Source organism: Phyllobates terribilis, unplaced genomic scaffold (assembly GCF_046119375.1).
Source record: "Phyllobates terribilis strain yellow unplaced genomic scaffold, ASM4611937v1 Scaffold_3__8_contigs__length_932513732, whole genome shotgun sequence".
NCBI lineage: Eukaryota > Metazoa > Chordata > Amphibia > Anura > Dendrobatidae > Phyllobates > Phyllobates terribilis.
This window is the reverse complement of record NW_027362763.1, coordinates 22042291-22159326: the sequence shown is the minus strand read 5'-3', so window position 1 is coordinate 22159326 and position 117036 is coordinate 22042291. Positions and strand designations below refer to the sequence as shown.

Genomic DNA, 117036 nt, shown 5'->3' with positions numbered 1-117036 from the left:
GGTAGAGGTGAGGGCTCAAGAGGTTCCAAATACTTCTTGATTAAGAACCTGTGGAACACGTTGTGGACCTTAAGGGCCTGAGGACGTTCAAGATGACGCTCTGCTGGTTTAATGATGGCGGTTATTTTATAGGGACCAATAAACCTAGGTCCCGGCTTCCAAGAAGGAACTTTCACTCTTATATTCCTGGTAGACAACCACACAAAGTCATTCACATTCAGGTCCGGACCTGGTAAGCGTTTTCTGTCAGCCATATATTTATACCTGTCTCCCATGACCTTTAAATTACTCAAATCACCTGGCCATACCTAGGAGAGAGACAAAGCAAACCATTCCTCCTCAGGAACTCCTGAAGCTCCTCCCCCACTAAAGCTACCAAACTGTGGGTGATAACCGTATGCACCGAAGAACGGTGACCTGCCAGTGGATTCTTGACGATGATTATTAATGGCAAATTCTGCCAGCGGTAAGTAGGATGCCCAATCCTGATTTTTGGAGATGAAATACCTGAGGTAGGTCTCCAAATTCTGATAAACCAAGCTCAAATTGTGTATTTTTAAGTTGGTATACATGCAGCACATAAATGCATGATTCACAATTGCCATGAATCAGAAAAACAGACAAGAAGCAAAATGAACAAAAACACTGCTGTAAATAAATAAGCAAGTGCATTTAAATAAAGTAGTGTTCTTAGTAACACTGTTTTTGATCAAAAATAGTATATAAGCCATCCCACCATCGACAAGGTGAACCCGTTTGGGATAGACCTACAGTGTCTAATATTAAAAACCTTACCATGTGTCAAAGTTGACCTCAGTGTGAATAAGGGCAGACAAAGGCCCAGGCCCCAAACTATGAACACCAGCCAAAGGAAGCTTTTTAAAGGTATTATCCAGCTCAAGGAAGGGAGGCCACACCCAGGTTTGCACAGAATGCAAAATATACAAAGAAAAAAAAACACAATTTGAGCTTGGTTTAAGATGGTATACATGCAGCAGATAAATGCATGTATACCATCTTAAACCAAGCAAAAGGACAGCTGCACCCCGAGACGAGAACAGAATGCCTTCCAGAACATGTAAACAAACTAGGTCCCCGATCTGACACCACATCAGAGGGAACCCCATGAAGCTTCACGATCTCATTTATGAACAGAGTGGCTGCTGAGCGACAAGCTGACCGACAACATCAGCTGGAGCTAGCCCGGATTCAGAAGGAGTCACCCTCCACGCAGACCCGTGAGTCCAACATTGCCAACTATTTTAAACCCCGTCCTGAGCATTTCCCATTGATGGGGACTTGGACACATTCCTGTGAGGCTTTGACAAGGCCTGCAGGCAGTATCAGCTGCCCACAGACAAGTGGGCAAGGTACTTAACTCCAGGGCTCCGAGGAAAAGCTCTGGAGGTGTTTGCTTCCCTCCCTTGAGAGCAAGATGGAGACTAAGAGGCCGTCAAGCAGGCCCTAATAAGAATGTACCAGTTGACTCCGGAGGTTTACTGGAAAAAGTTCAGTGAAGGACCAGTTTCTTCATCTTTGCCCAGTGGAAGTGCGACAGTTTGTGCTTGATCGGGAGCCAAAGGAAGCCGCCAAAGCAGCCCTCATTGCAGATGCCTATGAGGCCAACCGCACACCATAGGTGCGGAAGTCAGCCGCCGCCAGCTGGAAAGGGGGTAAGTCTACAACCACCCCCAGTGTCCCAGCCAGCTGGCCCTCAGTGGGTTCTGCCCCATCTTCCAGCACCTGGACTGCATTTGACTCCAGTAAGTGCTATACTTGTGACCGAATGGGTCACATCAGCCTTGTCTGCCCAGAGAGGCAGAAGATGGACACCGCACCTGAGGCACCAGGGCCTACTGCAGCCATTCTTGTGGGTGGATACATTCCTGACAACCCTCCCAGGTCTGATATGTCATATAATGCCGCTGTCAAAATGTAAAGGTGATGTCTAATAAAAGTGTGTGTTGGGTTAAAGGGGAACTCAGCCACCTCACCCTGCGGGGTGATGCTGCTGAGGATCCCCTAAAGTGAGCCAGTATAAGTGCTAGGGGCAAGGGGAGCAGGCATGGACACCAGGAAGCAGGTCATCCCGTGCTGGTGACCAGTGTCACGCCAGATAGTGACATGGTCAATGGTAGCTGCTTCATGACTAGCACGGCTCCAGAGGTGATGTGGAAGGATGGGGAGAAACATGGGGATCATAGGGAAAGTGGTCCCGTGATAATGACCAGTGTCACGACGGACTGTGACATGGCCGGGCATAGCTCCCAAGGTAAAAACTGATAACAGGTAGGCCCCATAACCAAGGTTACAGGAAAGTGTGTCCCCCTGTCTGTCAGGAGTATAGGAGGAAGGTACCCATAGCCTGTCAGAGGTGTGGGGAAAATGTACCCCGAACCGGTCAGGGGGATTGGAAAGCTGAACCCTCAGGTTGGTGGGCAATTGAATCTGTGGCTTGTCGGATCAGCAGGAACAGTGGGCCTGGAGGTGGGCTTAAAGGGGCGATCTGTAAATCACCCCTTACGCCACCTCAAGGAGGGGGAGATGTCAGGGAAATATTAATGTCAGGAAAATGTTTGTCCATATTTGCCTGACATAGATGTTCACCCCCCTCTCTTATTCCCCTTCTGCTCAGCACAAAAGCCTCAACACAGTCATGAGGGAGACCTTACACAAACAAATGCCAGCCATGAAGTGTTACAAGCTAAAATGCAAATGTATTTCCCTTAACACAGACCTGAGATAGACTGACACCTTCTCCTAGGCCAGAGTTTGGAGGAAAGAGGAAATGGTTCGTTAAGTTCAAAGGCACTCACAAACAATTCCCGGCTACCAGCCATAGTCAGGTCGACTCCAATATGAAATATTGTGAGTTCCATACGTCTGACAATAACGGGACCCATATTTTTAGTGCCCGAACCAGCCCAGGAATGCATCCATAGTTTTCCAGTGCTGTAAGCAAAATCAGGGATCTGTAGCGCAAAAGCACCAGGACAGCAGACTGCAGTTATGCGATGTTTGGTCTCTACATGAAGGTAAAGTCATAATAGAAAATATGATATCACTTTTGGGCTTCTGGGATCAACATGCGATGAGTTATCCCAAAAAACAGGTTTTTAATACAAATCTGAAGAGTGGAGCCCAGCCCCTGTGATGTCATCACAGGGGGGTCTCTCCCTGCAGCATAAAATAGTTTGTTGAGGCTGAAGCAGTGTTCTTTGCCCGGGAGTATATGTCTATCATAGCGGAGGACCCTGTTCGATAGCAGTAAATGGAGCGTCTCCCCTCTACCTATATTGAATCGTTGCAGCTGTCTTTATAGTGTAAGTTATTCTTTTATCCTGTTCATTTAATGTAACTGCTTATGCAATTTTAATGTCTCCTTTGTAACATCCTTGTATATATTTTTCTTAAACACTGCCTCCCTTTTGGATTAAATATAAAATGTAATAGTTCTGTTTCTTTTGTTCTGTACTTGTTCACTTCCCCTAAGCCATATATGCTACCAAAATGTAGGCGTCCGGCCTGGCCTGTATTATATTTCAAAGTCGGCCGGTGGTGGCAGAGAATAATATTAGTAATTGGGCTATCGTGAAGCTGACAGTGATGGTATGGAGGGCGTAAACACGGATTCCATGCTTTGGAACCCAGAGGTGTGACGCCATACACTCACTGGTCGCTTACCGATACCTACGCAGCGAGTAGTCTGGATCACGTGCTCGCGACTCTGGACGAAATACGGACAGTGTGACGGCACGGTGAGATATCACATGATCTCCCTGGTGTCGTCCCTCTGTGTGTGTTGGAATCCCTGACAGTCCCCATATAGTGCCTCACAATATAATGGACCCATATAGTGCCCCACAGTATAATGGCCCCATATAGTGCCCCACAGTATAATGGCCCTGTCAGGGAAATATTAAGAAAATATTACCAATTTCTCCCAAACCCCTCTTCCCTCTCACCCCATCCTTAATCACCATTTGCCACAAGAGAAGAGCTGACAATCTAAAGGGCGATCTCTCTGCAAATTATCACCCACAGCAGAAGTAGCTTAAACAAATGCTGGCATAAGAGAGGTGCTACCAACCCAATTAAAATGCGAGTGTAGCTTTCATCTTACACAGACCTGTAACAATTTACATCTTGCTGAGGAAGCTTGACTCCTTGAAAGCCATAGTCGGGCTGGCACCAATACGTTATATGGAACTTCTGAAGATCCATACGTCCGATGATAACGGGACCTATATTTTTAGTGGCAGAGTCAGCCAAGCAACAATATGCTTATTCCGAAGCTGTGAACCCCCACCCACCCGGGAGCTGTGGCGCAAAAGTACCAGAATAACGAATTGCAGCTATACCATGTGTAGTCTCTACGGAAAGGTAAATTCATAATGGAAAATATGGCGTCGCTTGCAAGCTTCTACGGGCAAACAGGGTTAAGTTATCGCAGAAATTAGCGTTTTTAATAAAAATATGATGTTTGGATCTGAGCTCACATGATGTTATCCCAGGGCGTGTGCGGACCGGTCTCCTAGTTCGGCATAAAAGATCCAACTGAAGGTTAATCCATATTCATTGCCGGGAGGTATAGATGCTATAAGCAACGTATCACGTTCGATAACGTTCAAATCAATTCGGGGAGCCCCTGCTCCACCTATACTGAATCGTCTCAGCGATCTTATAGTAAGTTTCTTCTTTAATCCTGTTTTATTTGTGTAACTGTATACTCTGTACTGTAAATGTCCCATTTGTAAAATCCTTGAATATTTTTCATAACACTGCCTCCCTTTTGGATTAAATATAAAATTTAATAGTTCTTTTGTCCTGTAATCATTCCCTCCCCCCAAGCCATATACGCTACCAGAAAGATGGCGTCCAGCCAGGCCTGAATTATAGCTGAAACTTAGCCGGTGGTGGCAGCGAATAATATTAATTGGACTATCGTGAAGCTTGCAGTAACCGTACGGGGCATATACACATTTTCCATGCGTTGGAATCCGGAGGTGTGACACCATACGCTTTCTGCTCGCTTGCCCGATAGCTACATAGTGAGTAGTCGGGATCATGTGCTTGCGAACCCCTGCTCAATCCTGTGAATTCTTGACAGCGTTACAGCAGCGGTGAGATATTGTGTGATCTCCCCAGTGACGTTCCTGACAAATTGGTGGCAGCGGTGGGATATTGTGTGATCTGCCCGGTGACGTTCCTGACAAATTAGTGACAAGTGGTGGGATATTACAGAACATCAGTGGCAGGATTGAGCAATCATTCCTGTCACTGAAAACTTGCACGGTTCTTGCGAGAATTCTGCGCAGAGTTTTAAAAAATCAGACTCAGTGTTTTAATATTTTTTTTATTAGGGACATTACTGTACGTGTAGCAGTTGCATCCTCTCCCCCTTTTTTGTTTTTCTGTCCTATCTTTTATTTGACAATGATGGCTACACGTGGAGAGCCCTGGTATACTCAGCAGTCGAAGGTCACTCTCACTGCCATCTGTGAGCTGAGACAGATTGACGCCATGGGCAAAAACAAGACCCAAATGATTGCTGAACTGTTGCAATGCACCGCAGAGCCCTGATGATAGGGCGTTTCAGCTAGGGCCCGTATGGTGCTGTTGCAGGGGTCCCACCTGTGATTGCCAGCCAGACTCGCAGCCAGGGTAGTGTGGTCCCCACCTGCAGATGGCCTTGGGGCAGCTCGCCACAGACGATCGTGATGGATGAATGAAGCTGATACTGAACTTCCAAGAGTGAACTGAGCGAGAGGCCCAGGCTGAGAGAGCTGAATGACAGGCCCAAGCTGACCGAGAGGCTGCTGAGCGACAGGCCCAAAAGGAGCATCTGCACCAGCTGGAGTTAGCCCAGATTCAGAAAGAGCCATCCACCCTGCAGGGCCGTGAGTCTAACAGAACCAACAGTTGTAAACCCCGTCCTGAGCATTTCCCTGTAATGGAAAAGGACGGAGACTTGGACATATTTCTGCAGGGATTTGAAAAAGCCTTCAGGCAATATCAGCTGCCTGAAAACCAGAGGGCCAGATATCTAACTCCAGGGCTCAGAGGAAAAGTTCTGGAGGTGTTTGCTTCTTTCCCTTGAAACCAAGATGGAGACTATGAGGCCATTTGTAGCAAATATATTTGTGAGCAGTACATCTGCATGACGTGTCGTCTGCTAGTGTACCATACAAGTGTAACATAGAAGTGTACAGCTCTGAATTAGTCCTGAATTGGAACTGAAGGTAACTGGATACATAGTCACAGTAAACAATGTTCCTGTTTGTTTTCACTCTCTCCTTTATAATCCTTCACTTTCTACTAACCCCCTAATCCCTACACCTAGCAAGGAACTGGTCATCTTTTCTTCCATCCTCCCCATCCACCTCACCTCCTCCTCTGAACTATTCCTCAACTTTCAATCCTGTGTCTCTAAGCACAGACAGCTAACTCATGCCCTCTACTGCTCCCATATGCTAACACTTTCTCTGCTCCTCCTCACTGCCGGTGATATCTCTCCAAATCCCGGCCCCCCCTCCACATCCCCACAGTCACTTCTCCCTTTCATCCTAGATCTAGCACACATTTCCACTACCTCTCTAACCTTATACTCATCTGCCCAGCCCCCACTTCCCCAGTCCCACTAACAGGAGCTCTCTGGAACTCTCGCTCTGTCTGCAACAAACTTTTCTACATCCATGATCTTTTCAGCACTAACAAACTTCCCTTCCTCACCATCACCGAAACCTGGCTCACCCCCTCTGACACAACCTCACCAGCAGCACTTTCGTATGGCTGACTCCATCTTTCCCACACCCCCCACCCCAGCGGCAAGCATGGTGGAGGAGTTGGCTTTCTCCTGCCAGACAACTGCTCCTTCTCACATATCCCACTGCCACAATCCATTACTCTCCCCTCTTTTGAAGCGCACTGCATGCTCATTTACTCCCCCTCCAACCTCCAACTGGCTGTCATCTACCACCCCCCAGGGCCAGCCACCACCTTCACCACCTGGCTACTTCACTTCCTTTCCGCCGACATCCCACTATCACCATCGGTGATTTCAACATCCCCATTGACACTTCTCACCCATCTGTCTCTAAGCTTCTATCCCCCACTTCATCCTTTGGCCTTGCTCAATGGTCTTCAGCCCCCACTAACAAAGATGGCCACACTCTAGACATCATCTTCATCCGCCTCTGTTCCCTAGCAAACCTCTCTAACTCTCCTTTCCTGCTTTCTGACCACAACTTACTCACATTCTCTCCCCTCTCCAGGTCCACAATCCCCCATCCTGAAACTTGCACACCCTCGCTGAAATCTCAAACACCTCAACCTACACTCACTCTCCGGATCCCTCCTAACTCTTACAGACATAAAGTCCTTACACAATGCAGATGCTGCTGCCGCCTTATATAACACCACAACAGCCGCAGTTCTTGAATCGGTCTCCCCCCTCATACATACAAAAGCTTGCACAATCAACAGGCAACCCTGACTAAAGAACTGAGACGGGCTTCCAGGGTTGCTGAGCGGAGATGGAAAAGGTCCCACTCCATCGAGCACTTCATCGCATTCAAACAAGCCCTCACTTCTTTCAGGTCCACACTCACTGCAGCAAAACAAACCTACTACTTATCTCTCATATCCTCCCTGTCTCACAACCCTAAACAGCTATTCAGTACTTTCATTTCTCTCTTCCATCCCCAGCACCTCCTCCCTCTCCACTCATCTCAGCTGAAGACTTTGCCTCATTCTTCAAGCAGAAGATTGACACATTCAGACAAAGCTTTTGCCATAAGTCCCCACAGTCCCCCCTCATATCTACTCAATTCTCCTCCTCCAAAACCAGCTTTTCCTCCATCACTGAAAATCAACTTTCCTCTTTACTCTCCAAGTCATATCTCACCACCTGCGAGCTTGACCCAATCCCGTCCTACCTCATCCCAAACCTTACTGCAGTCTTCATCCCAACCTTAACCCACCTCTTCAAGCTGTCACTAGCAACTGGTGTCTTCCCCTCGTACTTCAAACATGCCTCAATCACACCCATCGTCAAAAAGCCATCCCTTGACCCATCCTCTCTGTCTAGCTATTTCCCCATATCACTTCTCCCCTATACCTCAAAACTACTGGAACAAAATGCCAATCTTGAGCTGTCCTCCCACCTCTCCTCCTGCTCCCTCTTTGACCGCCTCCAATCTGACTTCCGACCACACCATTCTACTGAAACTGCCTTAACTAAAGTCACCAACGACCTACTGATTGCCAAATCCAAGCGACACTACTCTGTCCTTTTCCTGGACCTGTCATCTGCCTTTGACACAGTAGACCATTCCCGCCTACTACAGACTCTCTCATCTCTTGGCATCACAGACTTGGCCCTATCTTGGATCTCCTCATACCTAACAGACCGAGCATTCAGCGTCTCCCACTCACACACCACCTCCTCACCACGCTCCCTATCTGTCAGTGTCCCTCAAGGCTCAGTTCTAGGACCCCTGCTCTTCTCCATCTACACCTTCAGCTTGGGACAGCTCAGAGGCTCATGGCTTTCATTATCACCTCTATGCTGATAACACACAGCTCTACCTCTCTGGACCCGATATCACCTTACCAACCAGGATCCCACACTGCCTGTCCTCTAATTTTTCTTTCTTCTCTGATTGATTCCTAAAACTTAATATGGATAAAACTGAATTCATCATCTTTCCACTATCTCGCTCAACCTCCCTGCCTGACCTATCTATCAAAGTCAATGGCTGTCCACTCTCCCCAGTCCCGCAAGCTCGCTGCCTCTGGGTAACCCTTGACTCTGATCTCTCCTTCAAACCTCATATCCAAGCCCTTTCCACTTCCTGCCGACTCCAGCTCAAAAATGTTTCCCGGATCCGCACGTTCCTCAACCACGAATCTGCAAAAACACTAGTGCATGCCCTCATCATCTCCCCCTTCTACCACTCTCGCACCCCTCCAATCTATCCTAAACTCTGCTGCCCAACTAATCCACCTGTCCCCCTGCTATTCCCCAGCCTCTCCTCTCTGTCAATCCCTTCACTGGCTCCCCATTGCCCAGAGACTCCAGTTCAAAACCTTAACCATGGCATATAAAGCCATCCACAACCTCAGTCTCCTGCATACATCTGTGATCTAGTCTCTCTGTACTTACCTGCACGCAACCTCCAATCCTCACAAGATCTCCTTCTCTACTCCCCTCTTATCTCCTCTTCCCACAATCGCAAACAAGATTTCTCCCATGCATCCCCCCTACTCTGGAACTCTCTACCCCAACACATCAGACTCTCACCTGCCGTGGAAACCTTCAAAAGAAACCTTAAGACAAGCCTACAACCTGCAGCAAACCTCGATCCACCATACCACTGCACGACCAGCTCTACCCTCACCTGCTGTATCCTCACCCATCCCTTGTAGATTGTGATCCCTCGTAGGCAGGGTCTTCTCTTCTCCTGTACCAGTCGCTGACTCCTTTTTGTTCAAATTATTGTACTTGTTGTTTGCTATGTATACCCCTTTTAAACATGTAAAGCGCCATGGAATTAATGGTGCTATAGTAATAAATAATAATAATATTCTGATGGTGAAGGACCAGTTTCTTCATCTTTGCCCAGTGGAAGTGCGACAGTTTGCACTGGAGCGGGAGCCAAAGGAGGCCACCAAAGCAGCCCAGATCGCAGATGCCTATTTGGCCAACCACACACCAGAGGTGCAGAAGTCAGCTGCCGCCAGCTGGAAAGGGGGTAAACCTACAACCACCCCCAGTGCTCCAGCCAGCTGGCCCTCAGCGGGTCCTGCCTCATCTTACAACACCCGACCTGCATTTGACTCCTGTGTTATATTTGTGACCAAATGGGCCTTGTCTGCCTGGAGAGGCAGAAGATGAACACTACATCTGAGGCCCCAGGGCCTACTTATGCCATTCTTTTTGTGGGTGGGGCGGTTGGCCGGGCCCGTGAGAACTTACATCCGGTTGCTGTGGGCAATACCGTTACTGTTGGCCTTAAGGACACTGGCGCAGAACGCATCCTCATCCGCCCTGTCTGGGAAATATTGAAAATATTCTTTCTCCCTCTTAAGCCACTCTCACCCCTCCCTTATCCATCTTTTGTCACAAGCCAAGAGCTAACAATCGACAATCTGTATGCAAATTAACACACACCTGAGAAGGGCCTTGGAAGCAAATGCTGGCACATTAGGTGCTACAGACCCATTTAGCAGGCGAGTGTGTTTTCCTCTGACACAGAGAGGAAGACGGAGCTCGTTAAGATCAAATGCACTCAAATAATCAGAACAATTCCCAGCCACGAGTTCCCAGGATTTTCGGCTCCGATACGAAATATGGAATAACTGAAGTTCCATAACTCTACTAATAATGGGACCCATATTTTTAGTGGTAGGGTCAGCCAAGGAGCAAGATGCTTATTTTTTCATAGCCGTAAGTCCTTCCAGGGGGCTGTGGCGCAAAAGTAACAAAATAGGTTGCAACTACGTCATGACTGGTCTCTAAATGAAGGTAAAATCATAATAGAAAATATGGTATCACTTTTGAGCTTCTGGGATCAACCAGCGATAAGTTATCCCAAAAAACAGGTATCTTAAATAAAATGTGCAGGCTGGAGACCAGCCCCTGTGAGGTCATCACAGAGGGTGTGTGGGCAGATCTCCCCGTAGGCATAAAAGAGCCAACTGAAGATTGATCCATATTCTTTGCCAGGGAATATAGATACTATCAGCAACGTATCGCTTTCGATAACACTCAAATCAAATTGAGGAGCCCCTCCTCCACCTATGTTGATTCGTCCCTGCGAACTGTATAGAGTAAGTTTCTTCTTTAATCCTTATTATTTTGTGTGACTGCCTATGTATTGTAATGTCTCCTTTGTAAAATCCTTGTATATATTTTTCCTAAACACTGCCTCCCTTTTGGATTAAATATAAAATGTAATAGTTCTGTTTCTTTTGTCCTGTAATCAATCCCTCCCCCGAAGCCATATACGTTACCAGAACGCAGGCGTCCGACCAGGCCTGTTTAATATATTAAAACTGGCTGGTGGTGGCAGAGAATAATAATAGTTGGGCTATCGTGAAGCTGACAGTGACCGTATGGGGGCGTGTACACATATTCCATGCATTGGAATCCGGAGGTGTGACACCATACGCTCACTGGTTGCTTGCCGATACCTATGTAGTGAGTAGTCGTGATTGTGTGCCTGCGTATCCCTGATGAAATTTTGACAACGTGACGGCAACGGTGAGATATTACATGGTCTCCACGGTGTCGTCACTGTGGAATACCTGACAACTTGGTGGCAAGCAGTGGGATATTACAGAACATCAGTGGCTGGATTGAGCAATCATTCCTGTCACTGAAAACTTGCACGGTTCTTGCAAGAACTCTGTGCAGTTTTAAGAAATCAGGCTTAGTGTTTTAAATTTTTATCTGGCACATTACTGTACGTGAAGCAGTTGCATCCCCTCCCTTCTCTTGTTTTTCTGTCCTATCTTTTATTTGGCAATAATGGCTACACGTGGAGAGCCCTGGTATCACCAGCAGTCAGAGGACACTATCACTGCCCTCTGTGAGCTGAGACAGATTGACCCCACGGGCAAAACCAAGGCCCAAATGATTGCTGAACTGTTGCAAGGTGCTGCAGAGCCCGTCCGGCAGCAGAGCCCTGATGATGGGGCGGCCAGCCAAGGCCCGGATGACACTGCTGCAGGGGTCCCACCTGTGATTGCCAGATATACCCGCAGCCAGGGTAGTGTGGACCCCCACCTGCAGATGGCCTTGGAGCACCTCACCTCAGACGATCGTGACTGACGACTGCATCGGGCTCTCAGAGCAGCGGGTGAACGAGGAGGAGAGGTTAGTATTGTTTATTTATTTATTTTCCTATGGGGGAGAGTATGCTACAGACTTTACCTACGAGGGCGGGGGGGGGGGGAGGGGATATGCTATGGACTCTGCGTATGTGGGGGGATTATACTACAGACTCTGCCTATGGAGGGATTATGCTACAGACTTTGCCTATCAGGGCGGGGGGTTATGCTACAGGCTCTGCCTATGGAGGGATTATGCTACAGACTTTGCATTTGGGGGGGATTATGCTACAGACTTTGCCTACGGGGGGGTTATGCTACAGACTCTGCCTATGGGGGGGAATTATGCTACAGACTCTGCCCATGGGGGGGATTATGCTACAGACTTTGCCTATGGGGGATTATGCTACAGACTCTGCCTATGGGGAGATTATGCTATGGACTCTGCGTATGGGGGGATTATGCTACAGACTCTGCCTATGGGGGGGAATTATGCTACAGACTCTGCCCATGGGAGGGATTATGCTACAGACTTTGCCTATGGGGGGGGATATGCTACAGACTTTGCCTATGGGGGATTATGCTACAGACTTTGCCTATGGGGGGATTATGCTACAGACTCTGCCTATGTTGGGATTATGCTACAGACTTTGCCTATGGGGGGATTATGCTATAGACTTTGCCTATGGGGGGATTATGCTACAGACTTTTCCTATGGGGGGAGTATACTACAGACTCGGCCTGTGGGGGGATTATACTATATGAAGGACTATGGGGAGTGCATTATACTATATGTAGGCTATTTATACAGTGTGGGGATTACAGTTGGGGTCATACAGTGAGATAATGTGGGGTCTTTGCACAGTGTGGGGGCCATCATACAGTGTTGGAGACATCAGTTTGGGGGCTACTAAGGGGTCAGTATACTGTGTGTGGGGTACTATATGTTAGAACCTTGCTGTTAGGTTTTTTTTCCTTTGCTGGTCACATGACCTTGTTGGCCTATTTAATCCTGCTCCGCCCTTCTGGCTTTGCTGGACTTCATTGTATATCTACTTTCTAGCTAGCCTGTGCTCTGTATCTAACTCTGTTAGTTTGCTTGGTCTACGGACCTCTATGTTCTATCTATTTTGTTTGTTCGTCTGTCTGCTACTATTTCTGTTAGGAGGTGTCCCATATTCCTCCCAGTCCTTAGTACTTGTAGGGATTCCCTCCCCACATCTATAGGTCTCCGTACAGACTAGATTAGGACTTTAGCAGGTCTGATCGCAGGATCAGGTTCCCTGTTACATCGTAGGGATTCAGCTGAGTCCTATAGTAGGGACAGATCTCCTCTCTTTCCTTAGCTTTGGTAGCAGAACATAACAGTAAGTCCAGCCTGCAAATTCTCTAAGGAAAGATTTTTTTTTTGTTCCATCATGGTGTCGGTTCAGGATTTGGCTAAACACCTGCAGGGACTCTCTCTGGAAGTGGCCGAGCTCCGTCAGCACGTGAGTAACTGTCCTGGAGCATATTTCTTGGAGCCTAAGGTATGTTTGCCGGATTTATTTTTTGGTGAACATCGAGAATTTTTTTCATTTAAAAATGCTTGCTTATTGTATTTTCGTTTGAGACCCAAGTCCTCTGGGGATGAATCCCAGCGCGTAGGGTTCATAATGTCACTTTTGCGCAAAGAGCCTCAGGAGTGGGCCTTTTCTTTGCAACCTAGTGATACATGCTTCAGATCAGTGGATAGTTTTTTTTCTGCTTTAGGACTATTATATGATGATCCTGACCGTGTGGCATCAGCTGAGACTGAGTTGAGACGTTTAAAACAAGGATCAGGTAATGTCGAAAAATATTGTACTCATTTTCGTCGTTGGTCCACTCAAACAGGGTGGAACGATTCTGCTCTGAAAAGTCTATTTCTTGCTGGGCTCAGTGAAAGGGTTAAAGACCTGCTAATTGCTTATCCTACACCTGAGGATTTTCAACAGGCTATGCAATTAGCTATACGGGTGGATAGAAGACTGCGTGCTAGGGTTAATGAGAGCAAATCCTCTGCTATGTCAGTTTCTGGTTATGATAATGTGTGTACTAACAGTGGTGAACCGATGGAGATTGGATCGGTGGCACCTCGCTCTCAAGAAAAAGACCGTCGTTTTTCGGAAGGCTTGTGTTTCTATTGCGGAAAATCTGGTCATTTGATTAAAGGCTGTGAGCTTCGTATGAAGAAAGAAAAAAAAATGGTCAGTCACGCCCGTATTGCCTGTTTAAATTCCAAGGGTGTATTTTTAGCTGCTTCCACGATTGCTCAGGAAAAATTAATGGAATTTCGGGTGTTTGTTGATTGCGGGTCTACACTGAATGTAATTGATGGGGGATTCGTGGAAAAACTCAATTTAAAACCTGAACCTTTATCATCTCCCATTGCTGTGGTTTCTGTGGATGGCTCCCCTTTGAAGAATATTACTCTCAAGGTCTGTGAATTTCCTCTCACTATTAATGGTGTTCACCATGAGAAATTGGATTTGGTAGTGTTGAATAACTTGCCTTCTCCAGCAATATTGGGATTGCCCTGGTTAAAATTTCACAATCCTGTACTGGATTGGTCTACCAGTGAAATTAAATCCTGGAGCCATAAATGTTATGACAAGTGTTGTAACGGGCGTATTGCAGCTTTGGATAGGGGAGAATTGCCTGTTCCTATTCAGGATTTTTGGAGAGTTTTTTCTGAGAAGGAATCGCAGGTTTTGCCTCCCCATAGAGACTATGATTGTTCTATTGAATTTGTCCCTGGAGCGACTCTTCCTAAAAGTCGTTTATTTAACCTTACTATTCCTGAGAGGAAGGCTTTGGAGGAATACATACAGACAAGTTTGGCCGCCGGTCACATTAGGCCCTCTAAGTCTCCTGTGGCGGTTGGATTTTTTTTTGTAAAAAAAAAGGACGGCGGTTTACGTCCTTGTCTGGATTTTCGTGAGATTAACAAAATTACGGTACGCAATCCTTACCCACTGCCATTGATTCCTGATCTGTTTAACCAGTTATTGGGGGCCAAGTGGTTCTCTAAAATTGACCTTAAGGGGGCATACAATCTGTTGCGCATGAAGGAGGGTGATGAATGGAAGACTGCTTTTAACACTCCTGTGGGTCATTTTGAGAATCTGGTTATGCCTTTTGGTCTTACTAATGCTCCTGCATTTTTTCAGAATCTGATTAATGACATCCTTAGACCTTTGATCGGTAAAAATGTGGTTGTGTATTTGGATGACATTTTGATTTATTCGCCAGATCTGGAGTCTCATTGGCGGAGCGTGCGTGAGGTATTACAGTTATTAATGGACAATTCGCTTTTTGCTAAGCTGGAGAAATGTGAGTTCGCTGTACAGAGAATTAGTTTTTTGGGTTACATTATCTCCAGCGAAGGTTTTGAGATGGATCCGGTTAAGGTTCAGGCTGTGCAGGAATGGCCTAGGCCTATTGGTTTGAAATCGATACAGAGGTTTTTGGGTTTCGCCAATTACTACAGAAAATTCATAAAAATTTTTTCTAGTATTGTCAAACCTCTGACTGATCTCACCAGGAAAGGTGCTGATGCGGTTCAGTGGTCTTCTGAGGCCATTGAAGCTTTTGTGTATCTCAAGGAGAGGTTCACCTCTGCTCCCATCCTTATGCAGCCTGATGTTACTAGGCCGTTTTTGGTTGAGGTTGATGCTTCCTCTGTGGGGGTTGGCGCAGTATTGTCTCAGGATAACGGGGATGGATTACATCCCTGTGCCTTTTTTTCAAAAAAATTTTCGGAGACTGAACTGAATTACGATATTGGTAATCGGGAATTATTGGCTATTAAACTCGCATTTGAACACTGGCGCCACTTCTTGGAAGGTGCGGAATTTCCCGTTCAGGTTCTTACGGATCATAAAAATCTGATATATCTTGATGCTGCCAAGCGCCTGAATGCCCGTCAGGCTAGGTGGGCACTGTTTTTCTCGCGGTTTAATTTCTCCGTTACTTACATCCCTGGTACTAAGAATGTTAAGGCGGATGCCTTGTCTCGCAGTTTTTCTCCCATAGTCGGTGCTGAGAAAGAGGAAAACATTTTACAAGAAGGTGTTGTGATAGCTGCTTTAGACTCCGTTTTGGAAGATGAGATTCTTAAAGCTCAGGAGAATGCCCCATCTAACACTCCTCATGGGAGGTTGTTTGTGCCTGGGACCTTTAGGAGAGATTTGTTTGTTGAGTGTCACGAATCTCGGTTGGCAGGTCATCCCGGAATCTCTGAGACCAAGAGACTGGTGGGTCGCAGTTTTTGGTGGCCTGGATGGCAGAAGGAAGTCATTAAGTGGGTGCGCCAATGTACTATATGTGCTAGATCTAAGTCCTCACATACTCCTGCTGCGGGGTTGCTTTGTCCTTTGGAGGTCCCCAGTGCTCCTTGGACACATTTGGCTATGGACTTTATAACTGACCTTCCCCCCTCTGAGGGTTTTACTGTCATCTGGGTGGTCGTGGACCGTTTTAGCAAGATGTGTCACTTGGTTCCCTTCGTCAAACTGCCCTGCGCTAAAACTCTCGCTAAGGCCTTTGTCAAGGAAATTGTCAGACTTCATGGCGTTCCTACTGACATTGTTTCTGATAGGGGTCCTCAGTTCGTGGCTCGTTTTTGGCGTGCCTTTTGTGACAGGTTGGGAATTCATTTGTCGTTTTCGTCCGGATATCATCCTGAATCTAATGGCCAGACAGAAAGGAAAAACCAGGATGTTGAGCAGTTCTTGCGTTGTTTTGTGGCAGACAATCAAGAGGGGTGGTCTGAGTTTCTGCCACTTGCCGAATTTGCTCTGAACAATCATACATCTTCTTCTGCTGGTTGTTCGCCTTTTTTTTGTTGTTCTGGGAGACATCCGTCGTTTGGGTCGTTCTCCAAGTTGGGATCTGCCGTGCCTGAGGAGGAGAATTTTTCCGGTGATTTGGAAAGAGTTTGGACGGATGTGCGTGGTAATCTTCAGGAGGCCAACAGAAAATCTAAAGACTACTTTGATAGGAAACGACAGGAGGTTTTGTTCGCTGTTGGTGACATGGTTTGGTTGTCCTCTAGGAATCTGCGGTTGAGGATTCCTTCTAAGAAATTGGGTCCCAAGTTTGTAGGGCCCTTTAAGGTGCTTCAGGTTGTCAACCAATCTGCTGTTAGGTTGGAGGTTCCTACCTCCTGGAGAATTAATCCGGTCTTTCATGTCTCTCTGTTAAAAAAAAGCTGTTGTGTCGGATGGTGACGCCTCTGCCTCTGTTCCTCCGGTGGTGGAGGACGGGGAATATGAAATTTCTCGCATCCTTGACTCTAGACGGTATAGAGGTAGTTTGCAGTATCTTGTGGCCTGGAAAGGTTTCGGACCCGAGGATAACTCTTGGGTGAGGTCAGATGATGTTTCCGCGTCCAGACTTATCAGAGCGTTTCACAGGAGATTTCCTGATAAGCCTGGTCCTAGGGGATCCGGAGGATCCTCTTAGAAGGGGGGGTACTGTTAGAACCTTGCTGTTAGGTTTTTTTTCCTTTGCTGGTCACATGACCTTGTTGGCCTATTTAATCCTGCTCCGCCCTTCTGGCTTTGCTGGACTTCATTGTATATCTACTTTCTAGCTAGCCTGTGCTCTGTATCTAACTCTGTTAGTTTGCTTGGTCTACGGACCTCTATGTTCTATCTATTTTGTTTGTTCGTCTGTCTGCTACTATTTCTGTTAGGAGGTGTCCCATATTCCTCCCAGTCCTTAGTACTTGTAGGGATTCCCTCCCCACATCTATAGGTCTCCGTACAGACTAGATTAGGACTTTAGCAGGTCTGATCGCAGGATCAGGTTCCCTGTTACATCGTAGGGATTCAGCTGAGTCCTATAGTAGGGACAGATCTCCTCTCTTTCCTTAGCTCTGGTAGCAGAACATAACACTATAACTATAAAGTGAGGGGGCATTATACTATGTATAGGAGAGCATCACACTGTGTAGAGGGGAGCTGTACATGGGGGGGACTCAGGACATTATTAAATCTTAAGTGGGCACTTATCGTTATAGGGGAACTCAGGTTATTGTGACTGTCAGAGGGGCACACAGAGGGCACTATTACTTAATAGGGGGTACAATGTGGGCACTGTTTTCTAGGACACTTGCACACAGCATTACTATATTATAGAGGGTTGTTTTACCATCTAGAGGGTGCACAGAAGGTGCAGTAATAGGGACACGGCAGCAGGGGCTCAGTATTGGGGTATCAGCAGGATGAGGGGTTTGTGCAGGTTGGGGATAGATGGGGACGGGGACTGAAATGTAAGGAGTCAAATGTGTCTGTGTTGTGATCTCTGCAGACCTGAGACTCTGAGTCCTGGATGGAGAAGTCGTCGTGTCGGTCTGGGCCAGATGGAAAAGACGGAAAGGGTGAACAATTTAATCAGAAAGAATGTCAGCTGTAAGTTACTATATATAACTGTGCGGTGATCTCTTATATGTTCTGCAGGACTGGTATCTACCACTATATGGTCACCATATGGCGGTAGTATCAGTGCTGGTCTTTGTATAAAGATTATTTTCAGTAACAGCTCCGTCATCTGTGGCGCCCCTGAGGGTTCAGTCGCCACAGAGGTACTACATCATAGAGTGCTGCCCGGGACCCTAACACCTGCATCCAACACTACACTACTCCAGACCGGCTGGAAGGGCAAGATGCATTGCTGTCTGCCGAGCCCCGTCCCAAGCTGCAGTGGGGGGAACCAAAGTGAGGGGGAACCAAGTAGTGGGTGTGGGTGGAGGAAGGAGTTTAAGGGAGCATTTGTTAGGAGTATATAAGGTGAGGCCATCTTGGTAGAGGGGTCTTGTAGTGAGTGAGAGTGGTGAGGAGCAGTCTGGGGAGCAGAGTCTCTTCAGGAGCTCTGCTCCAGTTTGGGGCCTAGTAAGAGAGTCCCAGGAGAGGAGATGAGAGCGGAGGAGAAAAGCTCCAGGAACCAGAAGGGATCCCCGGGGTACGGGCAGTGCTGGAGGCCCCCCCGTACGCCCAAATCTGCCAGGCGGTGGAGGGATCAGGCCGCAAGAAGGGAACCGGTCCCTGGGCTAGTCGAGTTACTTCAGGTCTCGGCTAGAAACCGGAGGCTTCTGACTTTTAAGGTGCAGTTGCCACATCCGTACTCAAGTAGCCAAGAAAGGTAGCCATATAGGATCAGGGAACTCCAGGTTGCCCTGAAGGATCCGAGGACACCATCTTGGGACTTTGTTTGGCGAGGCGCAGGGCAGGAGGGAGAGACCCAGCGAGGGAAGACGGCTGAGGAAAGGAACATAAGAAAGGGGTCCCGTTAAGTACTCTTGAATTGCTTGAGGGATTGCTGAACCCCTGCTTGGTGAACGCAGCGCAACGTGGAATGCTGTAACATGTACAGTGCAACCTGAGGAACTTAAGAACTGTGAGTAAACTCGGAAGACTGCACCCCACTGTCTCTGTCCGTTATTGCTGCTGCGCCATCACTCCTGCGCTAAAACACCCAGCTTCACTTCATACAACATCTACACTGCCCTGGAGTTAGGCTCTACCTGTGGAGAGCCACACCAACACTGCTGCGCTAACATCAGCTCCAGAGGACCTGCTCCGCAGCGGCTGCTTTAGCCGCATACCACAGGTGGCGTCACAAACTCTATACAAAACCTATTAATTCCCCTTAAATAGCTACCCCCTTTTAAAGAGTGACCCCAGAGTACGGGCCCGGGAGCCGACTGCCGTGACATCCCAGCTAAAGAAGGTAGAGGCCTGGGTACTGAGTTTCCCCATATCCCCCCTGTGCGAGTCAGCTCTTCCTGGCATCACGAACAGGATTTGAACAAACCCGTTATCGCCGGGTATTGTGCGCCTAGAGACTGTGTTTAATACTGAATGTGGCGCCCGCCCCAGAAGAATGGACGCCATTATGTGCGTGATCAAAGACAAGGAATCACCTGCCATCGTGGGCCGCGTCCCAGAATGGCGCCAAAAGCGAGGTCCGCCCCAAGCAGCAATAGCCATGTATGTAGATGTGTCTATCAAAGTGGGGGGCCGCCCCTAGGAGTGACCGACAGCAGGCTGCCGTGGAACCGCCCCCGAAAGGGGAGAGGAGGAGGAGAGAAACAGTGGAGACAGGGTGTGGTCTCAACGAGTCTAGACAGACCGCACCCGGCAGCCAGCATGGACGGAGGTCAGGACCGAGCTTCCGCCCCTGGCCTGCAGCGAGAAGAGACCCCCCTGACCCTGGAGGGAGAAATATCTAAATTGTCCCTGGAGGATATTGAGTTCCTCCAAGCTGAGGTGCAGGAGCTGAGCCAGCAAGTGGAGAAGGCCCAGCAGGCAGCAGTTGCGAGGTGGAAGGAGGAGCTGCTAGTGAAGATTGCAGCCCGGCGGCAGCAAGCGCTGCGTGTCACCAGCGGCACCCCGGCCTCGGCGTAGTCTGATGAGCACCAGGAGCCAGCAAGCAGCACAGGGGTGGCCGCGGGAGCAGGTAAGAGAAGTCTCCCTGTCCCGGGGCGCTGAAAGCGCTGACCTGCTCTTGGGCCTTCTGCAGAACCCTCCGTCCCCGGGCGCGCACGCGCTAGAGCAGCTCCTAGGCCCGGAACCTCCAACCCCGGGCACCTACTCCGCGGACCTGTTGCTCAGCCCCCTCCCGGAACGGCCAGCCCTTGCACCCAAGTGGGTGTACGGACATTCCGCCTGCGACTGGTCCGCCAAAGTTGAGGATCAGCAGGGACCCCCGCCAATACCTACACCAGCGCCCCCGGTTGTCTGTCAGGGAGGAGAGGAGTATCGGTGGGACAACCGGGAGGAGGACCTCATGGGGTTCCCGCGGGAGACCCAAGCCCAAGCTCTCCAGAGGGAGGAATTCTGCAGACAGGAACTCCTGCAGCTGGAGAAGGAGCGACACACCCGGGGGGTGTGCTGGGAACAGATGGAGTCCCGGAACAAGGCAGTCAAAGCACAAGTCTGCCAAGCGGAATCCGTCATAACCAGTCCCCGTGTGGAGGGGCTAATCGTAAAATTCGACCTGGAAGCCGGATGGGGCTTCATACGGGATCCGCAATTGGCTCGGGATATTTTCGTCAATCGGCGGGATGTCGAGTCCCACCTTGAACAGGGCCATCCCGACAGAAACCTTTATCCCGGTGACTGTATCACTTACACCAGACACCACGGAGAGCGCGGGTGGTATGCCCTCCAGGTATACCACATAGTCGAGGAGGAAGAGGACATGCCCCTGCAGTGCATGGCTGATGACCCGGCTGGGTCAGCCTGCAAGAACCAGGAGTACCCCCGGCGGGGACACCACTACTACGTAAACATAAGTGGGACTGAACATTGTAAATAGTTACCCGTAAGGGTACAAAAAGAAAAAGTTGGTGTGCAAAAGTTATGTGTGCATTTAGTTACCGGAAAGGGTACAAGAACTGACAGGCTGAGGACTATGAGCAGCCAAAGACTTACACCTGTAAATCGTTTGCACTTCTTAAAGTGCCCCTTATTGGTTTTATACAAGAAAGACCTCAGAACAAAAATCCGTTTGGCGTGGCCGAAGACGTGGTCAAACACCTGGATCACTTATGCCCTGCAGCCACGCCCAGGGCCTACGTTGAGGGTTTTCAGACGGGTCCCTCATGCTGCTCAAGTTGCACCTTCACCAGCGAGATGGACACCTGTTTATGGATCTCACTGTAGCCTTAAGAAGAATGTTTTATATGAAAAATGTTTTATATACTTGAAGAAAGTTTTATAATGTTTTGATAAAAGTAACCAGTAACGTTCAAGAAAATGTGCCTCCCATAAAGGGAAGAAAGAGTTTGTTTATAATCTTCTATGTGAATGCATTCTAAAATTTTTGTATGTCTAAAATACCCTGTTTTTACTCTGTTCCAGCCCGCGGATGTGCTGTGTTTTACCAAGGGGGTATGTGGCGCCCCTGAGGGTTCAGTCGCCACAGAGGTACTACATCTAGTGGTGCCTCACTCTAAGGTAAGGATAGAGTGCTGCCCGGGACCCTAACACCTGCATCCAACACTACACTACTCCAGACCAGCTGGAAGGGCAAAATGCATTGCTGACTGCCGAGCCCCGTCCCAGGCTGCAGTGGGGGGAACCAAAGTGAGGGGGAACCAAGTAGTGGGTGTGGGTGGAGGAAGGAGTTTAAGGGAGCATTTGTTAGGAGTATATAAGGTGAGGCCATCTTGGTAGAGGGGTCTTGTAGTGAGTGAGAGTGGTGAGGAGCAGTCTGGGGAGCAGAGTCTCTTCAGGGGCGCTGCTCCAGTTTGGGGCCTAGTAAGAGAGGCCCAGGAGAGAAGGAGAGGAGAGCGGAGGAGAAAAGCTCCAAGAGCCAGAAGGGATCCCCGGGGTACGGGCAGTGCTGGAGGCCCCCCCGTACGTCCAAATCTGCCAGGCGGTGGAGGGATCAGGCCGCAAGAAGGGAACCGGTCCCTGGGCTAGTCGAGTTACTTCAGGTCTCGGCTAGAAACCAGAGGCTTCTGACTTTTAAGGTGCAGTTGCCACATCTGCACTCAAGTAGCCAAGAAAGGTAGCCATATAGGATCAGGGAACTCCAGGTTGCCCTGAAGGATCCGAGGACGCCATTTTGGGACTTTGTTTGGCGAGGCGCAGGGCAGGAGGGAGAGACCCAGCGCGAGAAGACGGCTGAGGAAGGAACATATAGAAAGGGGTCCCGTTAAGTACTCTTGAATTGCTTGAGGGATTGTTGAACCCCTGCTTGGTGAATGCAGCGCGACGTGGGAGGCTGTAACCTGTACAGTGCAACCTTAGGAACTTAAGAACTGTGAGTAAACTCGGAAGACTGCACCCCACTGTCTGTCAGTTATTGCTGCTGCGCCATCACTCCTGCACTACAACGCCCAGCATCACTTCATACAACATCTACACTGCCCTGGAGTTAGGCTCTACCTGTGGAGAGCCACACCAACACTGGTGCGCTAACATCAGCTCCAGGGGACCTGCTCCGCAGCAGCGGCTCCCTTTAGCCGCATACCACAGGTGGCATCACGAACTCTATACAAAAACTATTAATTCCCCTATAAATAACTACCCCCTTTTAAAGAGCGACCCCAGAGTACGGGCCCGGGAGCCGACTGCCGTGACATCCCAGCTAAAGAAGGTAGAGGCCCGGGTACCGAGTTTCCCCATATCCCCCCTGTGCGAGTCACATCTGCTGAGGTTCTCCTACATCCACTATCTGGGTGCGCCACCATAGCTGTAATCAGGGTTACCTGGTTAGGGGCCCACTCAGAAGTTTCACCCCCCCCTGAATCAAAACCCCTAGCTAAACCTCTGGCTTAGAGGAAAAGCTCTTGAGGTGTTTGCTTCTCTCCCTCGAGAACAAGATGGAGACTATGAGGCCGTCAAGCAGGCCCTGATAAGAAAGTACCAGCTGACTCCGGAGGTTTACCGGAAAAAGTTCAGAGCCCTCCAACGTGGGCCACATGACAGCTACAGTGACATGGTAGATTGGCTCAGAACCAACTTTGAGCAGTGGATCCGAGGACTGTCAGTCACCACCTTCGAGGACCTGAAGGGTCTGATGGTGAAGGACCAGTTTCTTCATCTTTGCCCAGTGAAAGTGTACGGGTGTGACCGAATGGTCATGTTCCTCTCCTCTTCTGTCTGCAAAATATAAAATGCTCTATTGAATATATATTGATGAACATCCATGTGACAATTGACGGACATGTTAGTTACAGGGTAAGTAGCGATTAGGAATTGGGTACAGTGCAGTGGGGGGCTCAATAGTTTAGGATAGAAACAGTTAATGCGTTTAGTAATAGCTCCAGTGTAGAAGGAGCCGGGGTAGTAAAGGAGTAGTTTGCCCAGCAACCGACGGAGACAGTCGATGATTGGTCCAGTTGAAAAAGAGGGAGGAGCCTGGGCCACATCAGAGTAACATTTTTTCTTGTCGGGCAGTGAGAGTCTGAGGGAGAGATGAGACAGTAACAGCACGGCCGCCTCAGCAGCAGAGATTCTTCAGTCCCGGGACGTCAGCTCCACAGAAGGTTAGCAGTGAAGCTTTCCGCAATAATTTCTCCAGGCTGGGGAGAATGTTCGGACGGGGTTTAGTCCAGAGAAGACTGAGCGGGACTCATAGAGCTGCAAGTGTCCTAAGCATCTCAAGGGCCGAGGCTGCCACCCAAGGAAGGGACAGCTCAGGACAAACGGACAGTGAACATCAATACGTGCTGTACAATGAACTGTGAACCTGGAAAAGTATGTACCCAATGCTGCATGCTGTATGAAGTTGATGACAAGCGTTTAAGTAAAGTTCTGTTACATAAAATGGAGTGGAAGTCCCTTAATGTGCCTGAGGCGGTTCCTGTGATGGAAGGACCAGAGCCAGCAGCAAACAGAACGTGAGTGACATGCATGGTACACCATTCCAGGGAAGATTGGGACACTTGAATTTGCTCGGGAGCCAGGGTGAGGGAGTACTGCATTCCCTCGCCATCACAGCCACCCTAGGTCCCTTACAAAAGTGCGACAGTTTGTGCTTGACCGGGAGCCAAAGGAAGCCGCCAAAGCAGCCCAGATCGCAGATGTCTATGAGGCCAACCGCACACCAGAGGTGCAGAAGTGAGCAGCCGCCATCTGGAAAGGGGGTATGCCGGCAAAACCCCCAGTGTTCCAGCCAGCCGGCCCTCAGTGGGTCCCTCCCCATCTTCCAGCACCCGGCCTGCAATTGACTCCCGTAAGTGCTTTGCTTCTGACCAAACAGGTCACATCAGCCTTGTCTGCTTTGAGAGGCAGAAGATGGACCCCACAACTGAAGCCTCAGGGCCTACTGCAGCCATTCTTTTTGTGGGTGGGGTGGTTGGCAGGGCCCGAGAGAACTTACTGTTACGGATCCGGGTGGTGGAACCTCTGTGCTGCGGTGCAAGGAGGGACCAGAGGGGCGTAACTAAGTATCTACTCGGCCCGACCAAGGTCGCATGGCGGCTCAGTCAACTCCGTGAACCAGGGAGGAACCGAGCAGAGGGACCAGGTGCTACTCTGGGACCGACCTTGTATGAGAGCAGATGACTCCCATGGGTCAGGGGGCAGAAACGGTCTGGTACAGGGGATGAGCACAGTAGGCAGGCAGACGGGTGATCCGGGTAGACAAGCAGGCTTATTCGGCTGATAGCCAGACGGGTGCTCCGGATAAGCAGGCAGCCGGGTACAACAGGTAACTGGCAGGTGTTTCCAGGTAAGCAGGCTGGCGGGCATGGCAGGTAACAGACAGGTGCTTCCAGGTAATCAGGCTGGCGGGCACGACAGGTAACAGACAGGTGCTTCCAGGTAATCAGGCTGGCGGGCACAACAGATAACCGGCAAGTGCTTCCAGGTAAGCAGGCGGGCAGACACGGCAGGTAACAAGCAGGTGCTTCCAGGTAAGCGGACTGTCGGGCACGGCAGGTAACAGGCAGGTGCTTCCAGATAAGCAGGCGGGCAGCGTCCATAGACAGACTGGTGGACTGGAGTGTAGACAGACTGTCGGGCTGGAGAATAGTCAGACTGGTGGACTGGACTGAAGATCAGACTGGCGGACAGGACTGAAGATCAGACTGGCGGACAGGACTGAAGATCAGACTGGCAGACAGGACTGAAGATCAGACTGGCGGACATAACTGACTTCTAGAGGACCTGAGGGCTGAAGCAAAGTAAGTATCACAGAGCAACAGCCTTGCACAGGCACCTCCATATTGGAGGAGGTGCCTTTTATAGGGAAAGTCCTCTGGCCATTGGCCGGGGACTTTTAAGGATGGCGCGCACGGCCCCTTTAAGAGGGAGGGAGCTTCCCTAAGTACGGTACTGGGGAAGCTGCATGCACCAGCAGCAGCTGCAGGGAGGGCGGAAGACACCGGAGCAGGACCGCGGCGGTAAGGGGGACGACGTCTCTGCCTGGCAGAGGAAACGCCGATGCTACACTTACAACCGGTTACTGTGGGCAACACCGTTACTATGGGCCTTAAGGACACTGGCGCAGAACATATCCTCATCCGCCCTGAGTTATTGTTACCAGGGGAACTCATTACTTGGAAGACCCTAACTGTCACTGGGTTTGGGGGTGTTCGCCGTCCCATAAGGATGGCCCGAGTTTTCCTGGACTTTAGTGAGGGGAGGGTGTTAAGGGAAATGGGGGTGTCTGAGAATCTCCCCACTAATGTGCTATTGGGGACTGATCTGGGACGGTTGCTTGCCCGATACATTCCTGACAACCCTCCCAGATCTGATATGTCATACAATGCCACTGTCAAAAATGTCAATGTGATGCATAATAAAAGTGTGTGTTGTGGTAAAGCGGAACTCAGTCACCTCAACCCGCTGGGTGATGCTGCTGAGGATCCCTTAAAGAGAGCCAGTATAAGTGCTATGGGCAAGGGGAGCAGGCACTGACACCAGGAAGCAGGTCATCCTGAGCGGTTGACTAGTGTCACGCCAGATAGTGACATGGTCAATGGTAGCTGCCCCATGACTAGCACGGCTCCAGAGGTGATGAGCAGGGATGGAGAGAAACATGGTGATCATAGGGAAAGTGGTCCCGTGCCACCGTCCAGGGTCACGACGGACTGTGACATGGCCGGTCGTAGCTCCCCCCTAGTGAGCATGGCTCCCAAGGTAAAAATTATGGCAGGAAGGGTAGGTCCCACAACCGGCAAGGTAAAAGAAAGGTGTGCCCCCCTGTCTGTCAGGAGAATGAGAGGAAAGTACCCATAGCCTGTCAAAGGTGTGAGTGGAAAATGTACACTGAACCGGTCAGGATGATCGTAAAGCTGGATCCCTGGTCTGTCAGAGTGGTTGGCGAGTTGGGGCTATGGCTTGTCAGCAGGAAGGGTGGGCCAGGAGGTGGGCTTAAGGGGTGATCTGTAAATCAACCACTTCAAAGAGGGGGAGATGTCAGGGCAATATTGAGAAATATTGAAAATATTCTTTCTCCCCCTGTCATAGATATTAAGAAGTCTTTCTCCAAAGCCCCTTGTCACCCCTCCCTTATCCCCCATTTGTCATAGGAGAGCTGACAGTCCGGCATCTGTCTCTCTTCAAATTATCACCCACAGCCGGAGTAGCTTAAACAAACACTGGCACACAAGAGGTGCCACCAACCTACTTAAAATGCGAGTGTGTTTTCCCCTGATAGAGGCAGGGGATGATTAGATGCAGGCTTGTGATAATTTACGTGTAGCTGTTGAAGCTTGCTTCACAGGGCAAAAAACGGAATCTAATAGAGGGTCACAGGATCTTCAGAGCCAAAGCAAAATATAGAATATTGGAAGTTCCATAACTCTGCTAATAATGGCACCCATATTTTTAGTGACAGGGTCAGCCAAGGAACAAGATGCTTATTTTTTTCGTAGCCGTAATCCCCTCCAGGTGGCTGTGGTGCAAAAGCAACAAAATAGCAGATCACAGCTACACCATGCGTGGTTTCTATGGAAAGGTAAATTCATAACGAAAAAATGGCATCACTTGCAAGCTTCTGCGAGCAACCAGGGATAAGTTATCGTGGAAGTTAGCTATTTTAACAAAGACATAAAGGGTGGAGCCCGAGCTCACATGATGTCACCACAGGAGTGTGTAGACAGGTCTCCCTAAGGATATAAGAGAATAGAGGCGCATTCATTACGGGCGTTATATTTATTATAGCAACGGATCCTGTTCGATAACAGTCAAATCATATAGGAGATCTCCCCTCCAGCTATATCGAATCGTCTAGGCAATCGTATAGTAAGTTTCTGCTTTAATCATTATTTTGTGCAACTGCTTATGTATTGTATGTCTCCTTTGTAAAATCTTGTATATTTTTTCTTAAACACTGCTTCCCTTTTGGATTAAATATAAAATTTAATAGTTCTGTTTCTTTTATACACATATTCCATGCGTTGGAATCTGGAGGTGTGACGCCATATGCTCACTGGTCGCTTGCCGATACCTACGTAGTGAGTAGTCGGGATCGTGTGCTTGCGACCCCCTGTTGAAATCCTGATGGCAATGGCGAGATATTGCGTGATCTCTCCGGTGTCATTGCTGTTGAATACCTGACAAACTCCCTTATCCACCATTTCTCACAACAGAAGAGCTGACAATCTGAAGGGCGATCTCTCTGCAAATTATCACCCACAGTAGCTTAAACAAATTCTGGCACAAGAGAGGTGCTATCAACCCAATTAAAATGCGAGTGTAGCTTTCCTCTAACACAGACCTGCGACAATTTACATCTAGCTGAGGAAGCTTGACTCCTGAGCCTCAAAAAGAAATCTATAGTCGGGCCGGCACCAATACGGAATATAGAATATCTCAAGTACCATACGTCCGATAATAACGGGACCTATATTTTTAGTGGCAGGGTCAGCCAATGAACAATATGCTTTTTTTTCCGTAGCTTTGACCCCCCCCCGGGAGCTGTGGCGCAAAAGTACCAGAATAACGGATCACAGTTATGCCATGTGTAGTCTCTCCAGAAAGGTAAATTCATAACGGAAAATATGGCGTCGCTTGCAAGCTTCTGCGAGCAACCAGTGATGAGTTATCACAGAAGTTAGCGTTTTTAATAAAAACATGAAGAGTGGAGCTGAGCCCACATGATGTCATCCCAGGGGATGTGTGGGCCAGTCTCCCACTTCGGCATAAAAGTTCCAACTGAAGGTTGATCCATATTTATTGCCAGGGGGGTATAGATACTATAAACAACGGATCATGTTCGATAATGTTCAAAACGTTTTAGATTGTAAGTTTGCGAGCAGGGACCTCACTCTTAATGTAACTATTTCAACTGTATTACCTTGTATTGAATTTATTGTCTGTATATGTCCCCGCTTAATTGTAAAGTGCTGCGGAATATGTTGGCGCTATATAAATAAAAATTATTATTATTAATAAATCAAATCTGGAAGCCCCTCCTCCAGCTATACTGAATTGTCTCAGCGATCTTATAGTAAGTTTCTTTAATCCCCTCACGCCACAGCCCTTTTCCGTTTTTTTGCTCCCCTCCTTCCCAGAGCCATAGCCGTTTTATTTTTCTGTCAATATGGCCATGTGAGGGCTTGTTTATTGCGGGACGAGTTGTACTTTTGAACCCCACCATTGGTTTTACCATATCGTGAACTGGAAAACTGGAATAAAATTCCAAGTGAGGTGAAATTGCAAAAAAAAGTGCAATTTCACAATTGTTTTTTTTTTTTTTTTTTTTTTTTTACCACGTTCACTAAATGCTAAAACTGCCCTGCCATCATTATTCTCCAGGTCATTAGGAGTTTGAAGACACCAAACATGGAAGGGTTCTTTTTAATTTGAGTGGTGAAAAAAAATCCTAAGTTTGTTAAAAAAAAAAAAAAAAAAAAAAAAAAAAAAGCGCCATTTTCCGAGACCCGTAGTATCTTCATTTTTCGGGATCTGGGGCCGGGTGAGGGCTTGTCTTTTTGCACGCTGAGTTGACGTTTTATTGATACCATTTTGGTTCAGATACAATCTTTCTTTTGATCGCCTGTTATTGGATTTTATTGCAATGTTGCAACGACAAAAACCCGTAATTCTGGTGTTTAGATTTTTTTTATCGTTCCGCCGTTTACCGATCTGATAACTTTTTTTTATATCGATAGATCGGGCGATTCTGAATGCGGTGATACCAAATATGTGTATATTTTTTTAATATTTTGAAAAACATTTTTTTTCTACTTTTTACTTGCTTCAATAGTTTCCTTAGGAGACTTGAAGCTGCGATCTTCCGATCACCTCTGTTACACATACGGCTTCAGCCCTGCTTTGTATAACAAAAGTGCTTATCTGCTATGAACGCTGACCACTGGGTGGCGCTCATAGCAGATCGGCTATGACAATCACAGGGGTCTCATCTAGACCCCGGGTTGTCATGCCAACCCATCGTGACCTGTGATCACGTGACAGGGTTGCCAATGGATGGAGCCAACGACGCGTTTCCCAGAAGCTTAAGTTAAATGTCTCTGTCAGAATTTGACAGCGGCATTTAGCTAGTTAACAGCCGCAGGTGGATCGCGCTTCCAACCTTGGCTGTTGCGGGCACGTGTCAGCTGTAAGAATCAGCTGATGTGCCAGAAAAAGTGCGGGCTCAGCGCCGGAGCCCGCACCAAAGGGGGTGACACGGCATGCGCTGTACATGTACGGCACATGTCGTGAAGGGGTTAATCCTGTTTTATTTGTGTTACTGTTAACTCTGTACTGTAAATGTTCCCTTTGTAAAATCCTTGTATATTTTTCATAACACTGCCTCCCTTTTGGATTAAATATAAAATTTAATAGTTCTGTTTCTTTTGTTCTGTAATCGTTCCCTCCCCCGAAGCTATATACGCTACCAGAACGCAGGTGTCCGGCCAGGCCCGTATTATAGCTCAAACTCGGCCGGTGGTGGCAACGAATAATATTAATTGGGCTATCATGAAGCTGGTAGTTACCATACGGGGCGTATACACATATTCCATGAGTTGGAATCCGGAGGTGTGACACCATACACTTTCTGCTCTCTTGCCAATAGCTGCGTAGTGAATAGTCGGTATCATGTGCTCGCGAATCCCTGCTCAATCCTGTGAATTCTTGACAACGTGACGGCAGCGGTGAGATATTGCGTGATCTCCACGGTGGACGTTCCTGACAAATTGGTGGCAGCGGTGGGATATTGTGTGATCTCCCCGGTGACGTCGATGACATTCCTGACAGGCCCCATCTTGTGCCCCACAGTATAATGGCCCCATATAGTACTCCACAGTATAATGGCCTATAAGACAGTGGCATTTGGCATTTCCATCAGTGAATTTAGTGAGACAGTGACCCAGGCAAGTTTATTTAAAAGTCCTTTATTGTGCAAATACTGCACACAGGACATTGCTCACCTTCGGATCACAGCCAGGAACAGGTAAAGTCCAGTGCCACAGGCACTTGCAGCCCCGTACGGTTCTCAGGTGCTATCGTGTTTGCCCATGTTGCTGGCTCTAGTCTGTGTTAGCTTCACACAGCCAGGGATAAGTCAACAGGACCTTCAGCGCTGCTACATGTGAACTCCAGACACAAACCTGACCCACCCAAACCTTAACTGCAGGTTTAAATGAAATCGTGGCCATGAGCCACTTGTAACACCCAGACTAGAGGGAGACATCCGTCCCACTACCATCCTACAGATCTGACAATAAAAACCCAAGACAGGTTTTCCAAAACTGACTTGGTCAAGTAACTTGACCCAGTCCACACCTTTATTTTGCATAGTAACCAGAGGCATAGGTGTGATTATAATGCCCTCCAGCTGTTCAGTATGCTTCTAAGCACATTTTTGGGACACATAACAGCCCTCGCATATGATCCCCCTCACTGTCTCACATATCCCCCGCTGTTAAAACTTCTGGGGCTGATGACCTGTCACCATACAGGGTGCTCGCGACACGGCATCCGCATCCCCTTGCGACTTCCCAGCTTGATGTTCCACCAAAGAACTAAAATTTTGGAAAGACAGAAACCATCTGGTGACCCAGGCATTCCTCTCCTTGGCATTTCACATACAGACCAGAGGTGAGTGGTCGGTCACCAGGCGGAACTGTTGCCCCAGTAACTACTATGGACTCCAAGTCCCACTTAATGGCCAAGCACTGCTTCTCCACTACGCTATAATTTTTCTCTGCCGGAGAAAGTTTCCTGCTCAGATAGTTGACCTCAGTTCATCTCAGTTTTTGCCTCTTGCGACAGAACCGCTCCTAGCTCCATCTCAGAGGTGTCCGTTTGCACGATAAACCTGTTCCTAAAGTTGGGATTGATAAGGACAGGCTGTTCGCACAGGGCCAACTTAATGGACAGGAAGGCGTCCTCTGCCTGAGGATTCGACCGGGCCATAACAGATTTTCATCCCTTTAAGAGATCGGTCAGCGGTGCTGATCTCCCACCAAAATTAGTTATAAACCATCTACAATATCCAATGATAATGAGGAACGCTCTCATCTGCTTCGTAGTAAGAGGCCAGGGCCAGTTTTTAATTACTTTGATTTTGCTTATTTGGGGTTTGAAAATCCCACAGTCAATCACATACACCAAATACCAGGCTTCCTGAAGACCTATCGCACATTTTTTGGGGTTCGCCCTCAGGCCCGCAACTCTGAGCAAATCCACTAATACTTGCACCTAGCACAAGTGGGTATGCCAGTCCCTACTATAGATGATTAGGTCATCGAAGTACGCGGACGCATACTTCTGATGGGGATCTAAAACTTTGTCCATCAGCCTCTAAAACGTGGCCGGTGCCTCAGGTAACCCAAAAGGGAAGACGACATAGTGGTAGAGACTCTTAGGGGTCACAAAGGCAGTCTTTTCTATTGCCAGCTCTGTCAGTTACCTGCCAGTAACCCTAGGTTAGATCGAGCATCAAGAAGTACTGGACCTGTCCCAGTCTCTTAATCAGCTCATCCTCCTGGGGAATTGGATAAAGGTCAAATTTTGACACCTCATTCAATTGCATGAAATGAAAATCATTGCAGAACCGTAATGATCTGTCCGGCTTTTGAATCAGCACAATGGGGCTAGTCTACTCACTTCTGGAGTCCTTAATGATTCCTAGCTAAAGCATCTCCTTTACCTCTTCTGAGATGGCTTGCCTCCGGCACACTGTACGGTTTCATTCGCACCCTTACCTGAGGCTCGATGACAATGTCATGCCGGATCACAGATGCCTGATTGGTCAGTTCAGAGAATACGTTCGAATTCCAATATGGAGGTGCCTGTGCAAGGTTGTTGTTCCGTGTGCTTAACACTTGCTTCAGCCCTCAGGTCCCGCTGCCTGTCAGTCCTGCCTGCCAGTCTGTCTGTCAGTCCAGCATGCTAGTCTTTCTAACAGTTTGCACAGGCCATGGAACCCGGTGGCCCCCAGACTCCTTCGCTCTCTGACCAGTACCAGGAGGTCTCACGTCAGAGATCCCAACAGGAGACTATCCTGTCCTATCTGCAGACTGTCAACTCCTGCCTGGACACGCTGTCCACCCAGTCTGTGTCCGTCTCTAGCCGAGCGGCACCTCAACCTACTGGCGCTATGGCATCCGGCTCTGGACCCTGGCTCTCTGCGCCTCCACGTTTTGGTGGTGACCCCGTCTTATGTCGGGGCTTCTTAAATCAGTGCACGCTGCCCTTTGAACTCCTGGCACATCAGTTCCCCTCCGCCCGGGCCAAGGTGGTGTTCATCATGTCTCACCTCACCAGGGAGGCATTGGCATAGCTAAACCCTATGTGGGAAAGAGGGGATCCCCTGGTATCCGATCTTCTGGCTTTCCTCGCTGCCTTCCGGAAGGCCTTCGATGAGCCTGGATGAAAATCTTCTACTGCCTCCTCACTTCTCCGTCGCACAGTGGGCCAGTATGCCATACGTTTCCGAACCCTCACATCTGAGCTTGCCTGGAACAAAGAGGCCCTGGTGTCCACCTTCTGGGAGGGTCTTTCCGGACGTATCAAGGATGAGCTTGCCAGTCGTGACATCCCTTCCACCCTGGACAACCTGGTGTCTTTAGCTACCCGGATTGAGATCCGTTTTCTGGAACGTGCTAAGGAGACTACCCGGGATTTTCTCGTCTTGCTCCTATATTCCAAAAGCTAGCCTCGCAACCAGCAATTCCCCGGGGATGTTCGCCTGAGCCCATGCAAACTGACCAAACCAAGATGGCCAAGTCTCGCCAGGAGACGCACCGAGCCGAGGGGAGTTGCTTCTACTGTGGCAGTAAAGAGAATCTGATCTGTTCCTGCCCGGTGAGGCCGGGAAACTCCAGTGCTTAGGACCGCTCGGAGAGGTCGTCCTAGGCAAGAGTAAATCCTCTCCGTCCTTGACTCTGTCTGTTTCTATTTCCAGTGGTGAGACCCGCTTCTTCGAGATTGCCCATCTGGATTCCAGAGCCGCTGGGAATCTCATTCAACAGGTTGTTGTGGAGCGGTATCAGATTCCTACTGTACGTCTGGCTGAACCGTTGGCGGTTGCCTCCGTCGATGGGAGACTTCTTCCGGAGACCATCTTGCTCGTCACAGAGTATGTAACCCTTCAGTTGGGAATGCTGAACTCGGACATCTCCTTTCATGTGCTTTCCGGTCTCTCACCCCCTCTTGCTTGGTCTACCCTAGTTACAAAGACATGAGCCCATCCTGAATTGGAGATCTGGTGAAGTGCTCCGTTGGGGTCAGGAATGCCATGAGTCCTGTCTGGTTCCGGTTCGTCCAGCTCGACCACCATCTACTCCGGCTAATCTACCTGGTCTGCCGGCACCCTACTGGTCCTATGCGGACGTCTTTGACAAAAAGGAAGCAGAGACACTACCACCTCATAGGCCGTATGATTGCCTCATCGACCTGGTACCTGGTGCTTCTCCTCCCCGCGGGGGTATCTACCCCTTGTCGCTGGCTGAGACCCGGGCCATGTCTGAGTACATAGAGGAGAATTTTGCTAGGGGATTTATCCAGAAATCCACCTCTCCGGCTGGAGCAGGATTCTTCTTCGTCAAGAAGAAAAACGGCTCTCTACGTCCCTGTATCGATTACAAGGGTCTTAACCAGATTACCATCAAAAATAAGTGCCCCCTGCCTCTCATCTCGGAGCTGTTCAACTGCCTCATAGGCGTAAAGATTTTCACCAAGCTCGATCTTCGTGGGGCGTACAATTTGGTCCGGATCCGCCAGGGAAACGAGTGGAAGACGGCATTCAACACCCGGGACGGTCACTACGAATACCGCGTAATGCCCTTTAGTCTCTGTAATGCTCCAGCTGTCTTCCAGGAGCTGGTTAATGACATCTTCCGTGGTCTCCTGTATTCTAGCGTGGTGGTGTACCTGAACGATATCTTGGTCTTCTCTCCGGATCTGCCCTAACACCGGAGGGATGTTCATCAGGTTCTGCTAAGGCTCCGGCAGAATCGCCTATATGCTAAATTCGAGAAATGCCTCTTTTAGCAGACCTCTCTATCGTTCCTGGGCTATATTATCTCCGAGACTGGTCTGCGGATAGATTCCAAGAAGGTCTCTGCCGTCTTCAACCCCTCCGGTGGGGGCCACTTTAAGGCGATTCAGCGATTCCTGGGCTTCACAAATTATTACCGCCTCTTCATTCTTCATTTCTCCTCCCGGACTGCTCCCATCTCCGCGCTCACCCGTAAAGAAGCAAATCCCTGGGAATGGACTTCCGAAGCGGAGGACTTCGTCTCTCTAAAACAAGCCTTCTCCTCCGCTCCTGGGCTACACCGTCCGGATTGCAAAAAGCAGTTCTTCCTGGAGGTTGATGCATCCTCCTCCAGAGCCGGAACAGTGCTCACCCAGAAATCGTCGTCCGGGAGAATGGTAACCTGCGGCTTCTTCTCCTCGTCTGAGCGCAACTACTCCATAGGAGATCGTGAGCTGCTGGCCATCAAATTAGCGCTGGAGAAGTGGCACTACTTTCTGGAGGCGGCTCTGCACCCGGTGGTCATCTACACTGACCACAAAAACCTTGCTTATTTGCGGAACGCCCAAAGATTAAATTTGCATAAGGCCCGGTGGTCTCTATTCTTTGCCCGATTCTGCTTCACTCTGCATTACCGCCTGGTGGACAAGAACATTAAAGCTGATGCTCTATCCCACTCATTCCTGTCTTCCGACCAAGAGGAGGAGCCTCTACATATCATTGACCCCTCCAAAGTAATGACTGTGGCTCAGTTTGACCCATCTCATCTTCCACTCGGTAAGATCTTTGTAGCGGTTCCGGATCGTAAGAAGCTTCTACTCTGGGGCCATTCATCCAAACTAGCCAGTCATGCTGGCTAAAGGAAGACCTTTCTGCTCATCGCCCAACATTACTGGTGGCCTTCCCTGCGCAAGGATGTTGTGGACTTCGTCGCGGCTCTTTCCTCCTGTGCCCATAACAAGGTTCCCAGGCACCTTCCATCTGGCCGTCTTCTTCCTCTTCCCGTGCCTTCCGCTTCGTGGCAACACATTGCAATGGACTTCATTATGGATCTCCCCGTTTCTGCCGGTTGTACTGTCACTTGGGTGGTCGCCAACCGCTTTTCCAAAATGGCCCACTTCATCCCTCTGCCTGGACTTCCATCTGCATCTGTGCTGGCTAAGGACTTCATCCATCACATTTTTCGTCTCCACGGCCTACCCCTCCACATTGTGTCTGATCGCGGGGTTCAGTTCACTTCGCGCTTCTGGAGAGCTACGTGTAAGCTGGTGGATGTCTCCTTGGATTTCTCCTCTGCTTATCATCCTCAGTCCAATGGTCAAGTGGAACGTATCAACCAGGTCCTTACCAGCTTTCTTCGGCACTTTGTCAATGCTCACCATAATGATTGGGTTGAGCTCCAGCCCTGGGCCGAGTTGTATAATATCCATGAAAGCGAGTCTTCTTCTAAATCCCCCTTCTTTGTGGTCTATGGTCAACACCCTCTGATTTCGTTTCCCGTCTCCTCTTCAGTGGACAATCCTGCTGCGGAATCTCTGGTCAGCGAATTTTCAGCTATTTGGGAGGACACTAGATCTGCACTTCTTCAGTCCTCAGAGCGGATGAAGAAACATGCTGATAAGAGACGTCTGGATCTGCCTCAATTCCGTCCGGGACACAAGGTCTGGTTTTCCTCCAAATATGTCCGTCTCAAGATACCTTCTTATAAGTTGGGTCCACGGTTCATCGGTCCGTTTGAGGTTCTTAACCAAATCAATCCCGTGGCTTACAAGCTGAAACTCCCGGTCACCTTATGGATTCCCAACTACTTTCATGTATCCCTCCTCAAACCTGTTGTTCTTAATTCTTTCTCTGGCGATCCAGGTACCGCTCCAGCTCTAGTCTCTGCTGAGGCCATCTTTGAGGTAGAAAACATTTTGGCCACCAAGAGGGTAAGAGGAAAGACTTTCTTTCTTGTGGATTGGAAGGGGTTTAGCCCTGAGGAGAGGTCTTGGGAACCCAGGGAGGACATTCATGCCCCTCATCTTAAAAAATTTCTTGCGGGCCTTAGGAAGAGGGGGCGTAAAGGGGGGGGTACTGTAGCATCGGCGTCTCTGCCTCTTGCCGGGCAGAGACGGCGTTCACCTTACCGCCGCGGTCCAGCGTCCTCCCGCTCCCCTGCTGCTGTAGAGATCACCACACGCAGCTTCACGGGCTCTGTGCTTAGGGCGCGCGTTCCCTCTTAAAGGGGCCACGCGCGCTGTCCTATAGAGTCCCCAGCCAATGGCCGGAGGACTGCCCCTATATAAGACACCTCCTCCAAAATGGAGGTGCCTGTGCAAGGTTGTTGTTCTGTGTGCTAACACTTGCTTCAGCCCTTAGGTCCCGCTGCCTCATTCCTTCTCGCCAGTCTGTCTACAGTCCAGCCCGCCAGTCTGTCTATAGTTCTGCCCGCCAGCCTGCTTACCTGGAAGCACCTACCTGTTACCTGTCATGCCCGCCAGCTTGCCTACCCGGAGCACCCGTCTGGCTATCTGCCGAAAGAGGCTGCTTATCTACCCGGACCACCCGTCAGCCCTCCTGCCGTGCTCATCCGCTGTACCAGTCAGTTCCTGCAATCTGACCCGTGGGAGTCACCTGCTCTCACACAAGGTCGGTCCCAGAGTGGCACCTGGTCCCCCTGCTCGGTCCCTCCCTGGTTCACGGAGTCGACTGAGCTGCTGTGCAACCTTGGTCAGGTCCAGTAGGCACTTAGTCATGCCCCTCTGGTCCCTCCTTGCACCGAAGCACAGAGGTTCCACCACCCAGACCTATAACAAAAGGAACATGTTAAATCAAGTTGTGTCCACTAATTAGCATCACAGGTGTCTACAATCTTGTAATCAGTCAGTGGTCCTGTATATAGGGCTACAGATACTCACTGTGCTGTTTGGTGACATGGTGTGTACCAAACTCAACATGGACCAGGGGAAGCAAAGGAAAGAGTTGTCTCAGGAGATTAGAAAGAAAATTATAGACAAGCATGTTAAAAGGTAAAGGTTATAAGACCATCTCCAAGCAGCTTGATGTTCCTGTGACTACAGTTGCACATATTATTCCGAAATTTAAGATCCATGGGACTGGAAGCCAACCTCCGTGGCCGCAGGAGGAAAATTGATGACAAATCAAAGAGACGGATAATACGAATGGTAACAAAAGAGCCCAGGATAACTTTTAAAGAGATTAAAGGTGAACTTCAAGCTCAAGGAACATCAGTGTCAGATCGCACTATCTGTCGTTGTTTGATCTAAAGTGGACTTCATGGGAGACGACCAAGGAGAACACCATTGTTGAAAAAAATCATAAAAAAGCCAGACTGGAATTTGCCAAACTACATGTTGACAAGCCACAAAGCTTCTGGGAGAATGTCCTATAGACAGATGAGACAAAAATGAAAATTTTGGCAAGGCACATCAGCTCTATGTTCACAGATGGAAAAATGAAGCATATCAAGAAAAGAACACTGTCCCTAATGTGAAACATGGAGGAGGCTCTGTTAGTTTAATTTTTTTTAAAAGTCTGCGGAAGCAGGGTTGAAAAGCAATGACTGACTTTCATTTGTTCATTTTCATAGATTTTTAATTTATTATTACTTTTGTCAGATTTAAGTTATTTCTGTGACCATTGTGGGTTTTTCTTTCATTAACCGAGGGGTACCAACAATTTTGACCACGTGTGTATAACAACCAACCACCAATCAAGAGAAGCATGAAAAACCAGGCGGACATAGAAATGATAAAAATAAATGTAAACACAATTCTTTAATACAGCGCTATACGGAATATACACAAAATCATAATTAGAGAACAAAATCAATACTAAATGTCAGTAATTAAGCACAGTATCATTTTTATAATTCATTCCTTTTGGTGCCTTCGTGTCCAACCTAATCCCGAATGTCTTCCTCAATAACAGTTTTTCCCTCAGCCTCCTCCTCTATCTGGACGATAAACTCTCTCAATTCCAAAGAATGTGAGACTTTGGATGTTCCCATTATGTGTCTCCAAAAAATGTCTAGTTCCCCCCGAATGTGTCCTGTTACTGTTAATGTTTTGTAGCTTTTCCGATATACGCTTTACATTTACTGCCTGCAGATGTGAGAAAACCTTTGATGGAAAGCAAAGATGTTCTAAACTGTTTGTGATACAATCCAGGGGACATCATATTACCAAGGGAGCGCTTTCTCTTAGCAACACACTAAATTAACAGGAATCGAGAACTGTATCTGGTCGCTCACTTCCCGTTAATTTCTTACATCAGTGTTCAGAATACTATCAGTTCAATATGACTAACCAGATTAATCAGTGTTTTTGGTATAAATTTTATCAACACATGTCAAACAATTTACCAGTTGGTGCAGTAGACTAAGAAAACCATCAGACTACACATTCATGATCTGCAGGTTTTTGAGTCTGTGTATCTGAATAATTAATTGCACCGGGGTGTATTCAAAATAACAGCAGTGTGGAGTTCAATTACGGATGTCAATCATTCTGTGAAGAATCCGGTGTGAATCAGGAGGCCCTTATTTAAGGGTGAAGTCAGCACATGTTGTACATGCATTTCTCCTTGAAAGCCTCAGAAATATGGGTCGTTCAAGACATTGTTCAGAAGAACAGCATACTTTCATTAAAAAGTTGATTTGAGAGGGTAAAACTTATAAAGAAGTGCAGATAATGATAAATGATAGGCTGTTCAGCTAAAATGATCTCCAATGCTTTAAAATGGAAAGTAAAACCAGAGAGAAGTGGAAGAAAATGGAAGACTAGCTAGAATGGGAAAGGCTCAGCCAATGATCAGCTTCAGGATGATCACAGACAGTCTCAAGTTACCTATGAATACTATGACAGTTAGAAGACGCCTGTGTGAAGCTAAGCTCTTAGCAAGAATTCCCCGCAAGGTCCCAGTGTTAAAAAAGAAAAAAACAAAAAAACACAAGTACAGAAGCGGATAAATTTGCCAAACAACACGTCAACTAACCTAAAGAGAAATGGAGAAACATTTTGTGGACTGATGAAAGTAAAATTGTTCTTTTTGGGTCCAAGGGAAGTAGACAGTTCGTTAGCTGACCAACAAACTATGCATTCAAGCCACAGTACAGTTTGAAGACAGTGAAGCATGGTGGTGAAACATCATGATATGGGCATGTTTCTCTTACTGTGGTACCGGACCTATTTACCACATAGCAGGGATCATGGATCAGTTTGGATATATTAAAATACTTGAATAGGTCATGTTGCCTTACGCTGAAGAGGATAGGCCCTTGAAATGGGTGTTTTAACAAGACAACTACACTAAACACACCAGTAAAAGAGGAAAATCTTGGTTCCAGTCCAACAAAATTGAGGTTATGGAGTGGCCAGCCCAATCCCCAGACCTTAATCCGATAGAAAAGTTGTAAGGAGACATCAAAAATGCCGTTTGAGGCAAAGCCAACAAATGCAAAGAATTGTGGGATGTAGTGAAAGCCTCCTGGGCTGGAATAACAGCTGACAGAAGTTGGTTGACTCTATGCCACATAGATGTGACTCAGTTCTAAAAAACTGTGGGTGTACAACTAAATATTAGGCTAGTGATTCCCTGGAATGCTAAATCCTAAAAAAAAAAGACATACGAGTTTGTAAAGACAAATGCAGACATTGCTATTTTTTAGAACAGCCCAATGTTCATTTTTTGTTATTTTCTGTAAAGTAGTTAAAAATTATATACATTTCTCTTCATGTTTTAAATTAGAAAACAGTGTGCAATGTTCTCAGTGCAGGGAAATAAAAACTAGAAGAAAGATTTTGTGCTTAACTCATGTTCTTGAACACACTGCTATTATTTTGAACACTACTGTATATGTCTGAAGTAGTGGAAAGTGAAGCCGGCGCTGATTGGGAGCAGGGCTCATGTGACATAACCTCACATGAGCCCCGGGAGAGCAAGCGCTGACACCGCTGAAATGGCGCTGACACGAGGTGAGTATAAGGGTTATTATTTTAGAGGGGGCAAACATTCAGATTGAGAAGAGGTTGTGCTAGTAGTGGCCAACCCCTTTAATGTCTACACAGAACATTTTTGACTATCAAAACAAAATATCTACAGTACAGACCAAAAGTTTAGACACACCTTCTCATTTAAAGATTTTTCTGTATTTTCATGACTTTGAAAATTGTACATTCACACTGAAGGCATCAAAACTATGAATTAACACATGTGGAATTATATACTTAACAAAAAAGTGTGAAACAACTGAAAATATGTCTTATATTCTAGGGTCTTCACAGTAGCCACCTTTTGCTTTGATGACTGCTTTGCACACTCTTGGCATTCTCTTGATGAGCTTCATGAGGTAGTCACCGGAAATGGTTTTCAATTCACAGGTGTGCTCTGTCAGGTTTAATAAGTGGGATTTCTTGCCTTATAAATGGGGTTGGGACCATCATTTGTGTTGTGCAGAAGTCAGTTGGATACACAGCTGATAGTCCTACTGAATAGACTGTTAGAATTTGTATTATGGCAAGAAAAAAGCAGCTAAGTAAAGAAAAACGAGTGGTCATCATTACTTTAAGAAATGAAGGTCAGTCAGTCCAAAAAATTGGGCAAACTTTGAAAGTGTCCCCAAGTGCAGTTGCAAAAACCATCAAGCGCTACAAAGAAACTGGCTCACATGAGGACCGCCCCAGGAAAGGAAGACCAAGAGTCACCTCTGCTTCTGAGGATAAGTTTATCCGAGTCACCAGCCTCAGAAATCGCAGGTTAACAGCAGCTCAGATTAGAGACCAGGTCAATGCCACACAGAGTTCTAGCAGCAGACACATCTCTACAACAACTGTTAAGAGTAGACTTTGTGCAGCAGGCCTTCATGGTAAAATAGCTGCTAGGAAACCACTGCTAAGGACAGGCAACAAGCAGAAGAGACTTGTTTGGGCTAAAGAACACAAGGAATGGACATTAGACCACTGGAAATCTGTGCTTTGGTCTGATGAGTCCAAATTTGAGATCTTTGGCTCCAACCACCGTGTCTTTGTGCTACGCAGAAAAGGTGAACGGATGGACTCTACATGCCTGGTTCCCACCGTGAAGCATGGAGGAGGAGGTGTGATGGTGTGGGGGGGGCTTTGCTGGTGACACTGTTGGGGATTTATTCAAAATTGAAGGCATACTGAACCAGCATGGCTACCACAGCATCTTGCAGCGGCATGCTATTCCATCCGGTTTGCGTTTAGTTGGACCATCAGTTCTTTTTCAACAGAACAATGACCCCAAACACACCTCCAGGCTATGTAAGGGATATTTGACCAAGAGAGAGAGTGATGGGGTGCTACGCCAGACGACCTGGCCTCCACAGTCACCAGACCTGAACCCAATCGAGATGGTTTGGGGTGAGCTGGACCGCAGAGTGAAGGCAAAAGGGCCAACAAGTGCTAAGCATCTCTGGGAACTCCTTCAAGATTGTTGGAAGACCATATCCGGTGACTAACTCTTGAAGCTCATCAAGAGAATGCCAAGAGTGTGCAAAGCAGTCATCAAAGCAAAAAGTGGCTACTTCGAAGAACCTAGAATATAAGACATATTTTCAGTTGTTTCACACTTTTTTGTTAAGTATATAATTCCACATGTGTTAATTCATAGTTTTGATGCCTTCAGTGTGAATGTACAATTTTCAAAGTCCTGAAAATACAGAAAAATCTTTAAATGAGAAGGTGTGTCCAAACTTTTGGTCTGTACTATATTTTTTTTTTACATACACCCTTTGTAAATGTTTGTAAAAATGTTTCATATTAAACAGTAAAACAGCTTCCCCCCTGTGTGCGACTTCTCTGATGACTATGGAGTTTGTCTTTGCTAATAAAGCATTTCCCACATTCGGAGCATGAATACGGCTTCTCTACTGTGTAACTTCTCTGATGTTTGACCGGAAATGATTCGTTTATAGAAACATTTTCCACACTCTGAACATGAACTTTCTTATGTCGGAGAAGACTTGATTCATATATAAAACAGAGCCCACATTCGCTACATGTAACTGGATTATCTCCAGTGTGATCTCTTTGATGAGAACTTAGCAAAGCTTCAGTATGGAAACATTTCCCACATTCGGAGCATGAATACGGTTTCTCCACTGTGTAACTTCTCTGATGTTTGACGGGAAATGATTCGTTTATAGAAACATTTTCCACACTCTGAACATGAATTTTCTTATGTCGGAGAAGACTTGATTCATATATAAAACAGATCCCACATTCGCTACATGTAACCGGATTCTCTCCAGTGTGATCTCTTTGATGAACACTTAGCAAAGCTTCAGTATTAAAACATTTCCCACATTCTGAACATGAATACGGCTTTTCTTCTGTGTGCATCTTCAAATGATAAATAAGATTTGCTTTACTTGTAAAGAATTTTCCACATTCTGAACATGTATATGCATTTCCTGTGTGAATTCTCTCATGAGCAGTAAGGCTTTTTTTATATTTAAAAACTTTATGACATTTTGAACATGAGTACGGCTTCTTTCCTGTGTGAATTATTCTATGCTCAACAATATTTGATTTTTCTTTAAAACATTTCCCATATTCTGAAAATGAATATGACTTCTCTCCTGTGTGAGTTTTCTCATGTGGACTAAGACTTGATTTATATAGAAAACTTTTCTGACATATTGAACATGAATACGGCTTCTCTCCTGTGTGAATTCTCTTATGTGCAACAAGATTTGATTTTAAAGTAAAACATTTCCCACATTCTGAACATGAATACGGCTTCTCTCCTGTATGACTGCTCATATGTATAACAAGACTTGAATTTAAAGTAAAACATTTCCCACATGCTGAACATGAATACGGCTTCTCCCCTGCGTGACTTTTCCTATGCACAACAATATTTGATTTTTTTTTAAAACATTTCCCACATTCTGAACATGAATACGGCTTCTCTCCTGTGTGAACACTCTTATGCTTATGAAGAGACGATTTATTTACAAAACATTTCCCACACTCTGAACAACAGTGCGGCTTCTCTCCTGTGTGAATTCGCTCATGTGAAATAAGATTTGATTTGTCTATAAAACGCTTCCCACATTCTGGACATGAATACGGCTTCTCTCCTGTGTGAATTCTCTCATGTAAAACCAGATTTGATTTGTCTATAAAACGCTTCCCACATTCTGGACATGAATACGGCTTCTCTCCAGTATGAATTCTCTCATGTCTAACAAGATGTGGTTTTATAGTAAAACACTTCCCACATTCTGAACATGAATACGGCTTCTCTCCTGTGTGAATTCTCTCATGTCTAACAAGATGTGATTTATATTTAAAACATTTTCCACATTCTGAACATGAATACGGCTTCTCACTTTTGTGACTTTTCTCATGTAAAACAAGATTTGATTTGTTTATAAAACGCTTCCCACATTCTGAACATGAATACGGCTTCTCTCTTGTGTGACTTCTCTTATATTTAACAAGATGTTCTCGATGTTCATTAAGGGTAGTGAGGTTTTCTCTTGAGGACTGACACGGGATATCTTCATCTTTTACATTATATTTTAACGATAACATCACATTTCCTCCAGGATGATCACTTGCATTCTCTGCTGGAAATAAAAACAGATTTAATTATTTTTTAAAATCACAACTATAAATGTAAAGGCCCCTCCATGTCCCACCTCTGATCCAGGATGGAGGATCTACAAGAAATGTTATGGGATCCAATTCACATTAAGGGCAAATCCCTGGAGCACCAGGGGAACAGAAGGTGCGGAATATGGGATCCTCTTATGGTCCTTGCATCCAAGTACCCGTGTCTGAGAAGTTCTCATCAATCATCAGGGGTAGAACAAAGCAGACCCCTGAACCTCCAGACCCCGTCCCAGAACAGACCTGCTCCTCTTCCATCATCATCATCAGTGCACATTCAGCCACAGGCGAATTCATCTTACAACCAAATATCAATAATTATACTAACCGGTAATTACAGACACGTGTCTGCACGGCCTGGGACAGTGGTGAGGATGAACTACATCTGCCAGCGCCGACCACAGAAACGACCACAACAACCACAAAGAAATGACTGAGGTCTCCTCTTACCTGGTGACACCAGAGGCCGGTGCTCCTCCACCACAACGTCCTGATACTGATCCCAGTGTCCTCCTACATAATCCCACTCCTCCATGGAGAAATAGAGAGCGAGGTCCTGACACCGGAGAGGAACCTGACAACCAACGAGAGCGACATCACGCAGAATCCTCCAGTGTATACTGTATAATCTCCCAGCAGTCTCCTCTCATCACCCAGAATCCTCCAGTGTATACTGTATAATCTCCCAGCAGTCTCCTCTCATCACCCAGAATCCTCCAGTGTATACTGTATAATCTCCCAGCAGTCTCCGCTCATCACCCAGAATCCTCCAGTGTATACTGTATAATCTCCCAGCAGTCTCCTCTCCTCACCCAGAATCCTCCAGTGTATACTGTATAATTTCCCAGCAGTCTCCGCTCATCACCCAGAATCCTCCAGTGTATACTATATAATCTCCCAGCAGTCACCTCTCATCACCCAGAATCCTCCAGTGTATAATCTCCCAGCAGTCTCCTCTCATCACCCAGAATCCTCCAGTGTATAATCTCCCAGCAGTCACCTCTCCGGTCAGCAGCTCAGTGATCTTGGTGGTGAGCTCTAGGATCTTCTTCTCCGGTGTCGGGGAGTGCGGGGCTTCTGTGATGGGGCTCTGGATCTGGCTCCGTCCTCCGGACACACAGGGGGTCACACGGTCACCGGACGTCTTCTTCACCACTGTGTGTTCCTGTGTACAGGGAGAGACGCTGATCACCACATAGATTCTACTCATCTTCCATCTTTCCTGTTATAGTAATAGAGATAAGAGTGATCTCATGTCAGACTCTCACCTTTCCCTGTAACAAGTCGATGATCTCCAGGGCGAGGAGGAATATTCCTGCAGTCATGTTGCTTTTGTCCTGGTCGATCCTCGGGGGGTCAGTTTTCATCCTGACGTCCTGGTACTGATCCTTCTGTCCTTCCATGTACTCCCACTCTTCCATGGAGAAATAGACAGCGGCATCCTCACACCTGACAGGAACCTGACACACATACAGTTACGCCCAGAAATCTTTACCCAGTGACACATCTACGTGATTTCAGCTCTGCAGGCTGATATTCTACTATTTTGGATGTAAAATGAAACAACTGAGATGTAATTGAAGTGGAGACTTTCAGATTTAATTAAAGGGGCTGAACAGAAATCTCCTGGGAAACGATTAGGAATTGCAGCCATTTTTCTACAAAGCCTCCGCATTTTGGGGCCTCAGATTAATTGGACAAATTCATTTCCCATAAATAAAATGTTCATGTTTAATCCTTTGTAGAGAATCCTTTGCAGCAATGACGGCCTGAAGTCTGGAGGCCATGTCCATCACCATCACTGGTCTCCTCCGGTGTGAGGCTTTGCAGCAATGACGGCCTGAAGTCTGGAGGCCATGTCCATCACCATCGCTGGTCTCCTCCGGTGTGAGGCTTTGCCGTCTTTACTGCAGTGATTTCAGTTGTCGCTTGTTTGTGGCTCTTTCTGCCTTAGGTTTTGTCTTTTGCCTGTGAAACGCGGCTCGATGGAGCTGAGATCTGGTGATGACTCGGCCATTGGACAATATTCCACCTTTTTAACTTTCTCGGGATGTTTTGGGTCATTGTCCATCTGTCCTGTGAAGCGTCGTCCAAGCAACCTTGCTGCATTTGGTTGGATCTGAGGAGAAAGTATCGCTCTGTACACACTGGATTCATCCGGCTGCTTCTGTCTTCAGTCACATCATCAATAACCACTAGTGACCTGGTGCCATTAGAAGCCATGCATGCTGCGCCATCACACCGCCTCCACCATGTGTTACAGAGGATGTGCTGTGCAGAGGATCAGGAGTCGCTGCAAGCCTTCTCCAGACTTTCTTATTCCCATCATTCTGGTACAGGCTGATCTTCGTTTTCTCTGCCGAAATAATGCTTTTCCAGAACTAGGCGGCTTCTTTAGATGTTTTTGCCAAAGTCTAATCTGGCCTATATTCGGACAGATTAATGGTTTGCATCTTGTGATTAAACCTCTTTATTTGATATCATGAAGTCTTCTCTTTATGATAGACTTAGATTCTGAATCATAATTTTCCTTGAGTGTTCTTCTCTTGAGTGGATGTTGTGAAGGGGTTTTTCTTCACCATGGGAAGGATTTTCACATCATCCACCATTGTTGACTCCTATGAACATCCAGGCCTTTCTGAGCCCACCAGGGTGTAAAAACGGTTGATTTGGCCACTCCTAACATTTCTGCTCTCTCTCTTTTGGATTTCTTTTTTTTTTCAGCCTAATGATGGTCTGTTTCTCTTCTACTGAGAGCTCCTTTGACCGCATGTTGTGGGTTCACAGCAACAACTTCCAAATGCAAATGCCACACCTGGAATCAGCTCAGACCTTTTACCTAATTAATTGGTGAGGAATTAATGAAGGAAAAGCAGGGCTGTGGAGTCGGTAAGCCAAACCTCCAACTGACTCCAACTCCATGACTCCCTCATACATGGCTCATGTTTAAGTGATAAATTTACTGTAGCACAGATTCATCTCAGCTAAAAGTCTAGAACTTTAGATCAGGAATAGGACAGACATTTATAGGTCACTTCATAACTTTCCCAAATTCTTATGAAAAAAAATATTCCCCACAAACTGCACTGAACTACTGTACCCAATTTATTATATATTTTAGGAGTCGGTCCATTTTATACAGAGTCCGACTCCAACTCCACAGCCCTGGGGAAAAGTCCATGCAACCCATTACAAAGTTACTGAAATAATTGTCCAATTACTTTTGCTTCCTTGAAAAAGAGGGAACTACATATTAAAGAGCTGTAATCCTAAACCCTTCCTCCAATTAGGATGTGAATCCCCTCAAATTAAATCTCAGTCTCGGCACTGTAAGCCCAGCTTGATTATATAACTGTATCTTGCAAATGTTAGAACTTGTGTCACTGTCCCAATAATTCTGGACCTAACTGTATACCAACATCACCCAGAATGCTCCAGTGTATTTCCCAGCATTCACCTCTCCAGTCAGCAGCTCTGTGATCTTGTTGGTGAGATCTAGGATCTTCTTCTCAGGCATTGGGGAGTGCGGGGCTTCTGTGATGGGGCACTCATTCCTGCTCCTTCTTCTGGATACGTGGTGATGGATGATCGGAGTCTCACAGTCACCTGATGTCTTCTTCACTAATGTGCAATCCTGTATAAAGATATGAATATTACACGGAGGGAAACACAAGAGCAGGACATTTTATGTGTCGCCTCACCAGGTAGCCGCCCATCCATCTCAACAGGAGAGCTCATGAGGGACTCACTACCTGATTTACTCTTTGCTGTTTGGGAGGTCTAAGGACCCTGGTAGTTGGAGATCAATAGTCAACTGAAAGCCGCTGCCAGTAGTTTGGTGGTGGTGCTGTCTTGGTCGCTCTGTCAGCAGTGAGGGGTGACATAGAAATATACAGGCAGACAGTGATACAGGAGACTCTTCTATGGAATCCAACATAGATATAGAGGCCAAGGTAGAATGGGGAACAAGACCTGGTAACTTCTCAGAGAATAACCGGAATCCATCTTCACTGGGGCTCTATCAATAAAATCTATTATCAATAGGAAAGAGGATGAAGGGGGTTTATTTTGATGAGGAATCCCTTATGTATAAAACTAAGTTTCTTCTCTGTAAAAGGAATTTAGTTTGCTGTAGACCAACAAAGTGACTGATTTGGAAGATCAATGTACATGAGTGAACATTAGATGTACAGATCTTCCTGAGGGCCCGGAAGGTCAGGACTGTATGATATATATATCAGGACTGTATGGGAGGAACACATTTTCCTTGTCTATATGAATGTGAGAGTAGGAGTTATACTTTATCTATCCTGACCCCATTTTGATTTTTGTACTGTATCTTCTGCTTACCAGAATGGAGTTTGAGCTGGTATGTGTGTGACATAAGGAGTCTTTTGGAATGTCTTTGTCTAGAGACTCAGATACAAGGAAGAAACCGAAACTAGAAAGTGAGAGATTCCTAAAATGCAAAAGCTGGATGTAGACAGAATTACCTTTAGCCAATGAGATGTACTTATGCGAATATCAGCATATATGTAGAGAGAAGCTGAGGCAATTATATTGTTACCATGTATGACTATTAACAAGCTATCAAACTTTGACCAATGATGTAATAAAAACAGATCTGTCCTGATGCTCAATGTATCAGTCACGTCTCTTCCGTGCACGTATTTGAATTTACTATTTCATTTGGAGCAGGCACAACGTCTCAGAACGTCTCGCATTATGTGGCAACGACAAACCTGACGCAACAAACAGGGACCCGATAATGCAAAAGATTGCTGACCCAACCAATTTGCTGGACCCCAGACAGACGAATAACTTGGGACAGCTGCAGCAATTGGTAAAAAGCTTTATTCTTACACTACTTGAATTTGTCCCTCTGTTTTGTGGTTTCGGTGTGCGTTGGGTGAGTAGTCGCAGGTCATTCGATCTGTTCATAGTATGTGGGTCCATTATTGTTAGACAAAAAACCCTGATGAGACCTTGTGTACTGTGTTGAATTCATGTGCTGCATGTTCTATGGGGAGTGTGGATTTGGTATTTCACTGGTCATCTGTACGTGGGGTTGGATTGTAGTGATTAGCTGATTGTACCCGGTGGAGCCGATGTTGATGATTGTCAGCAGCAGTTTCTTGCATTACTCAGGAAACCCATAAGTTTTCAGCTCCTAGATGTAGGGGCTGACGATTTTTGTCTGATTGTAGTCAGGCAAGGAGTGACAGAGAAGTAAAGCTAATGTACGTGTGATAAGAGTCCCCACTGGTTTTCTATCTAGTCCTGTATATCTGTTTGTAAAGAAACAGAAGGTGGGTAATCTAATCTGTTCAGTAAGGAACAGACTGAGCATGGTAGGACTGCTGCTGAGTTTGGAAAAGGAAAAAAAAATTTGTGCAAAAAATGTATAGATTTTACTCAGTGTCTGGTTGTCCACCGCGTGGCAGATTTGATTAACGTTTCTGTAAAGTATTGGAGAAACAGCAAGGTTGTTTAAATGATGCTGGTTTACTAGAACAGACTGAGATGTGGTGGAAAAACTCTAAATCTGCAACTAGAGGCGATTTGGAGGAAGAAAAACATGGTGATAAGTTTTTGTATGTTAAATTATGTAACAAAGATGGCGTTCATTCCCCTGCCGCTCCCAGTTTGACTCCACCCCGTACATTGTCCCTGAAGGATGGACATGTTGTGTATGCAAGAATCAGAATCCAGATTGGGTGGAGACCTGTTGTGTATGTGGTGCCCCCTGTTGGCACATAGGAACCATTAAACCTTCTACTCTTCAAACCGGATTGTACCCTTTTTGTTAACGCCCCACAATCCATATTTTCTCAAGGCGTTTCCCCGTTCAGTGAAAGGTTCATCAGGAGAAAAGTGTTTGTTTTAGAGGGAATTAAACATCCCTGATCTGCCTAAACCCTTGGAAGCCTTTACCTGATGGGGAAACAGAGATCCACGTCATTAAGATAAGTTCTTTCCTCATCTATTGTTTTTGGATTTAAATCATGTCATGAACTAATGAATAGTGATTTGAATACCGGGGAGGTCTATATATGTCTTATTTTTTAATAAGGCTTGGCTCATGGTGAAGGCTACATAGGTATTCCTGTGGGGAATATTACTGCAGGGGGTTAGTTATCCCTGATAAAATGCTGCTATAAGGGAATCTGCAATGCACTTTATATTGTCAGGCCCCCAAATTGGGGAGGCCTGTGAGGCCCTATATGCTGTGTCCTGGAGATATATCCTTTAAAATACCAATTAGGATTATTAATTCCTCTTAGTGAGGTGGATTTATCAACTTAATTAGGGGATCTGTGGTGCCCCATTGTTATTATAGAGTGGGTTTTTTTATGCTCTGTGGATAAAAGTGTACTATTCCCTTTATGTATTGTGCTATGGCGATCCTGTCTGGATACGTCCAATCTTCTGTTATTAGGTGTTCCTGGGTTGTATTAATGGATTTTTAAGACACCCTCACAGAGTGAATATTAGATTGGGGTGATTTATATAAACAGGTTCAGATCACACGCCTATATTTTAGGTCTTTTTCTTGTTACTTAGTATTTGTTGTGAGACTCTTAATAGTTTTAAAAGACAATATTAAAGGTTATTTTTTAATGGGTATTTATTGTAAAAAGGTTTCTAGGCTACCCACGTTATTTATCGAATTTTGTAAATTGTCTTCTTATATTATTTAACTTACAAAATACTTGTCTAACATATATTCTCGAATTTCCTAGATCCAGATTCTGTGGAAGGGAGCCACCCCCTGCAGCCCGGAGACTGGGTGGTGGTCAAAAGACAAGTCAGAAGAGCCCTTAAGCCTCGATTTGATGGACCCTTCCAAGTCCTGATGACAACTGAGATGGCCATAAAGCTTGAGAGAAAGCCCAATTGCAGAACTTACACTGCAGGAGGACAGCTGAGCCCAAGAAAGCCACCGATTGATGTGGACGCACACTCTCTGCCTTATCCAGATAAATGGGGGCTCATAGAGGACTGTGTCACAGGTGTGTCAGGAGTGACAGTCGCCCTGCAGTTGGTTTGCAGGAGATCTCTACATTTGGCATTAGAGACACCTTTTTAAAGGCTGTATCTAGGACCCAACGGCTACCTTCCTCTGGCTAATTTACTCCCTGTCCTGGGGGTATAAATACCTGCTGTATGTCAGAGGGATGTGCCGGTGATATTCATTACTCCTTATGAAGGTCTGAGCGAGAGAAGCACTTCTTCCTCTCTGGTGCTTGAGGACGTGTGCGCATTTGTCTGGAGTCATCTAAAGCTAAGGAATTTTCCCTTGTTGGCCTCCCTTGTTGTCTTTAGTGTTCAGTGGGGATTGACTAGTGCTCATCCCCTTCCTTCCCTAGCCAGGGCAAGACAGGGCGAGGTACGCGTGCGGTGATTGGTGAAGAGCCAATATAGGGACGTTAGGGTGATATTCTATCAGCCAGGAGGTCTCCACTCCCCCCTTTCCCTAGAGTCTAGGCTTCCTTCCCTCTTCCTTTTGTGTTGCACTAAGACTTTCCCACACCTTGCGTGACACTATATCCCAAGAGAGAAAGAATGGGGAGCTAGTTACCACTTTCTGGTTTGATACCTCAGGCCCTGTAGTCCGTTATAAATTTGACCTGTGAAACATGGTCTCCTGCCCTAGGGAGGAGTGGCAGCGTGGAGACACCTATAGACTCACCCAAAAGTATATACAGTTATATGAAAAAGTTTGGGCACCCCTATTAATCTTAAGCTTACTGTTTTATAAAAATTGGTGTTTTTGCAACAGCTATTTCAGTTTGATATATGTAATAACTGTTGGACACAGTAATGTTTCTGCCTTGAAATGAGGTTTATTGTACTAACAGAAAATGTGCAATCGACCGCTGACGTCGGCAGGTCCTTAAATCTACCGCGAGCTGCCGGCAAGCAGAGGCAAGGACTCCGGGGGCCATCAGAAGGCAAGTACGATAAATAAATCGTATATATTTATTTTTTACCATTCTTTCGGTCACACTATATAAATTCCATGCAGTTTGCATGGATTTATATAGTGTGACCAAGTTGACAAGCACTTTCCAAGTGATGCTAAAATCACAACCCGCATGCGGAAATGCAAGTGAAGAAAGCGTCACATCCGCATGTCCCTGGCAGGAAAAACGCATGTACAATCCGCATGTACAATCCACATGTACAATCCACACGTTCAATCCGCATGCGTTTTTTTGTGCCAGGGAGATGCAGAAACGCTCAGGAAAAATCCGGAGCATTTCTGCATCGTGGGCACATAGCCTAAGACTTCCAAAGACTTATTCCAGGTGCCCTTCCCTATAAGCGACTAGACAAATCTCATTGTTTTCTCCTGCGTAATTCTGCTATTTTCTGCTATAGAAGGAGAAAATACTTCAGAGTGTAATCAGCTCTCCAGCAGAAAACCCTAAAAACGTAAAGGCCAATGGGCCTGGGAATTACACTTGTTTCCACAATTTAACATGTAACATTGACCTAAACCATTTAGGTTCCTCCTAGTGAAGTCCTAACACCACCACTAACTTGGTACAAGACCCTCTAAAATCAGACGGTAGCTAGCGCTCACTTGGGAAAATGGTGACTTTTATCCAGTACTGCCAGTGGGATGGGAGCGCTCTTGTGCTATTGGTAAATTCCTGGTACCACTCCAGATTGTGACTCCAAATACAGACAAGCTCCACAAAAATGCAACAGAAAATCGGAGACACAAGCCTGACACCAGCATTCCTACTTCTTTCGACCCTCACATGGACATTGATTCTATTGAGGTTCCAAGAGGAGTACCGGAAGAGTTCAAAGGCAGAGATGAAGTAGCAGCGGGACTTGAAGAGTTATTCCCCATCGTTACAGTTACAGCGAATAAAAATGTGGACTGGATAAATGATATCTACAATGGCAAACTGTTGGATGCCAACTCTGACCAGCACATGAACGTGGCACCTTTATAGTATCCTTGCTTGTTGTGGCTTGTGTGTGTGTGTCCATCCAATGGTGTGACAGACCGATTCGGAGAATCCGGTGAAGCAGTGTAGGAAGACCGGCTTCTTCTATGAGGGGAGAAGAATGTATCTGGGGGAGTTTGTAGATGGGCACTGCGGCTGGAACAGCCACCCACTGCCACAAGAGACGGGAATTGAGAGAGCAGGAGTTATACTTTATCTATCCTGACTCCATTTTGGTTTTGGTACGTGCATCTTCTGCGTACTAGAATGGAGTTTGAGCTGGTATGCGTGTGAGATAAGGAGTCTTTGTCTAGAGACTCAGATATAAGAAAGAAACCGACACTAGAAAGTGAGAGATTCCTGAAATCCAAAGTGTAGACAGAATTACCTTTAGCCAATGAGATGTACAGTCGGGGAAATAAGTATTTGATCCCTTGCTGTTTTTGTAAGTTTGCCCACTAACAAAGACATGAACAGTCTATAATTTTAACATTGAGAGATAGAATATCCAAAGATACTTATTTCTTACTGCAAAATGCAAATAAATGTATTTGATCCCTCTACAAATCATTATGAGTTCTGGCTCCTACAGACCAGTTAGACGCTCCTAATTAACTCGTTACCTGCATTAAAGACAGCTGTCTTACATAGTCACCTATATATAAAGACTCCTGTCCACAGACTCCATTAATCAGTCACACTCTAACCTCTACAACATGGGCAAAACCAAAGAGCTTTCTAAGGATGTCAGGGACAAGATCATAGACCTGCACAAAGCTGGAAAGAGCTACAAAACCATAAGTAAAACGCTGGGTGAGAAGGAGACAACTGTTGGTGCAATAGTAAGAAAATGGAAGAAATACAAAATGACTGTTAATCGCCATCGATCTGGGGCACCATGCAAAATCTCACCTCGTGAGGTATCCTTGATCATGAGGAAGGGGAGAGATCAGCCTAAACTACACTGGGGAAACTTGTTAATGATCTCAAGGCAGCTGGGTCCACAGTCACCAAGAAAACCATTGGTAACACATTACGCCTTAAAGGTTTAAAATTCTGCAGTGCCTGCAAGGTCCCCCTTCTCAAGAAGGAACATGTGCAGGCCCATCTGAAGTTTGCCAATGAACACCTGGATGATTCTGTGAGTAATTGGGAGAAGGTGCTGTGGTCAGATGAGACAAAAATTGAGTTCTTTGGCATTAACTCAACTCGCCGTGTTTGGAGGAAGAAGAAGGATGAGTACAACCCTAAGAACATCGTCCCAAACGTGAAGCATGGTGGGGGAAACATTATACTTTGGGGGAGCTTTTCTGCAAAGGGTACATGACGACTGCACCGTACTGAAGGGAAGATGGATGGGGTCATGTATCACGGGATTTTGGCCAAAAACCTCCTTCTCTCAGTAAAAACATTGAAGATGGGTCGTGGCTGGGTCTTCCAGAAAGACAATGACCCAAAACATACAGCCAAGGCAACAAAGGAGTGGCTCAAAAAGAAGCACAGTAAGGTCATGGAGTGGCCTAGCCAGTCTCCAGACCTTAATCCCATAGAAAACTTATGGAGGGAGTTGAAGCTCCGAGTTGCCAAGCGACAGCCTCAAAATCTTAATGATTTAGAGATAATCTGCAAAAAGGAGTGGACCAAAATTCCTCCTGACATGTGCGCAACCCTCATCATCAACTACAAACAACGTCTGACTGCTGTGCTTGCCAACAAGGGTTTTGCCACCAAGTATTAAGTGTTGTTTGCCAGAGGGATCAATATTTATTTCTCACTGCAAAATGCAAATACATTTAATTTATACAATGTGATTTTCTTCATTTTTGGGGGGATATTCTATCTCTCAATGTTAAAATTAACCTACCCTTAAAATTATAGACTGTTCATGTCTTTGTCAGTGGGCAAACTTACAAAAACAGCAAGGGATCAAATAATTATTTCCACCACTGTACGTACTGTAGGGGTTTTACTCACTTGGGTGCGATGGGAGGAAAACAAGGAACATGCTCCTTTAAGAGTCCATGTTGGTTTATTGCTTCATAAACCAACAAGCAAGAAAAGAAAACAAACAGCCTTTAGTTTAGGCAAACAAAGTAAAGTGTCCTCAGCAGGTCTCTGCTTAATCCGCCCTGTGGGCACACAGGCTGCGTAATGTCCAGTATCCTGGTTCGGTCTGGAGCCAACCACACACAGGAGGCCTTCTCTCTCCAAACACCGAGACCATGTGGTAAACAACCTCCTCCATTATATAGGCTGGTAACCACACCCAGAGGTGAGGTATGTGGGTTGCTGGACCCGCCCATCTCTCCTAGCAACCCGTACCTCGGCTCCCAGCTGCACCAATTAATCCACTTAGTGCATGGGTGCACTAGAGAAAATACACTGGGTTACATCACAGAGACCAGTCATCTCTGTGATACATACCTCCCATCGACTACAAGACCATTAGCGACCTTACATACCTCCCCCCTCTGCCTAAAGCAGTGGGGCTTGGCACACTCTACCACTAGACAGTGATTCTCGAGAGGGCATCAGCTTTACCATGTAGCTTCCCTGCTCTATGTTCTAATTTGAAATCCTGTAGGGCTAAAACCAGCGGGTGACCCTGGCATTTTTCCCCTTTCTTTCCCTCATCCATCTAAGTGGGGCATGGTCGGATACCAATCTAAATTTTTGACCTAGCAGATAGTACCGCATCATGTCCACCGCCCACTTTATGGCCAAGCACTCCTTCTCTATGACCGCATAATTTTTCTCGCAGGAGGACAGCTTACTACTCAGGTAGAGGACATAGTGCTCCTCCCCGTGTATCTGCTGGGAAAGGACTGCTCCCAAACCGACATCTGAGGCATCTGTCTGGAGTATAAACTCTTTCTTGAAGTCGGGGGCAACCAGGACCGGTTGCCTACACAGAGCCACTTTCATCTCTTGAAAGGCCATCTCCGCCTCTGCAGTCCACTTGGCCATGGCTGATTTCATCCCATTAAGAAGGTCAGTCAGGGGTGCGGCCATCATGGCGAAGTTTGGGATGAACCTTCTGTAGTATCCCACTATCCCCTGGAAGGCTCTAACCTGTTTTTTTAACAGCGGTTTCGGCCAGGTTTGGATTGCCTCCACTTTACTGATTTGGGGTTTGTACTCGCCTCTACCAACTACATAACCCAGGTATTTGGATTCTTCTTTCCCCATGGCTCATTTTTATTATTATTATTATTATTTATTATTATAGCGCCATTTATTCCATGGCACTTTACATGTGAAAAATGGGTATAATACAAGAACAAGTACAACAATCTTGAACACAATGTGACAGCGACTGGTACAAGAGGAGTGAGGACCCTGCCCGCGAGGGCTCACAATCTACAAGGGATGGGTGAAGATACAGTAGGTGAGGGTAGAGCTGGTCGTGCAGCGGTATGATGGAGCGGTGGTTACTGCAGGTTGTAGGCTTGTCGTTAGAGGTGGGTCTTCAGGTTCCTTTTGAAGGTTTCCACGGTAGGCGATAGTCTGATAGGTTGGGGTAGAGAGTTCCAGAGTAGGGGGGAAGCACGGGAGAAATCTTGTATGATATTGTGGGAGGAGGAGATAAGAGGGGAGTAGAGAAGGAGATCTTGTGAGGAGCGGAGGTTGCGTGCGGGTATGTAACGGGAGACTAGGTCAGAGATATATGGAGGAGACAGGTTGTGAATGGCTTTGTATGTCATGGTTAGGGTTTTGAACTGGAGTCTCTGAGGAATTGGGAGCCAGTGAAGAGATTGAGAGAGAGGAGAGGCCGGGGAATAGCAGGGGGACAGGTGGATTAGTCGGGCAGCAGAGTTTAGGATAGATTGGAGGGGTGCGAGAGTGTTAGAGGGGAGGCCACAGAGCAGGAGGTTGCAGTAGTCAAGGAGGGAGATGATGAGGGCGTGCACTAGTGTTTTTGCAGATTCATGGTTGAGGAATGTGCGGATCCGGGAGATATTTTTGAGTTGGAGTCGGCAGGAAGTTCAGAGTCCAGGGTTACCCCAAGGCAGCGAGCTTGAGGGACTGGGGAGAGTGGGCAGCCATTGACGTTGATAGATAGGTCAGTTGGGGGGGTTGAATGAGATGGCGGAAAGATGATGAATTCTGTTTTGTCCATGTTAAGTTTTAGAAATCTGGCAGAGAAGAAGGATGAAATAGCAGACAGACATTGTGGGATTTTGGTTAGTAAGGAGGTGATATTGGGTCCAGAGAGGGAGATCTGTGTGTCATCAGCATAGAGGTGATAATGAAAGCCATGAGATTCTATGAGCTGTCCCAGGCCTAAGGTGTAGATGGAGAAGAGCAGCGGTCCTAGAACTGAACCTTCGGGTTTATTGAAAAACCCACCTTCCTGAGAGCATCAAACCACCTTTTCCAAATGACTCCCCAGTGCGGGCTGTAAATAACAATATCATCCAGGTATGCCATGGCGTATTGCTAATGGGGTGCAAGAATTCGATCCATAGCTCTCTGGAAGGTTGCAGGGGCTCCCTGTAGTCCAAATGCATCCGGACATACTGGAAGCATCCATCCAGCATAGAAAACGCAGTTTTATCCTTGGCTCTCTGAACCATGGGAGATCTGCCAATATCTCTTTGTCAAATCCAAGGTGGTTATTTACCTTGCTGGCCCAAGCCTCTCGATCAGCTAATTGACGCATGGCATGGATATGCGTCAAATTTGGAGACTTCATTCAACTTCCGATAGTCGTTGCAAAATCTCCACTCACCATCGGGCTTTGGGACAAAGACGATCGGGCTAAACCAACCGCTCTTGGATTCTTCGATGACATAGAGTTTCAGAATACGAGCCACCTCTTTGGAAATCAACTCTCGTCGGGCCTCCGGTATCCGATAGGGCCTCAAGTTCACCCGCGCATGTGGCTCCATCAGAACCTCGTGTTCTATGACGATTGTGCAGCCTGGGAATTCTGAGAACAGATCCCGGTTCTTCTGCAGTAACTCCCGACACTGCAGTTTCTGGGCATCGTTAGCGTTTCCGCTATTGCGACTCCACCACCGTCACCTTCTGGCTTGCCCAACAAGCATGGAGCTTCCACTGCCTCCCTGTCTTGCTTGATGAAGTTGACGTGATATATCTGGTAAGGCTTACGTCGTCCTGGTTGGTGGACCTTATAATTCACTTCACCAACCTTTTCCACCACCTCATACGGTCCTTGCTACATGGTCAAGAGCTGGCTTTCCATGGTAGGTATCAGAATGAGTACTCTGTCACCAGGATTGAATTGCCACACTCTGGCTGAGTGGATGTAGACCCGGCCTGCGCCTCTTGTGCCTGGAGATTTTCTTTTACGGTGGGCATCATCTTCGCTATCCTCTCCTGCATCAGAGCAACGTGCTCGATGATGCTCCTGTGGGGCGTGACTTTGGCTTTCTTTGCTACATCCAGGAGACCCCGCGGATGTCAGCCATACAGGAGTTCGAATGGCGAGAACCCCGTAGAGGCCTGTGGAACCTCTTGGAAAGAGAACAACAGATACGGCAGGAGACAGTCCCTGTCTTTCCCATCCTTTTCTATGGCCTTCCTCAGCATACTTTTTAGTGTTTTGTTGAACCTCTGTACGAGGCCAGCTGTCTGAGAATGGTACACTGATGTTTTCAGTTGGGAGATTTGCAGGACCTAGCACAATTCCCTCATTACCTTACTCAAAGTGTGCTCCCTGGTCAGTCAGGATCTCCCTTGGCAACACTGTCTGGGAGAAAACATGGACTAACTCACGGGTTGTAGTCTTGGTGGAGGAGTTTCTCAGCGGGATTGCTTCAGGATAGCAGGTGGCATAGTCCAAGATGACCAAAATATATAGATGCCCACGAGCAGATTTAAAAAAGGGACTGACCAAGTCCATGGCAATTTTCTCGTATGGCACTTCAATAATGGGCAATGGCAAGAAGGGACTTCGAAAGTGAGAGGTGGGGACGGTCAACTGACAAGTAGGGCAGAACCTGCAATACTTCAATATTTCCCGGTGACACCCAGGCCAATAGAACCTCTGCATGATTCGTTCCTGCGTTTTTTTCCACCCCTAGATGTCCCCGCCAAGATATGTGAATGGGCCATGTTCAAAGCCTTCAGTCTATAGGGCCGTGGCACCAATAACTGTTCCACCAGCTCCTCCCTTACTTTCGTGATCCGGTAAAACAAATCCCCACTCATCATAAAATAGGAAAACCTTGTGTCAGCCCCTGGCTCCTGTGCAATCCCATTTATGACGGTGACATTATTGAAGGCTTCCTTCAGAGTTAGGTCCCTATGTTGGGCTGACCCAAAATTCTCACTGGTCACCCCTAACTCCGGAATGTCAGGTTCAGAGGACACTACCTCCTCATCCCCCACAAGAACACAAAAGGGAAACAAGTCTGACTTTGGGTCTGGTGATACCTCTTCAGAGTTACCTGGCTTCTCAACCACGCCAGGGAACCCTGAACCCTTCCCCCACAGATCCCAAAATTAACAAAAGTCACGGCCTATAATGATAGGGTGCAACAAGTCCTGAACGACGCCAACCTCGTGGGAATCGGTACCGTGGGCTGTTTCAATGTCCACTCTGGCCATCAGATAGTCCTTAGCATCGCCATGAATGCACCATACGCCGACTTTTTTTCCCAGGGATCAGTTGGAGAGGAATCATAGAATCATAGAATGGTAGAGTTGGAAGGGACCTCCTGGGTCATCTGGTCCAACCCCCTGCTCAAAGCAGGATTCACTAGATCATCTCAGACAGATGTCTGTCCAGCCTCTGTTTGAAGACGTCCATTGAAGGGGAACACACCACCTCTCGTGGCAGCCTGTTCCACTCATTAATCACCCTAACTGTCAAAAAGTTTTTTCTAATATCTAATCTGTGTCTCCTCCCATTTAGTTTCATCCCATTGCTTCTAGTCTTTCCTTCACAAAAAAGTGGCCCTCACAAGGGTCAGACTCCCAGAGTCTAGCAGTGCCGTTACCTGCCGTCCGTTCACCTTCACAGGACACTTGTGGCCCCTTGCTGGGTGGACAGTTCACACTGCAGGCTGGATATGCATAATATGAACTACGGCTTCCTATGCTGCAGTCCATCAGCTTGGAGGTCAGGGGACAATGGGCGGCTATATGGCCTGCGCTGTGGCACCTCCAGCAAACAATATCACCCGTAGGGACCTTGGGCACCACCTCCCCCGCCCCTTTGGACCTTGGACGCCCCACCCACTTTTGTACCTCTGCCCCATGCTGGGGCCCCCAGTATGGAGTGGGCTAACTTCCCAAAGAACCTTCAACCCCCTGGTATCTCTCGACCAGTTCATCGGCATTCCGGGGGTCACCCTGATCAACCCAAGTCTGTATGGGCCTTGGTAGGGAGTGCACAAACTGGTCCATCTGCGCAGGCGTAGAGGACTCGGGCTGCAGCCACTTCTGGACCAGGTGCAACAGGTCAAACATTTGGGAGCGAGGTGGTTTGTCCTGGTGATTTGCCCAGCGGTGATCCCGCTGAGCCCTGATAGTCATTGTCACCCCCAATCGTGCGAGGATCTCAGATTTTAACTTGCCATACTCTTAGGCGTCCTGCAAAGCTAAATCATAGTATGCCTTCTGGGGCTCTCCCGTCAAGTATGGTGCCAGTACCTCTGCCCACTGTTCTGGTGGAAGTTTCTCCCTCTCGACGACCCTTTCAAACATGGTCAGGAAGACCTCAACATCATCCCCCAGGGTCATTTTCTGCAAAGCCCGTCTTACAGCCTTTCGGACGTGGGTGTGATCAGCCGGACTTGGGGTTGGGGCGCTCGTCCTGCCCTGGATGGAGGTTGCCAGAAGCTGCATCTGCTGTCGTTCCTATTGCTCCTGCTGGATCTGCTGTAACAACAGCCTGTTGGTCTCCAGCTGCTGCGACTGGACCAAGTGTTTCAGCAGGTCCTCCATTTTGTCTGGCGATGTTTGCAGGCTTGAGACAGACTTGATCCAGGACACGCAGTCCCTCCTGTAGCAGTCACACATCTCTGCTGTGAACGCTGCCCGCACGTTTAACAGCAATAGTAGGGGTTTTACTCAATTGGGGGCGATGGGAGGAAAACAAGGAGCATGTTTCTTTAAGAGTACATGTCGGGTTATTGCTTCATAAACCAGCAAGCAAGAAAAGAAAAAAACAAACAGCCTGTAGTTCAGGCAAACAAAGTAAAGTGTCCTCAGCAGGTCTCTGCTCAATCAGCACTGTGGGCACACAGGCTGCGTAATGTCCAGTATCCTGGCTCTGTCTAGAGTCATTCACAGAAGGCCTTCTCCCTCCAAATACAGAGACCATGTGGCAAACAACAGCCTCCATTATATAGGCAGGTAACCACACCCAGAGGTGAGGTATGTGGGAAGCTAGACTCGCCCAACTCTCCTTGCTACCCGTAACCGGTCCCAGGTGCACCAATTAATCCTCTGGGTGCATGCGTGCACTAGAGAAAACATAGCGGGTTACATCACAGAGACCAGCCATCTCTGGGATACATACCTCCCATCGACTACACGACCATTAGCCACCTTACAGTATGTATGCGTGTGTGCATGTACGTACAGACCAAAAGTTTGGACACACCTTCACATTTAAAGATTTTTCAATATTTTCATGACTATGAAAATTGTACATTCACACTGAAGGCATCAAAACTATGAATTACCACATGTGGAATTATATACTTAACAAGAAAGTGTGAAACCACTGAAAATATGTCTTATATTCTAGGTTCTTCACAGTAGCCACCTTTGGGTTTGATGACTGCTTTGCACACTCTTGGCATTCTCTTGAATGAGAAGGTGTGTCCAAACTTTTGGTCTGTACTGTGTGTGTGTGTGTGCGTGTGTGCGTGTGTAAGGTAGCGCTAATGATCATGTTGAGGGGCGCTCACTTCACCGGGTCAATTAAAGCACACATGCAACGTTTTTCCGGTAATATGAAGTCCAGCAGTTTATTACACATCATAAACTGCTTATAACACAGTCCATCTCAGTGGCTAGCAGGAATGTTACAAATGTAATATCCTAGAGCCTTTTCAGTGGCAGCTATGCCCGCTTGGCTTCAGATACAGACTTCAGCAAGGTACAACATCAATATTCATTTAAAGCAGCGTTTTTACCTTTGCGGGTCTTGGCTGCTTCTATCAGCTCTGTTCTGCCACAGCTGTGGTTTAAGGCTCCCCAGACGTGGTCTCCAGGCCACGTGCCTTCCAGGGCTAATGGTGTCCCAGATACAGGGATCAGGCCTCTTGCCTTTTTACGGTTTCAAAATCACCAGGATTTATATATCCTTCTGTGCGCACAGGACCTGTGATGATGTCACAGTCATGTGATCAGTCACCTGAAGGGGAGGTACGTGGTCAGCCAGAACACACCCCCTGGACATTTTGGTAATGCAGCAAGCCGCTGCATTACATCTCCCCCCACTCTGTTCAAACCTGTGGGGTTGAACACATAATATACACAATCACATTATAACCCACGGTTCACACAGAGACCATGTACTTGACATTTGCGCAGCTCAGCCCCTGGAACATTAGTCATCAACATTAGCCCATTCCTTAGGGACCTACCATCTGTCATGGTCACCAACTTCGTCAACTCACATTTCCGAGTCGTAACCTTGTCAGACCTCCCCGGCTCCCAGCGGTCAATATAGCAGTGCGACTCACTTGCCCTTGTATCTAAGGTCAGGTCCGACTTCGTACTGTCCCGTACTCTGTTGGGTCGTTTGTATGGGCCTCTCAGACCTGAGTTACTGGAGGTCCCACTACCTCTAAACCCACGCCCACTATCCTCAGGACATCTTGAAAAGGTCTCTAACTTCTGCTGTAGCTGTTCTATTATTTAGGGTGCCCTTTCTCTGTCTGGTCTCGCAATTTATAGACGGTTGCCATCTTCGGCTGCTCAGGCAACGCTATCTTTCTATTCGCAGTCTGGTGAGATTCAACTGTTCTACCTCTTGCAGCTAGGTCACTCGGTACTCCATCAGCATTCGTATATATGCAAGATTTTCTTCCGTGCCTACAGCAGAGACTGACACCATGCCGTCTTCATCCCGTATCCAGTCCTGATAATCACGTGGACTGCTTATTTTTATCACACCAGACTTCTTGACCATCATTTGCATGGTTCGGTCTTTTCTCCCAATAAGCTTTCTTGCCAGAGCATGAGGCACCTGGATGACTTCTTCCCGCAGACTTTGAGCTTTTCTCATAAGCTCCAGTTGGCTAATGGCTTGTTCCGTCTTCAACCGGACAATCCGCTTTGTGCGAACATATCGCCAGTGCATGTCACTTAGGACAGCCGCCCTCTTCACTGTGACTTTGGTTGTGGAGAGGACCACCAGCTGTTCAGAGTTTGAGGTTGAGTACACCTTACACCTTCTCAAACTCTTCATGCACTGACTCTCAGGTGCATTCTTCTCTCAAATCTTCGGGAACATCTATGAGGCACTTGTACCGAGACGTTTCTGTCTCACCAGTGGTCTCCAAACGATCATCTGGCTCTGGTTTCAGGGACAACTGACTTTCAGTTTCTTCACCCTGTATGCTTCCCCTGAGCTGACTCACAGCTATGAACTCAAGGATTCTCGTTTTGACAACCTCCATTCCATACTTATCTTCCTTTAACACTCTCGCAGCTCTCCTCAGGTCCACCTCCTCATGGTATAAAGGATTAAGCGCAACTTGTTTGCCCTTTTCCTTCTCCAAGGAAGGCCTCATTCACTAAATGGTACTTTGCCAGGCGAGCCTTGAGCTCGGAAACTTTTTCCTCTAGCTCAGCTACTCGCCTCTCAGCAGCCCGTCTCTGAAGCTCTTCCTGCTTCAACTGCTCCTTTATCAGGAGAGTTCTCTCAGAGCTCTCTGTCTCCAAGGCGCCCACTCGGCTTTCGATAGCCAGTCTCTTAAGCTTCTCTTGCTTCAAATGGGTCTGTAGAGTCTCCTTGAGCTCGGCTCTTACATCCAACGAATCATCCAAGCTCGCATTATTCAAGGAGGTATTCGCTTCATACCTCCCTTCTTCAGTGGCAAACTCCTGACCCTGGTCTATGGCTTCTCTGGAGACTCCTCCATCTTTTCCCGCTCAGCTTCCATCTTGCAGATTCTATCCTTAAGGCACGTCTCTGCCCTCTGGAGATCTTCACAGAACGTCTGCAACTCCTTCACCTGAGCTTCCAGTCCCGGGATCTTTCTGCGGAGATCATTATTCTCATCACGGGTGTCCTGTAGAGTGGTCTCAATCACTTGGCGCATGTGCTCAGCATCAGCCTTATCATCCTCTAGTTTTTTTTTTAACCTTGAGGAAATCCTCATAGTCTCTCTAGGTTTGTTGCAGTTCCCTATTGAATTTTTCACGCATCTTTTCTGCCTCCCGGTCTCGCTGGTACAGAGTCCTCCAGCCGCTCCTTCTCCTGCATTAGAGGCTTTACTTTGTCCTGGAACTGCTGCAGCTCCCTCATGAGTTCACCATGCTCCTTCTTTGATTCACACAGCTCCCGGTTGAACTGTTTGCGCAGTCGTTCTAGGTCTTGATCACGTCCCAAAACTTCATCCTGCAGCGCCGCTTTTAAGGCAGATAGCTCCCTATCCCTCTGGTGTAGACCCTCATCCAGCCTTTGCTTCTTCTGCATCAGCTCTAACTGTACCAGGGAGAAACGATCTTTCATCTCGTACAGCTCATCTTCAAACACCGCTTTGTCAAACTTCAACCGAAAAACCTTCTCTTTGGTTTTGCGGAGGTCCTCTTTATTTTTCTGGAACATTTCCTTCCATTTGTTGATTTCCTTGCTGCTTTCCTCCAGTTCTCGCTGCACGTCACTGTGATATTGCTGCCTGACAGGCTCCAGCTCTTGGTCAAGATTGGCCACCTCCTCTCTCATCCTGGTCTCCTCTATTTCTAAAGGAAGATCCACACTTGGAATAAAGGCACACAGCATTGCATTTTCTTTATTTACCCTTTCAGCAAAGGCTACAGGAGCAACCTTTTTGTGGCCCTTGCGCTTTCGATGACGAGAGTGGGACTTTCTCATCTCGTTTAACTCCTCCTGACTGAACTCTCTTTCTACTTTCGTAGTGTCACCGTCAGTTGTGGGGTCTGTGTCGCTCCCCCTGGTGTTGTGAACCAACAAGTCACCTCCCACTTTGACGTCAACCCCTTCTACTGGAGCTACCCGGTTATCAACGGTCGAATTGTAATTTTTAGGCGGTACCAACACATGACCAGTAAAGAATTCTGGTTTTGTATGCTCCACCCCCTTTTGAAACTCCACCTCCTTTTGGACACCCACACCTGTAGAGTTTTAAAAAAAAAACACGCGATAGTCTTAGGACCCAGTTCACAACATCTCTTATCACCTCCCCAGGCACTCTGGGACAGTACTGGCGCACCAGGAGAACTCACGGAATGGTCCGCTGCCGCCATTCTATACAGTGCCAACAGCTCCTGCCGTTCCTGCACCATGTCCTGTTGCTGTAACTTTAACAGGTACCTTAATCGCTCAACAGCTTCAGTCTCATCTGCTGCTCCCTTCACAGCCATCTTTATCTGCTCCTGCATTTCCTCAGGAAACTCTATTTTGCTGAAGACGTTTGCAGCTGGTCATCTAACCACTTCTCCATTCCGTCTGGGAATACTGCTCCATTCATAGCTATCACAGTACGCTGTTCACACTAGAAACTTCACACCGCTCTCCCTGGAAAATTTTCGTGGCCCCACCAAACCAGGTTTGAGTGCGACGACAATTTTCGTAACCCCGCAGAGTTACAGCCAGATGCTTTAATCTTCGTGGCCCCGCCGAGCCACAGCAAACCAGGTTTGAGTGCGACGACAATTTTCGTAACCCTGCCGAGTTACAGCCAGATGCTTTAATCTTCTTGGCCCCGCCGAGCCACAGCAAGATGCTCGCATCCACATTCGTCGTCCTGTGCCGTTACCCCTTGCAACCAGGCTGCAGTTGCCCGCATTCTCTAACCAATTGTAAGGTAGCGCTAATGATCATGTTGAGGGACACTCACTTCACCGGGTCAATTAAAGCACACATGCAACGATTTTTTGGTAATACGAAGTCAAGCAGTTTATTACACATCATAAACTGCTTATAACACAGTCCATCTCAGTGGCTAGCAGGAATGTTACAGATGTAATATCCTAGAGCCTTTTCAGTGGCAGCTATGCCCGCTTGGCTTCAGATACAGACTTCAGCAAGGTACAACATCAATATTCATTTAAAGCAGCGTTTTACCTTTGCCGGGTCTTGGCTGCTTCTATCAGCTCTGTTCTGCCACAGCTGTGGTTTAAGGCTCCCCAGACGTTGTCTCCAGGCCACGTGCCTTCCAGGGCTAATGGTGTCCCAGATACAGGGATCAGGCCTCTTGCCTTTTTACGGTTTCAAAATCACCAGGATTTATATATCCTTCTGTGCGCACAGGACCTGTGATGATGTCACAGTCATGTGATCAGTCACCTGAAGGGGAGGTACGTGCTCAGCCAGAACACACCCCTTGGACATTTTAGTAATGCAGCAAGCCGCTGCATTACAGTATGTATGTATGTATGTGTGTGTATGTATGTACATGTTTGTGTATGAACATATTTGTTTTTGGTTCATGTATGATACTGTAATTGTATCAAATAGGAGAATTAACTCGATTCTTTAGAGGGTTATTCATCAAATAATCAATGTATCTGCGATCCATAGGATAGGGGATAACTTGTTGATTATTGGGGATAAGACCACTGGGCCCCCAGAGATTCTGAGGACAGGGCTCTGCAGTCTCCTCCTGAATGGCGCAGAGTTGTGCCCGCTTGGCCTCTGCTCTCTTCATTATCTATGGAGCGGCTGAACGCTGCACTCGGATATTTCCATATGTTCCATAGACAATGAATAAAGCAGAAGTCGAGTATCCGCACTTTCAATCCATTCATGGCGGAGCTGCAGAGTCCTATCCTCCGGATCACTGGAGGTCCCATCAGGCCTGTTGCTCGGAGCCCGAGGCTCCGGGGGGCCTGTGTCCAGATTGCCCTCATCATAAGCAGCGTCCAAGCAAGGGAGGTGGGACCAGACATTTCTTGCCCGGGGGTCCCAAGCGGTCAGTGTCCGCCCCTGTTACAGCTGTACATGGACACTCTTGGCACTAGTCATGGCTCGGCAGGCCCCAGGGAATATTTTCACTTTCAGACTTTTTTCCCCATATTGCTTCTAATGCCCCTTGTGTCCTTGGAGCTGGTGATCGGTTGAGGGGGTTTGCACAAGGATCGTCATAGACCACCATAGGGGCAAAACCAAAGAAAAGCAGAAGTCAGAAGAAGGAAATTATAATATTAGGAACGTTAGGATAAGTCTGCACAAAAGGCCATAACATCTGTGACCTCTTATTACAGGTTAGGAGGCCAACAGGAACTCAGAAGCCAGAGGGGACCCAACAACGTCATTCCTGACACCTCCGCCTGATGGTCCTCTGTAGACAGATCTGTAGACATTCCCCATTTATTATAGGAAGGGGGTGAAGGAAACAAGCTGGTTAACATGCAATGTACGTGCTTCCTTATTACCCTCGGTCCAGTTACAGACCAACGATTTCAATGTTACAGTCTAGGCCACATATGTCAAACTCTGACCCGTGGGCCAAATCTGACCCGCAGAGTGGCTTTATTTGGCCCACAACACCAGAACCACCACTCCAATATGGATGACCATGTGGGGCCCATTATTCTGCACGGAGGACCTTGTGGGGCCCATTATTCTGTACGGAGGACCTTGTGGGGCTCATTATTCTGTACGGAGGACCTTGTGGGGCCCATTATTCTGTACGGAGGACCTTGTGGGGCCCATTATTCTGTACGGAGGACCTTGTGGGGCCCATTATTATGCAATGAGGATCTTGTGTGGCAAATTATACTGTATACTGGTTGGCTCGCGACTTTGTCCAAGTTTTCATTTCTGTGTGTTTGACATCTCTGATTCTGTAAACCTGAGTCCAGGACTAGGCATATAAAAATATAGGAAAATAATGGAAAGATGTCCACATGTGGGGGTCAGCTGAGCTGAGTGAGATCCATAAACCTTCCCTATCCTAAAGTAAGCAGAAGAGCAACTTTAGGCATTTCTGTAAATTCTCCTTTTTATTTCATAACTGTTTTGATTATTTTTGTCTCCTTATTTTATTTCTGGATGGCTGGACTCCTCACAGTGTACTCCCCAGCTCTTGAATTTCTGAAGGTTCCTTTTCAGAAAAGCAGACAACAGACTCCTCCATGTGACACTGTAGGTAGGGGGAACCAATCTGTGCAGGCTCCTCCATGCGACACTATAGGTAGGGGGAACCAAATTCTACAGGCTTTAGTGGGAACTAATCTCTACAGACTCCTCCATGTGACACTGTAGGTAGGGGGATCCAATCTCTACAGGCTCCTCCATGTGACACTGTAGGTAGGGGGATCCAATCTCTACAGGCTCCTCCATGTGACACTGTAGGTAGGGGGATCCAATCTCTACAGGCTCCTCCATGTGACACTGTAGGTAGGGGGATCCAATCTCTACAGGCTCCTCCATGTGACACTGTAGGTAGGGGGAATTAATCTCTACAGGCTCCTCCATGTGACACTGTAGGTAAGGGGATCCAATCTCTACAGGCTCCTCCAGGTGTCTGTAGGTAGGGGCACTTTTTTTTTTTTTTTTTTTTTTAGGTCTTTAGGTTCGTCCTTCATCTGTCACTGTAGGTGGAGAACACCCATTTCGGTAGACTCCTTCATGTGTCCCTGTAAGTGGGGGGAAATAGTCTCTATAGGCTCCTTCATGTGTCAACAAGTGGGGGTCATTTTTCTGTAAAAGTTCCTCCTCCATGTGTCAATGTAGGTAGAGACACTTTCTCTATAGGTTCTGCCGCCATATGTCTCTGTAGGTGTGGGGGGGGGAATTCATTTTTTTCTGTAGGCTCCTCCATGTCTCATTAAAGGTTCATCCAAATAGATTACGTGTTCTTGGGTACATTAAGGAGGTATATCGCCTTAAAAAAAAAAAAGGTCAAAAAATGTTCTGGGATTGAATTAGTAAACCATACAGGGTAACATGCTTAGTGGGTGACAGGGAAACCAAGGTGGCCAAATCCTGTGAGACTCCTGAGGGAGCAACCCGAGGAATATCCGAGCCAGACCAAGGTGGCAGTAGCCCGAGGTCCGGAACTGGCCACTTTCCCAAAACCACCAAGACCCCAACACAGGCCGCAGCCTTTACCATTAGCGATTTTGCGTACAGCTGACAGGAGAGTCAGGAACCAGAAACTAGTGAGCGGACTGCGGGGCCTAGGCTGGACAGAAGAGAGAAGGAGGAGAGCCAAGGGCCAGAGAAATGCTAAAGGGACAGTTAGCCGCAAAGTACCGGCATCCTGGAGGAAGGTTGTTACATATGACTGGCAGCGGAGAAGGGGGTCCATCAAAGAGTTTGGGACCTGTCGTCACATCTTGTTCAACCGGTGGAAAGTAGAGACGAACACTTGCCTTGAAGGCTGCAAGAGCCGACGGCTGGAATCACGGTCACGTTCCTCAAAATACAGGGTCAACATCAAGGGTATGCAGTGTGTGATGCTAGAAGGAAGGGAGCAAGATGAACCCTTCTTGAGAATAGAAAAGGCCTGGGTGAACACTATGGAGGCCAGGGCTGAGTCCTACCCTGGTACGGCACATGTGCTACCGAATCCGAGGATTGCTTGCCCTACTTGTATTAGGGTTTCCTCCACCTCCTACACCAGTTCCTGCACCCCCTTCTGCTCCTCCTCATTCTCCATCTCCTATGTACTATCTCAGAGCACGCCGTCCACATCAGCTGGAAGCTCTGCAGCACTGTCTCAGCGAAGAGGCAACAGGCTCTGCTGAAGCTAATTTGTCTAGGAGACAAACTGTACACCACGGCAGTTACTGAAGTGAATAAGCGACCAGACAGATCTGTGGCTCTCGCCGCTGAACCTCCAACCAGGCATGCTTGTGTGTAATAAGGGGCGTAACCTGGTGGCGGCTGAGAAGCTTGGCAAGCTCACACACATACCATGCTTGGCACATGTGCTCAACTCGGTATTCTGGTCAGGCTCTACACATAGCAACTGAAGAGCGGGCATGGATGTCTGACATTTCTATGGTACTCGAAGACGTTGAGGACTCCACAAAGATGATGAGCAGCCATAATCAGCACAACAATCCCACTTCTGTGACTACTTAAGCAGCTGCTGCTCACAATTAAACATGAAGCTTTACATGCGGACCAGGTGGAGATGGAGGAAGACATGAGACAGGGAGATACTGCAAAGCCTCATCTCATCTGCTCAGCGCACATTGGTTAATGATGAGAAAGTGGAGGCTGAAGAAGAGGAGGAACAGGAACTAGCTGATAGGTTCCCATTGGGGGGGAATTGCCAGAACTTCACCTATTGAAGCCGACAAGAACAGTATTACTGCAGCGGTGGAGATCTCAGTAGTGTGAATACGGAGAAAAAGATTCTCTACTGCCGTTATCTAAGAAAGAGGATTGTTACAAGGAAAAAGATTTCTTGTCATAAGATGGAAAAATATTCCTATTAATATCACCCAGAATAGAGGAACGGAACGTAAAAAAGAAAAGCATTTATATATTATATACAGCAGCCATCAACTCCACAGCCCCCGAAATCTATAAAATATTATAGTCATAAAGGAAAAGGACAAAGCAACAGTCACCTAATATACCGCCATATCCACACCGCGGGATCAAGAAGAGATTACTACTCCGCTCTGCAGATAATAGAAATATAGAAGAGTTTACCTCTCCGCTCAGCAGATAATGATAGAAATATAGAAGAGTTTACCTCTCCACTCAGCAGATAATAGATATATAGAAGAGTTTACCTCTCCACTCAGCAGACAATAGAAATATAGAAGAGTTTACCTCTCCGCTCAGCAGATAATAGAAATATAGAAGAGTTTACCTCTCCACTCAGCAGATAATACATATATAGAAGAAATTACCTCTTCTCTCAGCAGATAATAGAAATATAGAAGAGTTTACCTCTCCACTCAGCAGATAATAGAAATATAGAAGAGTTTACCTCTCCACTCAGCAGATACTAGAAATATAAGAGAGTTTACCTCTCCACTCAGCAGATAATAGAAATATAGAAGAGTTTATCTCTCCACTCAGCAGATAAAAGAAATATAGAAGAGTTTACCTCTCCGCTCAGCAGATAATGATAGAACTATAGAAGAAATTACCTCTTCTCTCAGCAGATAATAGAAACATAGAAGAGTTTACCTCTCCACTCAGCAGATAATAATAGAAATATAGAAGAGTTTACCTCTCCACTCAGCAGATAAGAGAAATATAGAAGAGTTTACCTCTCCGCTCAGCAGATAATAGAAATATAGAAGAGTTTACCTCTCCGCTCAGCAGATAATAGAAATATAGAAGAGTTTACCTTTCCACTCAGCAGATAATAGAAATATAGAAGAGTTTACCTCTCCACTCAGCAGATAATAGAAATATAGAAGAGTTTACCTCTCCACTCAGCAGATAATAATAGAAATATAGAACAGTTTACCTCTCCACTCAGCAGATAATAGAAATAGAGAAGAGTTTACCTCTCCGCTCAGCAGATAATAGAAATATAGAAGAGCTTACCTCTCCACTCAGCAGATAATAGAATTATAGAAGAGTGTACCTCTCCACTCAGAAGATAATGATAGAAATATAGAAGAGTTTACCTCTCCACTCAGCAGATAATAGAAATATAGAAGAGTTTACCTCTCCACTCAGAAGATAATGATAGAAATATAGAAGAGTTTACCTCTCCACTCAACAGATAATAGAAATATAGAAGAGTTTACGTCTCCACTCAGCAGATAAAAGAAATATAGAAAAGTTTACCTCTCCACTCAGCAGATAATAGATATATAGCAGAAATTACCTCTTCTCTCAGCAGATAATAGAAATATAGAAGAGTTTACCTCTTCACTCAGCAGATAATAATAGAAATATAGAAGAGTTTACCTCTCCACTCAGCAGATAATAGAAATATAGAAGAGTTAACCTCTCCACTCAGCAGTTAATAGAAATATAGAAGAGTTTACCTCTCCACTCAGCAGATAATAGAAATATAGAAGAGTTTACCTCTCCACTCAGCAGATAATAGAAATATAGAAGAGTTTACCTCTCCGCTCAGCAGATAATAGAAATATAGAAGAGTTTACCTCTCCACTCAGAAGATAATGATAGAAATATAGAAGAGTTTATCTCTCCACTCAGCAGATAATAGAAATATAGAAGAGTTTACCTCTCCACTCAGCAGATAATAGAAATATAGAAGAGTTTATCTCTCCACTCAGCAGATAATAGAAATATAGAAGAGTTTACCTCTCCACTCAGCAGATAATGATAGAAATATAGAAGAGTTTACCTCTCCACTCAGCAGATAATAGAAATATAGAAGAATTTACCTCTGCACTCAGCAGATAATAGAAATATAGTAGAGTTTACCTCTCCACTCAGCAGATAATAGAAATATAGAAGAGTTTACCTCTCCGCTCAGCAGATGATAGAAATATAGAAGAGTTTACCTCTCCACTCAGCAGATAATAGAAATATAGAAGAGTTTACCTCTCCACTCAGAAGATAATGATAGAAATATAGAAGAGTTTACCTCTCCACTCAGCAGATAATAGAAATATAGAAGAGTTTATCTCTCCACTCAGCAGATAATAGAAATATAGAAGAGTTTACCTCTCCACTCAGCAGATAATGATAGAAATATAGAAGAGTTAACCTCTCCACTCAGCAGATAATAGAAATATAGAAGAATTTACCTCTGCACTCAGCAGATAATAGAAATATAGTAGAGTTTACCTCTCCACTCAGCAGATAATAGAAATATAGAAGAGTTTACCTCTCCGCTCAGCAGATGATAGAAATATAGAAGAGTTTACCTCTCCACTCAGCAGAAAATAATAGAAATATAGTAGAGTTTACCTCTCCACTCAGCAGATAATAGAAAGAGAGAAGAGTTTACCTCACCACTCAGCAGATGATAGAAATATAGAAGAGTTTACCTCTCCACTCAGCAGATAATAGAAATATAGAAGAGTTTACCTCTCCGCTCAGCAGATAATAGAAATATACAAAGGTTTACCTCTCCACTCAGCAGATAATAGAAATATAGAAGAGTTTACCTCTCCACTCAGAAGATAATGACAGAAATATAGAAGAGTTAAACCTCTCCACTCAGAAGATAATAGAAATATAGTAGAGTTTACCTCTCCACTCAGCAGATAATAGAAATATAGAAGAGTTTACCTCTCCACTCAGCAGATAATAGAAATATAGAAGAGTTTACCTCTCCGCTCAGCAGATAATAGAAATATAGAAGAGTTTAACTCTCCACTCAGAAAATAATGATAGAAATATAGAAGAGTTTACCTCTCCGCTCAGCAGATAATGATAGAAATATAGAAGAGTTTACCTCTCCACTCAGCAGATAATAGATATATAGAAGAGTTTACCTCTCCACTCAGCAGACAATAGAAATATAGAAGAGTTTACCTCTCCGCTCAGCAGATAATAGAAATATAGAAGAGTTTACCTCTCCACTCAGCAGATAATACATATATAGAAGAAATTACCTCTTCTCTCAGCAGATAATAGAAATATAGAAGAGTTTACCTCTCCACTCAGCAGATAATAGAAATATAGAAGAGTTTACCTCTCCACTCAGCAGATACTAGAAATATAAGAGAGTTTACCTCTCCGCTCAGCAGATAATGATAGAACTATAGAAGAGTTTACCTCTCCACTCAGCAGATAATAGATATATAGAAGAAATTACCTCTTCTCTCAGCAGATAATAGAAACATAGAAGAGTTTACCTCTCCACTCAGCAGATAATAATAGAAATATAGAAGAGTTTACCTCTCCACTCAGCAGATAAGAGAAATATAGAAGAGTTTACCTCTCCGCTCAGCAGATAATAGAAATATAGAAGAGTTTACCTCTCCGCTCAGCAGATAATAGAAATATAGAAGAGTTTACCTTTCCACTCAGGAGATAATAAAAATAGAGAAGAGTTTACCTCTCCACTCAGCAGATAATAATAGAAATATAGAAGAGTTTACCTTTCCACTCAGCAGATAATAAAAATATAGAAGAGTTTACCTTTCCACTCAGCAGATAATAGAAATATAGAAGAGTTTACCTCTCCACTCAGCAGATAATAAAAATAGAGAAGAGTTTACCTCTCCACTCAGCAGATAATAATAGAAATATAGAAGAGTTTACCTCTCCACTCAGCAGATAATAGAAATAGAGAAGAGTTTACCTCTCCGCTCAGCAGACAATAGAAATATAGAAGAGCTTACCTCTCCACTCACCAGATAATAGAATTATAGAAGAGTGTACCTCTCCACTCAGAAGATAATGATAGAAATATAGAAGAGTTTACCTCTCCACTCAGCAGATAATAGAAATATAGAAGAGTTTACCTCTCCACTCAGAAGATAATGATAGAAATATAGAAGAGTTTACCTCTCCACTCAACAGATAATAGAAATATAGAAGAGTTTACGTCTCCACTCAGCAGATAAAAGAAATATAGAAAAGTTTACCTCTCCACTCAGCAGATAATAGAAATATAGAAGAGTTTATCTCTCCACTCAGCAGATAATAGATATATAGCAGAAATTACCTCTTCTCTCAGCAGATAATAGAAATATAGAAGAGTTTACCTCTCCACTCAGCAGATAATAGAAATATAGAAGAGTTTACCTCTCCACTCAGCAGATAATAAAAATAGAGAAGAGTTTACCTCTCCACTCAGCAGATAATAATAGAAATATAGAAGAGTTTACCTCTCCACTCAGCAGATAATAGAAATAGAGAAGAGTTTACCTCTCCGCTCAGCAGATAATAATAGAAATATAGAAGAATTTACCTCTGCACTCAGCAGATAATAGAAATATAGTAGAGATTACCTCTCCACTCAGCAGATAATAGAAATATAGAAGAGTTTACCTCTCCGCTCAGCAGATGATAGAAATATAGAAGAGTTTACCTCTCCACTCAGCAGAAAATAGAAATATAGAAGAGTTTACCTCTCCACTCAGAAGATAATGATAGAAATATAGAAGAGTTTACCTCTCCACTCAGCAGATAATAGAAATATAGAAGAGTTTATCTCTCCACTCAGCAGATAATAGAAATATAGAAGAGTTTACCTCTCCACTCAGCAGATAATGATAGAAATATAGAAGAGTTTACCTCTCCACTCAGCAGATAATAGAAATATAGAAGAATTTACCTCTGCACTCAGCAGATAATAGAAATATAGTAGAGTTTACCTCTCCACTCAGCAGATAATAGAAATATAGAAGAGTTTACCTCTCCGCTCAGCAGATGATAGAAATATAGAAGAGTTTACCTCTCCACTCAGCAGAAAATAATAGAAATATAGTAGAGTTTACCTCTCCACTCAGCAGATAATAGAAATAGAGAAGAGTTTACCTCACCACTCAGCAGATGATAGAAATATAGAAGAGTTTACCTCTCCGCTCAGCAGATAATAGAAATATACAAAGGTTTACCTCTCCACTCAGCAGATAATAGAAATATAGAAGAGTTTACCTCTCCACTCAGAAGATAATGATAGAAATATAGAAGAGTTAAACCTCTCCACTCAGCAGATAATAGAAATATAGTAGAGTTTACCTCTCCACTCAGCAGATAATAGAAATATAGAAGAGTTTACCTCTCCACTCAGCAGATAATAGAAATATAGAAGAGTTTACCTCTCCGCTCAGCAGATAATAGAAATATAGAAGAGTTTAACTCTCCACTCAGAAAATAATGATAGAAATATAGAAGAGTTTACCTCTCCGCTCAGCAGATAATAGAAATATAGAAGAGTTTACCTCTCCGCTCAGCACATAATAGAAATATAGAAGAGTTTACCTCTCCACTCAGCAGATAATGATAGAAATATAGAAGAGTTTACCTCTCCACTAAGCAGATGATAGAAATATAGAAGAGTTTACCTCTCCACTCAGCAGATAATAGAAATATAGAAGAGTTTACCTCTCCGCTCAGCAGATAATGATAGAAATATAGAAGAGTTTACCTCTCCGCTCAGCAGATAATGATAGAAATATAGAAGAGTTTACCTCTCCACTCAGCAGATAATAGAAATATAGAAGAGTTTACCTCTCCTCTCAGCAGATAATAGAAATATAGAAGAGTTTACCTCATCACTCAGCAGATAATAGAAATATAGAAGAGTTTACCTCATCACTCAGCAGATAATAGAAATATAGAAGAGTTTACCTCTCCACTCAACAGATAATAGAAATATAGAAGAGTTTACCTCATCACTCAGCAGATAATAGAAATATAGAAGAGTTTACCTCTCCACTCAGCAGATAATAAAAATAGAGAAGAGTTTACCTCTCCACTCAGCAGATAATAGAATTATAGAAGAGTTTACCTCTCCACTCAGAAGATAATGATAGAAATATAGAAGAGTTTACCTCTCCACTCAGCAGATAATAGAAATATAGAAGAGTTTACCTCTCCACTCAGAAGATAATAGAAATATAGAAGAGTTTACCTCTCCACTCAGCAGATAATAGAAATATAGAAGAGTTTACGTCTCCACTCAGCAGATAAAAGAAATATAGAAAAGTTTACCTCTCCACTCAGCAGATAATAGAAATATAGAAGAGTTTATCTCTCCACTCAGCAGTTAATAGATATATAGCAGAAATTACCTCTTCTCTCAGCAGATAATAGAAATATAGAAGAGTTTACCTCTTCACTCAGCAGATAATAATAGAAATATAGAAGAGTTTACCTCTCCACTCAGCAGATAATAGAAATATAGAAGAATTTACCTCTCCACTCAGCAGATAATAGAAATATAGAAGAGTTTACCTCTCCGCTCAGCAGATAATAGAAATATAGAAGAGTTTACCTCTCCACTCAGAAGATAATGATAGAAATATAGAAGAGTTTACCTCTCCACTCAGCAGATAATGATAGAAATATAGAAGAGTTTACCTCTCCACTCAGCAGATAATGATAGAAATATAGAAGAGTTTACCTCTCCACTCAGCAGATAATAGAAATATAGAAGAGTTTATCTCTCCACTCAGCAGATAATAGAAATATAGAAGAGTTTACCTCTCCACTCAGCAGATAATGATAGAACTATAGAAGAGTTTACCTCTCCACTCAGCAGATAATGATAGAAATATAGAAGAGTTTACCTCTCCACTCAGCAGATAATAGAAATATAGAAGAGTTAACCTCTCCACTCAGCAGATAATAGAAATATAGAAGAATTTACCTCTGCACTCAGCAGATAACAGAAATATAGAAGAGTTTACCTCTCCGCTCAGCAGATAATAGAAATATAGAAGAGTTTACCTCTCCGCTCAGCAGATAATAGAAATATAGAAGAGTTTACCTCTCCACTCAGCAGATAATGATAGAAATATAGAAGAGTTTACCTCTCCACTCAGAAGATAATGATAGAAATATAGAAGAGTTTACCTCTCCACTCAGCAGATGATAGAAATATAGAAGAGTTTACCTCTCCACTCAGCAGATAATAGAAATATAGAAGAGTTTACCTCTCCGCTCAGCAGATAATAGAAATATACAAGAGTTTACCTCTCCACTCAGCAGATAATAGAAATATAGAAGAGTTTACCTCTCCGCTCAGCAGATAATAGAAATATAGAAGAGTTTACCTCTCCACTCAGCAGATAATGATAGAAATATAGAAGAGTTTACCTCTCCACTAAGCAGATGATAGAAATATAGAAGAGTTAACCTCTCCACTCAGCAGATAATAGAAATATAGAAGAATTTACCTCTGCACTCAGCAGATAATAGAAATATAGTAGAGTTTACCTCTCCACTCAGCAGATAATAGAAATATAGAAGAGTTTACCTCTCCGCTCAGCAGATAATGATAGAAATATAGAAGAGTTTACCTCTCCGCTCAGCAGATAATAGAAATAGAGAAGAGTTTACCTCACCACTCAGCAGATGATAGAAATATAGAAGAGTTTACCTCTCCACTCAGCAGATAATAGAAATATAGAAGAGTTTACCTCTCCGCTCAGCAGATAATAGAAATATACAAGAGTTTACCTCTCCACTCAGCAGATTATAGAAATATAGAAGAGTTTACCTCTCCACTCAGAAGATAATGATAGAAATATAGAAGAGTTAAACCTCTCCACTCAGAAGATAATAGAAATATAGAAGAGTTTACCTCTCCACTCAGCAGATAATAGAAATATAGAAGAGTTTACCTCTCCACTCAGCAGATAATAGAAATATAGAAGAGTTTACCTCTCCGCTCAGCAGATAATAGAAATATAGAAGAGTTTAACTCTCCACTCAGAAAATAATGATAGAAATATAGAAGAGTTTACCTCTCCTCTCAGCAGATAATAGAAATATAGAAGAGTTTACCTCTCCTCTCAGCAGATAATAGAAATATAGAAGAGTTTACCTCTCCGCTCAGCAGATAATAGAAATATAGAAGAGTTTACCTCTCCACTTAGCAGATAATATAAATATAGAAGAGTTAACCTATCCACTCAGCAGATAATAATAGAAATATAGAAGAGCTTACCTCTCCACTCAGCAGATAATAGAAATATAGAAGAATTTACCTCTCCACTCAGCAGATAATAGAAATATAGAAGAGTTAACCTCTCCACTCAGCAGATAATAGAAATATAGAAGAGGTTACCTCTTCACTCAGCAGACAATAGAAATATAGAAGAGTTTACCTCTCCGCTCAGCAGATAATAGAAATATAGAAGAGTTTACCTATCCACTCAGCAGATAATAGAAATATAGAAGAGTTTACCTCTCTACTCAGCAGATAATGATAGAACTATAGAAGGGTTTACCTCTCCACTCAGCAGATAATAGATATATAGAAGAAATTACCTCTTCTCTCAGCAGATAATAGAAATATAGAAGAGTTTACCTCTCCACTCAGCAGATAATACAAATGTAGAAGAGTTTATCTCTCCACTCAGCAGATAATAATAGAAATATAGAAGAGTTAACCTCTCCACTCAGCAGATAATAGAAATATAGAAGAGTTTACCTCTCCGCTCAGAAGATAATAGAAATATAGAAGAATTTACCTCTCCACTCAGCAGATAATGAAAGAAATATAGAAGAGTTTACCTCTCCACTAAGCAGATGATAGAAATATAGAAGAGTTAACCTCTCCACTCAGCAGATAATAGAAATATAGAAGAATTTACCTCTGCACTCAGCAGATAACAGAAATATAGAAGAGTTTACCTCTCCACTCAGCAGATAATATAAATATAGAAGAGTTAACCTATCCACTCAGCAGATAATAATAGAAATATAGAAGAGTTTACCTCTCCACTCAGAAGATAATGATAGAAATATAGAAGAGTTTACCTCTCCACTCAGCAGATAATAGAAATATAGAAGAGTTTACCTCTCCGCTCAGCAGATAATAGAAATATAGAAGAGTTTACCTCTCCACTCAGCAGATAATGATAGAAATATAGAAGAGTTTACCTCTCCGCTCAGCAGATAATGATAGAAATATAGAAGAGTTTACCTCTCCGCTCAGCAGATAATGATAGAAATATAGAAGAGTTTACCTCTCCACTCAGCAGATAATAGAAATATAGAAGAGTTTACCTCTCCACTCAGCAGATAATAATAGAAATATAGAAGAGCTTACCTATCCACTCGGCAGATAATAGAAATATAGAAGAGTTTACCTATCCACTCAGCAGATAATAGAAATATAGAAGAGTTTACCTCTCTACTCAGCAGATAATGATAGAACTATAGAAGAGTTTACCTCTCCACTCAGCAGATAATAGATATATAGAAGAAATTACCTCTTCTCTCAGCAGATAATAGAAATATAGAAGAGTTTACCTCTCCACTCAGCAGATAATAGAAATATAGAAGAGTTTACCTCTCCACTCAGCAGATAATAATAGAAATATAGAAGAGTTTACCTCTCCACTCAGCAGATAATAGAAATATAGAAGAGTTTATCTCTCCACTCAGCAGATAATAGAAATATAGAAGAGTATACCTCTCCACTCAGCAGATAATAGAAATATAGAAGAGTTTACCTCTCCACTCAGCAGATAATAGAAATATAGAAGAGTTTACCTCTCCACTCAGCAGATAATAGAAATATAGAAGAGTTTACCTCTCCACTCAGAAGATAATGATAGAAATATAGAAGAGTTTACCTCTCCACTCAACAGATAATAGAAATATAGAAGAGTTTATCTCTCCACTCAGCAGATAATAGAAATATAGAAGAGTATACCTCTCCACTCAGCAGATAATAGAAATATAGAAGAGTTTACCTCTCCACTCAGCAGATAATGATAGAAATATAGAAGAGTTTACCTCTCCACTAAGCAGATGATAGAAATATACAAGAGTTTACCTCTCCACTCAGCAGATAATAGAAATATAGAAGAGTTTACCTCTCCACTCAGAAGATAATGATAGAAATATAGAAGAGTTAAACCTCTCCACTCAGAAGATAATAGAAATATAGAAGAGTTTACCTCTCCTCTCAGCAGATAATAGAAATATAGAAGAGTTTACCTCTCCGCTCAGCAGATAATAGAAATATAGAAGAGTTTACCTCTCCACTTAGCAGATAATATAAATATAGAAGAGTTAACCTCTCCACTCAGCAGATAATAATAGAAATATAGAAGAATTTACCTCTCCACTCAGCAGATAATAGAAATATAGAAGAGTTAACCTCTCCACTCAGCAGATAATAGAAATATAGAAGAGTTTACCTCTTCACTCAGCAGACAATAGAAATATAGAAGAGTTTACCGCTCCGCTCAGCAGATAATAGAAATATAGAAGAGTTTACCTATCCACTCAGCAGATAATAGAAATATAGAAGAGTTTACCTCTCCACTCAGCAGATAATAGATATATAGAAGAAATTACCTCTTCTCTCAGCAGATAATAGAAATATAGAAGAGTTTATCTCTCCACTCAGCAGATAATAATAGAAATATAGAAGAGTTAACCTCTCCACTCAGCAGAAAATAGAAATATAGAAGAGTTTACCTCTCCACTCAGCAGATAATAGAAATATAGAAGAGTTTACCTCTCCGCTCAGCAGATAATAGAAATATAGAAGAGTTTACCTCTCCACTCAGCAGATAATGAAAGAAATATAGAAGAGTTTACCTCTCCACTAAGCAGATGATAGAAATATAGAAGAGTTAACCTCTCCACTCAGCAGATAATAGAAATAGAGAAGAGTTTACCTCTGCACTCAGAAGATAACAGAAATATAGAAGAGTTTACCTCTCCACTCAGCAGATAATAGAAATATAGAAGAGTTTACCTCTCCACTCAGAAGATAATGATAGAAATATAGAAGAGTTTACCTCTCCACTCAGCAGATAATAGAAATATAGAAGAGTTTACCTCTCCGCTCAGCAGATAATAGAAATATAGAAGAGTTTACCTCTCCACTCAGCAGATAATGATAGAAATATAGAAGAGTTTACCTCTCCGCTCAGCAGATAATGATAGAAATATAGAAGAGTTTACCTCTCCACTCAGCAGATAATAGAAATATAGAAGAGTTTACCTCTCCGCTCAGCAGATAATAGAAATATAATAGAGTTAACATCTCCGCTCAGCAGATAATAATAGAAATATAGTAGAGTTTACCTCTCCACTCAGCAGATAATAGAAATATAGAAGAGTTAACCTCTCCACTCAGCAGATAATAATAGAAATATAGAAGAGCTTACCTATCCACTCGGCAGATAATAGAAATATAGAAGAGTTTACCTATCCACTCAGCAGATAATAGAAATATAGAAGAGTTTACCTCTCTACTCAGCAGATAATGATAGAACTATAGAAGAGTTTACCTCTCCACTCAGCAGATAATAGAAATATAGAAGAGTTTATCTCTCCACTCAGCAGATAATAGAAATATAGAAGAGTATACCTCTCCACTCAGCAGATAATAGAAATATAGAAGAGTTTACCTCTCCACTCAGCAGATAATAGAAATATAGAAGAGTTTACCTCTCCACTCAGAATGATAGAAATATAGAAGAGTTTACCTCTCCACTCAGAAGATAATGATAGAAATATAGAAGAGTTTACCTCTCCACTCAGCAGATAATAGAAATATAGAAGAGTTTACCTCTCCACTCAGAAGATAATGATAGAAATATAGAAGAGTTTACCTCTCCGCTCAGCAGATAGTGATAGAAATATAGAAGAGTTTACCTCTCCTCTCAGCAGATAATAGAAATATAGAAGAGTTTACCTCTCCTCTCAGCAGATAATAGAAATATAGAAGAGTTTACCTCTCCGCTCAGCAGATAATAATAGAAATATAGAAGAGTTTACCTCTCCAATTAGCAGATAATATAAATATAGAAGAGTTAACCTCTCCACTCAGCAGATAATAATAGAAATATAGAAGAGCTTACCTCTCCACTCAGCAGATAATGGAAATATAGAAGAATTTACCTCTCCACTCAGCAGATAATATAAATATAGAAGAGTTAACCTCTCCACTCAGCAGATAATAATAGAAATATAGAAGAGTTTACCTCTCCACTCAGCAGATATTAATAGAAATATAGAAGAGTTTACCTCTCCACTCAGCAGATAATAATAGAAATATAGAAGAGTTTACCTCTTCACTCAGCAGACAATAGAAATATAGAAGAGTTTACCTCTCCGCTCAGCAGATAATAGAAATATAGAAGAGTTTACCTCTCCACTCAGCAGATAATAATAGAAATATAGAAGAGTTTACCTCTCCACTCAGCAGATAATAGAAATATAGAAGAGTTTACCTATCCACTCAGCAGATAATAGAAATATAGAAGAGTTTACCTCTCCACTCAGCAGATAATAGATATATAGAAGAGTTTACCTCTCCACTCAGCAGATAATAATAGAAATATAGAAGAGTTTACCTCTCCACTCAGCAGATAATAATAGAAATAATGTCACACTGTCACAGAATACTGGAGGTAGGGGGCCTAAGCTGACCCTAAGCTGGGGCCCTGACTAATCCCTCATCCTGGAGGTACTGTTAAAGGTACAGAGGTCCAGGCCGCCAGCGTAACCCCTACCTTCTGAGGATCCCTGCACCTAAGTAATCTAGTCCTGAGAAGGACCCCGATCACAACAATAGGGAACCAGAAATAATATGCCCACACACAGTATTTAGACGAACGAGACAGTACAAGGGAAAAACCAAAACCACCTTGCATACAACTTCTAAACAACTACAACAGAGGGAACACCAACGGGAAAGGAGATAAATGATAAAGCGAGGAAAGGGAAAACACACTTCCAAATACACTTATCTCAGCAACTCCAAACACCACGATCCGCTCTGTAAGTCTGAATGAAAAGCTTTCACCGACACCTCCCAAACAGACCTGCAGGAATATAAAGGAGTCTCACTAAAGAAGCATTGATTGCAGCTGGGCGAGGCTGGACCTCAGCTAGCCCAGAGAGAGAGAGAATTAACTCCTACACTGCCGAGAAAACACAAAGCACCAACAAGTCAGCTGCGAGAAGTCAGGCTGTGTACTCGTGACGATCTTCGTGGCAACACACCCGTGACAAATATAGAAGAGTTTACCTCTCCACTCAGCAGATAATAATAGAAATATAGAAGAGTTTACCTCTCCGCTCAGCAGATAATAGAAATATAGAAGAGTTTACCTCTCCACTCAGCAGATAATAGAATTATAGAAGAGTTTACCTCTCCACTCAGAAGATAATGATAGAAATATAGAAGAGTTTACCTCTCCACTCAGCAGATAATAGAAATATAGAAGAGTTTATCTCTCCACTCAGCAGATAATAGAAATATAGAACAGTTTACCTCTCCACTCAGCGGATAATAGAAATATAGAAGAGTTTACCTCTCCACTCAGAAGATAATGATAGAAATATAGAAGAGTTTACCTCTCCACTCAGCAGATAATGACAGAAATGTAGAAGAGCTTACCTCTCCACTCAGCAGATAATAGAAATAGAGAAGAGTTTACCTCTCCACTCAGCAGATGATAGAAATATAGAAGAGTTTACCTCTCCACTCAGCAGATAATAGAAATATAGAAGAAATTACCTCTTCTCTCAGCAGATAATAGAAATATAGAAGAGTTTACCTCTCCACTCAGCAGATAATAGAAATATAGAAGAGTTTACCTCTCCACTCAGCAGATAATAGAAATATAGAAGAATTTACCTCTGCACTCAGCAGATAACAGAAATATAGAAGAGTTTACCTCTCCGCTCAGCAGATAATAGAAATATAGAAGAGTTTAACTCTCCACTCAGCAGATAATAGAAATATAGAAGAGTTTACCTCTCCGCTCAGCAGATAATAGAAATATAGAAGAGTTTACCTCTCCACTCAGCAGATAATAGAATTATAGAAGAGTTTACCTCTCCACTCAGAAGATAATGATAGAAATATAGAAGAGTTTACCTCTCCACTCAGCAGATAATAGAAATATAGAAGAGTTTATCTCTCCACTCAGCAGATAATAGAAGTATAGAAGAGTTTACCTCTCCACTCAGCAGATAATAGAAATATAGAAGAGTTTACCTCTCCACTCAGCAGATAATAGAAATATAGAAGAGTTTACCTCTCCACTCAGAAGATAATGATAGAAATATAGAAGAGTTTACCTCTCCACTCAGAAGATAATGATAGAAATATAGAAGAGTTTACCTCTCCACTCAGCAGATAATAGAAATATAGAAGAGTTTACGTCGCCACTCAGCAGATAAAAGAAATATAGAACAGTTTACCTCTCCACTCAGCAGATAATAGAAATATAGAAGAAATTACCTCTTCTCTCAGCAGATAATAGAAATATAGAAGAGTTTACCTCTTCATTCAGCAGATAATAATAGAAATATTGAAGAGTTTACCTCTCCACTCAGCAGATAATAGAAATATAGAAGAGTTTACCTCTACACTCAGCAGATAATAGAAATATAGAAGAGTTTACCTCTCCGCTCAGCAGATAATAGAAATATAGAAGAGTTTACCTCTCCACTCAGCAGATAATGATAGAAATATAGAAGAGTTTACCTCTCCACTCAGAAGATAATGATAGAAATATAGAAGAGTTAACCTCTCCACTCAGCAGATAATAGAAATATAGAAGAGTTTACCTCTCCGCTCAGCAGATAATAGAAATATAGAAGAGTTTACCTCTCCACTCAGCAGATAATGATAGAAATATAGAAGAGTTTACCTCTCCACTAAGCAGATGATAGAAATATAGAAGAGTTTACCTCTCCACTCAGAAGATAATGATAGAAATATAGAATAGTTTACCTCTCCACTCAAAAGATAATGATAGAAATATAGAAGAGTTTACCTCTCCACTCAGCAGATAATAGAAATATAGAAGAGTTTACCTCTCCACTCAGCAGATAACAATAATGTAGAAGAGTTTACCTCTCCACTCAGCAGATAGATATATAGAAGAGTTTACCTCTCCACTCAGCAGATAATAGAAATATAGAAGAGTTTACCTCTCCACTCAGCAGATAATAGAAATATAGATGAGTTTACCTCTCCACTCAGCAGATAATAGAAATATAGAAGAGTTTACCTCTCCACTCAGCAGATAATAATAGCAATATAGAAGAGTTTACCTCTCCGCTCAGCAGATAATAGAAATATGGAAGAGTTTACCTCTCCACTCAGCAGATAATGATAGAAATATAGAAGAGTTTATCTCTCCACTCAGCAGATAAAAGAAATATAGAAGAGTTTACCTCTCCACTCAGCAGATAATAGAAATATAGAAGAGTTTACCTCTCCGCTCAGCAGATAATAGAAATATAGAAGAGTTTACCTCTCCACTCAGCAGATAATAGAAATATAGAAGAGTTTACCTCTCCACTCAGCAGATAATAGAAATATAGAAGAGTTTACCTCTCCGCTCAGCCGATAATAGAAATATAGAAGAGTTTACCTCTCCACTCAGCAGATAATAGAAATATAGAAGAGTTTACCTCTATACTCAGCAGATAATAGAAATATAGAAGAGTTTACCTCTCCGCTCAGCAGATAATAGAAATATAGAAGAGTTTACCTCTCCACTCAGCAGATAATAGAAATATAGAAGAGTTTACCTCTCCACTCAGCAGATAATAGAAATATAGAAGAGTTTACCTCTCCGCTCAGCAGATAATAGAAATATAGAAGAGTTTACCTCTCCACTCAGCAGATAATAGAAATATAGAAGAGTTTACCTCTCCGCTCAGCAGATAATGATAGAAATATAGAAGAGTTTACCTTTCCACTCAGCAGATAATAGAAATATAGAAGAGTTTACCTCTCCACTCAGCAGATAATAGAAATATAGAAGAGTTTACCTCTCCGCTCAGCAGATAATAGAAATATAGAAGAGTTTACCTCTCCGCTCAGCAGATAATAGAAATTTAGAAGAGTTTAACTCTCCACTCAGCAGATGATAGAAATATAGAAGAGTTTACCTCTCCACTCAGCAGATAATAGAAATATAGAAGAGTTTACCTCTCTACTCAGCAGATAATAGAAATATAGAAGAGTTTACCTCTCCACTCAGCAGATAATGATAGAAATATAGAAGAGTTTACCTCTCCACTCAGCAGATAATAGAAATATAGAAGAGTTTACCTCTCCACTCAGCAGATAATAGAAATATAGAAGAGTTTACCTCTCCACTCAGCAGATAACAGAAATATAGAAGAGTTTACCTCTCCACTCATCAGATAATAGAAATATAGAAGAGTTTACCTCTCCACTCATCAGATAATAGAAATATGGAAGAGTTTACCTCTCCACTCAGCAGATAATAGATATATATTAGAGTTTACCTCTCCACTCAGCAGATAATAGTTATATAGAAGAGTTTACCTCTCCGCTCAGCAGATAATAGAAATATAGAAGAGTTTACCTCTCCACTCAGCAGATAATAATAGAAATATAGAAGAGTTTACCTCTCCACTCAGCAGATAATAGAAATATAGAAGAGTTTACCTCTCCACTCAGCAGATAATAGAAATATAGAAGAGTTTACCTCTCCATTCAGCAGATAATAGAAATATAGAAGAGTTTACCTCTCCACTCAGCAGATAATAGAAATATAGAAGAGTTTACCTCTCCACTCAGCAGATAATAGAAATAGAGAAGAGTTTACCTCTCCACTCAGCAGATAATAATAGAAATATAGAACAGTTTACCTCTCCACTCAGCAGATAATAGAAATAGAGAAGAGTTTACCTCTCCACTCAGAAGATAATGATAGAAATATAGAAGAGTTTACCTCTCCACTCAGCAGATAATAGAAATATAGAAGAGTTTACCTCTCCAATCAGCAGATAATAGAAATATAGAAGAGTTTACCTCTCCACTCAGCAGATAATAGAAATATAGAAGAGTTTATCTCTCCACTCAGCAGATAATAGATATATAGAAGAGTTTACCTCTCCACTCAGCAGATAATAGAAATATAGAAGAGTTTATCTCTCCACTCAGCAGATAATAGATATATAGAAGAAATTACCTCTTCTCTCAGCAGATAATAGATATATAGAAGAAATTACCTCTTCACTCAGCAGATAATAATAGAAATATAGAAGAGTTTACCTCTCCACTCAGCAGATAATAGAAATATAGAAGAGTTTACCTCTCTACTCAGCAGATAATAGAAATATAGAAGAGTTTACCTCTCCACTCAGCAGATAATGATAGAAATATAGAAGAGTTTACCTCTCCACTCAGAAGATAATGATAGAAATATAGAAGAGTTTACCTCTCCACTCAGCAGATAATAGAAATATAGAAGAGTTTACCTCTCCACTCAGAAGATAATGATAGAAATATAGAAGAGTTTACCTCTCCACTCAGCAGATAATAGAAATATAGAAGAGTTTACCTCTCCACTCAGCAGATAATAGAAATATAGAAGAGTTTACCTCTCCACTCAGCAGATAATAGAAATATAGAAGAGTTTACGTCTCCACTCAGCAGATAAAAGAAATATAGAAAAGTTTACCTCTCTGTGATGAAAGCCGGCCGGTGGGTGCAGCTCTCTGGCACCCCCTTACCTCTCAGGTCAGTCAAGGTACTGCACCTAGAGAAAGTAGTGCCAGGTAGCTGCAACCAGCGCAGGGAACACGGTAGTGTGTTATCCCTTCAACGTCACTAAACCGTAACGTCACTACACAGCACAACTCGCTAGCGCCCTCTTAGCCTCAGGTCAGTCAAGGAACTGCACCTAGGATAAGCGGTCGCCAGGGAGACTGTCCTGTAACCTACTGGGTATCGGGGCCCTCTGTAGTGAGGGCGGTATATATATCTTCCTTGGCCGCGCCAGGAATATATATATCTGAACCTCCGACCGTCACTACCAGCCTTCCCCAATCCCCAGTTGGTATGCTGCCACCAGTCCCTATTTTAGATATACGCCCAGTCCGTGAATGGGCCTATATCGGGTCAGGAACCAACCCTGGGTAGCGTTTTGGCTTGAGCCGAGCTCACACGGACGTGCGTTCGTTATGCAGAATAAAAGGCAGGCCCACAATTACTTGAGGTAATTGATTATAATAATACACTAGATACACGATATACAACTAAATATACACAGGTATAAGGTCAGGCTAAACTATACAACAATGGAATACAACACACAGAATCACCACAGCATATCAGTTACCGGTTTCTTGATTTTCTTGTGACGCAGGGAGAGGATTCTGCGGTCGCAGGCACGGTTCTTTGTTACAGGCTGAGGCCTACCACCGCATGGTCAAACTGCTCCTCCCCTTGGTGGCCTCAGCTGGTGCTCAGATGTTCAGCACACCACTCTTGGGTCAAAAACTGACTTGTCTCTTGTCTGTCCTGCTATCTTACCTGCCCCGTCCCGCCCACTGCTGGTGAGGTCAGCTGGCTCAGTCTCCACCCTCAGGTCTAACTTCGATCAGAAGCCCAAATTCTATGGAACCCAATAACTTCTTCTGGGATGGTCTCATGATACCCCCAGGGGTTCCCATGGATTCGGGCCGCCGTAACCGACCTTTTGATATCAATTATGATACCATACGGTCCTCAGGAATGGCTCCGCGCTATATCTTGGCTTCCAGAGCACGTACAAACGTCTACCGCGGAGGCTTGTGTGCGCAATGGCTCCGGGACGCCGTGATATTTTTTTATTGGCCCATCCCACGCAACATGCGTGTACTATTCATGTTTCTATATCTTATGCCTCCATGCTTGTGACAGACAAAGAAACTAGTCCTATGGGACAAATGGTCAGGTACAGATAGACGAAGCACCCCCCCCTGCTGGCTGTGTTTCCTCTCGAAGTCTTTGAAGCTCCTAGCATTCAAGTGTTAAGTAGGCTTCTTATCTTACAGGAGCCTGGATGGGGGGAAACTATCTAGTTGACGTTTTAACAGAAGGTCCCAAGGGTGGGGGCTGCTGAAGTGTGGCCATCCCTGGATATGATTTATCATTACCAAGATGGCGGCTACAGGTTCATCACACTCTCCACTCAGCAGATAATAGAAATATAGAAGAAATTACCTCTTCTCTCAGCAGATAATAGAAATATAGAAGAGTTTACCTCTTCGCTCAGCAGATAATAGAAATATAGAAGAGTTTACCTCTCCGCTCAGCAGATAATAGAAATGTAGAAGAGTTTACCTCTCAACTGAGCAGAAAATGGCGTCGGTCTGTACCACAAACGGCCGGTCGAAGTCGGCAGCTTGCAGTACAGGGGAGCTACTTAGGGCGGCCTTGAGTGCCCCGAAAGCTGTCTCGCAGGCGACTGTCCAGTCGACTGCGACGGGCAGCTTCTTCTTGGTGAGGTCCGTCAGGGGCTTGGCCAGGGTGCTATAGTGTGGGACGAACCTCCTATAGTACCCGGCGGTCCCCAAGAAGGACATCACCTGCTTTTTGGTCCTAGGAGTGGGCCAGGATGCGATGGCATCCACTTTCCCCGGTTCTGGCTTCAGAACCCCCCCGCCTACCCGGTGACCCAGGTAGAGGACCTCACTCATGCCCAGCTGGCACTTTTCCGGCTTGATGGTCAAGCCTGCCCGGTGGATCCGACCGAGCACCTGCCGCAGGTGCTCTAGGTGATCCTCCCAAGTGGGACTGAAGACTGCAATATCGTCCAAGTACGCAGCCGCGTACCCTTCAAGTCCCTCAAGCAGCGTATTGACCATCCGCTGAAAAGTGGCAGGGGCATTCTTCATGCCGAATGGCATCACTGTGGACTCGTACAGTCCAAAAGGGGTGATAAAGGCAGAGCGTTCCCTTGCCGCGGGGGTCAGAGGAATCTGCCAGTACCCCCGGCTCAGATCCATGATGGTCAGGTACTTAGCCCCGGCCATCCGATCGAGCAGGTCATCGATGCGTGGTATGGGGAACGCATCGGTGGCCGTTACAGCGTTGAGCCCCCGGTAGTCCACGCAGAACCGTGTAGTTCGGTCCTTCTTTGGTACGAGGACTACAGGCGAGGCCCACGCGCTGCTGGATGCCTGGATCACCCCCAGCTTCAGCATCTCGTCTATCTCTTGGCGCATGTTTCCCTGCACCTCGAAAGAGACCCGATATGCTGAACGCCGGATCGGCGGGTGATCGCCAGTGTCCACGTCGTGGACAGCCATCTCAGTCCTTCCGGGCAGGCTGCTGAACAGCCCCCGGAAGGGGTGCAGGGTGGTCCCCAGCTGGGACCGTTGGTCCTCCGTGAGCTGGTGGCCAACCCCCACATCCTCGATGGACCCACCCGCCTTGGCTTAGGTGAGCAGATCCAGGAGGGTTTCTACCTCTCCTTCCTCGGGAAGGTTGCACACTGGGTGGGCAGTCGCTTCCCGCTCATGATGAGCCTTCATCATGTTCACGTGGAAGGCCTTCCTCCTTCCACGGGCGTGATCCAGGGTGACCAGATAGGTGACGGCATTGAGTTTCTGGTGCACGAAGTAGGGACCTTCCCAGGCTGCCTGAAGCTTGTTCTGTGGTACGGGGACCAGTACCCACACCTTTTGACCCACCTGGTAGGTCCTCTCACAAGCATTCTGGTCGTACCACCGCTTCTGGTCGGCCTGGGCCTGGGCCATATTGTCCTGCACCAGCTTTGCCAAGGCCATCATCCTGTCCCGGTGGCGCACGACATACTCGATGACCGACACCTCGGGGGTGGCCAAATCCCCTTCCCATGCTTCCTTCACCAGAGCCAGGGGGCCCCGTACCCGTCGCCCGTACAGGAGCTCAAAGGGGGAGAACCCCGTTGAGGCCTGCGGAACCTCCCGGTAAGCAAATAGGAGGTGTGGGAGGTAACGCTCCCAGTCTCTCCCGTGGGAGTCGACCAACATCTTAAGCATCTGCTTTAAGGTGCCATTGAACCGCTCACACAGGCCATTAGTCTGTGGGTGATACGGGCTGGCCACCAGATGTTGCACCTGCATTTGCTTACAGAGGGACTCCATCAGCCGCGACATGAACTGGGTCCCTCGGTCGGTGAGCATTTCTTGGGGGAAACCCACTCTGGAGAAGATCTCCAGTAAGGCGGTAGCCACCTTGTCGGCCCGAATGGACGACAAAGCTACCGCTTCCGGGTACCGGGTGGCATAGTCCACTACCGTGAGTATGAAGCATTTCCCGGAGTGGCTGGGAGTGGACAGAGGTCCAATAAGATCCACAGCAACCCTCGAGAAAGGCTCTTCGATGATTGGCAGAGTTACCAGTGGGGCTTTGGGGCGCGGCCCCGCCTTCCCCACCCTCTGACAGGTGTCACACGAACGGCAGTAGGCACCCACCGCGGCTCCCATCCCAGGCCAGTAGAAATGCTGAGCTATCCTGGCCTTGGTTTTAGCGATCCCTAGGTGTCCGGCCATCGGAATCTCGTGTGCGATCCGCAACAATTCTGCCCTGAACGGATAGGGTACCACTAACTGTCGGTCCCTGGGCCACGCCTCCGGTGAACCCTGCTGGACCGTTACCCGGTACAGCCGTCCCTGGTCCCAGACCACCCGCTCGCAGTCTGACTCCATGGGAGGCTGTGCCGCCTGTTCCTTGAGAGCTTTCAGGCTGTCGTCTGCTTCCAACGCAGCCTGAAATTCCTGACTTGATGTGGCCAGAATCGACGAAACTGCCACATCCTCTGTCAGCCCCTCCGGGCATGTCACCTGGCCGCTGTCTGACCCGGCAGACACTTGGTCAGAAGTGGGGAAGCCGTCGGACCTCTGCAAGGCTCCTTGGGCTCCGGCGCTCCCACTCCTGGTGACAGCGGCTATGACCGCTGTGACCGTGGGTAGTGCCTGCTTCCCCTCTGTTTCTGACCAAGCCGCCCGATCAGGCAGGCTTCCTAGGCCTTTGGACATCTCGGATGTGGGGAACTCCTGCCCTGGGGTCTTACCTGGCGGCTCCTCTCTTGGGACACCCCCACCTCCCATGGCCTGTTCCTCCCCCTGCAGTGGGCCTATACTCAGCAGCCTGGATACCCCTGGGAGCCCTACACTGCCGGTAGCTGCCCCCCTCTCCATCCCTGAGCTTCCCTCTACAGAATCCTGCCCGCCCCCTCCCTCACCGGAGGACAAGAGGTCACGGCACGCCGGCTGAGCACCTCTGCGGGCATCCCCACACTCCCCACCTGCTTTCACTAACCCTGTTTGTGTTGTGTCTGTGCAGGTGTTACCCTCAGGTTTCACTCCCTCCTCCTCAGCAGGACACACACTACATACAACATGGTTGGCATTAGCAGCAGACAAATCAATACACTCTTGGGGGGCCGAACTTGGGGGTTCAGAGGGTACATACTGCGATACTAGACGCCCCAAGTCGGTCCCTAATAAAACATTTGCGGGAATATTTGGCGTTACTCCCACCTCCCGCATCCCCCTTCCGGCACCCCAGTCCAAATACACCATGGCAACGGGAAGTGCCGGCTCCACGCCTCCAACCCCGGAGACGGAAAGAGTCTTTCCTGGTACCAAGTCCTGGGGGGACACCACCTCAGGCCGTACCAGTGTTCGATCAGCGCCCGTGTCCCGCAGTCCCATGACCGCAGAACGGCCTATGGTGACGGGTTGGATGTTGTCCAGGGACCTACCACCACCCCCTCCCACACACAAAACATTGGGCGCTCTCTGGGACTGGGATGGGGTCTTTTGGCGCTGGGGACACTCAGCCCTAAAGTGTCCTGGTTTGTTGCATAGATGACAACGTCTTACGTCTGGTCCTTGCCTGGAGAGGGCAACAGGGGGATACACCCCTTGTGTTCTAGGGGCCGGGGAAACAGGGGCATGACTGGGCTTACCCCCTCTCCAGGTGCTGCTGGCAGACTTCTTCAGCTCAGGCGCCCTGTTATTGGCATACTCGTCTGCCAGGGCGGCTGTAGCAGAAGCCCCTGTTGGTTTTCGGTCACGGAGGAACTGTCGGAGGTCCTCTGGGCAGTTCCACAAGAACTGCTCCGTGACGAACAGTTCCTGGACCTCCTGGCGGGTAGTAAGCGCTAGACCCGAGGTCCAGTGCTCTGCGGCTCTCAACAGCGCCCGCATATGATCGGTCCAGGTGTCCTTGGGGCCACGCAGCAGGCTCCGGAACTTCTGGCGGTACGACTCGGGAGTGAGGTTGTACTGCCGGATCAGGGCCCGCTTGATGCAGTCGTAGTTCTGTACCTCCCCGGCAGGTAAGTCCCCCAAGGCATCCAGGGACTTACCCCTCAAACGGGGGGTCAGGTATCTGGCCCACTGATCCCGGGCCAGATGGTGCTGAAGACAGGTCCGTTCAAATGCCACCAGAAAGGAGTCCAGGTCCCCATCCTTCTCCAGTAGAGGGAAGTCCTCAGCTCGGACTTTGGACGACTTGGTCTCCTGATGGGTTGGTTGCTCTAGCGGAAGCCCCCGCTGGGCCAGGTCCAGTTGGTGCTGGCGCTCCGCAGCTCGCTCTGCACGCTCCGCAGCCTCCCGGCGCTCTGCAGCCCGCTCTGCACGCTCCGCAGCCTCCCGGCGCTCCGCAGCTTCGCGCTCCTCCTCCGCTGCCTTCTCTGATGCTGCCAGGAGGGTTTTGTAGACGGCATCGCCATGAGACTGGAGACTTGCCATAGCCGCTTGTAAAAGGGCTTGTGATCTGGACAGGCTGGGCTGGGTAGGTGGTGGGCAGCCCACTGCGGGACCGTATACTGGGGACTGGCTCCCTGAGGTGCCCGGGCTGGACTCCTCCTCGCCATGAGTAACAATGTCCTCCCCTCCTGCCACACGGACCGTAGCATTAGCCTCCTGCAGGGTCTTGCTCCTGGTGCCGTCTGCCATCTTGGTAACCGACACCGCTGCAACCCTGAGTTTGCACACACCTTGTTATACTTTTAGCCTGACCGTCTAACGTTGGGCTGACCTTAAGACTCCAGCAGTGGAAGTTACCACTGGCAGTCTTTAGTGCCTGGGAGTAGGGGTCCCACAACACTATTATTCTGCAATCCCACCGCTCTGCCACCAATGTGATGAAAGCCGGCCGGTGGGTGCAGCTCTCTGGCGCCCCCTTACCTCTCAGGTCAGTCAAGGTACTGCACCTAGAGAAAGTAGTGCCAGGTAGCTGCAACCAGCGCAGGGAACACGGTAGTGTGTTATCCCTTCAACGTCACTAAACCGTAACGTCACTACACAGCACAACTCGCTAGCGCCCTCTTAGCCTCAGGTCAGTCAAGGAACTGCACCTAGGATAAGCGGTCGCCAGGGAGACTGTCCTGTAACCTACTGGGTATCGGGGCCCTCTGTAGTGAGGGCGGTATATATATCTTCCTTGGCCGCGCCAGGAATATATATATCTGAACCTCCGACCGTCACTACCAGCCTTCCCCAATCCCCAGTTGGTATGCTGCCACCAGTCCCTATTTTAGATATACGCCCAGTCCGTGAATGGGCCTATATCGGGTCAGGAACCAACCCTGGGTAGCGTTTTGGCTTGAGCCGAGCTCACACGGACGTGCGTTCGTTATGCAGAATAAAAGGCAGGCCCACAATTACTTGAGGTAATTGATTATAATAATACACTAGATACACGATATACAACTAAATATACACAGGTATAAGGTCAGGCTAAACTATACAACAATGGAATACAACACACAGAATCACCACAGCATATCAGTTACCGGTTTCTTGATTTTCTTGTGACGCAGGGAGAGGATTCTGCGGTCGCAGGCACGGTTCTTTGTTACAGGCTGAGGCCTACCACCGCATGGTCAAACTGCTCCTCCCCTTGGTGGCCTCAGCTGGTGCTCAGATGTTCAGCACACCACTCTTGGGTCAAAAACTGACTTGTCTCTTGTCTGTCCTGCTATCTTACCTGCCCCGTCCCGCCCACTGCTGGTGAGGTCAGCTGGCTCAGTCTCCACCCTCAGGTCTAACTTCGATCAGAAGCCCAAATTCTATGGAACCCAATAACTTCTTCTGGGATGGTCTCATGATACCCCCAGGGGTTCCCATGGATTCGGGCCGCCGTAACCGACCTTTTGATATCAATTATGATACCATACGGTCCTCAGGAATGGCTCCGCGCTATATCTTGGCTTCCAGAGCACGTACAAACGTCTACCGCGGAGGCTTGTGTGCGCAATGGCTCCGGGACGCCGTGATATTTTTTTATTGGCCCATCCCACGCAACATGCGTGTACTATTCATGTTTCTATATCTTATGCCTCCATGCTTGTGACAGACAAAGAAACTAGTCCTATGGGACAAATGGTCAGGTACAGATAGACGAAGCACCCCCCCCTGCTGGCTGTGTTTCCTCTCGAAGTCTTTGAAGCTCCTAGCATTCAAGTGTTAAGTAGGCTTCTTATCTTACAGGAGCCTGGATGGGGGGAAACTATCTAGTTGACGTTTTAACAGAAGGTCCCAAGGGTGGGGGCTGCTGAAGTGTGGCCATCCCTGGATATGATTTATCATTACCAAGATGGCGGCTACAGGTTCATCACACTCTCCACTCAGCAGATAATAGAAATATAGAAGAAATTACCTCTTCTCTCAGCAGATAATAGAAATATAGAAGAGTTTACCTCTTCGCTCAGCAGATAATAGAAATATAGAAGAGTTTACCTCTCCGCTCAGCAGATAATAGAAATGTAGAAGAGTTTACCTCTCAACTGAGCAGAAAATGATAGAAATATAGAAGATTTTACCTCTCCACTCAGCAGATAATAGAAATATAGAAGAGTTTACCTCTCCACTCAGCAGATAATAGAAATAGAGAAGAGTTTATCTCTCCACTCAGCAGATAATAATAGAAATATAGAACAGTTTACCTCTCCACTCAGCAGATAATAGAAATAGAGAAGAGTTTACCTCTCCACTCAGAAGATAATGATAGAAATATAGAAGAGTTTACCTCTCCACTCAGCAGATAATAGAAATATAGAAGAGTTTACCTCTCCACTCAGCAGATAATAGAAATATAGAAGAGTTTACCTCTCCACTCAGCAGATAATAGAAATATAGAAGAGTTTACCTCTCCACTCAGCAGATAATAGAAATATAGAAGAGTTTACCTCTCCACTCAGCAGATAATAAAAATATAGAAGAGTTTACCTCTCCACTCAGCAGATAATAGAAATAGAGAAGAGTTTACCTCTCCACTCAGCAGATAATAATAGAAATATAGAACAGTTTACCTCTCCGCTCAGCAGATAACAGAAATATAGAAGAGTTTACCTCTCCACTCAGCAGATAATAATAGAAATATAGAAGAGTTTACCTCTCCACTCAGCAGATAATAGAAATATAGAAGAGTTTACCTCTCCGCTCAGCAGATAATAGAAATATAGAAGAGTTTACCTCTCCACTCAGCAGATAATAGAAATATAGAAGAGTTTACCTCTCCACTCAGCAGATAATAGAAATATAGAAGAGTTTACCTCTCCACTCAGCAGATAATAGAAATATAGAAGAGTTTACCTCTCCACTCAGCAGATAATAGAAATATAGAAGAGTTTACCTCTCCACTCAGCAGATAATAGAAATATAGAAGAGTTTACCTCTCCGCTCAGCCGATAATAGAAATATAGAAGAGTTTACCTCTCCACTCAGCAGATAATAGAAATATAGAAGAGTTTACCTCTATACTCAGCAGATAATAGAAATATAGAAGAGTTTACCTCTCCGCTCAGCAGATAATAGAAATATAGAAGAGTTTACCTCTCCACTCAGCAGATAATAGAAATATAGAAGAGTTTACCTCTCCACTCAGCAGATAATAGAAATATAGAAGAGTTTACCTCTCCGCTCAGCAGATAATAGAAATATAGAAGAGTTTACCTCTCCACTCAGCAGATAATAGAAATATAGAAGAGTTTACCTCTCCGCTCAGCAGATAATGATAGAAATATAGAAGAGTTTACCTTTCCACTCAGCAGATAATAGAAATATAGAAGAGTTTACCTCTCCACTCAGCAGATAATAGAAATATAGAAGAGTTTACCTCTCCGCTCAGCAGATAATAGAAATATAGAAGAGTTTACCTCTCCGCTCAGCAGATAATAGAAATTTAGAAGAGTTTAACTCTCCACTCAGCAGATGATAGAAATATAGAAGAGTTTACCTCTCCACTCAGCAGATAATAGAAATATAGAAGAGTTTACCTCTCTACTCAGCAGATAACAGAAATATAGAAGAGTTTACCTCTCCACTCAGCAGATAACAGAAATATAGAAGAGTTTACCTCTCCACTCAGCAGATAATAGATATATATTAGAGTTTACCTCTCCACTCAGCAGATAATAGTTATATAGAAGAGTTTACCTCTCCACTCAGCAGATAATGATAGAAATATAGAAGAGTTTACCTCTCCGCTCAGCAGATAATAGAAATATAGAAGAGTTTACCTCTCCACTCAGCAGATAATAATAGAAATATAGAAGAGTTTACCTCTCCACTCAGCAGATAATAGAAACATAGAAGAGTTTACCTCTCCAATCAGCAGATAATAGAAATATAGAAGAGTTTACCTCTCTACTCAGCAGATAATAGAAATAGAGAAGAGTTTACCTCTCCACTCAGCAGATAATAATAGAAATATAGAACAGTTTACCTCTCCACTCAGCAGATAATAGAAATATAGAAGAGTTTACCTCTCCACTCAGCAGATAATAGAAATATAGAAGAGTTTATCTCTCCACTCAGCAGATAATAGATATATAGAAGAAATTACCTCTTCTCTCAGCAGATAATAGATATATAGAAGAAATTACCTCTTCTCTCAGCAGATAATAGAAATATAGAAGAGTATACCTCTTCACTCAGCAGATAATAATAGAAATATAGAAGAGTTTACCTCTCCACTCAGCAGATAATAAAAGAAATATAGAAGAGTTTACCTCTCCACTCAGCAGATAATGATAGAAATATAGAAGAGTTTACCTCTCCACTCAGAAGATAATGATAGAAATATAGAAGAGTTTACCTCTCCACTCAGCAGATAATAGAAATATAGAAGAGTTTACCTCTCCACTCAGAAGATAATGATAGAAATATAGAAGAGTTTACCTCTCCACTCAGCAGATAATAGAAATATAGAAGAGTTTACGTCTCCACTCAGCAGATAAAAGAAATATAGAAAAGTTTACCTCTCCACTCAGCAGATAATAGAAATATAGAAGAAATTACCTCTTCTCTCAGCAGATAATAGAAATATAGAAGAGTTTACCTCTTCGCTCAGCAGATAATAGAAATATAGAAGAGTTTACCTCTCCGCTCAGCAGATAATAGAAATGTAGAAGAGTTTACCTCTCAACTGAGCAGAAAATGATAGAAATATAGAAGATTTTACCTCTCCACTCAGCAGATAATGATAGAAATATAGAAGAGTTTACCTCTCCACTCAGCAGATAATAGAAATATAGAAGAGTTTACCTCTCCACTCAGCAGATAATAGAAATAGAGAAGAGTTTACCTCTCCACTCAGAAGATAATGATAGAAATATAGAAGAGTTTACCTCTCCACTCAGCAGATAATAGAAATATAGAAGAGTTTACCTCTCCACTCAGCAGATAATAGAAATATAGAAGAGTTTACCTCTCCACTCAGCAGATAATAGAAATATAGAAGAGTTTACCTCTCCACTCAGCAGATAATAGAAATATAGAAGAGTTTACCTCTCCACTCAGCAGATAATAAAAATATAGAAGAGTTTACCTCTCCACTCAGCAGATAATAGAAATAGAGAAGAGTTTACCTCTCCACTCAGCAGATAATAATAGAAATATAGAACAGTTTACCTCTCCGCTCAGCAGATAATAGAAATATAGAAGAGTTTACCTCTCCACTCAGCAGATAATAATAGAAATATAGAAGAGTTTACCTCTCCACTCAGCAGATAATAATAGAAATATAGAAGAGTTTACCTCTCCGCTCAGCAGATAATAGAAATATAGAAGAGTTTACCTCTCCACTCAGCAGATAATAGAAATATAGAAGAGTTTACCTCTCCACTCAGCAGATAATAGAAATATAGAAGAGTTTACCTCTCCACTCAGCAGATAATAGAAATAGAGAAGAGTTTACCTCTCCACTCAGCAGATAATAGAAATAGAGAAGAGTTTACCTCTCCACTCAGCAGATAATAATAGAAATATAGAACAGTTTACCTCTCAACTCAGCAGATAATAGAAATAGAGAAGAGTTTACCTCTCCACTCAGAAGATAATGATAGAAATATAGAAGAGTTTACCTCTCCACTCAGCAGATAATAGAAATATAGAAGAGTTTACCTCTCCACTCAGCAGATAATAGAAATATAGAAGAGTTTACCTCTCTACTCAGCAGATAATAGAAATAGAGAAGAGTTTACCTCTCCACTCAGCAGATAATAATAGAAATATAGAACAGTTTACCTCTCCACTCAGCAGATAATAGAAATAGAGAAGAGTTTACCTCTCCACTCAGCAGATAATAATAGAAATATAGAACAGTTTACCTCTCCACTCAGCAGATAATAGAAATATAGAAGAGTTTACCTCTCCACTCAGCAGATAATAGAAATATAGAAGAGTTTATCTCTCCACTCAGCAGATAATAGATATATAGAAGAAATTACCTCTTCTCTCAGCAGATAATAGATATATAGAAGAAATTACCTCTTCTCTCAGCAGATAATTGAAATATAGAAGAGTTTACCTCTTCACTCAGCAGATAATAATAGAAATATAGTAGAGTTTACCTCTCCACTCAACAGATAATAAAAGAAATATAGAAGAGTTTACCTCTCCACTCAGCAGATAATGATAGAAATATAGAAGAGTTTACCTCTCCACTCAGAAGATAATGATAGAAATATAGAAGAGTTTACCTCTCCACTCAGAAGATAATGATAGAAATATAGAAGAGTTTACCTCTCCACTCAGCAGATAATAGAAATATAGAAGAGTTTACCTCTCCACTCAGCAGATAATGATAGAAATATAGAAGAGTTTACCTCTCCACTCAGCAGATAATAGAAATATAGAAGAGTTTACCTCTCCACTCAGCAGATAATAGAAATATAGAAGAAATTACCTCTTCTCTCAGCAGATAATAGAAATATAGAAGAGTTTACCTCTTCGCTCAGCAGATAATAATAGAAATATAGAAGAGTTTACCTCTCCGCTCAGCAGATAATAGAAATATAGAAGAGTTTACCTCTCAACTGAGCAGAAAATGATAGAAATATAGAAGATTTTACCTCTCCACTCAGCAGATAATGATAGAAATATAGAAGAGTTTACCTCTCCACTCAGCAGATAATAGAAATATAGAAGAGTTTACCTCTCCACTCAGCAGATAATAGAAATAGAGAAGAGTTTACCTCTCCACTCAGCAGATAATAGAAATAGAGAAGAGTTTACCTCTCCACTCAGCAGATAATAATAGAAATACAGAACAGTTTACCTCTCCACTCAGCAGATAATAGAAATAGAGAAGAGTTTACCTCTCCACTCAGAAGATAATGATAGAAATATAGAAGAGTTTACCTCTCCACTCAGCAGATAATAGAAATATAGAAGAGTTTACCTCTCCACTCAGCAGATAATAGAAATACAGAAGAGTTTACCTCTCCACTCAGCAGATAATAGAAATAGAGAAGAGTTTACCTCTCCACTCAGCAGATAATAATAGAAATATAGAACAGTTTACCTCTCCACTCAGCAGATAATAGAAATAGAGAAGAGTTTACCTCTCCACTCAGCAGATAATAATAGAAATATAGAACAGTTTACCTCTCCACTCAGCAGATAATAGAAATATAGAAGAGTTTACGTCTCCACTCAGCAGATAATAGAAATATAGAAGAGTTTACCTCTCCACTCAGAAGATAATAGAAATATAGAAGAGTTTACGTCTCCACTCAGCAGATAAAAGAAATATAGAAAAGTTTACCTCTCCACTCAGCAGATAATAATAGAAATATAGAACAGTTTACCTCTCCACTCAGCAGATAATAGAAATATAGAAGAGTTTACGTCTCCACTCAGAAGATAATAGAAATATAGAAGAGTTTACCTCTTCACTCAGCAGATAATAATAGAAATATAGAAGAGTTTACCTCTTCACTCAGCAGATAATAATAGAAATATAGAAGAGTTTACCTCTCCACTCAGCAGATAATAATAGAAATATAGAAGAGTTTACCTCTCCACTCAGCAGATAATGATAGAAATATAGAAGAGTTTACCTCTCCACTCAGCAGATAATAGAAATATAGAAGAGTTTACCTCTCCACTCAGCAGATAATAGAAATATAGAAGAGTTTACCTCTCCAATCAGCAGATAATAGAAATAGAGAAGAGTTTACCTCTCCACTCAGCAGATAATAATAGAAATATAGAACAGTTTACCTCTCCACTCAGCAGATAATAGAAATAGAGAAGAGTTTACCTCTCCACTCAGCAGATAATAATAGAAATATAGAACAGTTTACCTCTCCACTCAGCAGATAATAGAAATATAGAACAGTTTACCTCTCCGCTCAGCGGATAATAGAAATATAGAAGAGTTTACCTCTCCGCTCAGCAGATAATAGAAATATAGAAGAGTTTACCTCTCCGCTCAGCAAATAATAGAAATATAGAAGAGTTTACCTCTCCACTCAGCAGATAATAGAATTATAGAAGAGTTTACCTCTCCACTCAGCAGATAATAGAATTATAGAAGAGTTTACCTCTCCACTCAGAAGATAATGATAGAAATATAGAAGAGTTTACCTCTCCACTCAGCAGATAATAGAAATATAGAAGAGTTTATCTCTCCACTCAGCAGATAATAGAAATATAGAAGAGTTTACCTCTCCACTCAGCAGATAATAGAAATATAGAAGAGTTTACCTCTCCACTCAGAAGATAATGATAGAAATATAGAAGAGTTTATCTCTCCACTCAGCAGATAATAGAAATATAGAAGAGTTTACCTCTCCACTCAGCAGATAATAGAAATATAGAAGAGTTTACCTCTCCAATCAGCAGATAATAGAAATAGAGAAGAGTTTACCTCTCCACTCAGCAGATAATAATAGAAATATAGAACAGTTTACCTCTCCACTCAGCAGATAATAGAAATAGAGAAGAGTTTACCTCTCCACTCAGCAGATAATAATAGAAATATAGAACAGTTTACCTCTCCACTCAGCAGATAATAGAAATATAGAACAGTTTACCTCTCCGCTCAGCGGATAATAGAAATATAGAAGAGTTTACCTCTCCGCTCAGCAGATAATAGAAATATAGAAGAGTTTACCTCTCCGCTCAGCAAATAATAGAAATATAGAAGAGTTTACCTCTCCACTCAGCAGATAATAGAATTATAGAAGAGTTTACCTCTCCACTCAGCAGATAATAGAATTATAGAAGAGTTTACCTCTCCACTCAGAAGATAATGATAGAAATATAGAAGAGTTTACCTCTCCACTCAGCAGATAATAGAAATATAGAAGAGTTTATCTCTCCACTCAGCAGATAATAGAAATATAGAAGAGTTTACCTCTCCACTCAGCAGATAATAGAAATATAGAAGAGTTTACCTCTCCACTCAGAAGATAATGATAGAAATATAGAAGAGTTTACCTCTCCACTCAGCAGATAATAGATATATAGAAGAAATTACCTCTTCTCTCAGCAGATAATAGAAATATAGAAGAGTTTACCTCTTCACTCAGCAGATAATAATAGAAATATAGAAGAGTTTACCTCTCCACTCAGCAGATAATAATAGAAATATAGAAGAGTTTACCTCTCCACTCAGCAGATAATAATAGAAATATAGAAGAGTTTACCTCTCCACTCAGCAGATAATGATAGAAATATAGAAGAGTTTACCTCTCCACTCAGCAAATAGAAATATAGAAGAGTTAACCTCTCCACTCAGCAGATAATAGAAATATAGAAGAATTTACCTCTGCACTCAGCAGATAACAGAAATATAGAAGAGTTTACCTCTCCGCTTAGCAGATAATAGAAATATAGAAGAGTTTATCTCTCCACTCAGCAGATAAAAGAAATATAGAAGAGTTTACCTCTCCACTCAGCAGATAATAATAGCAATATAGAAGAGTTTACCTCTCCGCTCAGCAGATAATAATAGCAATATAGAAGAGTTTACCTCTCCGCTCAGCAGATAATAGAAATATAGAAGAGTTTACCTCTCCACTCAGCAGATAATATTAGCAATATAGAAGAGTTTACCTCTCCGCTCAGCAGATAATAGAAATATAGAAGAGTTTACCTCTCCGCTCAGCAGATAATAGAAATATAGAAGAGTTTACCTCTCCACTCAGCAGCTAATAGAAATATAGAAGAGTTTACCTCTCCACTCAGCAGATAATAGAAATATAGAAGAGTTTACTTCTCCACTCAGCAGATAATAGATATATATTAGAGTTTACCTCTCCACTCAGCAGATAATAGTTATATAGAAGAGTTTACCTCTCCGCTCAGCAGATAATAGAAATATAGAAGAGTTTACCTCTCCGCTCAGCAGATAATAGAAATATAGAAGAGTTTACCTCTCCACTCAGCAGATAATAGAAATAGAGAAGAGTTTACCTCTCCACTCAGCAGATAATAGAAATAGAGAAGAGTTTACCTCTCCACTCAGCAGATAATAGAAATAGAGAAGAGTTTACCTCTCCACTCAGCAGATAATAGAAATAGAGAAGAGTTTACCTCTCCACTCAGCAGATAATAATAGAAATATAGAAGAGTTTACCTCTCCACTCAGCAGATAATAGAAATATAGAAGAGTTTACCTCTCCACTCAGCAGATAATAGAAATATAGAAGAGTTTACCTCTCCACTCAGCAGATAATAGAAATAGAGAAGAGTTTACCTCTCCACTCAGCAGATAATAATAGAAATATAGAACAGTTTACCTCTCCACTCAGCAGATAATAGAAATAGAGAAGAGTTTACCTCTTCACTCAGCAGATAATAATAGAAATATAGAACAGTTTACCTCTCCACTCAGCAGATAATAATAGAAATATAGAACAGTTTACCTCTCCACTCAGCAGATAATAGAAATATAGAAGAGTTTACGTCTCCACTCAGCAGATAATAGAAATATAGAAGAGTTTATCTCTCCACTCAGCAGATAATAGATATATAGAAGAAATTACCTCTTCTCTCAGCAGATAATAGAAATATAGAAGAGTTTACCTCTTCACTCAGCAGATAATAGAAATATAGAAGAGTTTACCTCTCCACTCAGCAGATAATAGAAATATAGAAGAGTTTACCTCTCCACTCAGCAGATAATAGAAATATAGAAGAGTTTACCTCTCCACTCAGAAGATAATGATAGAAATATAGAAGAGTTTACCTCTCCACTCAGCAGATAATAGAAAAAAAGAAGAGTTTACCTCTCCACTCAGCAGATAATAGAAATATAGAAGAGTTTACCTCTCCACTCAGCAGATAATAGAAATATAGAAGAGTTAACCTCTCCACTCAGCAGATAAAAGAAATATAGACGAGTTTACCTCTCCACTCAGCAGATAATAGAAATAGAGAAGAGTTTACCTCTCCACTCAGCAGATAATAATAGAAATATAGAAGAGTTTACCTCTCCAATCAGCAGATAATAATAGAAATATAGAAGAGTTTACCTCTCCACTCAGCAGATAATGATAGAAATATAGAAGAGTTTACCTCTCCACTCAGCAAATAGAAATATAGAAGAGTTAACCTCTCCACTCAGCAGATAATAGAAATATAGAAGAATTTACCTTTCCACTCAGCAGATAATAGAAATATAGAAGAGTTTACCTCTCCGCTCAGCAGATAATAGAAATATAGAAGAGTTTACCTCTCCACTCAGAAGATAATGATAGAAATATAGAAGAGTTTACCTCTCCACTCAGCAGATAATAGAAATATAGAAGAGTTTACCTCTCCACTCAGCAGATAAAAGAAATATAGAAGAGTTTACCTCTCCACTCAGCAGATAATAGAAATATAGAAGAGTTTACCTCTCCGCTCAGCAGATAATGATAGAACTATAGAAGAGTTTACCTCTCCACTCAGCAGATAATGATAGAAATATAGAAGAGTTAACCTCTCCACTCAGCAGATAATAGAAATATAGAAGAATTTACCTCTGCACTCAGCAGATAACAGAAATATAGAAGAGTTTACCTCTCCGCTCAGCAGATAATAGAAATATAGAAGAGTTTATCTCTCCACTCAGCAGATAAAAGAAATATAGAAGAGTTTACCTCTCCACTCAGCAGATAATAATAGCAATATAGAAGAGTTTACCTCTCCGCTCAGCAGATAATAGAAATATAGAAGAGTTTACCTCTCCACTCAGCAGATAATAGAAATATAGAAGAGTTTACCTCTCCACTCAGCAGATAATAGAAATATAGAAGAGTTTACCTCTCCACTCAGCAGATAATAGAAATATAGAAGAGTTTACCTCTCCACTCAGCAGATAATAGATATATATTAGAGTTTACCTCTCCACTCAGCAGATAATAGTTATATAGAAGAGTTTACCTCTCCGCTCAGCAGATAATAGAAATATAGAAGAGTTTACCTCTCCGCTCAGCAGATAATAGAAATAGAGAAGAGTTTACCTCTCCACTGAGCAGATAATAGAAATAGAGAAGAGTTTACCTCTCCACTCAGCAGATAATAGAAATATAGAAGAGTTTACCTCTCCACTCAGCAGATAATAGAAATATAGAAGAGTTTACCTCTCCACTCAGCAGATAATAGAAATATAGAAGAGTTTACCTCTCCACTCAGCAGATAATAGATATATATTAGAGTTTACCTCTCCACTCAGCAGATAATAATAGAAATATAGAAGAGTTTACCTCTCCACTCAGCAGATAATAGAAATATAGAAGAGTTTACCTCTCCACTCAGAAGATAATGATAGAAATATAGAAGAGTTTACCTCTCCACTCAGCAGATAATAGAAATATAGAAGAGTTTACGTCTCCACTCAGCAGATAAAAGAAATATAGAAAAGTTTACCTCTCCACTCAGCAGATAATAGAAATATAGAAGAAATTACCTCTTCTCTCAGCAGATAATAGAAATATAGAAGAGTTTACCTCTTCACTCAGCAGATAATAGAAATATAGAAGAGTTTACCTCTCCACTCAGCAGATAATAGAAATATAGAAGAGTTTACCTCTCCACTCAGCAGATAATAGAAATATAGAAGAGTTTACCTCTCCAATCAGCAGATAATAGAAATAGAGAAGAGTTTACCTCTCCACTCAGCAGATAATAATAGAAATATAGAAGAGTTTACCTCTCCACTCAGCAGATAATAGAAATATAGAAGAGTTTACCTCTCCACTCAGAAGATAATGATAGAAATATAGAAGAGTTTACCTCTCCACTCAGCAGATAATAGAAATATAGAAGAGTTTACGTCTCCACTCAGCAGATAAAAGAAATATAGAAAAGTTTACCTCTCCACTCAGCAGATAATAGAAATATAGAAGAAATTACCTCTTCTCTCAGCAGATAATAGAAATATAGAAGAGTTTACCTCTTCACTCAGCAGATAATAATAGAAATATAGAAGAGTTTACCTCTCCACTCAGCAGATAATAGAAATATAGAAGAGTTTACCTCTCCACTCAGCAGATAATAGAAATATAGAAGAGTTTACCTCTCCAATCAGCAGATAATAGAAATAGAGAAGAGTTTACCTCTCCACTCAGCAGATAATAATAGAAATATAGAAGAGTTTACCTCTCCACTCAGCAGATAATAATAGAAATATAGAAGAGTTTACCTCTCCACTCAGCAGATAATAGAAATATAGAAGAGTTTACCTCTCCGCTCAGCAGATAATAGAAATATAGAAGAGTTTACCTCTCCACTCAGCAGAAAATAGAAATAGAGAAGAGTTTACCTCTCCACTCAGCAGATAATAGAAATATAGAACAGTTTACCTCTCCACTCAGCAGATAATAGAAATAGAGAAGAGTTTACCTCTCCACTCAGCAGATAATAATAGAAATAGAGAAGAGTTTACCTCTCCACTCAGCAGATAATAATAGAAATATAGAACAGTTTACCTCTCCACTCAGCAGATAATAATAGAAATATAGAACAGTTTACCTCTCCACTCAGCAGATAATAGAAATATAGAAGAGTTTACGTCTCCACTCAGCAGATAATAGAAATATAGAAGAGTTTATCTCTCCACTCAGCAGATAATAGATATATAGAAGAAATTACCTCTTCTCTCAGCAGATAATAGAAATATAGAAGAGTTTACCTCTTCACTCAGCAGATAATAATAGAAATATAGAAGAGTTTACCTCTCCGCTCAGCAGATAATAGAAATATAGAAGAGTTTACCTCTCCACTCAGCAGATAATAATAGAAATATAGAAGAGTTTACCTCTCCGCTCAGCAGAAAATAGAAATATAGAAGAGTTTACCTCTCCACTCAGCAGATAAAAGAAATATAGAAGAGTTTACCTCTCCACTCAGAAGATAATAATAGCAATATAGAAGAGTTTACCTCTCCGCTCAGCAGATAATAGAAATATGGAAGAGTTTACCTCTCCACTCAGCAGATAATGATAGAAATATAGAAGAGTTTACCTCTCCGCTCAGCACATAATAGAAATATAGAAGAGTTTACCTCTCCACTCAGCAGATAATAGAAATATGGAAGAGTTTACCTCTCCACTCAGCAGATAATAGATATATATTAGAGTTTACCTCTCCACTCAGCAGATAATAGTTATATAGAAGAGTTTACCTCTCCACTCAGCAGATAATAGAAATATAGAAGAGTTTACCTCTCCGCTCAGCAGATAATAGAAATATAGAAGAGTTTACCTCTCCGCTCAGCAGATAATAGAAATATAGAAGAGTTTACCTCTCCACTCAGCAGATAATGATAGAAATATAGAAGAGTTTACCTCTCCACTCAGCAGATAATAGAAATATAGAAGAGTTTACCTCTCCACTCAGCAGATAATAGAAATATAGAAGAGTTTACCTCTCCACTCAGCAGATAATAGAAATATAGAAGAGTTTACCTCTCCACTCAGCAGATAATAGAAATATAGAAGAGTTTACCTCTCCACTCATCAGATAATAGAAATATGGAAGAGTTTACCTCTCCACTCATCAGATAATAGAAATATGGAAGAGTTTACCTCTCCACTCAGCAGATAATAGATATATATTAGAGTTTACCTCTCCACTCAGCAGATAATAGTTATATAGAAGAGTTTACCTCTCCGCTCAGCAGATAATAGAAATATAGAAGAGTTTACCTCTCCACTCAGCAGATAATAGAAATATAGAAGAGTTTACCTCTCCACTCAGCAGATAATAATAGAAATATAGAAGAGTTTACCTCTCCACTCAGCAGATAATAGAAATATAGAAGAGTTTACCTCTCCACTCAGCAGATAATAATAGAAATATAGAAGAGTTTACCTCTCCGCTCAGCAGATAATAGAAATATAGAAGAGTTTACCTCTCCACTCAGCAGATAATAGAAATATAGAAGAGTTTACCTCTCCGCTCAGCAGATAATGATAGAAATATAGAAGAGTTTACCTCTCCACTCAGCAGATAATAGAAATATAGAAGAGTTTACCTCTCCGCTCAGCAGATAATGATAGAAATATAGAAGAGTTTACCTCTCCACTCAGCAGATAATAGAAATATAGAAGAGTTTACCTCTCCACTCAGCAGATAATAGAAATATAGAAGAGTGTACCTCTCCACTCATCAGATAATAGAAATATGGAAGAGTTTACCTCTCCACTCAGCAGATAATGATAGAAATATAGAAGAGTTTACCAATCCACTCAGCAGATAATAGAAATATAGAAGAGTTTACCTCTCCACTCAGCAGATAATGATAGAAATATAGAAGAGTTTACCTCTCCACTCAGCAGATAATAGATATATAGAAGAGTTTACCTCTCCACTCAGCAGATAATAGAAATATAGAAGAGTTTACCTCTCCACTCAGCAGATAATAGAAATATAGAAGAGTTTACCTCTCCACTCAGCAGATAAGAGAAATATAGAAGAGTTTACCTCTCCGCTCAGCAGATAATGATAGATATATAGAAGAGTTTACCTCTCCACTCAGCAGATAATGATAGATATATAGAAGAGTCTACCTCTCCACTCAGCAGATAATAGAAATAAAGAAGAGTTTACCTCTCCACTCAGCAGATAATAGACATATAGAAGAGTTTACCTCTCCGCTCAGCAGATAATGATAGATATATAGAAGAGTTTACCTCTCCGCTCAGCAGATAATGATAGATATATAGAAGAGTCTACCTCTCCACTCAGCAGATAATAGAAATAAAGAAGAGTTTACCTCTCCACTCAGCAGATAATAGATATATAGAAGAGTTTACCTCTCCGCTCAGCAGATAATGATAGATATATAGAAGAGTTTACCTCTCCGCTCAGCAGATAATAATAGCAATATAGAAGAGTTTACCTCTCCACTCACCAGATAATAGAAATATAGAAGAGTTTACCTCTCCGCTCAGCAGATAATAGAAATATAGAAGAGTTTACCTCTCCGCTCAGCAGATAATAGAAATATAGAAGAGTTTACCTCTCCGCTCAGCAGATAATAGAAATACAGAAGAGTTTACCTCTCCACTCAGCAGATAATGATAGAAATATAGAAGAGTTTACCTCTCCACTCAGCAGATGATAGAAATATAGAAGAGTTTGCCTCTCCGCTCAGCAGATAATAGAAATAGAGAAGAGTTTACCTCTCCACTCAGCAGATAATAATAGAAATATAGAACAGTTTACCCCTCCACTCAGCAGATAATAGAAATATAGAAGAGTTTACCTCTCCGCTCAGCAGATAATAGAAATATAGAAGAGTTTACCTCTCCACTCAGCAGATAATAGAATTATAGAAGAGTTTACCTCTCCACTCAGAAGATAATGATAGAAATATAGAAGAGTTTACCTCTCCACTCAGCAGATAATAGAAATATAGAAGAGTTTATCTCTCCACTTAGCAGATAATAGAAATATAGAAGAGTTTACCTCTCCACTCAGCAGATAATAGAAATATAGAAGAGTTTACCTCTCCACTCAGAAGATAATGATAGAAATATATCAGAGTTTACCTCTCCACTCAGAAGATAATGATAGAAATATAGAAGAGTTTACCTCTCCACTCAGCAGATAATAGAAATATAGAAGAGTTTACCTCTCCACTCAGAAGATAAAAGAAATATAGAAAAGTTTACCTCTCCACTCAGCAGATAATAGATATATAGAAGAAATTACCTCTTCTCTCAGCAGATAATAGAAATATAGAAGAGTTTACCTCTTCACTCAGCAGATAATAATAGAAATATAGAAGAGTTTACCTCTCCACTCAGCAGATAATAGAAATATAGAAGAGTTTACCTCTCCACTCAGCAGATAATAGAAATATAGAAGAGTTAACCTCTCCACTCAGCAGATAATAGAAATATAGAAGAATTTACCTTTCCACTCAGCAGATAATAGAAATATAGAAGAGTTTACCTCTCCACTCAGAAGATAATGATAGAAATATAGAAGAGTTTACCTCTCCACTCAGAAGATAATGATAGAAATACAGAAGTGTTTACCTCTCCACTCAGCAGATAATAGAAATATAGAAGAGTTTACCTCTCCGCTCAGCAGATAATAGAAATATAGAAGAGTTTACCTCTCCGCTCAGCAGATAATAGAAATATAGAAGAGTTTACCTCTCCACTCAGAAGATAATGATAAAAATATAGAAGAGTTTACCTCTCCACTCAGCAGATAATAGAAATATAGAAGAGTTTACCTCTCCACTCAGAACATAATGATAAAAATATAGAAGAGTTTACCTCTCCGCTCAGCAGATAACAGAAATATAGAAGAGTTTACCTCTCCGCTCAGCAGATAATAGAAATATAGAAGAGTTTAACTCTCCACTCAGAAGATAATGATAGAAATATAGAAGAGTTTACCTCTCCACTCAGCAGATAAAAGAAATATAGAAGAATTTACCTCTCCACTCAGCAGATAATAATAGCAATATAGAAGAGTTTACCTCTCCGCTCAGCAGATAATAGAAATATGGAAGAGTTTACCTCTCCACTCAGCAGATAATGATAGAAATATAGAAGAGTTTACCTCTCCGCTCAGCAGATAATAGAAATATAGAAGAGTTTACCTCTCCGCTCAGCAGATAATAGAAATATAGAAGAGTTTACCTCTCCACTCAGTAGATAATGATAGAAATATAGAAGAGTTTACCTCTCCACTCAGCAGATAATAGAAATATAGAAGAGTTTACCTCTCCACTTAGCAGATAATAGAAATATAGAAGAGTTTACCTCTCCACTCAGCAGATAATGATAGAAATATAGAAGAGTTTACCTCTCCACTCAGCAGATAATGATAGAAATATAGAAGAGTTTACCTCTCCGCTCAGCAGATAATAGAAATATAGAAGAGTTTACCTCTCCACTCAGCAGATAATAGAAATATAGAAGAGTTTACCTCTCCACTCAGCAGATAATAGAAATATAGAAGAGTTTACCTCTCCACTCAGCAGATAATAGAAATATAGAAGAGTTTACCTCTCCACTCAACAGATAATAGAAATATAGAAGAGTTTACCTCTCCGCTCAGCAGATAATGATAGAACTATAGAAGAGTTTACCTCTCCGCTCAGCAGATAATAGAAATATAGAAGAGTTTACCTCTCCGCTCAGCAGGGAGATGATCTCTAAGGTGAGGTCGGTTATTCTTCTCTTCGTCCATGTTTGCTTCGTCATTTGGGGTAAATCTGGGTGGTGTGAAGGTCTCTGGTCTTCGGGGTCTTTATGATCGGGGGGCTGTAATCACAGGGACATCATCGTTAGTCACATCCGGAGCTGAACTCGTAGTGCAGTGACATTACAGATTATTAATAGGTATTTTACACCGGGGCATCAGGTTTCCTCCGGTTAGCGCTCAGCTTGCGCTCTCTTACAGTCTCTCAGTTTCTTCCGGCCTCATGAATATAGGGGGTCGGTGAATACGGTTAGGGGTCTCTAATATGACGGCACAGAGCAGGATTCCCACCTGTGTAACCAGTAAAGTCTTCCCCTGTCTGCGCTCGGCCTGGTCACAGCCCTCAGTGAGTCTTCTGGAGGAGCTGTCCACTTGGAGGCGCTATTTCTCCTCCTCAGGGGGGATCCGTGTAGTATATACTTTCCCCTCCGTATATGACGGCAGCAGTGACACACACGCAGGTGACACGGAGGCTCCTGACATTGTGCGGACCGCGGGGAGGACTCAGACGTCTGCGGTCACAGAGGGGACACAGAGACTGCAGGGAGTGAGCAGAACACCGGCGGACACTGTGTGACTGAGGAAGAGGAAGCCATGACTGCAGCAGACTGTGTGTGAGAGCCGAGTCCTGGCTGCTGTCACCTCACCTGATACCGCAGCCGTGTGAACGCGTCCTGTGCGCAGGGCTGACACCAGAGACATCAGCTGTACCCACTGCACGGCGAGACTGCAGGACCTGTGATGACGTCAGCACCACGTGACCAGGGGGCGGAGCTCTGCGGAACAGTGGTGATGAAGGCCCTGTGATGACATCAGCACCATGTGATCAGGGGGCGGAGCTTTAGAGAAGTGGTAATGAAAGACCTGTGAAGACGTCAGCGTCATGTGATCAGGGGGCGGGGCTCTGCAGAACAGTGGTAGTGAAGGACCTGTGATGACGTCAGCGCCATGTGATCAGGGGGCGGGGCTCTGCAGATACTAAATCCAAGGTAGTGACGAGTTCGGAGTTGATCTTTTCAGGGACTGACGTCACCGGAAGGGGCGGGGTCTCCGCTGTAGACAGTTCATTGCTGAGAAGATCGGATCAGCGGCCTCAGTAATTCCCTTCCCTGTAGACAGTTCGGTGCTGCCACCACTAGACGGCGCTGCTCCAGGCTCTCATACACTCTGCTGCAGGCGCTTCTTCTGGCTTTTTGATGGAATTCCTCATGGTTTTAATAGAGCAAAAATTACAAGTCCGGAGAATACAGCAATGTCCGGGGTCTCCGGAGAATACAGCAATGTCCGGGGTCTCCGGAGAATACAGCAATGTCCGGGGTCACCGGAGAATACAGCAATGTCCGGGGTCTCCGGAGAATACAGCAATGTCCGGGGTCTCCGGAGAATACAGCAATGTCCGGGGTCTTTGGAGAACACAGCAATGTCCGGGGTCACCGGAGAATACAGCAATGTCCGGGGTCTCCGGAGAATACAGCAATGTCCGGGGTCTCCGGAGAACACGGCAATGTCCGGGGTCTCCGGAGAACACGGCAATGTCCGGGGTCTCCGGAGAACACGGCAATGTCCGGGGTCTCCGGAGAACACGGCAATGTCCGGGGTCTCCGGAGAATACGGCAATGTCCGGCGTCTCCGGAGAATACGGCAATGTCCGGCGTCTCCGGAGAATACGGCAATGTCCTGGGTCTCCGGAGAATACGGCAATGTCCTGGGTCTCCGGAGAACGCGGCAATGTCCGGGGTCTCCGGAGAACGCGGCAGTGTCCGGGGTCTCCGGAGAACGCGGCAGTGTCCGGGGTCTCCTGAGAACGCGGCAGTGTCCGGGGTCTCCTGAGAACGCGGCAGTGTCCGGGGTCTCCGGAGAACGCGGCAGTGTCCGGGGTCTCCGGAGAACGCGGCAGTGTCCGGGGTCTCCGGAGAACGCGGCAGTGTCCGGGGTCTCCGGAGAACGCGGCAGTGTCCGGGGTCTCCGGAGAACGCGGCAGTGTCCGGGGTCTCCGGAGAACGCGGCAGTGTCCGGGGTCTCCGGAGAACGCGGCAGTGTCCGGGGTCTCCGGAGAACGCGGCAGTGTCCGGGGTCTCCGGAGAACGCGGCAGTGTCCGGGGTCTCCGGAGAACGCGGCAGTGTCCGGGGTCTCCGGAGAACGCTGCAATGTGCCTAAGCAGTAATTGGCAGGTGATTGCTACTTCCCTGCCTGTTGTGCCCGGCGCCATTCTTCCCCTGACATCATGTCGACAGAGCGGAGGCTTCTTTTCTGCTCTGTTAACTGGGTAGGACTGTCAACCTCATTCTGATTGACAGCCGGATTCCCGCTGCATAAACTGGGGAGCCGGCGGTCAATCAGAATGACTTTGGAATTCACGCCCCGTCGCATCAGCAGAGGCAGACAATTTCCTGCCAGCAGCGGTCTGTGACCGCTCTGTGGCGGGGAGGAGCGGTGACGGGCACAACAGGCAGGTAAGTAGCAACTATCTGCCTGTTAGTGCTTAGGCACATTTTGTTTTTCCATACAGTTCTGGGTTTATCCCATTTAAGACTGGCATACAGAATTCTGTTCTTCATGAATTGGGGCTGTAATCTTGTGTAACTGTCTGCCAAGAAATAGTTCCGTGCAGCAACTCCTATTGTAGCGGTCTCACCAGAGAGATGACTACATCGAAGTTGATGTACAGAGGCTCATGATTTCTGTGCACACTGTACTGTCTATAAGGACATCCTCTGTACAGCAACTCCATTCTAGCTGTCACACTACAGACATGATGAGATCGGAGTTGCTGTACAGAGGCTCATGATTTCTGTGAACACAGTAATGTCTATTCTACAGGTTAAGCCACGGCCCCACTATCAGTATTTGGTCAGTTATCTTTCAGTATTTTTTCTCAGGACTGGGAGCCAAAACCAGGAGTGGGTGATAAATGCAGAATTGGTGACTTGTTTCTTTTATACCTTTTCTCTGATTGTTCCTCATCTGGTTTTGGCTCCCACTCCTGAGAAAAAATACTGACCAAATACTGATAGTGGGGCCATGGCCTTACATTAAGGCTTCCATGCACATAAGACTAAAGTCGACAGGTTCAGCCAACACTTTGATGTGTATGGGGCCTCTCGACTTTCCTTCTGTACTTTATGTGAGGGAAGGAAAGGATTCGGCGTGTTGGAATTCCTATGGTTGATCCTCTTGTTCTCTCTGAAGATAAGCCACCGCTCGATGAGCCAGACATCTGCTAATAGAGTGCACAAGAACGTTTGGTGAACTGCTCCTGTGTATGTGATCGTCAGGGGAGATAGCTGTCTGCTATAAAGCCGTTTGTCTGACAGCCATCTAATATATTTGAGGGCTTTAAATGTACTTTGTCAGTAGAGAATGACTGTTCAAACCAAGCACAGATGCTCAAGGCACCCTTGGTGCTGCCAAACATTTAAGTGCATCATCCCACCTACTTGTTCTCCATCTATCTCCACCCTTCTCTGGTTCTATAAAGCCAGAGTTGTCAATCAAAGTAGAGGAAGGGCGGAGAGAGAGAAAAAAACAAGTAGATGATAAGGGACACTTAAATGTGTGGCCACACCAAGGGTGCACGGAGCACCTGTGCTTGCTTTGAATTCTGTGCTGAGTCCTTTTAAAGTGTTTGTGAAGACCTAGGGTCTTCCGTGGGCATAATACTACTCAGACAACACAGGTGAGTGTAAAACAGCGTGGCAATACTTTATTGAACCACAAAGCGGACAACAAACAGATAGAACAATCCCAGCAAATACCCAAGATGGTGCAAAAATTACACAGTCTCACCCTTCCGCTGGCCCGCCTGGGATAGAACAGCTGCGACTTTGGGACTTCCAGGGCCAACTTCTTCAATCAGTGGCCCCCTGCTTCTGGCGGGCCCCCACAGATAGAAGGTGGCGGCAAGCTTAGGGAGCTAGCAGTCCATCGAGGTACAAGGCCAGGAGACCCGAGGGTCCCACCCTGGCCTCTCCGAAAGTTTCCATGCGGCCAGATGACCAGCTGGTCCCAATCTGGCTTCTCCTAATGTCTCCAAAGGTTCCAGGCAACCGCAGGCTCCTACCTGGCAACCCCAAACAACATATGTCTGTGTCCATCACCTTATGTGTCCATTAGCTGAAGTGTCTGAAATTTGAATTAATCCTGAATAATATGATGCATGCAGACTGTACCTTACCTGCCATCACCGCACTCTAATCAGCATCTGTTTATCCATTCCTCTTACAGGTATGTCACCCAACTTTCCCATGCTGACTTCCATACCGTCTTCTCTATACCGTTCTGTTCCTACTTTCT

The 117036-nt window shown here is 44.5% G+C and overlaps 1 protein-coding gene across 4 annotated transcripts; it reads right to left on the bottom strand.

Annotated features, from left to right (window-relative positions):
• Positions 1 to 42461: 42461 nt before the first annotated feature.
• On the bottom strand, positions 42462 to 113522 carry LOC141258713 (uncharacterized). Of its 4 annotated transcripts, none has more exons than XM_073673741.1 (7): positions 113390 to 113522; positions 112670 to 112804; positions 47857 to 48033; positions 45668 to 45859; positions 45400 to 45564; positions 44850 to 44973; positions 42462 to 44353 (listed from the first exon to the last, which is right to left on the bottom strand). In XM_073673741.1, exons 2-7 carry the CDS (start codon positions 112742 to 112744, stop codon positions 42540 to 42542), a joined length of 2547 nt encoding a protein of 848 aa, XP_073529842.1. In that variant the 5' UTR covers positions 112745 to 112804; positions 113390 to 113522; the 3' UTR covers positions 42462 to 42539. The 4 variants fall into 4 exon arrangements, with proteins under 4 accessions (XP_073529842.1, XP_073529841.1, XP_073529840.1 ...); XM_073673740.1 differs by lacking the exon at positions 113390 to 113522 and adding an exon at positions 113034 to 113383 and having other exon boundaries at positions 42462 to 44356; XM_073673739.1 differs by having other exon boundaries at positions 42463 to 44356.
• Between the last annotated feature and the right edge of the window lie 3514 nt (positions 113523 to 117036).

What these genes read in the sequence shown, in the direction of transcription:
- LOC141258713 (XM_073673739.1), bottom strand. Translation starts at nt 112,744, where the DNA reads ATGACGAAGCAAACATGGACGAAGAGAAGAATAACCGACCTCACCTTA. An exon ending in TCGACTTGTTACAGGGAAAG is followed by an intron (nt 45,565 to 45,667) that starts GTGAGAGTCTGA and finishes CCCTGTACACAG; the next exon opens with GAACACACAGTGGTGAAGAA. An exon ending in CTGAGCTGCTGACCGGAGAG is followed by an intron (nt 44,974 to 45,399) that starts GTGACTGCTGGG and finishes GTTGGTTGTCAG; the next exon opens with GTTCCTCTCCGGTGTCAGGA.